The sequence below is a fragment of the Stenella coeruleoalba genome (genome assembly GCF_951394435.1).
Source record: "Stenella coeruleoalba genome assembly, contig: scaffold_85, whole genome shotgun sequence".
In the NCBI taxonomy this organism is placed as follows: domain Eukaryota; kingdom Metazoa; phylum Chordata; class Mammalia; order Artiodactyla; family Delphinidae; genus Stenella; species Stenella coeruleoalba.
Genome location: NW_027646009.1, coordinates 26,737 through 170,915, shown reverse-complemented (window position 1 = coordinate 170,915; position 144,179 = coordinate 26,737). Strand labels below are relative to the sequence as shown.

At 48.4% G+C, this 144,179-nt stretch overlaps 2 long non-coding RNA genes across 2 annotated transcripts; both read right to left on the bottom strand.

Moving 5' to 3' along the window:
* Positions 1-28,425: 28,425 nt before the first annotated feature.
* On the bottom strand, positions 28,426-37,129 carry LOC307181398. The gene is made up of 3 exons (XR_013826671.1): positions 37,118-37,129; positions 31,749-31,859; positions 28,426-28,452 (listed from the first exon to the last, which is right to left on the bottom strand). It is a non-coding gene; the product is annotated as an uncharacterized lncRNA (long non-coding RNA).
* Positions 37,130-48,721: 11,592 nt separating this feature from the next.
* On the bottom strand, positions 48,722-103,466 carry LOC307181397. The gene is made up of 4 exons (XR_013826670.1): positions 103,373-103,466; positions 102,506-102,587; positions 60,335-60,420; positions 48,722-48,807 (listed from the first exon to the last, which is right to left on the bottom strand). It is a non-coding gene; the product is annotated as an uncharacterized lncRNA (long non-coding RNA).
* Between the last annotated feature and the right edge of the window lie 40,713 nt (positions 103,467-144,179).

Here is a 144,179-nt window from a genome sequence, read left to right as displayed (position 1 = left end):
ATGCTGAAGGGCGGGATGTAAATTGCCAACAAACACTCGGGAGAAGTGTATGGTGTTTCCTGAAACATCTAAAAAACAAAGCAACAGAGCCTAGGGCACTTCCACTTATGGTCCTATAGCTTAGGGAATTTAAAATCAAAAAGACACAGCCACCCCAAAGTTTCGAACGGCTCTGTTTACAAGAACCTCGTTTACAGTACAAGTTCAACATTGCAGAAATTGAAAAATGGATAAAGAAGTTGTGGTATTTACTTACAAAGCAATATCACTCAGCAATGAAATCTGTGTCATCAGGCCCTTAGCAGCACAATGAGTGGATTCAGGTATGATGATTCTAACTGAAATAAGTCACACAGAAAAAGAAACATCATAAGATATCACTAATACACGGAATGTAAACTTGGCTACACAGGAACTGAATTACAGAACAGAACAGTGTCTCAAATTTAGAAAACCAACTTATGCTTGCTTAAGGGGAAAGGTGAGTTGGGGTGCTGCATAAAACCAGAGATTGAAATGAGCACAGATAAAGTTCCTTAAGCCAAATATGGAATAGACAAGAGCTACTCCTTGCTCAACGAAATGGACTCAACACACCATATTAAACGCCTAAGAATGTACCTGACTAGTAAGTATCTTAAAACCTATGGATTGCTATGTCTCCAAAAGAGAATCAAGCATGTGTACAGGGGCATAAACGCAGCAGTGATAGGATTGGAGAGGTTCGGTGAGCAAATGAAGACCCTTTGAAGTCATATTGCATGGTACCCATTCCACGGGTTTCAACTACCCAGGTTTAAGGTATTCTTCCTTCAGCTAAAAGATGCATGTGGAAACCAAGTATGATCAACCATGTGAACGGGAGACGTGTTCAAATATTTCTCAGTTTTCCTCCCCTGGTACTCGGGTGCAACATTCCAGACGCTTTATTAACACTCTCCCCACTTGGAGAGTCAGCGCCTTTAACCTCCTGTTTGGCCCAGTTTGCAATTTCTGCGGAAGATGAACAGGAATAGCGAGAACCAATGAGAGACTAGCTGGAGGTGTCTGGACGGGCAAATTTAACTCTCATTTCCCACCAGGAAGAGGAAATAACCAAAGGCTCAGCGTGCCGTGCCGGAACCAGATTAGGGCCTGAAGCCATCCTGCGGTGTTGCGGCCAGGTCACAAGAAAGCGAGTTGAAGAAAGGAGCTCAGGGGCACTGTAATTCACAAACCTGCAGAGTTATAAATGACAGCTATCGTCCAAAAATAGACTGAAGTAAGGCTGCCAAGAGGACTTGAAAGCGGGGCAGAATTGCAGGAAACCGATTTCAGGAGGTAGACTGGAATTGCATTGAAAGCATAGGAAAAGAGGCAGAACGTCCACAATGATGCACTTGGCCAAAAAGGGTGTATGCGTTTTTTCCTGAATATATTCAGGAAAAAACGCATATGCCCTTTTTGGCCAACCAAGCAAGCTTGCAAAGGAAATCTGCACGACAAAGAAGTCTCACTTCCCCCCGGTCAAAAGGGCCATCTGAAAAAAGTGTAAAATCCAGAAAGGCAGGACAGGCCATGGAGAACTGGGAGCCTTGTTATGCTGATGGGCGGGATGTAAATTGCCAACAACCACTCGGGAGAATTGTATGGTGTTTCCTGAAACATCTAAAAAACAAAGCAACAGAACCTCGGGCACTTCCACTTATGGTCCTATAGCTTAGGGAAATTAAAATCAAAAAGACACAGCCACCCCAAAGTTTGGAACGGCTCTGTTTACAAGAACCTCGTTTACAGTTCAAGTTCAACATCGCAGAAAGTGAAAAATGGATAAAGAAGTTGTGGTATTTACTTACAAAGCAATATCACTCAGCAATGAAATCTGTGTCATCAGGCCCTTAGCAGCACAATGAGTGGATTCAGGTATGATGATTCTAACTGAAATAAGTCACACAGAAAAAGAAACATCATAAGATATCAGTAATACACGGAATGGAAACTTGGCTACACAGGAACTGCATTCCAAAACAGAACAGGGTCTCAAATTTAGAAAACCAACTTATGCTTGCTTAAGGGGAAAGGTGAGTTGGGGTGCTGCATAAAACCAGAGATTGAAATGAGCACAGATAAAGTTCCTTAAGCCAAATATGGAATAGACAAGAGCTACTCCTTGCTCAATGAAATGGACTCAACACCCCATATTAAACGCCTAAGAATGTACCTGACTAGTAAGTATCTTAAAACCTATGGATTGCTATGTCTCCGAAAGAGAATCAAGCATGTGTACAGGGGCATAAACACAGCAGTGATAGGATTGGAGAGGTTCGGTGAGCCAATGAAGACCCTTTGAAGTCATATTGCATGGTACCCATTCCACGGGTTTCAACTACCCAGGTTTTAGGTATTCTTCCTTCAGCTAAAACATGCATGTGGAACCTAGAGTATGATCAACCATGAGATCGGGAGACGTGTTCAAATATGTCCCAGTTTTCGTACCCTGGTACTCGGGTGCAACATTCCAGACGCTTTACTAACACTCTCCCGACTTGGAGAGTCAGTCCCTTTAACCTCCTGTTTGGCCCAGTTTGCAATTTCTGCGGAAGATGAACAGGAATAGCGAGAACCAATGAGAGGCTAGCTGGAGGTGTCTGGACGGGCAAATTTAACTCTCATTTCCCACCAGGAAGAGGAATTAACCAAAGGCTCAGCGTGCCGTGCCGGAACCAGATTAGGGCCTGAAGCCATCCTGCGGTGTTGCGGCCAGCTCAAAAGAAAGCAAGTTGAAGAAAGGAGCTCAGGGGCACTGTAATTCACAAACCTGCAGAGTTATAAATGACAGCTATCGTCCAAAAATAGACTGAAGTAAGGCTGCCAAAGGACTTGAAAGTGGGGCACAATTGCAGGAAACCGATTTCAAGAGGTAGACTGGAATTGCATTGAAAGCATAGGAAAAGAGGCCTAAGTTCCACAATGATGCACTTGGCCAAAAAGGGCGTATGCGTTTTTTCCTGAATATATTCAGGAAAAAACGCATACGCCCTTTTTGGCCAACCAAGCAAGCTTGCAAAGGAAATCTGCACTACAATGAAGTCTCACTTCCCCCCGGTCAAAAGGGCCATCTGAAAAAGTGTAAAATCCAGAAAGGCAGGACAGGCCATGGAGAACTGGGAGCCTTGTTATGCTGATGGGCGGGATGTAAATTGCCAACAACCACTCGGGAGAAGTGTATGGTGTTTCCTGAAACATCTAAAAAACAAAGCAACAGAGCCTAGGTCACTTCCACTTATGGTCCTATAGCTTAGGGAATTTAAAATCAAAAAGACACAGCCACCCCAATGTTTCAAACGGCTCTGTTTACAAGAACCTCGTTTACAGTACAAGTTCAACATCGCAAAAAGTGAAAAATGGATTAAAAAGTTGTGGTATTTACTTACAAAGCAATATCACTCAGCAATGAAATCTGTGTCATCAGGCCCTTAGCAGCACAATGAGTGGATTCAGGTATGATGATTCTAACTGAAATAAGTCACACAGAAACAGAAACATCATAAGATATCAGTAATACATGGAATGGAAACTTGGCTACACAGGAACTGAATTACAGAACAGAACAGGGTCTCAAATTTAGAAAACCAACTTATGCTTGCTTAAGGGGAAAGGTGAGTTGGGGTGCTGCATAAAACCAGAGATTGAAATGAGCACAGATAAAGTTACTTAAGCCAAATATGGAATAGACAAGAGCTACTCCTTGCTCAACGAAATGGACTCAACACCGCATATTAAACGCCTAAGAATGTACCTGACTAGTAAGTATCTTAAAACCTATGGATTGCTATGTCTCCGAAAGAGAATCAAGCATGTGTACAGGGGCATAAACGCAGCTGTGATAAGATTGGAGAGGTTCAGTGAGCAAATGAAGACCCTTTGAAGTCATATTGCATGGTACCCATTCCACAGGTTTCAACTACCCAGGTTTAAGGTATTCTTCCTTCAGCTAAAACATGCATGTGGAACCCAAGTATGATCAACCATGTGATCGGGAGACGTGTTCAAATATGTCTCAGTTTTCCTCCCCTGGTACTCGGGTGCAACATTCCAGACGCTTTACTAACACTCTCCCCACTTGGAGAGTCAGTCCCTTTAACCTCCTGTTTGGCCCAGTTTGCAATTTCTGTGGAAGATGAACAGGAATATTGAGAACCAATGAGAGACTAGCTGGAGGTGTCTGGACGGGCAAATTTAACTCTCATTTCCCACCAGGAAGAGGAAATAACCAAAGGCTCAGCGTGCCGTGCCGGAACCAGATTAGGGCCTGAAGCCATCCTGCGGTGTTGCGGCCAGGTCACAAGAAAGCGAGTTGAAGAAAGGAGCTCAGGGGCACTGTAATTCACAAACCTGCAGAGTTATAAATGACAGCTATCGTCCAAAAATAGACTGAAGTAAGGCTGCCAAGAGGACTTGAAAGCGGGGCAGAATTGCAGGAAACCGATTTCAGGAGGTAGACTGGAATTGCATTGAAAGCATAGGAAAAGAGGCAGAACGTCCACAATGATGCACTTGGCCAAAAAGGGTGTATGCGTTTTTTCCTGAATATATTCAGGAAAAAACGCATATGCCCTTTTTGGCCAACCAAGCAAGCTTGCAAAGGAAATCTGCACGACAAAGAAGTCTCACTTCCCCCCGGTCAAAAGGGCCATCTGAAAAAAGTGTAAAATCCAGAAAGGCAGGACAGGCCATGGAGAACTGGGAGCCTTGTTATGCTGATGGGCGGGATGTAAATTGCCAACAACCACTCGGGAGAATTGTATGGTGTTTCCTGAAACATCTAAAAAACAAAGCAACAGAACCTCGGGCACTTCCACTTATGGTCCTATAGCTTAGGGAAATTAAAATCAAAAAGACACAGCCACCCCAAAGTTTGGAACGGCTCTGTTTACAAGAACCTCGTTTACAGTTCAAGTTCAACATCGCAGAAAGTGAAAAATGGATAAAGAAGTTGTGGTATTTACTTACAAAGCAATATCACTCAGCAATGAAATCTGTGTCATCAGGCCCTTAGCAGCACAATGAGTGGATTCAGGTATGATGATTCTAACTGAAATAAGTCACACAGAAAAAGAAACATCATAAGATATCAGTAATACACGGAATGGAAACTTGGCTACACAGGAACTGCATTCCAAAACAGAACAGGGTCTCAAATTTAGAAAACCAACTTATGCTTGCTTAAGGGGAAAGGTGAGTTGGGGTGCTGCATAAAACCAGAGATTGAAATGAGCACAGATAAAGTTCCTTAAGCCAAATATGGAATAGACAAGAGCTACTCCTTGCTCAATGAAATGGACTCAACACCCCATATTAAACGCCTAAGAATGTACCTGACTAGTAAGTATCTTAAAACCTATGGATTGCTATGTCTCCGAAAGAGAATCAAGCATGTGTACAGGGGCATAAACACAGCAGTGATAGGATTGGAGAGGTTCGGTGAGCCAATGAAGACCCTTTGAAGTCATATTGCATGATACCCATTCCACGGGTTTCAACTACCCAGGTTTTAGGTATTCTTCCTTCAGCTAAAACATGCATGTGGAACCTAGAGTATGATCAACCATGAGATCGGGAGACGTGTTCAAATATGTCCCAGTTTTCGTACCCTGGTACTCGGGTGCAACATTCCAGACGCTTTACTAACACTCTCCCGACTTGGAGAGTCAGTCCCTTTAACCTCCTGTTTGGCCCAGTTTGCAATTTCTGCGGAAGATGAACAGGAATAGCGAGAACCAATGAGAGGCTAGCTGGAGGTGTCTGGACGGGCAAATTTAACTCTCATTTCCCACCAGGAAGAGGAATTAACCAAAGGCTCAGCGTGCCGTGCCGGAACCAGATTAGGGCCTGAAGCCATCCTGCGGTGTTGCGGCCAGCTCAAAAGAAAGCAAGTTGAAGAAAGGAGCTCAGGGGCACTGTAATTCACAAACCTGCAGAGTTATAAATGACAGCTATCGTCCAAAAATAGACTGAAGTAAGGCTGCCAAAGGACTTGAAAGCAGGGCACAATTGCAGGAAACCGATTTCAAGAGGTAGACTGGAATTGCATTGAAAGCATAGGAAAAGAGGCCTAAGTTCCACAATGATGCACTTGGCCAAAAAGGGCGTATGCGTTTTTTCCTGAATATATTCAGGAAAAAACGCATACGCCCTTTTTGGCCAACCAAGCAAGCTTGCAAAGGAAATCTGCACTACAATGAAGTCTCACTTCCCCCCGGTCAAAAGGGCCATCTGAAAAAGTGTAAAATCCAGAAAGGCAGGACAGGCCATGGAGAACTGGGAGCCTTGTTATGCTGATGGGCGGGATGTAAATTGCCAACAACCACTCGGGAGAAGTGTATGGTGTTTCCTGAAACATCTAAAAAACAAAGCAACAGAGCCTAGGTCACTTCCACTTATGGTCCTATAGCTTAGGGAATTTAAAATCAAAAAGACACAGCCACCCCAATGTTTCAAACGGCTCTGTTTACAAGAACCTCGTTTACAGTACAAGTTCAACATCGCAAAAAGTGAAAAATGGATTAAAAAGTTGTGGTATTTACTTACAAAGCAATATCACTCAGCAATGAAATCTGTGTCATCAGGCCCTTAGCAGCACAATGAGTGGATTCAGGTATGATGATTCTAACTGAAATAAGTCACACAGAAACAGAAACATCATAAGATATCAGTAATACATGGAATGGAAACTTGGCTACACAGGAACTGAATTACAGAACAGAACAGGGTCTCAAATTTAGAAAACCAACTTATGCTTGCTTAAGGGGAAAGGTGAGTTGGGGTGCTGCATAAAACCAGAGATTGAAATGAGCACAGATAAAGTTACTTAAGCCAAATATGGAATAGACAAGAGCTACTCCTTGCTCAACGAAATGGACTCAACACCGCATATTAAACGCCTAAGAATGTACCTGACTAGTAAGTATCTTAAAACCTATGGATTGCTATGTCTCCGAAAGAGAATCAAGCATGTGTACAGGGGCATAAACGCAGCTGTGATAAGATTGGAGAGGTTCAGTGAGCAAATGAAGACCCTTTGAAGTCATATTGCATGGTACCCATTCCACAGGTTTCAACTACCCAGGTTTAAGGTATTCTTCCTTCAGCTGAAACATGCATGTGGAACCCAAGTATGATCAACCATGTGATCGGGAGACGTGTTCAAATATGTCTCAGTTTTCCTCCCCTGGTACTCGGGTGCAACATTCCAGACGCTTTACTAAAACTCTCCCCACTTGGAGAGTCAGTCCCTTTAACCTCCTGTTTGGCCCAGTTTGCAATTTCTGTGGAAGATGAACAGGAATATTGAGAACCAATGAGAGACTAGCTGGAGGTGTCTGGATGGGCAAATTTAACTAGCATTTCCCACCAGGAAGAGGAATTAACCAAAGGCTCAGCGTGCCGTGCCAGAACCAGATTAGGGCCTGAAGCCATCCTGCGGTGTTGCGGCCAGGTCACAAGAAAGCGAGTTGAAGAAAGGAGCTCAGGGGCACTGTAATTCACAAACCTGCAGAGTTATAAATGACAGCTATCGTCCAAAAATAGACTGAAGTAAGGCTGCCAAGAGGACTTGAAAGTGGGGCAGAATTGCAGGAAACCGATTTCAGGAGGTAGACTGGAATTGCATTGAAAGCATAGGAAAAGAGGCAGAACGTCCACAATGATGCACTTGGCCAAAAAGGGCGTATGCGTTTTTTCCTGAATATATTCAGGAAAAAACGCATACGCCCTTTTTGGCCAACCAAGCAAGCTTGCAAAGGAAATCTGCACTACAATGAAGTCTCACTTCCCCCCGGTCAAAAGGGCCATCTGAAAAAAGTGTAAAATCCAGAAAGGCAGGATAGGCCATGGAGAACTGGGAGCCTTGTTATGCTGATGGGCGGGATGTAAATTGCCAACAGACACTCAGGAGAAGTGTATGGTGTTTCCTGAAACATCTAAAAAACAAAGCAACAGAGCCTAGGGCACTGCCACTTATGGTCCTATAGCTTAGGGAAATTAAAATCAAAAAGACACAGCCACCCCAAAGTTTGGGACGCCTCCATTTACAAGAACCTCGGTTACTGTACAAGTTCAATATCACAGAAAGTGAAAAATGGATAAAGAACTTTTGGTACTTACGTACAATGCAGTATCACTCAGCAATGAAATCTATGTCATCAGGCCCGTAGCAGCATAATGAGTGGATTCAGGTACGATGATTCTAACTGAAATAAGTCACACTGAAAAAGAAACATCATAAGATATCAGTAATACACGGAATGTAAACTTGGCTACACAGGAACTGCATTCCAAAACAGAACAGGGTCTCAAATTTAGAAAACCAACTTATGCTTGCTTAAGGGGAAAGGTGAGTTGGGGTGCTGCATAAAACCAGAGATTGAAATGAGCACAGATAAAGTTCCTTAAGCCAAATATGGAATAGACAAGAGCTACTCCTGCTCAACGAAATGGACTCAACACCCCATATTAAACGCCTAAGAATGTACCTGACTAGTAAGTATCTTAAAACCTATGGATTGCTATGTCTCCAAAAGAGAATCAAGCGTGTGTACAGGGGCATAAACGCAGCAGTGATAGGATTGGAGAGGTTCGGTGAGCAAATGAAGACCCTTTGAAGTCATATTGCATGGTACCCATTACACGGGTCTCAACTCTCCAGGTTTAAGGTATTCTTCCTTCAGCTAAAACATGCATGTGGAACCCAGAGTATGATCAACCATGTGAACGGGAGACGTGTTCAAATATGTCTCAGGGTTCCTCCCCTGGTACTCGGGTGCAATATTCCAGACGCTTTACTAACACTCTCCCGACTTGGAGAGTCAGTCCCTTTAACCCCCGGTTTGGCCCAGTTTGCAATTTCTGCGGAAGATGAACAGGAATAGCGAGAACCAATGAGAGACTACCTGGAGGTGTCTGGACGGGCAAATTTAACTCTCATTTCCCACCAGGAAGAGGAAATAACCAAAGGCTCAGCGTGCCGTGCCGGAACCAGATTAGGGCCTGCAGCCATCCTGCGGTGTTGCGGCCAGCTCAAAAGAAAGCGAGTTGAAGAAAGGAGCTCAGGGGCACTGTAATTCACAAACCTGCAGAGTTATAAATGACAGCTATCGTCCAAAAATAGACTGAAGTAAGGCTGCCAAGAGGACTTGAAAGCGGGGCAGAATTGCAGGAAACCGATTTCAGGAGGTAGACTGGAATTGCATTGAAAGCATAGGAAAAGAGGCAGAACGTCCACAATGATGCAGTTGGCCAAAAAGGGCGTATGCGTTTTTTCCTGAATATATTCAGGAAACAACGCATACGCCCTTTTTGGCCAACCAAGCAAGCTTGCAAAGGAAATCTGCACTACAATGAAGTCTCACTTCCCCCCGGTCAAAAGGGCCATCTGAAAAAAGTGTAAAATCCAGAAAGGCAGGACAGGCCATGGAGAACTGGGAGCCTTGTTATGCTGATGGGCGGGATGTAAATTGCCAACAACCACTCGGGAGAAGTGTATGGTGTTTCCTGAAACATCTAAAAAACAAAGCAACAGAACCTCGGGCACTTCCACTTATGGTCCTATAGCTTAGGGAATTTAAAATCAAAAAGACACAGCCACCCCAAAGTTTGGAACAGCTCTGTTTACAAGAACCTCGTTTACAGTACAAGTTCAACATCGCAGAAAGTGACAAATGGATAAAAAAGTTGTGGTATTTACTTACAAAGCAATATCACTCAGCAATGAAATCTGTGTCATCAGGCCCTTAGCAGCACAATGAGTGGATTCAGGTATGATGATTCTAACTGAAATAAGTCACACAGAAAAAGAAACATCATAAGATATCAGTAATACACGGAATGTAAACTTGGCTACACAGGAACTCAGTTACAGAACAGAACAGGGTCTCAAATTTAGAAAACCAACTTATGCTTGCTTAAGGGTAAAGGTGAGTTGGGGTGCTGCATAAAACCAGAGATTGAAATGAGCACAGATAAAGTTCCTTAAGCCAAATATGGAATAGACAAGAGCTACTCCTTGCTCAACGAAATGGACTCAACACCGCATATTAAACGCCTAAGAATGTACCTGACTAGTAAGTATCTTAAAACCTATGGATTGCTATGTCTCCGAAAGAGAATCAAGCATGTGTACAGGGGCATAAACGCAGCAGTGATAGGATTGGAGAGGTTCGGTGAGCAAATGAAGACCCTTTGAAGTCATATTGCATGGTACCCATTCCACGGCTTTCAAATACACAGGTTTAAGGTATTCTTCCTTCAGCTAAAACATGCATGTGGAACCCAAGTATGATCAACCATGTGAACGGGAGACGTGTTCAAATATGTCTCAGTTTTCCTCCCCTGGTACTCAGGTGCAACATTCCAGACGCTTTACTAACACTCTCCCGACTTGGAGAGTCAGTCCCTTTAACCTCCTGTTTGGCCCAGTTTGCAATTTCTGTGGAAGATGAACAGGAATAGCGACACCCAATGAGAGACTAGCTGGAGGTGTCTGGACGGGCAAATTTAACTCTCATTTCCCACCAGGAAGAGGAAATAACCAAAGGCTCAGCATGCCGTGCCGGAACCAGATTAGGGCCTGAAGCCATCCTGCGGTGTTGCGGCCAGGTCACAAGAAAGCGAGTTGAAGACAGGAGCTCAGGGGCACTGTAATTCACAAACCTGCAGAGTTATAAATGACAGCTATCGTCCAAAAATAGACTGAAGTAAGGCTGCCAAGGGGACTTGAAAGTGGGGCAGAATTGCAGGAAACCGATTTCAGGAGGTAGACTGGAATTGCATTGAAAGCATAGGAAAAGAGGCAGAACGTCCACAATGATGCACTTGGCCAAAAAGGGCGTATGCGTTTTTTCCTGAATATATTCAGGAAAAAACGCATACGCCCTTTTTGGCCAACCAAGCAAGCTTGCAAAGGAAATCTGCACTACAATGAAGTCTCACTTCCCCCGGTCAAAAGGGCCATCTGAAAAAAGTGTAAAATCCAGAAAGGCAGGACAGGCCATGGAGAACTGGGAGCCTTGTTATGCTGATGGGCGGGATGTAAATTGCCAACAACCACTCGGGAGAAGTGTATGGTGTTTCCTGAAACATCTAAAAAACAAAGCAACAGAGCCTAGGGCACTTCCACTTATGGTCCTATAGCTTAGGGAAATTAAAATCAAAAAGACACAGCCACCCCAAAGTTTGGAACGGCTCTGTTTACAAGAACCTCGTTTACAGTACAAGTTCAACATCGCAGAAAGTGAAAAATGGATAAAGAACTTGTGGTACTTACGTACAATGCAGTATCACTCAGCAATGAAATCTATGTCATCAGGCCCGTAGCAGCATAATGAGTGGATTCAGGTACGATGATTCTAACTGATATAAGTCACACAGAAAAAGAAACATCATAAGATATCACTAATACACGGAATGTAAACTTGGCTACACAGGAACTGAATTACAGAACAGAACAGGAACTCAAATTTAGAAAACCAACTTATGCTTGCTTAAGGGGAAAGGTGAGTTGGGGTGCTGCATAAAACCAGAGATTGAAATGAGCACAGATAAAGTTCCTTAAGCCAAATATGGAATAGACAAGAGCTACTCCTTGCTCAACGAAATGGACTCAACACACCATATTAAACGCCTAAGAATGTACCTGACTAGTAAGTATCTTAAAACCTATGGATTGCTAGGTCTCCGAAAGAGAATCAAGCATGTGTACAGGGGCATAAACGCAGCAGTGATAGGATTGGAGAGGTTCGGTGAGCAAATGAAGACCCTTTGAAGTCATATTGCATGGTACCCATTCCACGGGTTTCAAATACCCAGGTTTAAGGTATTCTTCCTTCAGCTAAAAGATGCATGTGGAAACCAAGTATGATCAACCATGTGAACGGGAGACGTGTTCAAATATTTCTCAGTTTTCCTCCCCTGGTACTCGGGTGCAACATTCCAGACGCTTTATTAACACTCTCCCCACTTGGAGAGTCAGCGCCTTTAACCTCCTGTTTGGCCCAGTTTGCAATTTCTGCGGAAGATGAACAGGAATAGCGAGAAACAATGAGAGACTAGCTGGAGGTGTCTGGACGGGCAAATTTAACTCTCATTTCCCACCAGGAAGAGGAAATAACCAAAGGCTCAGCGTGCCGTGCCGGAACCAGATTAGGGCCTGAAGCCATCCTGCGGTGTTGCGGCCAGGTCACAAGAAAGCGAGTTGAAGAAAGGAGCTCAGGGGCACTGTAATTCACAAACCTGCAGAGTTATAAATGACAGCTATCGTCCAAAAAGACACTGAAGTAAGGCTGCCAAGAGGACTTGGAAGCGGGGCAGAATTGCAGGAAACCGATTTCAGGAGGTAGACTGGAATTGCATTGAAAGCATAGGAAAAGAGGCAGAACGTCCACAATGATGCACTTGGCCAAAAAGGGTCTATGCGTTTTTTCCTGAATATATTCAGGAAAAAACGCATATGCCCTTTTTGGCCAACCAAGCAAGCTTGCAAAGGAAATCTGCACGACAAAGAAGTCTCACTTCCCCCCGGTCAAAAGGGCCATCTGAAAAAAGTGTAAAATCCAGAAAGGCAGGACAGGCCATGGAGAACTGGGAGCCTTGTTATGCTGATGGGCGGGATGTAAATTGCCAACAACCACTCGGGAGAATTGTATGGTGTTTCCTGAAACATCTAAAAAACAAAGCAACAGAACCTCGGGCACTTCCACTTATGGTCCTATAGCTTAGGGAAATTAAAATCAAAAAGACACAGCCACCCCAAAGTTTGGAACGGCTCTGTTTACAAGAACCTCGTTTACAGTTCAAGTTCAACATCGCAGAAAGTGAAAAATGGATAAAGAAGTTGTGGTATTTACTTACAAAGCAATATCACTCAGCAATGAAATCTGTGTCATCAGGCCCTTAGCAGCACAATGAGTGGATTCAGGTATGATGATTCTAACTGAAATAAGTCACACAGAAAAAGAAACATCATAAGATATCAGTAATACACGGAATGGAAACTTGGCTACACAGGAACTGCATTCCAAAACAGAACAGGGTCTCAAATTTAGAAAACCAACTTATTCTTGCTTAAGGGGAAAGGTGAGTTGGGGTGCTGCATAAAACCAGAGATTGAAATGAGCACAGATAAAGTTCCTTAAGCCAAATATGGAATAGACAAGAGCTACTCCTTGCTCAATGAAATGGACTCAACACCCCATATTAAACGCCTAAGAATGTACCTGACTAGTAAGTATCTTAAAACCTATGGATTGCTATGTCTCCGAAAGAGAATCAAGCATGTGTACAGGGGCATAAACACAGCAGTGATAGGATTGGAGAGGTTCGGTGAGCCAATGAAGACCCTTTGAAGTCATATTGCATGGTACCCATTCCACGGGTTTCAACTACCCAGGTTTTAGGTATTCTTCCTTCAGCTAAAACATGCATGTGGAACCTAGAGTATGATCAACCATGAGATCGGGCGACGTGTTCAAATATGTCCCAGTTTTCGTACCCTGGTACTCGGGTGCAACATTCCAGACGCTTTACTAACACTCTCCCGACTTGGAGAGTCAGTCCCTTTAACCTCCTGTTTGGCCCAGTTTGCAATTTCTGCGGAAGATGAACAGGAATAGCGAGAACCAATGAGAGGCTAGCTGGAGGTGTCTGGACGGGCAAATTTAACTCTCATTTCCCACCAGGAAGAGGAATTAACCAAAGGCTCAGCGTGCCGTGCCGGAACCAGATTAGGGCCTGAAGCCATCCTGCGGTGTTGCGGCCAGCTCAAAAGAAAGCAAGTTGAAGAAAGGAGCTCAGGGGCACTGTAATTCACAAACCTGCAGAGTTATAAATGACAGCTATCGTCCAAAAAGACACTGAAGTAAGGCTGCCAAAAGGACTTGAAAGCGGGGCAGAATTGCAGGAAACCGATTTCAGGAGGTAGACTGGAATTGCATTGAAAGCATAGGAAAAGAGGCAGAACGTCCACAATGATGCACTTGGCCAAAAAGGGCGTATGCGTTTTTTCCTGAATATATTCAGGAAAAAACGCATACGCCCTTTTTGGCCAACCAAGCAAGCTTGCAAAGGAAATCTGCACTACAATGAAGTCTCACTTCCCCCAGGTCAAAAGGGCCATCTGAAAAAAGTGTAAAATCCAGAAAGGGAGGACAGGCCATGGAGAACTGGGAGCCTTGTTATGCTGAAGGGCGGGATGTAAATTGCCAACAAACACTCGGGAGAAGTGCATGGTGTTTCCTGAAACATCTAAAAGACAAAGCAACAGAGCCTAGGGCACTTCCACTTATGGTCCTATAGCTTAGGGAATTTAAAATCAAAAAGACACAGCCACCCCAAAGTTTGGAACGGCTCTGTTTACAAGAACCTCGTTTACAGTACAAGTTCAACATCGCAGAAAGTGAAAAATGGATAAAGAACTTGTGGTACTTACGTACAATGCAGTATCACTCAGCAATGAAATCTATGTCATCAGGCCCGTAGCAGCATAATGAGTGGATTCAGGTACGATGATTCTAACTGAAATAAGTCACACAGAAAAAGAAACATCATAAGATATCACTAATACACGGAATGTAAACTTGGCTACACAGGAACTGAATTACGGAACAGAACAGAGTCTCAAATTTAGAAAACCAACTTATGCTTGCTTAAGGGGAAAGGTGAGTAGGGGTGCTGCATAAAACCAGAGATTGAAATGAGCACAGATAAAGTTCCTTAAGCCAAATATGGAATAGACAAGAGCTACTCCTTGCTCAACGAAATGGACTCAAAGCCCCATATTAAATGCCTAAGAATGTACCTGACTAGTAAGTATCTTAAAACCTATGGATTGCTATGCCTCCAAAACAGAATAAAGCATGTGTACAGGGGCATAAACGCAGCAGTGATAGGATTGGAGAGGTTCGGTGAGCAAATGAAGACCCTTTGAAGTCATATTGCATGGTACCCATTCCACGGGTCTCAACTCTCCAGGTTTAAGGTATTCTTCCTTCAGCTAAAACATGCATGTGGAACCCAGAGTATGATCAACCATGTGAACGGGAGACGTGTTCAAATATGTCTCAGTTTTCCTCCCCTGGTACTCGGGTGCAACATTCCAGACGCTTTACTAACACTCTCCCCACTTGGAGAGTCAGCGCCTTTAACCTCCTGTTTGGCACAGTTTGCAATTTCTGCGGAAGATGAACAGGAATAGCGAGAACCAATGAGAGGCTAGCTGGAGGTGTCTGGACGGGCAAATTTAACTCTCATTTCCCACCAGGAAGAGGAAATAACCAAAGGCTCAGCGTGCCGTACCGGAACCAGATTAGGGCCTGAAGCCATCCTGCGGTGTTGCGGCCAGCTCAAAAGAAAGCGAGTTGAAGAAAGGAGCTCAGGGGCACTGTAATTCACAAACCTGCAGAGTTATAAATGACAGCTATCGTCCCAAAATATACTGAAGTAAGGCTGCCAAGAGGACTTGAAAGCGGAGCAGAATTGTAGGAATCCGATTTCAGGAGGTAGACAGGAATTGCACTGAAAGCATAGGAAAAGAGGCAGAACGTCCACAATGATGCACTTGGCCAAAAAGGGCGTATGCGTTTTTTCCTGAATATATTCAGGAAGAAACGCATACGCACTTTTTGGCAAACCAAGCAAGCTTGCAAAGGAAATCTGCACTACAATGAAGTCTCACTTCCCCCTGGTCAAAAGGGCCATCTGAAAAAAGTGTAAAATCCAGAAAGGCAGGACAGGCCATGGAGAACTGGGAGCCTTGTTATGCTGATGGGCGGGATGTAAATTGCCAACAACCACTCGGGAGAAGTGTATGGTGTTTCCTGAAACATCTAAAAAACAAAGCAACAGAACCTAGGGCACTTCCACTTATGGTCCTATAGCTTAGGGAAATTAAAATCAAAAAGACACAGCCACCCCAAAGTTTGGAATGGCTCTGTTTACAAGAACCTCGTTTACAGTACAAGTTCAACATCGCAGAAAGTGAAAAATGGATAAAGAAGTTGTGGTATTTACTTACAAAGCAATATCACGCAGCAATGAAATCTGTGTCATCAGGCCCTTAGCAGCACAATGAGTGGATTCAGGTATGATGATTCTAACTGAAATAAGTCACACAGAAAAAGAAACATCATAAGATATCAGTAATACACGGAATGGAAACTTGGCTACACAGGAACTGAATTACAGAACAGAACAGGGTCTCAAATTTAGAAAACCAACTTATGCTTGCTTAAGGGGAAAGGTGAGTTGGGGTGTTGCATAAAACCAGAGATTGAAATGAGCACAGATAAAGTTCCTTAAGCCAAATATGGAATAGACAAGAGCTACTCCTTGCTCAACGAAATGGACTCAACACCCCATATTAAACGCCTAAGAATGTACCTGACTAGTAAGTATCTTAAAACCTATGGATTGCTATGTCTCCGAAAGAGAATCAAGCATGTGTACAGGGGCATAAACGCAGCAGTGATAGGATTGGAGAGGTTCGGTGAGCAAATGAAGACCCTTTGAAGTCATATTGCATGGTACCCATTACACGGGTTTCAACTCTCCAGCTTTAAGGTATTCTTCCTTCAGCTAAAACATGCATGTGGAACCCAAGTATGATCAACCATGTGAATGGGAGACGTGTTCAAATATGTCTCAGTTTTCCTCCCCTGGTACTCGGGTGCAACATTCCAGACGCTTACTAACACTCTCCCCACTTGGAGAGTCAGTGCCTTTAACCTCCTGTTTGGCCCAGTTTGCAATTTCTGCGGAAGATGAACAGGAATAGCGAGAACCAATGAGAGGCTAGCTGGAGGTGTCTGGACGGGCAAATTTAACTCTCATTTCCCACCAGGAAGAGGAAATAACCAAAGGCTCAGTGTGCCGTGCCGGAACAAGATTAGGGCCTGAAGCCATCCTGCAGTGTTGCGGCCAGCTCAAAAGAAAGCGAGTTGAAGAAAGGAGCTCAGGGGCACTGTAATTCACAAACCTGCAGAGTTATAAATGAGAGCTATCGTCCAAAATATACTGAAGTAAGGCTGCCAAGAGGACTTGAAAGCGGGGCAGAATTGCAGGAAACCGATTTCAGGAGGTAGACTGGAATTGCATTGAAAGCATAGGAAAAGAGGCAGAACGTCCACAATGATGCACTTGGCCAAAAAGGGCGTATGCGTTTTTTCCTGAATATATTCAGGAAAAAACGCATACGCCCTTTTTGGCCAACCAAGCAAGCTTGCAAAGGAAATCTGCACTACAATGAAGTCTCACTTCCCCCCAGTCAAAAGGGCCATCTGAAAAAAGTGTAAAATCCAGAAAGGCAGGACAGGCCATGGAGAACTGGGAGCCTTGTTATGCTGATGGGCGGGATGGAAATTGCCAACAACCACTCGGGAGAAGTGTATGGTGTTTCCTGAAACATCTAAAAAACAAAGCAACAGAGCCTAGGGCACTTCCACTTATGGTCCTATAGCTTAGGGAAATTAAAATCAAAAAGACACAGCCACCCCAAAGTTTCAAACGGCTCTGTTTACAAGAACCTCGTTTACAGTACAAGTTCAACATCGCAGAAAGTGAAAAATGGATAAAGAAGTTGTGGTATTCACTTACAAAGCAATATCACTCAGCAATGAAATCTATGTCATCAGGCCCTTAGCAGCACAATGAGTGGATTCAGGTATGATGATTCTAACTGAAATAAGTCACACAGAAAAAGAAACATCATAAGATATCAGTAATACACGGAATGGAAACTTGGCTACACAGGAACTGAATTACAGAACAGAACAGGGTCTCAAATTTAGAAAACCAACTTATGCTTGCTTAAGGGGAAAGGTGAGTTGGGGTGCTGCATAAAACCAGAGATTGAAATGAGCACAGATAAAGTTCCTTAAGCCAAATATGGAATAGACAAGAGCTACTCCTTGCTCAACGAAATGGACTCAACACCGCATATTAAACGCCTAAGAATGTACCTGACTAGTAAGTATCTTAAAACCTATGGATTGCTATGTCTCCGAAGGAGAATCAAGCATGTGTACAGGGGCATAAACGCAGCAGTGATAGGATTGGAGAGGTTCGGTGAGCAAATGAAGACCCTTTGAAGTCATATTGCATGGTACCCATTACACGGGTTTCAACTACCCAGGTTTTAGGTATTCTTCCTTCAGCTAAAACATGCATGTGGAACCTAGAGTATGATCAACCATGTGATTGGGAGACGAGTTCAAATATGTCTCAGTTTTCCTCCCCTGGTACTCGGGTGCAACAATCCAGACGCTTTACTAACACTCTCCCCACTTGGAGAGTCAGCGCCTTTAACCTCCTGTTTGGCACAGTTTGCAATTTCTGCGGAAGATGAACAGGAATAGCGAGAACCAATGAGAGGCTAGCTGGAGGTGTCTGGACGGGCAAATTTAACTCTCATTTCCCACCAGGAAGAGGAAATAACCAAAGGCTCAGCGTGCCATACCGGAACCAGATTAGGGCCTGAAGCCATCCTGCGGTGTTGCGGCCAGCTCAAAAGAAAGCGAGTTGAAGAAAGGAGCTCAGGGGCACTGTAATTCACAAACCTGCAGAGTTATAAATGACAGCTATCGTCCAAAAATAGACTGAAGTAAGGCTGCCAAGAGGACTTGAAAGCGGAGCAGAATTGCAGGAAACCGATTTCAGGAGGTAGACTGGAATTGCATTGAAAGCATAGGAAAAGAGGCAGAACGTCCACAATGATGCACTTGGCCAAAAAGGGCATATGCGTTTTTTCCTGAATATATTCAGGAAAAAACGCATATGCCCTTTTTGGCCAACCAAGCAAGCTTGCAAAGGAAATCTGCACTACAATGAAGTCTCACTTCCCCCCAGTCAAAAGGGCCATCTGAAAAAAGTGTAAAATCCAGAAAGGCAGGACAGGCCATGGAGAACTGGGAGCCTTGTTATGCTGATGGGCGGGATGTAAATTGCCAACAACCACTCGGGAGAAGTGTATGGTGTTTCCTGAAACATCTAAAAAACAAAGCAACAGAACCTAGGGCACTTCCACTTATGGTCCTATAGCTTAGGGAAATTAAAATCAAAAAGACACAGCCACCCCAAAGTTTCAAACGGCTCTGTTTACAAGAACCTCGTTTACAGTACAAGTTCAACATCGCAGAAAGTGAAAAATGGATAAAGAAGTTGTGGTATTCACTTACAAAGCAATATCACTCAGCAATGAAATCTATGTCATCAGGCCCTTAGCAGCACAATGAGTGGATTCAGGTATGATGATTCTAACTGAAATAAGTCACACAGAAAAAGAAACATCATAAGATATCAGTAATACACGGAATGGAAACTTGGCTACACAGGAACTGAATTACAGAACAGAACAGGGTCTCAAATTTAGAAAACCAACTTATGCTTGCTTAAGGGGAAAGGTGAGTTGGGGTGTTGCATAAAACCAGAGATTGAAATGAGCACAGATAAAGTTCCTTAAGCCAAATATGGAATAGACAAGAGCTACTCCTTGCTCAACGAAATGGACTCAACACCCCATATTAAACGCCTAAGAATGTACCTGACTAGTAAGTATCTTAAAACCTATGGATTGCTATGTCTCCGAAAGAGAATCAAGCATGTGTACAGGGGCATAAACGCAGCAGTGATAGGATTGGAGAGGTTCGGTGAGCAAATGAAGACCCTTTGAAGTCATATTGCATGGTACCCATTCCACGGGTTTCAACTCTCCAGCTTTAAGGTATTCTTCCTTCAGCTAAAACATGCATGTGGAACCCAAGTATGATCAACCATGTGAATGGGAGACGTGTTCAAATATGTCTCAGTTTTCCTCCCCTGGTACTCGGGTGCAACATTCCAGACGCTTACTAACACTCTCCCCACTTGGAGAGTCAGTGCCTTTAACCTCCTGTTTGGCCCAGTTTGCAATTTCTGCGGAAGATGAACAGGAATAGCGAGAACCAATGAGAGGCTAGCTGGAGGTGTCTGGACGGGCAAATTTAACTCTCATTTCCCACCAGGAAGAGGAAATAATCAAAGGCTCAGTGTGCCGTGCCGGAACAAGATTAGGGCCTGAAGCCATCCTGCAGTGTTGCGGCCAGCTCAAAAGAAAGCGAGTTGAAGAAAGGAGCTCAGGGGCACTGTAATTCACAAACCTGCAGAGTTATAAATGAGAGCTATCGTCCAAAATATACTGAAGTAAGGCTGCCAAGAGGACTTGAAAGCGGGGCAGAATTGCAGGAAACCGATTTCAGGAGGTAGACTGGAATTGCATTGAAAGCATAGGAAAAGAGGCAGAACGTCCACAATGATGCACTTGGCCAAAAAGGGCGTATGCGTTTTTTCCTGAATATATTCAGGAAAAAACGCATACGCCCTTTTTGGCCAACCAAGCAAGCTTGCAAAGGAAATCTGCACTACAATGAAGTCTCACTTCCCCCCAGTCAAAAGGGCCATCTGAAAAAAGTGTAAAATCCAGAAAGGCAGGACAGGCCATGGAGAACTGGGAGCCTTGTTATGCTGATGGGCGGGATGGAAATTGCCAACAACCACTCGGGAGAAGTGTATGGTGTTTCCTGAAACATCTAAAAAACAAAGCAACAGAGCCTAGGGCACTTCCACTTATGGTCCTATAGCTTAGGGAAATTAAAATCAAAAAGACACAGCCACCCCAAAGTTTCAAACGGCTCTGTTTACAAGAACCTCGTTTACAGTACAAGTTCAACATCGCAGAAAGTGAAAAATGGATAAAGAAGTTGTGGTATTCACTTACAAAGCAATATCACTCAGCAATGAAATCTATGTCATCAGGCCCTTAGCAGCACAATGAGTGGATTCAGGTATGATGATTCTAACTGAAATAAGTCACACAGAAAAAGAAACATCATAAGATATCAGTAATACACGGAATGGAAACTTGGCTACACAGGAACTGAATTACAGAACAGAACAGGGTCTCAAATTTAGAAAACCAACTTATGCTTGCTTAAGGGGAAAGGTGAGTTGGGGTGCTGCATAAAACCAGAGATTGAAATGAGCACAGATAAAGTTCCTTAAGCCAAATATGGAATAGACAAGAGCTACTCCTTGCTCAACGAAATGGACTCAACACCGCATATTAAACGCCTAAGAATGTACCTGACTAGTAAGTATCTTAAAACCTATGGATTGCTATGTCTCCGAAGGAGAATCAAGCATGTGTACAGGGGCATAAACGCAGCAGTGATAGGATTGGAGAGGTTCGGTGAGCAAATGAAGACCCTTTGAAGTCATATTGCATGGTACCCATTACACGGGTTTCAACTACCCAGGTTTTAGGTATTCTTCCTTCAGCTAAAACATGCATGTGGAACCTAGAGTATGATCAACCATGTGATTGGGAGACGAGTTCAAATATGTCTCAGTTTTCCTCCCCTGGTACTCGGGTGCAACAATCCAGACGCTTTACTAACACTCTCCCCACTTGGAGAGTCAGCGCCTTTAACCTCCTGTTTGGCACAGTTTGCAATTTCTGCGGAAGATGAACAGGAATAGCGAGAACCAATGAGAGGCTAGCTGGAGGTGTCTGGACGGGCAAATTTAACTCTCATTTCCCACCAGGAAGAGGAAATAACCAAAGGCTCAGCGTGCCATACCGGAACCAGATTAGGGCCTGAAGCCATCCTGCGGTGTTGCGGCCAGCTCAAAAGAAAGCGAGTTGAAGAAAGGAGCTCAGGGGCACTGTAATTCACAAACCTGCAGAGTTATAAATGACAGCTATCGTCCAAAAATAGACTGAAGTAAGGCTGCCAAGAGGACTTGAAAGCGGAGCAGAATTGCAGGAAACCGATTTCAGGAGGTAGACTGGAATTGCATTGAAAGCATAGGAAAAGAGGCAGAACGTCCACAATGATGCACTTGGCCAAAAAGGGCATATGCGTTTTTTCCTGAATATATTCAGGAAAAAACGCATATGCCCTTTTTGGCCAACCAAGCAAGCTTGCAAAGGAAATCTGCACTACAATGAAGTCTCACTTCCCCCCAGTCAAAAGGGCCATCTGAAAAAAGTGTAAAATCCAGAAAGGCAGGACAGGCCATGGAGAACTGGGAGCCTTGTTATGCTGATGGGCGGGATGTAAATTGCCAACAACCACTCGGGAGAAGTGTATGGTGTTTCCTGAAACATCTAAAAAACAAAGCAACAGAACCTAGGGCACTTCCACTTATGGTCCTATAGCTTAGGGAAATTAAAATCAAAAAGACACAGCCACCCCAAAGTTTCAAACGGCTCTGTTTACAAGAACCTCGTTTACAGTACAAGTTCAACATCGCAGAAAGTGAAAAATGGATAAAGAAGTTGTGGTATTCACTTACAAAGCAATATCACTCAGCAATGAAATCTATGTCATCAGGCCCTTAGCAGCACAATGAGTGGATTCAGGTATGATGATTCTAACTGAAATAAGTCACACAGAAAAAGAAACATCATAAGATATCAGTAATACACGGAATGGAAACTTGGCTACACAGGAACTGAATTACAGAACAGAACAGGGTCTCAAATTTAGAAAACCAACTTATGCTTGCTTAAGGGGAAAGGTGAGTTGGGGTGCTGCATAAAACCAGAGATTGAAATGAGCACAGATAAAGTTCCTTAAGCCAAATATGGAATAGACAAGAGCTACTCCTTGCTCAACGAAATGGACTCAACACCGCATATTAAACGCCTAAGAATGTACCTGACTAGTAAGTATCTTAAAACCTATGGATTGCTATGTCTCCGAAGGAGAATCAAGCATGTGTACAGGGGCATAAACGCAGCAGTGATAGGATTGGAGAGGTTCGGTGAGCAAATGAAGACCCTTTGAAGTCATATTGCATGGTACCCATTACACGGGTTTCAACTACCCAGGTTTTAGGTATTCTTCCTTCAGCTAAAACATGCATGTGGAACCTAGAGTATGATCAACCATGTGATTGGGAGACGAGTTCAAATATGTCTCAGTTTTCCTCCCCTGGTACTCGGGTGCAACAATCCAGACGCTTTACTAACACTCTCCCCACTTGGAGAGTCAGCGCCTTTAACCTCCTGTTTGGCACAGTTTGCAATTTCTGCGGAAGATGAACAGGAATAGCGAGAACCAATGAGAGGCTAGCTGGAGGTGTCTGGACGGGCAAATTTAACTCTCATTTCCCACCAGGAAGAGGAAATAACCAAAGGCTCAGCGTGCCGTACCGGAACCAGATTAGGGCCTGAAGCCATCCTGCGGTGTTGCGGCCAGCTCAAAAGAAAGCGAGTTGAAGAAAGGAGCTCAGGGGCACTGTAATTCACAAACCTGCAGAGTTATAAATGACAGCTATCGTCCAAAAATAGACTGAAGTAAGGCTGCCAAGAGGACTTGAAAGCGGAGCAGAATTGCAGGAAACCGATTTCAGGAGGTAGACTGGAATTGCATTGAAAGCATAGGAAAAGAGGCAGAACGTCCACAATGATGCACTTGGCCAAAAAGGGCATATGCGTTTTTTCCTGAATATATTCAGGAAAAAACGCATATGCCCTTTTTGGCCAACCAAGCAAGCTTGCAAAGGAAATCTGCACTACAATGAAGTCTCACTTCCCCCCAGTCAAAAGGGCCATCTGAAAAAAGTGTAAAATCCAGAAAGGCAGGACAGGCCATGGAGAACTGGGAGCCTTGTTATGCTGATGGGCGGGATGTAAATTGCCAACAACCACTCGGGAGAAGTGTATGGTGTTTCCTGAAACATCTAAAAAACAAAGCAACAGAACCTAGGGCACTTCCACTTATGGTCCTATAGCTTAGGGAAATTAAAATCAAAAAGACACAGCCACCCCAAAGTTTGGAACGCCTCTGTTTACAAGAACCTCGTTTACAGTACAATTTCAACATCGCAGAAAGTGAAAAATGGATAAAAAAGTTGTGGTATTTACTTACAAAGCAATATCACTCAGCAATGAAATCTGTGTCATCAGGCCCTTAGCAGCACAATGAGTGGATTCAGGTATGATGATTCTAACTGAAATAAGTCACACAGAAAAAGAAACATCATAAGATATCAGTAATACACGGAATGGAAACTTGGCTACACAGGAACTGAATTACAGAACAGAACAGGGTCTCAAATTTAGAAAACCAACTTATGCTTGCTTAAGGGTAAAGGTGAGTTGGGGTGCTGCATAAAACCAGAGATTGAAATGAGCACAGATAAAGTTCCTTAAGCCAAATATGGAATAGACAAGAGCTACTCCTTGCTCAACGAAATGGACTCAACACCGCATATTAAACGTCTAAGAATGTACCTGACTAGTAAGTATCTTAAAACCTATGGATTGCTATGTCTCCGAAAGAGAATCAAGCATGTGTACAGGGGCATAAACGCAGCAGTGATAGGATTGGAGAGGTTCGGTGAGCCAATGAAGACCCTTTGAAGTCATATTGCATGGTACCCATTCCACGGGTTTCAACTACCCAGGTTTAAGGTATTCTTCCTTCAGCTAAAAGATGCATGTGGAACCCAAGTATGATCAACCATGTGAACGGGAGACGTGTTCAAATATGTCTCAGATTTCCTCCCCTGGTACTCGGGTGCAACATTCCAGACGCTTTACTAACACTCTCCCCACTTGGAGAGTCAGCGCCTTTAACCTCCTGTTTGGCCCAGTTTGCAATTTCTTGGAAGATGAACAGGAATAGTGAGAACCAATGAGAGACTAGCTGGAGGTGTCTGGACGGGCAAATTTAACTCTCATTTCCCACCAGGAAGAGGAAATAACCAAAGGCTCAGCGTGCCGTGCCGGAACCAGATTATGGCCTGAAGCCATCCTGCGGTGTTGCGGCCAGGTCACAAGAAAGCGAGTTGAAGAAAGGAGCTCAGGGGCACTGTAATTCACAAACCTGCAGAGTTATAAATGACAGCTATCGTCCAAAAATAGACTGAAGTAAGGCTGCCAAGAGGACTTGAAAGCGGGGCAGAATTGCAGGAAACCGATTTCAGGAGGTAGACTGGAATTGCATTGAAAGCATAGGAAAAGAGGCAGAACGTCCACAATGATGCACTTGGCCAAAAAGGGCGTATGCGTTTTTTCCTGAATATATTCAGGAAAAAACGCATACGCCCTTTTTGGCCAACCAAGCAAGCTTGCAAAGGAAATCTGCACTACAATGAAGTCTCACTTCCCCCCGGTCAAAAGGGCCATCTGAAAAAAGTGTAAAATCCAGAAAGGCAGGACAGGCCATGGAGAACTGGGAGCCTTGTTCTGCTGATGGGCGGGATGTAAATTGCTAACAACCACTCGGGAGAAGTGTATGGTGTTTCCTGAAACATCTAAAAAACAAAGCAACAGAAGCTAGGGCACTTCCACTGATGGTCCTATAGTTTAGGGAAATTAAAATCAAAAAGACACAGCCACCCCAAAGTTTGGGACGCCTCTGTTTACAAGAACCTCGTTTACAGTACAAGTTCAACATCGCAGAAAGTGAAAAATGGATAAAGAACTTGTGGTACTTATGTACAATGCAGTATCACTCAGCAATGAAATCTATGTCATCAGGCCCGTAGCATCATAATGAGTGGATTCAGGTACGATGATTCTAACTGAAATAAGTCACACAGAAAAAGAAACATCAAAAGATATCACTAATACACAGAATGTAAACTTGGCTACACAGGAACTGAATTCCAAAACAGAACAGGGTCTCAAATTTAGAAAACCAACTTCTGCTTGCTTAAGGGGAAAGGTGAGGTGGGGTGCTGCATAAAACCAGAGATTGAAATGAGCACAGATAAAGTTCCTTAAGCCAAATATGGAATAGACAAGAGCTACTCCTTGCTCAACGAAATGGACTCAACACCCCATATTAAATGCCTAAGAATGTACCTGACTAGTAAGTATCTTAAAACCTAGGGATTGCTATGTCTCCGAAAGAGAATCAAGTGTGTGTTCTGGGGCATAAATGCAGCAGTGATAGGATTGGAGAGGTTCGGTGAGCAAATGAAGACCCTTTGAAGTCATATTGCATGGTACCCATTCCACGGGTCTCAACTCTCCAGGTTTAAGGTATTCTTCCTTCAGCTAAAACATGCATGTGGAACCCAGAGTATGATCAACCGTGTGATCGGGAGACGTGTTCAAATATGTCTCAGTTTTCCTCCCCTGGTACTCGGGTGCAACATTCCAGACGCTTTACTAACACTCTCCCGACTTGGACAGTCCGTGCCTTTAACCTCCTGTTTGGCCCAGTTTGCAATTTCTGCGGAAGATGAACAGGAATAGGGAGAACCAATGAGAGACTAGCTGGAGGTGTCTGGACGGGCAAATTTAACTCTCATTTCCCACTAGGAAGAGGAATTAACCAAAGGCTCAGCGTGCCGTGGCGGAACCAGATTAGGGCCTGAAGCCATCCTGCAGTGTTGCGGCCAGCTCACAAGAAAGTGAGTTGAAGAAAGGAGCTCAGGGGCTCTGTAATTCACAAACCTGCAGAGTTATAAATGACAGCTATCGTCCAAAAATATACTGAAGTAAGGCTGCCAAGAGGACTTGAAAGCGGGGCAGAATTGCAGGATACCGATTTCAGGAGGTAGACTGGAATTGCATTGAAAGCGTAGGAAAAGAGGCAGAACGTCCACAATGATGCACTTTGCCAAAAGGGCATATGCGTTTTTTCCTGAATATATTCAGGAAAAAACGCATACGCACTTTTTGGCAAACCAAGCAAGCTTGCAAAGGAAATCTGCACTACAATGAAGTCTCACTTCCCCCCGGTCAAAAGGGCCATCAGAATAAAGTGTAAAATCCAGAAAGGCAGGACAGGCCATGGAGAACTGGGAGCCTTGTTATGCTGATGGGCGGGATGTAAATTGCCAACAACCACTCGGGAGAAGTGTATGGTGTTTCCTGAAACATCTAAAAAACAAAGCAACAGAGCCTAGGGCACTTCCACTTATGGTCCTATAGCTTAGGGAAATTAATATCAAAAAGACACAGCAACCCCAAAATTTGGGACGGCTCTTTTTACAGGAATCTCTTCTACGGCACAAGTTAAATATCCCAGAGAGCAAATAATGGATAAAGAAGTTGCGGTACTTCTGTACAACAGAATACCACTCAGCAATGAAATCTATGTCACCAGGCCCGTACCAGCATAATGAGTGGATTGAGGCACGATGATTCTAAGTGAAATAAGTCACACAGAAAAAGAAACATCATAAGGTATCACTAATACACGGAATGTGAACTTGGCTACACATGAACTGAATTACAAAACAGAACAGGGTCTCAAGTTTAGAAAACCAACTTATGCCTGCTTAAGGGGGAAGGTGAGTTGGGGTGCTGCATAAAAGCAGAGTTTGAAATTAGCACAGATACCATTCCATAAGCCAAATATGTAATAGACAAGAGCTACCCCTTGCTCAACGAAATGGATTCAACAATGAGGTATCACCTCACACCTGGTAGAATAGGCATCATTGAAAATCTACAAACAAAAAATGCTGGAAAGGGTCTGGAGAAAAGGAACCCTCTTCCACTATTGTTGGGAATATAAATTGATACAGTCATTATGGAGAACAATATGGAATTTCTTAAGAAACTAACAATAGAATTACCATATGATACAGCAATCCCAGTACTGGACATATACCCAGACAAAACCATAAATCAAAAAGAGTCATTCACCGCAATGTTCATTGCATCACTATTTACAATATCGAGGTAATGGAAGCAACCTAAATGCCCACAGACAGACGAATGCATAAAGCTGTGGTACATATATAAAATGGAATATTACTAAGCCATGAAAAGGAATGAAATTGGGTCATTTGTAGAGACGTCGATGGATCTAGAGACTGTCATACAGAGTGAAGTAAGTCAGAAAGAGAAAAACAAATCTTGTATATTCATGCATATATGTGGAACCTAGAAAAACTGTACAGATTAACCATTTTGCAAGGCATAAATAGAGCAACAGATGTAGACAACAAACGTATGGACAACAAGGGGGGAAAGCTGTTGGGGGGGTGGTGGTGGGAGGAGTTGAGAGACTGGGATTGGCATGTATACATTTATATGTATAAAATAGATAACCAATAAGAACCTGCTGTATAAAAATATAAAATAAAATTCAAAATTAAAAAGAAGTAAAATTTAAAAAATAAAACAGAAAAAACAATTATTCCCTGCACATACATGTATTTATATGAATAAATTATTTCCATGCTTATATCTGTAAATACAAAAAAGAGGAATAAAATCTACCTTGAACCAAAAACGAAAAAGAGAAAAAAACACAGAACCCACCAGTTCCACAGAGGAAAACCGTATCAGGGCACTTGCTCCAGTTGTAAACAATTCTGAAGTTGGTCAGTGGTGGGGAATCGTCTCCCATTCAGCCAGCAGCCCCCACGCAACAAGCGTCCTCATTGCAAAGCTGGGGCACCGTGCCGAGGCATCTGTGAGTAAACGTGAGCTGAGCCCCAGGCCAGTTGCTGCTGAACTATTCCCACCTGTCCCAGGTAAAACACCTGAATATATACAAGGACTTGAAAGCCTAGAGGAAGGGCCATAGAGCCACACGAGTGACAGCATGCCGGCCGACTTGGTGCCTGCAGGCCAGCCAGGATGGTCCTGGCCCTGGGTGCTCTTCTGGAAGATTTCCATTTCCCTGCCTGAGATACCCGTCCTGTCCCTGCCCCCACTGCTTTTTTCCTTCCTCACCTCTGCCCAGGGAGAAATTCCAGCAGCAGGTATGGGTGACACATCCTCTTCTTTAGCAGGTGGCAGCCTGGCAACTGCTGCAGAAAGTCCAGCAGAGCCCCACTCACACTGGGCCACCCACAAAGCCGTGGCCTCTCACTCCCTCCCACCAGCCCAGCCCCGAGACTGCTGACAGGGCAGAGAAAATGGCGTCAGGCACGGCTGCAGGGGCTCTTGCTGCCTGGAGTGGTATTTATATTGATCTCAACCCAGGCACACCTGGGGAGGGCTGGCCGGCACGGTAAGGCTGCCCAGGTCAGCCAATCATCACCCCTCAGGGGCTCACAGTTGCAGAAAATGGAACTTGCTGAACCGGCCAGGTCCAAGGAACAGGTGTGGGCTCCTGAGAGTCAGGATAGACAAGGGGCTGCAGCTTTGGCTTGTTTTCTAATCATTTTATCTGGCCCATGAGTGGGAGACAACTTCAAGAAAACCCTCTCCTAATGAGAGGAACCCAGGAGTCAGGGAGAGGAGGGGTGGGTGGTGGTTGGAGACAGAGGCCTGGTGCCCCGGGTGCAGTGGAAGTCTCTGGAAGACCAGGTGGAGGGAGGCCTCACGGAGTGATGCCCAGGGTCACAGACCTGTCGCAGCTGCTGTTTGTTAGTTCAAGTCCTGCTCTGAGGTGCTCTGTGTCAGCTCTGAGCGACAGGTGAGCTGGGGGTGCTCTGCAATGAGGGCTATGTGCACGGTTCCTGTGTGCCCAGCCCTGCCACGGTACCTGCAAGGGTAGCTCTGTATCCTGGGAGGGGCCTGACCACGAGAGCCCCATGGGCTGGGGTGGGGGTGGGGTACCTGCCCAGGTGAGCTCCATATTCTGGGATTGGTCTGACCACGAGAGCCCCATGGGCTGCTGGGGACCTGGTAAAGGATGTCAGGACAGTCAGTGAAGCCACCGAGGATATACCTCCAGTTGCTCCTAATTCCTACACCCTGCTGGTCATTCTACCAACCACCAGGACATGGTATTCTGTATTAGTCTTCAATGATGCCTTCTTTTGTATTCCATTAGTCCCAGAGTCACAAGAAATTTTGGCTTGTGAGTGGCAGGACTCAACATACAACTAAAACAATACTTCCGGGCCGTCTGGCCCCAAGGGTGCAAAAATTCCCACACCATCTTTGGGGAAAGCTTAGCTAAAGACCTAAAAGTTCTACCTCTGGAAAAGGAAACCCTCCTTCAATATGCAGACGACATTCTGATCACCAGCCCTACTAAGGAGGCCTCTGAACTACCAAGCCAATAAAGGATAGAAGTTGTCCAAGAAAAAGCTCAAATATCACAGACTGCGGTGACCTGCCTGGGCTTCATTCTCACAGAAGGTCAGAGAAGCCCATCCCAGGAAAGGGAAGAAACCATTTTCAGCCTTACCCCTTTCTAAAACTAGAAGACAGCTTAGGGGTTCCTGGGGAGGCCAGGGTTTGCTGCTTCTGGATCCCTAACTACAGTCTACTAGCTGGGCCTCTATATGAAACACTGAAAGGAAAAGATGATGATCCTTTTGAATAGAATCCAGAAGTGGCCTTTCAAGAATGGAAAGAGCAGTCAATTCAGACCCTTGCCCTGGAACTCCCTAATTTAGCTAAACCCTTTGACCTTTACATTCCCGGTGAAAGGTGAATCGCCATTGGAGAATTAGTGCAAAAACTGGGACCACTTGAAATGGAACAATGCAAGAATGCCATCCAGGTAGGATAAACTACAGTCACTAAGGGGCTTGGCCCACTGCCACATCTGGCCAAGATACTGGCGGTATCTAAAAACCTGGAAATCAGCAGCCCAAAAGGCCACCTCCCTCCTAAGGGAAAAGGACCCCACGTGGTGATGCTAACCACCAACCATGCCCTGAAGTTGCAGGGTTCGCTCCGTGGGCACACCGACCTCGAGTGAGGAGGCCCTCCAACTCCAACATCCAGAGAGATAACCGGGGGCAACAGGGCACCATGACGACTCGTGTGAACATCACTTGACCTGGAGTTTCTCTCATAAAACAACAAGAGTGTGTCCCAAAAGAGTAGACTACTGCTTGCAGGACTTACTGCACCCAGAGGGGAGCTAATAATCTTGGCGGGGGAACAGTATACCACACTGTCACCATAGAAAAGCCTACAGACACCGTGATGATGGTGGCCAATAAGACCGGCTGGACTCCTGTTTACTTCAAAAGGCTGTTGACTCAGTAGCCATCATGGTCCTTGGTCACCACTGACCCTGGACTGTCTGGGAGTTGAGCGGGCAGGGCTCTGACACCTGGTGCTGTTTGTACGTTAATTCAGGGGCCTAATTGAAGAAAGCGCAGACTACTGGTCAGAGCATCTAGGCTGGCAGAGACGGTCAGCCTAAGGTGGCCGAACAAATGTGGGGCGGGGTGAAACCGGCCCCCACAGCGTCTCTGCACATCTCTTTCCTGGACCCTTAAAGGTCATTAGAATCTATAACACTTCCAATGCTGGTGCTCAGGTGGACGAGCAGGGAGGCAGGGGTCCTGGGGACAATCAACGTCACCGGGAGGCTGCTGGGGAGAAGCTCTGACCCTCGCCCCAGGGTATGAGGGCTCCCAACTCAGCACTCAGCAGTTACAGAAGAAGGGTCTGCACCCTCAGCACTCCAAGAATGAGGAACGGGACAAAAGGCAGAGGAGGGGTTTGTCCCCAGCAAAGCCCATTAAAAATCCCTGGGAGATAAAAATAGAATCTGGGCAATAAAGTCAAGTCTAACCTTTTTTATCCTTTGTGCTTTGTCTAATTTCACGTGCTCCTAGGGTCCCGCATGCAGAGGTTCCACACCCGGCACTTCAGACCAGATTTCCTAGTGCAGAATGGCTGGGTCGACACCTCAGCTCCTGGGGCCCAGTGCAGACTCCACGATATAGAGCCTGAGCTACAGCCAACCCGGCCCTCGAGAGCTCCACCGCCTCCCTCCCTCTCACTGACTCTGACAGGATCTCTACACAGCAGCCCAGCCCACAGCCCACGGGGTAGTGCATGCTCTCACCTCTCCATTCTCTGATCAAAATATAAAGTTTCCTTTGCTTGTGAACCAAACTCAGTCTCGATCTCTTGGCCCCAATGACACTGGGCAGGGGGACACTTGTTGGGGTCCACTCTGGAGGATCAGTAACAGAAATTGAGACTATTGTAACCTCAATGAACAGATGTGTGAGCCAAACTGTAGTTAACATAGAACAGTGTATAAGGCTCGGGTAAAATAAGATGTTTTTAACACTTCCATTTGATATTTCCATCACTTTTTATAAGCAAGTTCAGTGAAAAGGTTTGTCTTATTTGTCAGGTCAATATTAGAGAAACGAAGTGATTTCTTTCCAAGGATGTACAGCTAATAATCTTGGTTAAACCTTCAATCTTGTTTTAAATGCTTTTCCATTGAAAATGATACCTCTCTTTCAGCTCCCCCATTTCTGAGAAGTATAAAATCTTATAATTTATTATTACCAAAGGGGAAAGGTGGGAGGAGGGATAAATTAACAGTTTGGAATGAACACATACACACTGCTATGTATAAAATAGATCATCAACAAGGAACTACTGTATAGCACAGGGAACTACACTCAACATTTTGCAATAACCTATAAGGGGAAATAATCTGAAAAAGAATAGATATTTTTATTGACATCATCTATCAATGACAGTTAAAGTGTAGCCTAAGGGAAGCTGGTGGTGAGTGCTTCTGACCCTGAAGACTTCAATCATCTAAAGTTTGGACTCTGCCTACTTCCCAAGGCCCTTAATGAACATATGTGTAGCCGTAGCTTAAAAACTTCCCCAGTTTGGGTTTCGGGGAGACACTGATTTTGAAAAAGCCCTGGTGTTCTCCTTACATGAATGGGACTCTTCCTACTGCTAAAACATGTCTGTCACACCCAGAGGATGGTATACCATCTGATCGGGAAGAGTTTGGAAAAGGCATCTTATCTCCTCATCTCCTGGTGCTCGGGTTCACCCCTCCAGCGTCTTTACTAACAGTCTCCCCACTTGGAGATGTCAGCACTGTCAACATCCTGTTGCGTACAGTTTGGAATTTGTCCAGAGGATGAAGCGGAAGGATGAGGAACAATGAGAGACAAGTCCTAGGTGTTCAGACAGGCACATGTCACTCTAATTTCCAATCAGGAAGACGAATTGACCAAAGGCTAGGGTTGCCCATGGAAACAGTATAGGGCTTGAGGAAATCCCGCTGCTTTGTGGCCAGTTCCCATAAACACGAGTTGAACAATGGAACTCAGGGGCAGTAAAATTCACAAAACTGCAGAGTTGAAAATATCCATCACTGAAAAATGTCTTGAGGAAAGTCAGAGAAAAGGACTTGTAAGCAAGGGAGAATGGCAGGAAAGGGATTTGAGGAGGTAGAAAGGACTCGCCATTAAGCACAAGAAAAGGAGCTGAACATTGCCAACATTGCAGTTGGCCAAAAAGGGTGTATGCGTTCTTTTCTGTATATATTCAAGAAAAGGGCATACACTTTTTTAGCCAACCAAACAGGTGGGCACTGGAAGTCAATACTACAAAAGATATCACTTCGCATCAGTCAGAAGAGCCATCCTCATAAAGCATAAACAACAGAAATGCAGGACAGGGCAACGAGAAGAGGGAGCCCTGTGAGACTTATAGTGGAAATGTATATTGCCAACGGCCATTCTGGAGAAGTGTATTGTGTTTACTAAAGCATCTAAAAAATGAGCTACAGAGCATAGGGCACTTGCACTCATGGGCGTATATCTTGGGAAAAACAAAAATCGAGAGGACACAGGCACCCCAATGTTTACCCCCTCTCTGTTTAAAAGATCCTCGACTAGGATATAACTTAAATGTCTCTGGAGGGAAAAAATGGATAGAGATGTGGTACTTAGGTAGAGTGGAATATTATTCAGCCTGGAAATCAATGAAATATGGCCAGTTGTAACAACTCCGGACGAGTTACGTATGATCATTCTAAGTGACAGAATTCAAAAAGAAAAAGACACATATCATAAGATATCACTTAAAGGTGGAATCCAAAATGGCTACACATGAAATAAATTACAAAACAAAAACATAGTCAAATATGTAGAAAACACGCATAAGGCTGCTAAACGGGAAAGGTGGGGAGGGGTGAGGCATCATCCAGGAGGTTGAAATTAGCAAAGATACCATTCCAAATACCAAACTGATAATCAACAAGGCCTACACGGTAGCTAAAAGAACTGCACTCAGCACACTCAAGTCACCGGAAAAGAATATATACGACTGGTAAGAATCTGAAAAAGAATTTATTGATGTCTCTCTGTACGTGAATCAAGTGGATGTACAGCAGCAAGAAACAGAGCTTTGAAAATCAGCTGTAACCAATATAGTAATAAATTGAAAAAAATAAACGACAGAGAGACAGAGAAAACCTCTTACAACTTTTCCTCAGGGACGGTGATGCAACATGGATTGAACACATCTAGACCCACAGCAGGATGAGACATAAGGCTGGAAACTGTTTGCGCTAAGAGAAATGTGAGGTTGGGTGAGGAAATACACACCCTTTAAAGTAATACTACCTGGTACCCATTCAATGGGTCCCAAATCTGCAGGTTCAAGGGATCTTCCTACAGCTAAAACATGCATGGAAAACCCAGAGGACTGTACACCATGTGATCGGGAGATGTGTCTAAAATGCACCTCATTTATCCTCTCCTGGTGCTCCTGTTCACCATTCCAGCCACGCTACTTAGAATCTCCCCACTTGGAGAATCAGCACATTTAAACTTCTGTTTCACACATTTTGCAAATTGTGAGGAGGATGAACGGGAAGAGGGGGAACCAATGAGAGAAGAGTTGTAGGGGTTTGGACGGGCACATATCACTCTAATTTCCCATTAAGAGTAAGAATTAAAGGAAGGCTCAGCCTGCCTCGCCGGAGCCAAAATAGGGCCTGAAGCAATCCTGTGGGTTTGAGGCCAGCTCACAAAAGAGCAACTTAAACAATGGAGCTCAGGGTCACTGCAATTCACAAACCTGCAGAGTTATAAATGAAAACTAACGTCCAAAAATATGTTGAGGTAAGGCAAAGAAGAGGATCTGAATGCAAGACAGAATTGCAAGAAACAGATTTCAAGAGATAGATTGGACTCGTCTTTAACGCACATGAAAAGCGGCAGAATTTCGACAATGATGCAGTTGGCCCAAAAGGGCGTATGCGTTTTTTCCTGATTATATCCAGGAAAAAACGCATACGCACTTTATGGGCAACGAAGCAAGCAAGCAATGCAAATGTGCACAACAAAGAAGTCTCACTTCCCACCGGTCAAAAGGGCCATCCTAAAAAATTGTAAAAACCAGAAATGCAGGACAGGCCATGGAGAACAGGGAGCCTTTATACGCTGATGGGCAGTGTGTGAACTGCCGAGAGCCACTCTGGAGAAGTGTATGGTGGTTCCTAAATCATCTAAAAAACAGAGCTACAGAGCATAGGACACTTCCAATCATGGGAGTATATCTAGGGAAGTCTAAAAATCAACAAGACACAAGCACACCACAGTTTAGGGCTACTCTGTTTACAAGAACCTCAACTTCAGTACACCTTAAATATCCCAGGAAAGAGAACAATGGATAAAGAAGATGTGGTACTTATGTACAATGGAATATCTCTTCACCATGAAATCAATGTAATAAGGCTAGTAGAAGGATAAAGAGTGGATTTAGGTCCGATAATACTACTTGAAATAAGTCAAACAGAAAAAGAAACATATCATAAGATATCACTTATAGAGGGAGGGTAAATATGGCTGCACAAGAAATGAATTACAGAACAGAACAGTGTCTCACACGTAGAAAACACACTTATGTCAGCTTAAGGGGAAAGGAGAGGTGGGGTGATGCATAAAACCAGAGTTTGAAATTAGCACAGATACCGTTCAATAAACCAAATAGGTATTAGACAAGATCTACACCTTGCTCAATGAACAGGCCTCAACACACCCTATACACCGCAGAGAAATATATCTGAGGAATAAGAATCTTAAAACCCATGTATTGATATATCTCCATAAGGGAATCAAGTGTGTGCAGAGCGGCACAAACACAGCAGTGAAAAGGAGCTAAACCCCATTATAGAAATAAATTTTAAAAACAAAACGCTGAAACAATGAAAGAGAGAAAAATTCTTACAAAATTCGCTCAGGGGCTGTGATGCAACCTGGATTGACCACATATAAACCCACAGCTGGATAAGACATAAGGCTGGACACTTGGGGCTGACAGGATTGGTGAGCTTTGGTGAGCAACTGCCGAAAGTTTAATGCAATACTTCATGCTACTCAGTCCAAGGGTCCCAACACTCCAGGTTGAAGGGAATCTTCCTACAGCTAAACCATGCTTGGGAAACCCAGCGACTGGTATACCATATGATCGGGAAAGGTTTCTAAAACGCACCTCATTTTTCCTCTCCTGGGGCTCCGGATCGACATTCCAGCCGCTTTACTAACAACATCCCCACATGGAGTCAATGCCTTTAAGTTCTGGTATCGCACAGTCTGCAGTTAGTGCAGAGGATGAATGGGAATAGGGGGAACCAGTGAGAAACTAGCTGTAGCGGTTTCAATGGGCACATGTCACTCTAATATCACATCAGTAAGAAGAATTAACCAAAGGCACAGCAAGGTGCCCCAGAAGAAAAATAGGGCTTCAAGGAATCCTGTGGTTATGGGGCAAGACCACAAAAATAAGAGCTAAAAAATGGAGCTAAGGGCCACTGCAATTCAAAAACCTGCAGAGTTATAAAGGCCAACTATTTTTAAAAAATATATTGAGCTAAGGCTATGAAGAGGCATTGAAAGCAAGGCAGAATTGCAGGAAACCGATTTCAGGAGGTAGACTGGAATTGCATTGAAAGCATATGAAGAGAGTCAGAAACTCGACAATAATGCACTTGGCCAAAAAGGGCGTATGCGTTTTTTCCTGAATATATTCAGGAAAAAACGCATACGCACTTTTTGGCCAACCAAGCAAGCTTGCAAAGGAAATCTGCACTACAATGAAGTCTCACTTCCCCCCGGTCAAAAGGGCCATCTGAAAAAAGTGTAAAATCCATAAAGGCACAACAGGCCATGGAGAACTGGGAGCCTTCTTATGCTGATGGGCGGGATGTAAATTGCCAACAGCCACTCGGGAGAAGTGTATGGTGTTTCCTGAAACATCTAAAAAACAAAGCAACAGAGCCTAGGGCACTTCCACTTATGGTCCTATAGCTTAGGGAAATTAAAATCAAAAAGACACAGCCACCCCAAAGTTTGGGACGCCTCTGTTTACAAGAACCTCATTTACGGTACAAGTTCAATATCACAGAAAGTGAAAAATGGATAAAGAACTTGTGGTACTTACGTACAATGCAATATCACTCAGCAATGAAATCTATGTCATCAGGCCCGTAGCAGCATAATGAGTGGATTCAGGTATGATGATTCGAACTGAAATAAGTCACACAGAAAAGAAACATCATAAGGTATCACTAATACACAGAATGTGAACTTGGCTACACATGAACTGAATTACAAAACAGAACAGTGTCTCAAGTTTAGAAAACCAACTTACGCTTGCTGAAGGGGGAAGGTGAGTTGGGGTGCTGCATAAAACCAGAGATTGAAATGAGCACAGATAAAGTTCCTTAAGCCAAATATGGAATAGACAAGAGCTACTCCTTGCTCAACGAAATGCACTCAACACCCCATATTAAACGCCTAAGAATGTACCTGACTAGTAAGTATCTTAAAACCTATGGATAGCTATGTCTCCGAAAGAGAATCAAGCGTGTGTACAGGGGCATAAACGCAGCAGTGATAGGATTGGAGAGGTTCGGTGAGCAAATGAAGACCCTTTGAAGTCATATTGCATGGTACCCATTCCACGGGTCTCAACTCTCCAGGTTTAAGGTATTCTTCCTTCAGCTAAAACATGCATGTGGAACCCAGAGTATGATCAACCGTGTGAACGGGAGACGTGTTCAAATATGTCTCAGTTTTCTTCCCCTGGTACTCGGGTGCAACATTCCAGACCCTTTACTAACACTCTCCCAACTTGGAGAGTCAGTGCCTTTAACCTCCTCTTTGGCCCAGTTTGCAATTTCTGCGGAAGATGAACAGGAATAGGGAGAACCAATGAGAGACTAGCTGGAGGTGTCTGGACGGGCAAATTTAACTCTCATTTCCCACCAGGAAGAGGAAATAACCAAAGGCTCAGCGTGCCGTGCCGGAACCAGATTAGGGCCTGAAGCCATCCTGCGGTGTTGCGGCCAGCTCAAAAGAAAGCGAGTTGAAGAAATGAGCTCAGGGTCTCTGTAATTCACAAACCTGCAGAGTTATAAATGACAGCTATCGTCCAAAAATAGACTGAAGTAAGGCTGCCAAGAGGACTTGAAAGCGGGGCAGAATTGCAGGATACCGATTTCAGGAGGTAGACTGGAATTGCATTGAAAGCATAGGAAAAGAGGCAGAACGTCCACAATGATGCACTTTGCCAAAAGGGCATATGCGTTTTTTCCTGAATATATTCAGGAAAAAACGCATACGCCCTTTTTGGCCAACCAAGCAAGCTTGCAAAGGAAATCTGCACTACAATGAAGTCTCACTTCCCCCCGGTCAAAAGGGCCATCAGAATAAAGTGTAAAATCCAGAAAGGCAGGACAGGCCATGGAGAACTGGGAGCCTTGTTATGCTGATGGGCGGGATGTAAATTGCCAACAGACACTTGGGAGAAGTGTATGGTGTTTCCTGAAACATCTAAAAAACAAAGCAACAGAGCCTAGGGCACTTCCACTTATGGTCCTATAGCTTAGGGAAATTAATATCAAAAAGACACAGCAACCCCAAAATTTGGGACGGCTCTTTTTACAGGAATCTCTTCTCCGGCACAAGTTAAATATCCCAGAGAGCAAATAATGGATAAAGAAGTTGCGGTACTTCTGTACAACAGAATACCACTCAGCAATGAAATCTATGTCACCAGGCCCGTACCAGCATAATGAGTGGATTGAGGCACGATGATTCTAAGTGAAATAAGTCACACAGAAAAAGAAACATCATAAGGTATCACTAATACACGGAATGTGAACTTGGCTACACATGAACTGAATTACAAAACAGAACAGGGTCTCAAGTTTAGAAAACCAACTTATGCCTGCTTAAGGGGGAAGGTGAGTTGGGGTGCTGCATAAAAGCAGAGTTTGAAATTAGCACAGATACCGTTCCATAAGCCAAATATGTAATAGACAAGAGCTACCCCTTGCTCAACGAAATGGATTCAACAATGAGGTATCACCTCACACCTGGTAGAATAGGCATCATTGAAAATCTACAAACAAAAAATGCTGGAAAGGGTGTGGAGAAAAGGAACCCTCTTCCACTATTGTTGGGAATATAAATTGATACAGTCATTATGGAGAACAATATGGAATTTCTTAAGAAACTAACAATAGAATTACCATATGATACAGCAATCCCAGTACTGGACATATACCCAGACAAAACCATAAATCAAAAAGAGTCATTCACCGCAATGTTCATTGCATCACTATTTACAATATCGAGGTAATGGAAGCAACCTAAATGCCCACAGACAGACGAATGCATAAAGCTGTGGTACATATATAAAATGGAATATTACTAAGCCATGAAAAGGAATGAAATTGGGTCATTTGTAGAGACGTCGATGGATCTAGAGACTGTCATACAGAGTGAAGTAAGTCAGAAGGAGAAAAACAAATCTTGTATATTCATGCATATATGTGGAACCTAGAAAAACTGTACAGATTAACCATTTTGCAAGGCATAAATAGAGCAACAGATGTAGACAACAAACGTATGGACAACAAGGGGGGAAAGCTGTTGGGGGGGTGGTGGTGGGAGGAGTTGAGAGACTGGGATTGGCATGTATACATTTATATGTATAAAATAGATAACCAATAAGAACCTGCTGTATAAAAATATAAAATAAAATTCAAAATTAAAAAGAAGTAAAATTTAAAAAATAAAACAGAAAAAACAATTATTCCCTGCACATACATGTATTTATATGAATAAATTATTTCCATGCTTATATCTGTAAATACAAAAAAGAGGAATAAAATCTACCTTGAACCAAAAACGAAAAAGAGAAAAAAAACACAGAACCCACCAGTTCCACAGAGGAAAACCGTATCAGGGCACTTGCTCCAGTTGTAAACAATTCTGAAGTTGGTCAGTGGTGGGGAATCGTCTCCCATTCAGCCAGCAGCCCCCACGCAACAAGCGTCCTCATTGCAAAGCTGGGGCACCGTGCCGAGGCATCTGTGAGTAAACGTGAGCTGAGCCCCAGGCCAGTTGCTGCTGAACTATTCCCACCCGTCCCAGGTAAAACACCTGAATATATACAAGGACTTGAAAGCCTAGAGGAAGGGCCATAGAGCCACACGAGTGACAGCATGCCGGCCGACTTGGTGCCTGCAGGCCAGCCAGGATGGTCCTGGCCCTGGGTGCTCTTCTGGAAGATTTCCATTTCCCTGCCTGAGATACCCGTCCTGTCCCTGCCCCCACTGCTTTTTTCCTTCCTCACCTCTGCCCAGGGAGAAATTCCAGCAGCAGGTATGGGTGACACATCCTCTTCTTTAGCAGGTGGCAGCCTGGCAACTGCTGCAGAAAGTCCAGCAGAGCCCCACTCACACTGGGCCACCCACAAAGCCGTGGCCTCTCACTCCCTCCCACCAGCCCAGCCCCGAGACTGCTGACAGGGCAGAGAAAATGGCGTCAGGCACGGCTGCAGGGGCTCTTGCTGCCTGGAGTGGTATTTATATTGATCTCAACCCAGGCACACCTGGGGAGGGCTGGCCGGCACGGTAAGGCTGCCCAGGTCAGCCAATCATCACCCCTCAGGGGCTCACAGTTGCAGAAAATGGAACTTGCTGAACCGGCCAGGTCCAAGGAACAGGTGTGGGCTCCTGAGAGTCAGGATAGACAAGGGGCTGCAGCTTTGGTTTGTTTTCTAATCATTTTATCTGGCCCATGAGTGGGAGACAACTTCAAGAAAACCCTCTCCTAATGAGAGGAACCCAGGAGTCAGGGAGAGGAGGGGTGGGTGGTGGTTGGAGACAGAGGCCTGGTGCCCCGGGTGCAGTGGAAGTCTCTGGAAGACCAGGTGGAGGGAGGCCTCACGGAGTGATGCCCAGGGTCACAGACCTGTCGCAGCTGCTGTTTGTTAGTTCAAGTCCTGCTCTGAGGTGCTCTGTGTCAGCTCTGAGCGACAGGTGAGCTGGGGGTGCTCTGCAATGAGGGCTATGTGCACGGTTCCTGTGTGCCCAGCCCTGCCACGGTACCTGCAAGGGTAGCTCTGTATCCTGGGAGGGGCCTGACCACGAGAGCCCCATGGGCTGGGGTGGGGGTGGGGTACCTGCCCAGGTGAGCTCCATATTCTGGGATTGGTCTGACCACGAGAGCCCCATGGGCTGCTGGGGACCTGGTAAAGGATGTCAGGACAGTCAGTGAAGCCACCGAGGATATACCTCCAGTTGCTCCTAATTCCTACACCCTGCTGGTCATTCTACCAACCACCAGGACATGGTATTCTGTATTAGTCTTCAATGATGCCTTCTTTTGTATTCCATTAGTCCCAGAGTCACAAGAAATTTTGGCTTGTGAGTGGCAGGACTCAACATACAACTAAAACAATACTTCCGGGCCGTCTGGCCCCAAGGGTGCAAAAATTCCCACACCATCTTTGGGGAAAGCTTAGCTAAAGACCTAAAAGTTCTACCTCTGGAAAAGGAAACCCTCCTTCAATATGCAGACGACATTCTGATCACCAGCCCTACTAAGGAGGCCTCTGAACTACCAAGCCAATAAAGGATAGAAGTTGTCCAAGAAAAAGCTCAAATATCACAGACTGCGGTGACCTGCCTGGGCTTCATTCTCACAGAAGGTCAGAGAAGCCCATCCCAGGAAAGGGAAGAAACCATTTTCAGCCTTACCCCTTTCTAAAACTAGAAGACAGCTTAGGGGTTCCTGGGGAGGCCAGGGTTTGCTGCTTCTGGATCCCTAACTACAGTCTACTAGCTGGGCCTCTATATGAAACACTGAAAGGAAAAGATGATGATCCTTTTGAATAGAATCCAGAAGTGGCCTTTCAAGAATGGAAAGAGCAGTCAATTCAGACCCTTGCCCTGGAACTCCCTAATTTAGCTAAACCCTTTGACCTTTACATTCCCGGTGAAAGGTGAATCGCCATTGGAGAATTAGTGCAAAAACTGGGACCACTTGAAATGGAACAATGCAAGAATGCCATCCAGGTAGGATAAACTACAGTCACTAAGGGGCTTGGCCCACTGCCACATCTGGCCAAGATACTGGCGGTATCTAAAAACCTGGAAATCAGCAGCCCAAAAGGCCACCTCCCTCCTAAGGGAAAAGGACCCCACGTGGTGATGCTAACCACCAACCATGCCCTGAAGTTGCAGGGTTCGCTCCGTGGGCACACCGACCTCGAGTGAGGAGGCCCTCCAACTCCAACATCCAGAGAGATAACCGGGGGCAACAGGGCACCATGACGACTCGTGTGAACATCACTTGACCTGGAGTTTCTCTCATAAAACAACAAGAGTGTGTCCCAAAAGAGTAGACTACTGCTTGCAGGACTTACTGCACCCAGAGGGGAGCTAATAATCTTGGCGGGGGAACAGTATACCACACTGTCACCATAGAAAAGCCTACAGACACCGTGATGATGGTGGCCAATAAGACCGGCTGGACTCCTGTTTACTTCAAAAGGCTGTTGACTCAGTAGCCATCATGGTCCTTGGTCACCACTGACCCTGGACTGTCTGGGAGTTGAGCGGGCAGGGCTCTGACACCTGGTGCTGTTTGTACGTTAATTCAGGGGCCTAATTGAAGAAAGCGCAGACTACTGGTCAGAGCATCTAGGCTGGCAGAGACGGTCAGCCTAAGGTGGCCGAACAAATGTGGGGCGGGGTGAAACCGGCCCCCACAGCGTCTCTGCACATCTCTTTCCTGGACCCTTAAAGGTCATTAGAATCTATAACACTTCCAATGCTGGTGCTCAGGTGGACGAGCAGGGAGGCAGGGGTCCTGGGGACAATCAACGTCACCGGGAGGCTGCTGGGGAGAAGCTCTGACCCTCGCCCCAGGGTATGAGGGCTCCCAACTCAGCACTCAGCAGTTACAGAAGAAGGGTCTGCACCCTCAGCACTCCAAGAATGAGGAACGGGACAAAAGGCAGAGGAGGGGTTTGTCCCCAGCAAAGCCCATTAAAAATCCCTGGGAGATAAAAATAGAATCTGGGCAATAAAGTCAAGTCTAACCTTTTTTATCCTTTGTGCTTTGTCTAATTTCACGTGCTCCTAGGGTCCCGCATGCAGAGGTTCCACACCCGGCACTTCAGACCAGATTTCCTAGTGCAGAATGGCTGGGTCGACACCTCAGCTCCTGGGGCCCAGTGCAGACTCCACGATATAGAGCCTGAGCTACAGCCAACCCGGCCCTCGAGAGCTCCACCGCCTCCCTCCCTCTCACTGACTCTGACAGGATCTCTACACAGCAGCCCAGCCCACAGCCCACGGGGTAGTGCATGCTCTCACCTCTCCATTCTCTGATCAAAATATAAAGTTTCCTTTGCTTGTGAACCAAACTCAGTCTCGATCTCTTGGCCCCAATGACACTGGGCAGGGGGACACTTGTTGGGGTCCACTCTGGAGGATCAGTAACAGAAATTGAGACTATTGTAACCTCAATGAACAGATGTGTGAGCCAAACTGTAGTTAACATAGAACAGTGTATAAGGCTCGGGTAAAATAAGATGTTTTTAACACTTCCATTTGATATTTCCATCACTTTTTATAAGCAAGTTCAGTGAAAAGGTTTGTCTTATTTGTCAGGTCAATATTAGAGAAACGAAGTGATTTCTTTCCAAGGATGTACAGCTAATAATCTTGGTTAAACCTTCAATCTTGTTTTAAATGCTTTTCCATTGAAAATGATACCTCTCTTTCAGCTCCCCCATTTCTGAGAAGTATAAAATCTTATAATTTATTATTACCAAAGGGGAAAGGTGGGAGGAGGGATAAATTAACAGTTTGGAATGAACACATACACACTGCTATGTATAAAATAGATCATCAACAAGGAACTACTGTATAGCACAGGGAACTACACTCAACATTTTGCAATAACCTATAAGGGGAAATAATCTGAAAAAGAATAGATATTTTTATTGACATCATCTATCAATGACAGTTAAAGTGTAGCCTAAGGGAAGCTGGTGGTGAGTGCTTCTGACCCTGAAGACTTCAATCATCTAAAGTTTGGACTCTGCCTACTTCCCAAGGCCCTTAATGAACATATGTGTAGCCGTAGCTTAAAAACTTCCCCAGTTTGGGTTTCGGGGAGACACTGATTTTGAAAAAGCCCTGGTGTTCTCCTTACATGAATGGGACTCTTCCTACTGCTAAAACATGTCTGTCACACCCAGAGGATGGTATACCATCTGATCGGGAAGAGTTTGGAAAAGGCATCTTATCTCCTCATCTCCTGGTGCTCGGGTTCACCCCTCCAGCGTCTTTACTAACAGTCTCCCCACTTGGAGATGTCAGCACTGTCAACATCCTGTTGCGTACAGTTTGGAATTTGTCCAGAGGATGAAGCGGAAGGATGAGGAACAATGAGAGACAAGTCCTAGGTGTTCAGACAGGCACATGTCACTCTAATTTCCAATCAGGAAGACGAATTGACCAAAGGCTAGAGTTGCCCATGGAAACAGTATAGGGCTTGAGGAAATCCCGCTGCTTTGTGGCCAGTTCCCATAAACACGAGTTGAACAATGGAACTCAGGGGCAGTAAAATTCACAAAACTGCAGAGTTGAAAATATCCATCACTGAAAAATGTCTTGAGGAAAGTCAGAGAAAAGGACTTGTAAGCAAGGGAGAATGGCAGGAAAGGGATTTGAGGAGGTAGAAAGGACTCGCCATTAAGCACAAGAAAAGGAGCTGAACATTGCCAACATTGCAGTTGGCCAAAAAGGGTGTATGCGTTCTTTTCTGTATATATTCAAGAAAAGGGCATACACTTTTTTAGCCAACCAAACAGGTGGGCACTGGAAGTCAATACTACAAAAGATATCACTTCGCATCAGTCAGAAGAGCCATCCTCATAAAGCGTAAACAACAGAAATGCAGGACAGGGCAACGAGAAGAGGGAGCCCTGTGAGACTTATAGTGGAAATGTATATTGCCAACGGCCATTCTGGAGAAGTGTATTGTGTTTACTAAAGCATCTAAAAAATGAGCTACAGAGCATAGGGCACTTGCACTCATGGGCGTATATCTTGGGAAAAACAAAAATCGAGAGGACACAGGCACCCCAGTGTTTACCCCCTCTCTGTTTAAAAGATCCTCGACTAGGATATAACTTAAATGTCTCTGGAGGGAAAAAATGGATAGAGATGTGGTACTTAGGTAGAGTGGAATATTATTCAGCCTGGAAATCAATGAAATATGGCCAGTTGTAACAACTCCGGAGGAGTTACGTATGATCATTCTAAGTGACAGAATTCAAAAAGAAAAAGACACATATCATAAGATATCACTTAAAGGTGGAATCCAAAATGGCTACACATGAAATAAATTACAAAACAAAAACATAGTCAAATATGTAGAAAACACGCATAAGGCTGCTAAACGGGAAAGGTGGGGAGGGGTGAGGCATCATCCAGGAGGTTGAAATTAGCAAAGATACCATTCCAAATACCAAACTGATAATCAACAAGGCCTACACGGTAGCTAAAAGAACTGCACTCAGCACACTCAAGTCACCGGAAAAGAATATATACGACTGGTAAGAATCTGAAAAAGAATTTATTGATGTCTCTCTGTACGTGAATCAAGTGGATGTACAGCAGCAAGAAACAGAGCTTTGAAAATCAGCTGTAACCAATATAGTAATAAATTGAAAAAAATAAACGACAGAGAGACAGAGAAAACCTCTTACAACTTTTCCTCAGGGACGGTGATGCAACATGGATTGAACACATCTAGACCCACAGCAGGATGAGACATAAGGCTGGAAACTGTTTGCGCTAAGAGAAATGTGAGGTTGGGTGAGGAAATACACACCCTTTAAAGTAATACTACCTGGTACCCATTCAATGGGTCCCAAATCTGCAGGTTCAAGGGATCTTCCTACAGCTAAAACATGCATGGAAAACCCAGAGGACTGTACACCATGTGATCGGGAGATGTGTCTAAAATGCACCTCATTTATCCTCTCCTGGTGCTCCTGTTCACCATTCCAGCCACGCTACTTAGAATCTCCCCACTTGGAGAATCAGCACATTTAAACTTCTGTTTCACACATTTTGCAAATTGTGAGGAGGATGAACGGGAAGAGGGGGAACCAATGAGAGAAGAGTTGTAGGGGTTTGGACGGGCACATATCACTCTAATTTCCCATTAAGAGTAAGAATTAAAGGAAGGCTCAGCCTGCCTCGCCGGAGCCAAAATAGGGCCTGAAGCAATCCTGCGGGTTTGAGGCCAGCTCACAAAAGAGCAACTTAAACAATGGAGCTCAGGGTCACTGCAATTCACAAACCTGCAGAGTTATAAATGAAAACTAACGTCCAAAAATATGTTGAGGTAAGGCAAAGAAGAGGATCTGAATGCAAGACAGAATTGCAAGAAACAGATTTCAAGAGATAGATTGGACTCGTCTTTAACGCACATGAAAAGCGGCAGAATTTCGACAATGATGCAGTTGGCCCAAAAGGGCGTATGCGTTTTTTCCTGATTATATCCAGGAAAAAACGCATACGCACTTTATGGGCAACGAAGCAAGCAAGCAATGCAAATGTGCACAACAAAGAAGTCTCACTTCCCACCGGTCAAAAGGGCCATCCTAAAAAATTGTAAAAACCAGAAATGCAGGACAGGCCATGGAGAACAGGGAGCCTTTATACGCTGATGGGCAGTGTGTGAACTGCCGAGAGCCACTCTGGAGAAGTGTATGGTGGTTCCTAAATCATCTAAAAAACAGAGCTACAGAGCATAGGACACTTCCAATCATGGGAGTATATCTAGGGAAGTCTAAAAATCAACAAGACACAAGCACACCACAGTTTAGGGCTACTCTGTTTACAAGAACCTCAACTTCAGTACACCTTAAATATCCCAGGAAAGAGAACAATGGATAAAGAAGATGTGGTACTTATGTACAATGGAATATCTCTTCACCATGAAATCAATGTAATAAGGCTAGTAGAAGGATAAAGAGTGGATTTAGGTCCGATAATACTACTTGAAATAAGTCAAACAGAAAAAGAAACATATCATAAGATATCACTTATAGAGGGAGGATAAATATGGCTGCACAAGAAATGAATTACAGAACAGAACAGTGTCTCACATTTAGAAAACACACTTATGTCAGCTTAAGGGGAAAGGAGAGGTGGGGTGATGCATAAAACCAGAGTTTGAAATTAGCACAGATACCGTTCAATAAACCAAATAGGTATTAGACAAGATCTACACCTTGCTCAATGAACAGGCCTCAACACACCCTATACACCGCAGAGAAATATATCTGAGGAATAAGAATCTTAAAACCCATGTATTGATATATCTCCATAAGGGAATCAAGTGTGTGCAGAGCGGCACAAACACAGCAGTGAAAAGGAGCTAAACCCCATTATAGAAATAAATTTTAAAAACAAAACGCTGAAACAATGAAAGAGAGAAAAATTCTTACAAAATTCGCTCAGGGGCTGTGATGCAACCTGGATTGACCACATATAAACCCACAGCTGGATAAGACATAAGGCTGGACACTTGGGGCTGACAGGATTGGTGAGCTTTGGTGAGCAACTGCCGAAAGTTTAATGCAATACTTCATGCTACTCAGTCCAAGGGTCCCAACACTCCAGGTTGAAGGGAATCTTCCTACAGCTAAACCATGCTTGGGAAACCCAGCGACTGGTATACCATATGATCGGGAAAGGTTTCTAAAACGCACCTCATTTTTCCTCTCCTGGGGCTCCGGATCGACATTCCAGCCGCTTTACTAACAACATCCCCACATGGAGTCAATGCCTTTAAGTTCTGGTATCGCACAGTCTGCAGTTAGTGCAGAGGATGAATGGGAATAGGGGGAACCAGTGAGAAACTAGCTGTAGCGGTTTCAATGGGCACATGTCACTCTAATATCACATCAGTAAGAAGAATTAACCAAAGGCACAGCAAGGTGCCCCAGAAGAAAAATAGGGCTTCAAGGAATCCTGTGGTTATGGGGCAAGACCACAAAAATAAGAGCTAAAAAATGGAGCTAAGGGCCACTGCAATTCAAAAACCTGCAGAGTTATAAAGGCCAACTATTTTTAAAAAATATATTGAGGTAAGGCTATGAAGAGGCATTGAAAGCAAGGCAGAATTGCAGGAAACCGATTTCAGGAGGTAGACTGGAATTGCATTGAAAGCATATGAAGAGAGTCAGAAACTCGACAATGATGCACTTGGCCAAAAAGGGCGTATGCGTTTTTTCCTGAATATATTCAGGAAAAAACGCATACGCACTTTTTGGCCAACCAAGCAAGCTTGCAAAGGAAATCTGCACTACAATGAAGTCTCACTTCCACCCGGTCAAAAGGGCCATCTGAAAAAAGTGTAAAATCCATAACGGCACAACAGGCCATGGAGAACTGGGAGCCTTCTTATGCTGATGGGCGGGATGTAAATTGCCAACAGCCACTCGGGAGAAGTGTATGGTGTTTCCTGAAATATCTAAAAAACAAAGCAACAGAGCCTAGGGCACTTCCACTTATGGTCCTATAGCTTAGGGAAATTAAAATCAAAAAGACACAGCCACCCCAAAGTTTGGGACGCCTCTGTTTACAAGAACCTCATTTACGGTACAAGTTCAATATCACAGAAAGTGAAAAATGGATAAAGAACTTGTGGTACTTACGTAAAATGCAATATCACTCAGCAATGAAATCTATGTCATCAGGCCCGTAGCAGCATAATGAGTGGATTCAGGTATGATGATTCGAACTGAAATAAGTCACACAGAAAAGAAACATCATAAGGTATCACTAATACACAGAATGTGAACTTGGCTACACATGAACTGAATTACAAAACAGAACAGTGTCTCAAGTTTAGAAAACCAACTTACGCTTGCTTAAGGGGGAAGGTGAGTTGGGGTGCTGCATAAAACCAGAGATTGAAATGAGCACAGATAAAGTTCCTTAAGCCAAATATGGAATAGACAAGAGCTACTCCTTGCTCAACGAAATGCACTCAACACCCCATATTAAACGCCTAAGAATGTACCTGACTAGTAAGTATCTTAAAACCTATGGATTGCTATGTCTCCGAAAGAGAATCAAGCGTGTGTACAGGGGCATAAACGCAGCAGTGATAGGATTGGAGAGGTTCGGTGAGCAAATGAAGACCCTTTGAAGTCATATTGCATGGTACCCATTCCACGGGTCTCAACTCTCCAGGTTTAAGGTATTCTTCCTTCAGCTAAAACATGCATGTGGAACCCAGAGTATGATCAACCGTGTGAACGGGAGACGTGTTCAAATATGTCTCAGTTTTCCTCCCCTGGTACTCGGGTGCAACATTCCAGACGCTTTACTAACACTCTCCCAACTTGGAGAGTCAGTGCCTTTAACCTCCTGTTTGGCCCAGTTTGCAATTTCTGCGGAAGATGAACAGGAATAGGGAGAACCAATGAGAGACTAGCTGGAGGTGTCTGGACGGGCAAATTTAACTCTCATTTCCCACCAGGAAGAGGAAATAACCAAAGGCTCAGCGTGCCGTGCCGGAACCAGATTAGGGCCTGAAGCCATCCTGCGGTGTTGCGGCCAGCTCAAAAGAAAGCGAGTTGAAGAAATGAGCTCAGGGTCTCTGTAATTCACAAACCTGCAGAGTTATAAATGACAGCTATCGTCCAAAAATAGACTGAAGTAAGGCTGCCAAGAGGACTTGAAAGCGGGGCAGAATTGCAGGATACCGATTTCAGGAGGTAGACTGGAATTGCATTGAAAGCGTAGGAAAAGAGGCAGAACGTCCACAATGATGCACTTTGCCAAAAGGGCGTATGCGTTTTTTCCTGAATATATTCAGGAAAAAACGCATACGCCCTTTTTGGCCAACCAAGCAAGCTTGCAAAGGAAATCTGCACTACAATGAAGTCTCACTTCCCCCCGGTCAAAAGGGCCATCAGAATAAAGTGTAAAATCCAGAAAGGCAGGACAGGCCATGGAGAACTGGGAGCCTTGTTATGCTGATGGGCGGGATGTAAATTGCCAACAGACACTTGGGAGAAGTGTATGGTGTTTCCTGAAACATCTAAAAAACAAAGCAACAGAGCCTAGGGCACTTCCACTTATGGTCCTATAGCTTAGGGAAATTAATATCAAAAAGACACAGCAACCCCAAAATTTGGGACGGCTCTTTTTACAGGAATCTCTTCTCCGGCACAAGTTAAATATCCCAGAGAGCAAATAATGGATAAAGAAGTTGCGGTACTTCTGTACAACAGAATACCACTCAGCAATGAAATCTATGTCACCAGGCCCGTACCAGCATAATGAGTGGATTGAGGCACGATGATTCTAAGTGAAATAAGTCACACAGAAAAAGAAACATCATAAGGTATCACTAATACACGGAATGTGAACTTGGCTACACATGAACTGAATTACAAAACAGAACAGGGTCTCAAGTTTAGAAAACCAACTTATGCCTGCTTAAGGGGGAAGGTGAGTTGGGGTGCTGCATAAAAGCAGAGTTTGAAATTAGCACAGATACCGTTCCATAAGCCAAATATGTAATAGACAAGAGCTACCCCTTGCTCAACGAAATGGATTCAACAATGAGGTATCACCTCACACCTGGTAGAATAGGCATCATTGAAAATCTACAAACAAAAAATGCTGGAAAGGGTGTGGAGAAAAGGAACCCTCTTCCACTATTGTTGGGAATATAAATTGATACAGTCATTATGGAGAACAATATGGAATTTCTTAAGAAACTAACAATAGAATTACCATATGATACAGCAATCCCAGTACTGGACATATACCCAGACAAAACCATAAATCAAAAAGAGTCATTCACCGCAATGTTCATTGCATCACTATTTACAATATCGAGGTAATGGAAGCAACCTAAATGCCCACAGACAGACGAATGCATAAAGCTGTGGTACATATATAAAATGGAATATTACTAAGCCATGAAAAGGAATGAAATTGGGTCATTTGTAGAGACGTCGATGGATCTAGAGACTGTCATACAGAGTGAAGTAAGTCAGAAGGAGAAAAACAAATCTTGTATATTCATGCATATATGTGGAACCTAGAAAAACTGTACAGATTAACCATTTTGCAAGGCATAAATAGAGCAACAGATGTAGACAACAAACGTATGGACAACAAGGGGGGAAAGCTGTTGGGGGGGTGGTGGTGGGAGGAGTTGAGAGACTGGGATTGGCATGTATACATTTATATGTATAAAATAGATAACCAATAAGAACCTGCTGTATAAAAATATAAAATAAAATTCAAAATTAAAAAGAAGTAAAATTTAAAAAATAAAACAGAAAAAACAATTATTCCCTGCACATACATGTATTTATATGAATAAATTATTTCCATGCTTATATCTGTAAATACAAAAAAGAGGAATAAAATCTACCTTGAACCAAAAACGAAAAAGAGAAAAAAAACACAGAACCCACCAGTTCCACAGAGGAAAACCGTATCAGGGCACTTGCTCCAGTTGTAAACAATTCTGAAGTTGGTCAGTGGTGGGGAATCGTCTCCCATTCAGCCAGCAGCCCCCACGCAACAAGCGTCCTCATTGCAAAGCTGGGGCACCGTGCCGAGGCATCTGTGAGTAAACGTGAGCTGAGCCCCAGGCCAGTTGCTGCTGAACTATTCCCACCCGTCCCAGGTAAAACACCTGAATATATACAAGGACTTGAAAGCCTAGAGGAAGGGCCATAGAGCCACACGAGTGACAGCATGCCGGCCGACTTGGTGCCTGCAGGCCAGCCAGGATGGTCCTGGCCCTGGGTGCTCTTCTGGAAGATTTCCATTTCCCTGCCTGAGATACCCGTCCTGTCCCTGCCCCCACTGCTTTTTTCCTTCCTCACCTCTGCCCAGGGAGAAATTCCAGCAGCAGGTATGGGTGACACATCCTCTTCTTTAGCAGGTGGCAGCCTGGCAACTGCTGCAGAAAGTCCAGCAGAGCCCCACTCACACTGGGCCACCCACAAAGCCGTGGCCTCTCACTCCCTCCCACCAGCCCAGCCCCGAGACTGCTGACAGGGCAGAGAAAATGGCGTCAGGCACGGCTGCAGGGGCTCTTGCTGCCTGGAGTGGTATTTATATTGATCTCAACCCAGGCACACCTGGGGAGGGCTGGCCGGCACGGTAAGGCTGCCCAGGTCAGCCAATCATCACCCCTCAGGGGCTCACAGTTGCAGAAAATGGAACTTGCTGAACCGGCCAGGTCCAAGGAACAGGTGTGGGCTCCTGAGAGTCAGGATAGACAAGGGGCTGCAGCTTTGGCTTGTTTTCTAATCATTTTATCTGGCCCATGAGTGGGAGACAACTTCAAGAAAACCCTCTCCTAATGAGAGGAACCCAGGAGTCAGGGAGAGGAGGGGTGGGTCATGGTTGGAGACAGAGGCCTGGTGCCCCGGGTGCAGTGGAAGTCTCTGGAAGACCAGGTGGAGGGAGGCCTCACGGAGTGATGCCCAGGGTCACAGACCTGTCGCAGCTGCTGTTTGTTAGTTCAAGTCCTGCTCTGAGGTGCTCTGTGTCAGCTCTGAGCGACAGGTGAGCTGGGGGTGCTCTGCAATGAGGGCTATGTGCACGGTTCCTGTGTGCCCAGCCCTGCCACGGTACCTGCAAGGGTAGCTCTGTATCCTGGGAGGGGCCTGACCACGAGAGCCCCATGGGCTGGGGTGGGGGTGGGGTACCTGCCCAGGTGAGCTCCATATTCTGGGATTGGTCTGACCACGAGAGCCCCATGGGCTGCTGGGGACCTGGTAAAGGATGTCAGGACAGTCAGTGAAGCCACCGAGGATATACCTCCAGTTGCTCCTAATTCCTACACCCTGCTGGTCATTCTACCAACCACCAGGACATGGTATTCTGTATTAGTCTTCAATGATGCCTTCTTTTGTATTCCATTAGTCCCAGAGTCACAAGAAATTTTGGCTTGTGAGTGGCAGGACTCAACATACAACTAAAACAATACTTCCGGGCCGTCTGGCCCCAAGGGTGCAAAAATTCCCACACCATCTTTGGGGAAAGCTTAGCTAAAGACCTAAAAGTTCTACCTCTGGAAAAGGAAACCCTCCTTCAATATGCAGACGACATTCTGATCACCAGCCCTACTAAGGAGGCCTCTGAACTACCAAGCCAATAAAGGATAGAAGTTGTCCAAGAAAAAGCTCAAATATCACAGACTGCGGTGACCTGCCTGGGCTTCATTCTCACAGAAGGTCAGAGAAGCCCATCCCAGGAAAGGGAAGAAACCATTTTCAGCCTTACCCCTTTCTAAAACTAGAAGACAGCTTAGGGGTTCCTGGGGAGGCCAGGGTTTGCTGCTTCTGGATCCCTAACTACAGTCTACTAGCTGGGCCTCTATATGAAACACTGAAAGGAAAAGATGATGATCCTTTTGAATAGAATCCAGAAGTGGCCTTTCAAGAATGGAAAGAGCAGTCAATTCAGACCCTTGCCCTGGAACTCCCTAATTTAGCTAAACCCTTTGACCTTTACATTCCCGGTGAAAGGTGAATCGCCATTGGAGAATTAGTGCAAAAACTGGGACCACTTGAAATGGAACAATGCAAGAATGCCATCCAGGTAGGATAAACTACAGTCACTAAGGGGCTTGGCCCACTGCCACATCTGGCCAAGATACTGGCGGTATCTAAAAACCTGGAAATCAGCAGCCCAAAAGGCCACCTCCCTCCTAAGGGAAAAGGACCCCACGTGGTGATCCTAACCACCAACCATGCCCTGAAGTTGCAGGGTTCGCTCCGTGGGCACACCGACCTCGAGTGAGGAGGCCCTCCAACTCCAACATCCAGAGAGATAACCGGGGGCAACAGGGCACCATGACGACTCGTGTGAACATCACTTGACCTGGAGTTTCTCTCATAAAACAACAAGAGTGTGTCCCAAAAGAGTAGACTACTGCTTGCAGGACTTACTGCACCCAGAGGGGAGCTAATAATCTTGGCGGGGGAACAGTATACCACACTGTCACCATAGAAAAGCCTACAGACACCGTGATGATGGTGGCCAATAAGACCGGCTGGACTCCTGTTTACTTCAAAAGGTTGTTGACTCAGTAGCCATCATGGTCCTTGGTCACCACTGACCCTGGACTGTCTGGGAGTTGAGCGGGCAGGGCTCTGACACCTGGTGCTGTTTGTACGTTAATTCAGGGGCCTAATTGAAGAAAGCGCAGACTACTGGTCAGAGCATCTAGGCTGGCAGAGACGGTCAGCCTAAGGTGGCCGAACAAATGTGGGGCGGGGTGAAACCGGCCCCCACAGCGTCTCTGCACATCTCTTTCCTGGACCCTTAAAGGTCATTAGAATCTATAACACTTCCAATGCTGGTGCTCAGGTGGACGAGCAGGGAGGCAGGGGTCCTGGGGACAATCAACGTCACCGGGAGGCTGCTGGGGAGAAGCTCTGACCCTCGCCCCAGGGTATGAGGGCTCCCAACTCAGCACTCAGCAGTTACAGAAGAAGGGTCTGCACCCTCAGCACTCCAAGAATGAGGAACGGGACAAAAGGCAGAGGAGGGGTTTGTCCCCAGCAAAGCCCATTAAAAATCCCTGGGAGATAAAAATAGAATCTGGGCAATAAAGTCAAGTCTAACCTTTTTTATCCTTTGTGCTTTGTCTAATTTCACGTGCTCCTAGGGTCCCGCATGCAGAGGTTCCACACCCGGCACTTCAGACCAGATTTCCTAGTGCAGAATGGCTGGGTCGACACCTCAGCTCCTGGGGCCCAGTGCAGACTCCACGATATAGAGCCTGAGCTACAGCCAACCCGGCCCTCGAGAGCTCCGCCGCCTCCCTCCCTCCCACTGACTCTGAAAGGATCTCTACACAGCAGCCCAGCCCACAGCCCACGGGGTAGTGCATGCTCTCACCTCTCCATTCTCTGATCAAAATATAAAGTTTCCTTTGCTTGTGAACCAAACTCAGTCTCGATCTCTTGGCCCCAATGACACTGGGCAGGGGGACACTTGTTGGGGTCCACTCTGGAGGATCAGTAACAGAAATTGAGACTATTGTAACCTCAATGAACAGATGTGTGAGCCAAACTGTAGTTAACATAGAACAGTGTATAAGGCTCGGGTAAAATAAGATGTTTTTAACACTTCCATTTGATATTTCCATCACTTTTTATAAGCAAGTTCAGTGAAAATGTTTGTCTTATTTGTCAGGTCAATATTAGAGAAACGAAGTGATTTCTTTCCAAGGATGTACAGCTAATAATCTTGGTTAAACCTTCAATCTTGTTTTAAATGCTTTTCCATTGAAAATGATACCTCTCTTTCAGCTCCCCCATTTCTGAGAAGTATAAAATCTTATAATTTATTATTACCAAAGGGGAAAGGTGGGAGGAGGGATAAATTAACAGTTTGGAATGAACACATACACACTGCTATGTATAAAATAGATCATCAACAAGGAACTACTGTATAGCACAGGGAACTACACTCAACATTTTGCAATAACCTATAAGGGGAAATAATCTGAAAAAGAATAGATATTTTTATTGACATCATCTATCAATGACAGTTAAAGTGTAGCCTAAGGGAAGCTGGTGGTGAGTGCTTCTGACCCTGAAGACTTCAATCATCTAAAGTTTGGACTCTGCCTACTTCCCAAGGCCCTTAATGAACATATGTGTAGCTGTAGCTTAAAAAATTCCCCAGTTTGGGTTTCGGGGAGACACTGATTTTGAAAAAGCCCTGGTGTTCTCCTTACATGAATGGGACTCTTCCTACTGCTAAAACATGTGTGTCACACCCAGAGGATGGTATACCGTCTGATCGGGAAGAGTTTGGAAAAGGCATCTCATCTCCTCATCTCCTGGTGCTCGGGTTCACCCCTCCAGCGTCTTTACTAACAGTCTCCCCACTTGGAGATGTCAGCACTGTCAACATCCTGTTGCGTACAGTTTGGAATTTGTCCAGAGGATGAAGCGGAAGGATGAAGAACAATGAGAGACAAGTCCTAGGTGTTCAGACAGGCACATGTCACTCTAATTTCCAATCAGGAAGACGAATTGACCAAAGGCTAGGGTTGCCCATGGAAACAGTATAGGGCTTGAGGAAATCCCGCTGCTTTGTGGCCAGTTCCCATAAACACGAGTTGAACAATGGAACTCAGGGGCAGTAAAATTCACAAAACTGCAGAGTTGAAAATATCCATCACTGAAAAATGTCTTGAGGAAAGTCAGAGAAAAGGACTTGTAAGCAAGGGAGAATGGCAGGAAAGGGATTTGAGGAGGTAGAAAGGACTCGCCATTAAGCACAAGAAAAGGAGCTGAACATTGCCAACATTGCCAACATTGCAGTTGGCCAAAAAGGGTGTATGCGTTCTTTTCTGTATATATTCAAGAAAAGGGCATACACTTTTTTAGCCAACCAAACAGGTGGGCACTGGAAGTCAATACTACAAAAGATATCACTTCGCATCAGTCAGAAGAGCCATCCTCATAAAGCATAAACAACAGAAACGCAGGACAGGGCAACGAGAAGAGGGAGCCCTGTGAGACTTATAGTGGAAATGTATATTGCCAACGGCCATTCTGGAGAAGTGTATTGTGTTTACTAAAGCATCTAAAAAATGAGCTACAGAGCATAGGGCACTTGCACTCATGGGCGTATATCTTGGGAAAAACAAAAATCGAGAGGACACAGGCACCCCAATGTTTACCCCCTCTCTGTTTAAAAGATCCTCGACTAGGATATAACTTAAATGTCTCTGGAGGGAAAAAATGGATAGAGATGTGGTACTTAGGTAGAGTGGAATATTATTCAGCCTGGAAATCAATGAAATATGGCCAGTTGTAACAACTCCGGAGGAGTTACGTATGATCATTCTAAGTGACAGAATTCAAAAAGAAAAAGACACATATCATAAGATATCACTTAAAGGTGGAATCCAAAATGGCTACACATGAAATAAATTACAAAACAAAAACATAGTCAAATATGTAGAAAACACGCATAAGGCTGCTAAACGGGAAAGGTGGGGAGGGGTGAGGCATCATCCAGGAGGTTGAAATTAGCAAAGATACCATTCCAAATACCAAACTGATAATCAACAAGGCCTACACGGTAGCTAAAAGAACTGCACTCAGCACACTCAAGTCACCGGAAAAGAATATATACGACTGGTAAGAATCTGAAAAAGAATTTATTGATGTCTCTCTGTACGTGAATCAAGTGGATGTACAGCAGCAAGAAACAGAGCTTTGAAAATCAGCTGTAACCAATATAGTAATAAATTGAAAAAAATAAACGACAGAGAGACAGAGAAAACCTCTTACAACTTTTCCTCAGGGACGGTGATGCAACATGGATTGAACACATCTAGACCCACAGCAGGATGAGACATAAGGCTGGAAACTGTTTGCGCTAAGAGAAATGTGAGGTTGGGTGAGAAAATGCACACCCTTTAAAGTAATACTACCTGGTACCCATTCAATGGGTCCCAAATCTGCAGGTTCAAGGGATCTTCCTACAGCTAAAACATGCATGGAAAACCCAGAGGACTGTACACCATGTGATCGGGAGATGTGTCTAAAATGCACCTCATTTATCCTCTCCTGGTGCTCCTGTTCACCATTCCAGCCACGCTACTTAGAATCTCCCCACTTGGAGAATCAGCACATTTAAACTTCTGTTTCACACATTTTGCAAATTGTGAGGAGGATGAACGGGAAGAGGGGGAACCAATGAGAGAAGAGTTGTAGGGGTTTGGACGGGCACATATCACTCTAATTTCCCATTAAGAATAAGAATTAAAGAAAGGCTCAGCCTGCCTCGCCGGAGCCAAAATAGGGCCTGAAGCAATCCTGCGGGTTTGAGGCCAGCTCACAAAAGAGCAACTTAAACAATGGAGCTCAGGGTCACTGCAATTCACAAACCTGCAGAGTTATAAATGAAAACTAACGTCCAAACATATGTTGAGGTAAGGCAAAGAAGAGGATCTGAATGCAAGACAGAATTGCAAGAAACAGATTTCAAGAGATAGATTGGACTCGTCTTTAACGCACATGAAAAGCGGCAGAATTTCGACAATGATGCAGTTGGCCCAAAAGGGCGTATGCGTTTTTTCCTGATTATATCCAGGAAAAAACGCATACGCACTTTATGGGCAACGAAGCAAGCAAGCAATGCAAATGTGCACAACAAAGAAGTCTCACTTCCCACCGGTCAAAAGGGCCATCCTAAAAAATTGTAAAAACCAGAAATGCAGGACAGGCCATGGAGAACAGGGAGCCTTTATACGCTGATGGGCAGTGTGTGAACTGCCGAGAGCCACTCTGGAGAAGTGTATGGTGGTTCCTAAATCATCTAAAAAACAGAGCTACAGAGCATAGGACACTTCCAATCATGGGAGTATATCTAGGGAAGTCTAAAAATCAACAAGACACAAGCACACCACAGTTTAGGGCTACTCTGTTTACAAGAACCTCAACTTCAGTACACCTTAAATATCCCAGGAAAGAGAACAATGGATAAAGAAGATGTGGTACTTATGTACAATGGAATATCTCTTCACCATGAAATCAATGTAATAAGGCTAGTAGAAGGATAAAGAGTGGATTTAGGTCCGATAATACTACTTGAAATAAGTCAAACAGAAAAAGAAACATATCATAAGATATCACTTATAGAGGGAGGATAAATATGGCTGCACAAGAAATGAATTACAGAACAGAACAGTGTCTCACATTTAGAAAACACACTTATGTCAGCTTAAGGGGAAAGGAGAGGTGGGGTGATGCATAAAACCAGAGTTTGAAATTAGCACAGATACCGTTCAATAAACCAAATAGGTATTAGACAAGATCTACACCTTGCTCAATGAACAGGCCTCAACACACCCTATACACCGCAGAGAAATATATCTGAGGAATAAGAATCTTAAAACCCATGTATTGATATATCTCCATAAGGGAATCAAGTGTGTGCAGAGCGGCACAAACACAGCAGTGAAAAGGAGCTAAACCCCATTATAGAAATAAATTTTAAAAACAAAACGCTGAAACAATGAAAGAGAGAAAAATTCTTACAAAATTCGCTCAGGGGCTGTGATGCAACCTGGATTGACCACATATAAACCCACAGCTGGATAAGACATAAGGCTGGACACTTGGGGCTGACAGGATTGGTGAGCTTTGGTGAGCAACTGCCGAAAGTTTAATGCAATACTTCATGCTACTCAGTCCAAGGGTCCCAACACTCCAGGTTGAAGGGAATCTTCCTACAGCTAAACCATGCTTGGGAAACCCAGCGACTGGTATACCATATGATCGGGAAAGGTTTCTAAAACGCACCTCATTTTTCCTCTCCTGGGGCTCCGGATCGACATTCCAGCCGCTTTACTAACAACATCCCCACATGGAGTCAATGCCTTTAAGTTCTGGTATCGCACAGTCTGCAGTTAGTGCAGAGGATGAATGGGAATAGGGGGAACCAGTGAGAAACTAGCTGTAGCGGTTTCAATGGGCACATGTCACTCTAATATCACATCAGTAAGAAGAATTAACCAAAGGCACAGCAAGGTGCCCCAGAAGAAAAATAGGGCTTCAAGGAATCCTGTGGTTATGGGGCAAGACCACAAAAATAAGAGCTAAAAAATGGAGCTAAGGGCCACTGCAATTCAAAAACCTGCAGAGTTATAAAGGCCAACTATTTTTAAAAAATATATTGAGCTAAGGCTATGAAGAGGCATTGAAAGCAAGGCAGAATTGCAGGAAACCGATTTCAGGAGGTAGACTGGAATTGCATTGAAAGCATATGAAGAGAGTCAGAAACTCGACAATGATGCACTTGGCCAAAAAGGGCGTATGCGTTTTTTCCTGAATATATTCAGGAAAAAACGCATACGCACTTTTTGGCCAACCAAGCAAGCTTGCAAAGGAAATCTGCACTACAATGAAGTCTCACTTCCCCCCGGTCAAAAGGGCCATCTGAAAAAAGTGTAAAATCCATAAAGGCACAACAGGCCATGGAGAACTGGGAGCCTTCTTATGCTGATGGGCGGGATGTAAATTGCCAACAGCCACTCTGGAGAAGTGTATGGTGTTTCCTGAAACATCTAAAAAACAAAGCAACAGAGCCTAGGGCACTTCCACTTATGGTCCTATAGCTTAGGGAAATTAAAATCAAAAAGACACAGCCACCCCAAAGTTTGGGACGGCTCTGTTTACAAGAACCTCGTTTACGGTACAAGTTCAATATCACAGAAAGTGAAAAATGGATAAAGAACTTGTGGTACTTACGTACAATGCAATATCACTCAGCAATGAAATCTATGTCATCAGGCCCGTAGCAGCATAATGAGTGGATTCAGGTATGATGATTCGAACTGAAATAAGTCACACAGAAAAGAAACATCATAAGGTATCACTAATACACAGAATGTGAACTTGGCTACACATGAACTGAATTACAAAACAGAACAGTGTCTCAAGTTTAGAAAACCAACTTACGCTTGCTTAAGGGGGAAGGTGAGTTGGGGTGCTGCATAAAACCAGAGATTGAAATGAGCACAGATAAAGTTCCTTAAGCCAAATATGGAATAGACAAGAGCTACTCCTTGCTCAACGAAATGGACTCAACACCCCATATTAAACGCCTAAGAATGTACCTGACTAGTAAGTATCTTAAAACCTATGGATTGCTATGTCTCCGAAAGAGAATCAAGCGTGTGTACAGGGGCATAAACGCAGCAGTGATAGGATTGGAGAGGTTCGGTGAGCAAATGAAGACCCTTTGAAGTCATATTGCATGGTACCCATTCCACGGGTCTCAACTCTCCAGGTTTAAGGTATTCTTCCTTCAGCTAAAACATGCATGTGGAACCCAGAGTATGATCAACCGTGTGAACGGGAGACGTGTTCAAATATGTCTCAGTTTTCCTCCCCTGGTACTCGGGTGCAACATTCCAGACCCTTTACTAACACTCTCCCAACTTGGAGAGTCAGCGCCTTTAACCTCCTGTTTGGCCCAGTTTGCAATTTCTGCGGAAGATGAACAGGAATAGGGAGAACCAATGAGAGACTAGCTGGAGGTGTCTGGACGGGCAAATTTAACTCTCATTTCCCACCAGGAAGAGGAAATAACCAAAGGCTCAGCGTGCCGTGCCGGAACCAGATTAGGGCCTGAAGCCATCCTGCGGTGTTGCGGCCAGCTCAAAAGAAAGCGAGTTGAAGAAATGAGCTCAGGGTCTCTGTAATTCACAAACCTGCAGAGTTATAAATGACAGCTATCGTCCAAAAATAGACTGAAGTAAGGCTGCCAAGAGGACTTGAAAGCGGGGCAGAATTGCAGGATATCGATTTCAGGAGGTAGACTGGAATTGCATTGAAAGCGTAGGAAAAGAGGCAGAACGTCCACAATGATGCACTTTGCCAAAAGGGCATATGCGTTTTTTCCTGAATATATTCAGGAAAAAACGCATACGCCCTTTTTGGCCAACCAAGCAAGCTTGCAAAGGAAATCTGCACTACAATGAAGTCTCACTTCCCCCCGGTCAAAAGGGCCATCAGAATAAAGTGTAAAATCCAGAAAGGCAGGACAGGCCATGGAGAACTGGGAGCCTTGTTATGCTGATGGGCGGGATGTAAATTGCCAACAGACACTTGGGAGAAGTGTATGGTGTTTCCTGAAACATCTAAAAAACAAAGCAACAGAGCCTAGGGCACTTCCACTTATGGTCCTATAGCTTAGGGAAATTAATATCAAAAAGACACAGCAACCCCAAAATTTGGGACGGCTCTTTTTACAGGAATCTCTTCTCCGGCACAAGTTAAATATCCCAGAGAGCAAATAATGGATAAAGAAGTTGCGGTACTTCTGTACAACAGAATACCACTCAGCAATGAAATCTATGTCACCAGGCCCGTACCAGCATAATGAGTGGATTGAGGCACGATGATTCTAAGTGAAATAAGTCACACAGAAAAAGAAACATCATAAGGTATCACTAATACACGGAATGTGAACTTGGCTACACATGAACTGAATTACAAAACAGAACAGGGTCTCAAGTTTAGAAAACCAACTTATGCCTGCTTAAGGGGGAAGGTGAGTTGGGGTGCTGCATAAAAGCAGAGTTTGAAATTAGCACAGATACCGTTCCATAAGCCAAATATGTAATAGACAAGAGCTACCCCTTGCTCAACGAAATGGATTCAACAATGAGGTATCACCTCACACCTGGTAGAATAGGCATCATTGAAAATCTACAAACAAAAAATGCTGGAAAGGGTGTGGAGAAAAGGAACCCTCTTCCACTATTGTTGGGAATATAAATTGATACAGTCATTATGGAGAACAATATGGAATTTCTTAAGAAACTAACAATAGAATTACCATATGATACAGCAATCCCAGTACTGGACATATACCCAGACAAAACCATAAATCAAAAAGAGTCATTCACCGCAATGTTCATTGCATCACTATTTACAATATCGAGGTAATGGAAGCAACCTAAATGCCCACAGACAGACGAATGCATAAAGCTGTGGTACATATATAAAATGGAATATTACTAAGCCATGAAAAGGAATGAAATTGGGTCATTTGTAGAGACGTCGATGGATCTAGAGACTGTCATACAGAGTGAAGTAAGTCAGAAGGAGAAAAACAAATCTTGTATATTCATGCATATATGTGGAACCTAGAAAAACTGTACAGATTAACCATTTTGCAAGGCATAAATAGAGCAACAGATGTAGACAACAAACGTATGGACAACAAGGGGGGAAAGCTGTTGGGGGGGTGGTGGTGGGAGGAGTTGAGAGACTGGGATTGGCATGTATACATTTATATGTATAAAATAGATAACCAATAAGAACCTGCTGTATAAAAATATAAAATAAAATTCAAAATTAAAAAGAAGTAAAATTTAAAAAATAAAACAGAAAAAACAATTATTCCCTGCACATACATGTATTTATATGAATAAATTATTTCCATGCTTATATCTGTAAATACAAAAAAGAGGAATAAAATCTACCTTGAACCAAAAACGAAAAAGAGAAAAAAAACACAGAACCCACCAGTTCCACAGAGGAAAACCGTATCAGGGCACTTGCTCCAGTTGTAAACAATTCTGAAGTTGGTCAGTGGTGGGGAATCGTCTCCCATTCAGCCAGCAGCCCCCACGCAACAAGCGTCCTCATTGCAAAGCTGGGGCACCGTGCCGAGGCATCTGTGAGTAAACGTGAGCTGAGCCCCAGGCCAGTTGCTGCTGAACTATTCCCACCCGTCCCAGGTAAAACACCTGAATATATACAAGGACTTGAAAGCCTAGAGGAAGGGCCATAGAGCCACACGAGTGACAGCATGCCGGCCGACTTGGTGCCTGCAGGCCAGCCAGGATGGTCCTGGCCCTGGGTGCTCTTCTGGAAGATTTCCATTTCCCTGCCTGAGATACCCGTCCTGTCCCTGCCCCCACTGCTTTTTTCCTTCCTCACCTCTGCCCAGGGAGAAATTCCAGCAGCAGGTATGGGTGACACATCCTCTTCTTTAGCAGGTGGCAGCCTGGCAACTGCTGCAGAAAGTCCAGCAGAGCCCCACTCACACTGGGCCACCCACAAAGCCGTGGCCTCTCACTCCCTCCCACCAGCCCAGCCCCGAGACTGCTGACAGGGCAGAGAAAATGGCGTCAGGCACGGCTGCAGGGGCTCTTGCTGCCTGGAGTGGTATTTATATTGATCTCAACCCAGGCACACCTGGGGAGGGCTGGCCGGCACGGTAAGGCTGCCCAGGTCAGCCAATCATCACCCCTCAGGGGCTCACAGTTGCAGAAAATGGAACTTGCTGAACCGGCCAGGTCCAAGGAACAGGTGTGGGCTCCTGAGAGTCAGGATAGACAAGGGGCTGCAGCTTTGGCTTGTTTTCTAATCATTTTATCTGGCCCATGAGTGGGAGACAACTTCAAGAAAACCCTCTCCTAATGAGAGGAACCCAGGAGTCAGGGAGAGGAGGGGTGGGTCATGGTTGGAGACAGAGGCCTGGTGCCCCGGGTGCAGTGGAAGTCTCTGGAAGACCAGGTGGAGGGAGGCCTCACGGAGTGATGCCCAGGGTCACAGACCTGTCGCAGCTGCTGTTTGTTAGTTCAAGTCCTGCTCTGAGGTGCTCTGTGTCAGCTCTGAGCGACAGGTGAGCTGGGGGTGCTCTGCAATGAGGGCTATGTGCACGGTTCCTGTGTGCCCAGCCCTGCCACGGTACCTGCAAGGGTAGCTCTGTATCCTGGGAGGGGCCTGACCACGAGAGCCCCATGGGCTGGGGTGGGGGTGGGGTACCTGCCCAGGTGAGCTCCATATTCTGGGATTGGTCTGACCACGAGAGCCCCATGGGCTGCTGGGGACCTGGTAAAGGATGTCAGGACAGTCAGTGAAGCCACCGAGGATATACCTCCAGTTGCTCCTAATTCCTACACCCTGCTGGTCATTCTACCAACCACCAGGACATGGTATTCTGTATTAGTCTTCAATGATGCCTTCTTTTGTATTCCATTAGTCCCAGAGTCACAAGAAATTTTGGCTTGTGAGTGGCAGGACTCCACATACAACTAAAACAATACTTCCGGGCCGTCTGGCCCCAAGGGTGCAAAAATTCCCACACCATCTTTGGGGAAAGCTTAGCTAAAGACCTAAAAGTTCTACCTCTGGAAAAGGAAACCCTCCTTCAATATGCAGACGACATTCTGATCACCAGCCCTACTAAGGAGGCCTCTGAACTACCAAGCCAATAAAGGATAGAAGTTGTCCAAGAAAAAGCTCAAATATCACAGACTGCGGTGACCTGCCTGGGCTTCATTCTCACAGAAGGTCAGAGAAGCCCATCCCAGGAAAGGGAAGAAACCATTTTCAGCCTTACCCCTTTCTAAAACTAGAAGACAGCTTAGGGGTTCCTGGGGAGGCCAGGGTTTGCTGCTTCTGGATCCCTAGCTACAGTCTACTAGCTGGGCCTCTATATGAAACACTGAAAGGAAAAGATGATGATCCTTTTGAATAGAATCCAGAAGTGGCCTTTCAAGAATGGAAAGAGCAGTCAATTCAGACCCTTGCCCTGGAACTCCCTAATTTAGCTAAACCCTTTGACCTTTACATTCCCGGTGAAAGGTGAATCGCCATTGGAGAATTAGTGCAAAAACTGGGACCACTTGAAATGGAACAATGCAAGAATGCCATCCAGGTAGGATAAACTACGGTCACTAAGGGGCTTGGCCCACTGCCACATCTGGCCAAGATACTGGCGGTATCTAAAAACCTGGAAATCAGCAGCCCAAAAGGCCACCTCCCTCCTAAGGGAAAAGGACCCCACGTGGTGATCCTAACCACCAACCATGCCCTGAAGTTGCAGGGTTCGCTCCGTGGGCACACCGACCTCGAGTGAGGAGGCCCTCCAACTCCAACATCCAGAGAGATAACCGGGGGCAACAGGGCACCATGACGACTCGTGTGAACATCACTTGACCTGGAGTTTCTCTCATAAAACAACAAGAGTGTGTCCCAAAAGAGTAGACTACTGCTTGCAGGACTTACTGCACCCAGAGGGGAGCTAATAATCTTGGCGGGGGAACAGTATACCACACTGTCACCATAGAAAAGCCTACAGACACCGTGATGATGGTGGCCAATAAGACCGGCTGGACTCCTGTTTACTTCAAAAGGCTGTTGACTCAGTAGCCATCATGGTCCTTGGTCACCACTGACCCTGGACTGTCTGGGAGTTGAGCGGGCAGGGCTCTGACACCTGGTGCTGTTTGTACGTTAATTCAGGGGCCTAACTGAAGAAAGCGCAGACTACTGGTCAGAGCATCTAGGCTGGCAGAGACGGTCAGCCTAAGGTGGCCGAACAAATGTGGGGCGGGGTGAAACCGGCCCCCACAGCGTCTCTGCACATCTCTTTCCTGGACCCTTAAAGGTCATTAGAATCTATAACACTTCCAATGCTGGTGCTCAGGTGGACGAGCAGGGAGGCAGGGGTCCTGGGGACAATCAACGTCACCGGGAGGCTGCTGGGGAGAAGCTCTGACCCTCGCCCCAGGGTATGAGGGCTCCCAACTCAGCACTCAGCAGTTACAGAAGAAGGGTCTGCACCCTCAGCACTCCAAGAATGAGGAACGGGACAAAAGGCAGAGGAGGGGTTTGTCCCCAGCAAAGCCCATTAAAAATCCCTGGGAGATAAAAATAGAATCTGGGCAATAAACTCAAGTCTAACCTTTTTTATCCTTTGTGCTTTGTCTAATTTCACGTGCTCCTAGGGTCCCGCATGCAGAGGTTCCACACCCAGCACTTCAGACCAGATTTCCTAGTGCAGAATGGCTGGGTCGACACCTCAGCTCCTGGGGCCCAGTGCAGACTCCACGATATAGAGCCTGAGCTACAGCCAACCCGGCCCTCGAGAGCTCCGCCGCCTCCCTCCCTCCCACTGACTCTGACAGGATCTCTACACAGCAGCCCAGCCCACAGCCCACGGGGTAGTGCATGCTCTCACCTCTCCATTCTCTGATCAAAATATAAAGTTTCCTTTGCTTGTGAACCAAACTCAGTCTCGATCTCTTGGCCCCAATGACACTGGGCAGGGGGACACTTGTTGGGGTCCACTCTGGAGGATCAGTAACAGAAATTGAGACTATTGTAACCTCAATGAACAGATGTGTGAGCCAAACTGTAGTTAACATAGAACAGTGTATAAGGCTCGGGTAAAATAAGATGTTTTTAACACTTCCATTTGATATTTCCATCACTTTTTATAAGCAAGTTCAGTGAAAAGGTTTGTCTTATTTGTCAGGTCAATATTAGAGAAACGAAGTGATTTCTTTCCAAGGATGTACAGCTAATAATCTTGGTTAAACCTTCAATCTTGTTTTAAATGCTTTTCCATTGAAAATGATACCTCTCTTTCAGCTCCCCCATTTCTGAGAAGTATAAAATCTTATAATTTATTATTACCAAAGGGGAAAGGTGGGAGGAGGGATAAATTAACAGTTTGGAATGAACACATACACACTGCTATGTATAAAATAGATCATCAACAAGGAACTACTGTATAGCACAGGGAACTACACTCAACATTTTGCAATAACCTATAAGGGGAAATAATCTGAAAAAGAATAGATATTTTTATTGACATCATCTATCAATGACAGTTAAAGTGTAGCCTAAGGGAAGCTGGTGGTGAGTGCTTCTGACCCTGAAGACTTCAATCATCTAAAGTTTGGACTCTGCCTACTTCCCAAGGCCCTTAATGAACATATGTGTAGCCGTAGCTTAAAAACTTCCCCAGTTTGGGTTTCGGGGAGACACTGATTTTGAAAAAGCCCTGGTGTTCTCCTTACATGAATGGGACTCTTCCTACTGCTAAAACATGTCTGTCACACCCAGAGGATGGTATACCATCTGATCGGGAAGAGTTTGGAAAAGGCATCTCATCTCCTCATCTCCTGGTGCTCGGGTTCACCCCTCCAGCGTCTTTACTAACAGTCTCCCCACTTGGAGATGTCAGCACTGTCAACATCCTGTTGCGTACAGTTTGGAATTTGTCCAGAGGATGAAGCGGAAGGATGAGGAACAATGAGAGACAAGTCCTAGGTGTTCAGACAGGCACATGTCACTCTAATTTCCAATCAGGAAGACGAATTGACCAAAGGCTAGGGTTGCCCATGGAAACAGTATAGGGCTTGAGGAAATCCCGCTGCTTTGTGGCCAGTTCCCATAAACACAAGTAGAACAATGGAACTCAGGGGCAGTAAAATTCACAAAACTGCAGAGTTGAAAATATCCATCACTGAAAAATGTCTTGAGGAAAGTCAGAGAAAAGGACTTGTAAGCAAGGGAGAATGGCAGGAAAGGGATTTGAGGAGGTAGAAAGGACTCGCCATTAAGCACAAGAAAAGGAGCTGAACATTGCCAACATTGCAGTTGGCCAAAAAGGGTGTATGCGTTCTTTTCTGTATATATTCAAGAAAAGGGCATACACTTTTTTAGCCAACCAAACAGGTGGGCACTGGAAGTCAATACTACAAAAGATATCACTTCGCATCAGTCAGAAGAGCCATCCTCATAAAGCGTAAACAACAGAAATGCAGGACAGGGCAACGAGAAGAGGGAGCCCTGTGAGACTTATAGTGGAAATGTATATTGCCAACGGCCATTCTGGAGAAGTGTATTGTGTTTACTAAAGCATCTAAAAAATGAGCTACAGAGCATAGGGCACTTGCACTCATGGGCGTATATCTTGGGAAAAACAAAAATCGAGAGGACACAGGCACCCCAATGTTTACCCCCTCTCTGTTTAAAAGATCCTCGACTAGGATATAACTTAAATGTCTCTGGAGGGAAAAAATGGATAGAGATGTGGTACTTAGGTAGAGTGGAATATTATTCAGCCTGGAAATCAATGAAATATGGCCAGTTGTAACGACTCCGGAGGAGTTACGTATGATCATTCTAAGTGACAGAATTCAAAAAGAAAAAGACACATATCATAAGATATCACTTAAAGGTGGAATCCAAAATGGCTACACATGAAATAAATTACAAAACAAAAACATAGTCAAATATGTAGAAAACACGCATAAGGCTGCTAAACGGGAAAGGTGGGGAGGGGTGAGGCATCATCCAGGAGGTTGAAATTAGCAAAGATACCATTCCAAATACCAAACTGATAATCAACAAGGCCTACACGGTAGCTAAAAGAACTGCACTCAGCACACTCAAGTCACCGGAAAAGAATATATACGACTGGTAAGAATCTGAAAAAGAATTTATTGATGTCTCTCTGTACGTGAATCAAGTGGATGTACAGCAGCAAGAAACAGAGCTTTGAAAATCAGCTGTAACCAATATAGTAATAAATTGAAAAAAATAAACGACAGAGAGACAGAGAAAACCTCTTACAACTTTTCCTCAGGGACGGTGATGCAACATGGATTGAACACATCTAGACCCACAGCAGGATGAGACATAAGGCTGGAAACTGTTTGCGCTAAGAGAAATGTGAGGTTGGGTGAGGAAATGCACACCCTTTAAAGTAATACTACCTGGTACCCATTCAATGGGTCCCAAATCTGCAGGTTCAAGGGATCTTCCTACAGCTAAAACATGCATGGAAAACCCAGAGGACTGTACACCATGTGATCGGGAGATGTGTCTAAAATGCACCTCATTTATCCTCTCCTGGTGCTCCTGTTCACCATTCCAGCCACGCTACTTAGAATCTCCCCACTTGGAGAATCAGCACATTTAAACTTCTGTTTCACACATTTTGCAAATTGTGAGGAGGATGAACGGGAAGAGGGGGAACCAATGAGAGAAGAGTTGTAGGGGTTTGGACGGGCACATATCACTCTAATTTCCCATTAAGAGTAAGAATTAAAGGAAGGCTCAGCCTGCCTCGCCGGAGCCAAAATAGGGCCTGAAGCAATCCTGCGGGTTTGAGGCCAGCTCACAAAAGAGCAACTTAAACAATGGAGCTCAGGGTCACTGCAATTCACAAACCTGCAGAGTTATAAATGAAAACTAACGTCCAAAAATATGTTGAGGTAAGGCAAAGAAGAGGATCTGAATGCAAGACAGAATTGCAAGAAACAGATTTCAAGAGATAGATTGGACTCGTCTTTAACGCACATGAAAAGCGGCAGAATTTCGACAATGATGCAGTTGGCCCAAAAGGGCGTATGCGTTTTTTCCTGATTATATCCAGGAAAAAACGCATACGCACTTTATGGGCAACGAAGCAAGCAAGCAATGCAAATGTGCACAACAAAGAAGTCTCACTTCCCACCGGTCAAAAGGGCCATCCTAAAAAATTGTAAAAACCAGAAATGCAGGACAGGCCATGGAGAACAGGGAGCCTTTATACGCTGATGGGCAGTGTGTGAACTGCCGAGAGCCACTCTGGAGAAGTGTATGGTGGTTCCTAAATCATCTAAAAAACAGAGCTACAGAGCATAGGACACTTCCAATCATGGGAGTATATCTAGGGAAGTCTAAAAATCAACAAGACACAAGCACACCACAGTTTAGGGCTACTCTGTTTACAAGAACCTCAACTTCAGTACACCTTAAATATCCCAGGAAAGAGAACAATGGATAAAGAAGATGTGGTACTTATGTACAATGGAATATCTCTTCACCATGAAATCAATGTAATAAGGCTAGTAGAAGGATAAAGAGTGGATTTAGGTCCGATAATACTACTTGAAATAAGTCAAACAGAAAAAGAAACATATCATAAGATATCACTTATAGAGGGAGGGTAAATATGGCTGCACAAGAAATGAATTACAGAACAGAACAGTGTCTCACATTTAGAAAACACACTTATGTCAGCTTAAGGGGAAAGGAGAGGTGGGGTGATGCATAAAACCAGAGTTTGAAATTAGCACAGATACCGTTCAATAAACCAAATAGGTATTAGACAAGATCTACACCTTGCTCAATGAACAGGCCTCAACACACCCTATACACCGCAGAGAAATATATCTGAGGAATAAGAATCTTAAAACCCATGTATTGATATATCTCCATAAGGGAATCAAGTGTGTGCAGAGCGGCACAAACACAGCAGTGAAAAGGAGCTAAACCCCATTATAGAAATAAATTTTAAAAACAAAACGCTGAAACAATGAAAGAGAGAAAAATTCTTACAAAATTCGCTCAGGGGCTGTGATGCAACCTGGATTGACCACATATAAACCCACAGCTGGATAAGACATAAGGCTGGACACTTGGGGCTGACAGGATTGGTGAGCTTTGGTGAGCAACTGCCGAAAGTTTAATGCAATACTTCATGCTACTCAGTCCAAGGGTCCCAACACTCCAGGTTGAAGGGAATCTTCCTACAGCTAAACCATGCTTGGGAAACCCAGCGACTGGTATACCATATGATCGGGAAAGGTTTCTAAAACGCACCTCATTTTTCCTCTCCTGGGGCTCCGGATCGACATTCCAGCCGCTTTACTAACAACATCCCCACATGGAGTCAATGCCTTTAAGTTCTGGTATCGCACAGTCTGCAGTTAGTGCAGAGGATGAATGGGAATAGGGGGAACCAGTGAGAAACTAGCTGTAGCGGTTTCAATGGGCACATGTCACTCTAATATCACATCAGTAAGAAGAATTAACCAAAGGCACAGCAAGGTGCCCCAGAAGAAAAATAGGGCTTCAAGGAATCCTGTGGTTATGGGGCAAGACCACAAAAATAAGAGCTAAAAAATGGAGCTAAGGGCCACTGCAATTCAAAAACCTGCAGAGTTATAAAGGCCAACTATTTTTAAAAAATATATTGAGGTAAGGCTATGAAGAGGCATTGAAAGCAAGGCAGAATTGCAGGAAACCGATTTCAGGAGGTAGACTGGAATTGCATTGAAAGCATATGAAGAGAGTCAGAAACTCGACAATGATGCACTTGGCCAAAAAGGGCGTATGCGTTTTTTCCTGAATATATTCAGGAAAAAACGCATACGCACTTTTTGGCCAACCAAGCAAGCTTGCAAAGGAAATCTGCACTACAATGAAGTCTCACTTCCACCCGGTCAAAAGGGCCATCTGAAAAAAGTGTAAAATCCATAACGGCACAACAGGCCATGGAGAACTGGGAGCATTCTTATGCTGATGGGCGGGATGTAAATTGCCAACAGACACTTGGGAGAAGTGTATGGTGTTTCCTGAAACATCTAAAAAACAAAGCAACAGAGCCTAGGGCACTTCCACTTATGGTCCTATAGCTTAGGGAAATTAAAATCAAAAAGACACAGCCACCCCAAAGTTTGGAATGGCTCTGTTTACAAGAACCTCGTTTACAGTACAAGTTCAACATCGCAGAAAGTGAAAAATGGATAAAGAAGTTGTGGTATTCACTTACAAAGACATATCACTCAGCAATGAAATCTATGTCATCAGGTCCTTAGCAGCACAATGAGTGGATTCAGGTATGATGATTCTAACTGAAATAAGTCACACAGAAAAAGAAACATCATAAGATATCAGTAATACACGGAATTTAAACTTGGCTACACAGGAACTGAACTACAGAACAGAACAGGGTCTCAAATTTAGAAAACCAACTTATACTTGCTTAAGGGGAAAGGTGAGTTGGGGTGCTGCATAAAACCAGAGATTGAAATGAGCACAGATAAAGTTCCTTAAGCCAAATATGGAATAGACAAGAGCTACTCCTTGCTCAACGAAATGGACTCAAAACCGCATATTAAACGCCTAAGAATGTACCTGACTAGTAAGTATCTTAAAACCTATGGATTGCTATGTCTCCGAAAGAGAATCAAGCATGTGTACAGGGGCATAAACGCAGCAGTGATAGGATTGGAGAGGTTCGGTGAGCAAATGAAGACCCTTTGAAGTCATATTGCATGGTACCCATTCCACGGGTTTCAACTACCCAGGTTTAAGGTATTCTTCCTTCAGCTAAAACATGCATGTGGAACCTAGAGTATGACCAACCATGTGATCAGGAGACGTGTTCAAATATGTCTCAGTTTTCGTACCCTGGTACTCGGGTGCAACATTCCAGACACTTTACTAACACTCTCCCCACTTGGAGAGTCAGTCCCTTTAACCTCCTGTTTGGCCCAGTTTGCAATTTCTGCGGAAGATGAACAGGAATAGCGAGAAGCAATGAGAGACTAGCTGGAGGTGTCTGGACGGGCAAATTTAACTCTCATTTCCCACCAGGAAGAGGAATTAACCAAAGGCTCAACGTGCCGTGCCAGAACCAGATTAGGGCCTGAAGCCATCCTGCGGTGTTGCGGCCAGGTCACAAGAAAGCGAGTTGAAGAAAGGAGCTCAGGGGCACTGTAATTCACAAACCTGCAGAGTTATAAATGACAGCTATCGTCCAAAAATATACTGAAGTAAGGCTGCCAAGAGGACTTGAAAGTGGGGCAGAATTGCAGGAAACCGATTTCAGGAGGTAGACTGGAATTGCATTGAAAGCATAGGAAAAGAGGCAGAACGTCCACAATGATGCACTTGGCCAAAAAGGGCGTATGCGTTTTTTCCTGAATATATTCAGGAAAAAACGCATACGCCCTTTTTGGCCAACCAAGCAAGCTTGCAAAGGAAATCTGCACTACAATGAAGTCTCACTTCCCCCTGGTCAAAAGGGCCATCTGAAAAAAGTGTAAAATCCAGAAAGGCAGGACAGGCCATGGAGAACTGGGAGCCTTGTTATGCTGATGGGCGGGATGTAAATTGCCAACAGACACTGGGGAGAAGTGTATGGTGTTTCCTGAAACATCTAAAAAACAAAGCAACAGAGCCTAGGGCACTGCCACTTATGGTCCTATAGCTTAGGGAAATTAAAATCAAAAAGACACAGCCACCCCAAAGTTTGGAACGGCTCTGTTTACAAGAACCTCGTTTACAGTACAAGTTCAACATCGCAGAAAGTGAAAAATGGATAAAGAAGTTGTGGTATTTACTTACAAAGCAATATCACTCAGCAATGAAATCTGTGTCATCAGGCCCTTAGCATCACAATGAGTGGATTCAGGTATGATGATTCTAACTGAAATAAGTCACACAGAAAAAGAAGCATCATAAGATATCAGTAATACACGGAATGGAAACTTGGCTACACAGGAACTGAATTACAGAACAGAACAGGGTCTCAAATTTAGAAAACCAACTTCAGCTTAATTAAGGGGAAAGGTGAGTTGGGGTGCTGCATAAAACCAGAGATTGAAATGAGCACAGATAAAGTTCCTTAAGCCAAATATGGAATAGACAAGAGCTACTCCTTGCTCAACGAAATGGACTCAACACCACATATTAAACGCCTAAGAATGTACCTGACTAGTAAGTATCTTAAAACCTATGGATTGCTATGTCTCCGAAAGAGAATCAAGCATGTGTACAGGGGCATAAACGCAGCAGTGATAGGATTGGAGATGTTCGGTGAGCAAATGAAGACCCTTTGAAGTCATATTGCATGGTACCCATTCCACGGGTTTCAACTACCCAGGTTTAAGGTATTCTTCCTTCAGCTAAAACATGCATGTGGAACCTAGAGTATGATCAACCATGTGATCGGAAGACGTGTTCAAATATGTCTCAGATTTCGTTCCCTGGTACTCGGGTGCAACATTCCAGACGCTTTACTAACACTCTCCCGTCTTGGAGAGTCAGTCCCTTTAACCTCCTGTTTGGCCCAGTTTGCAATTTCTGCGGAAGATGAACAGGAATAGCGAGAACCAATGAGAGACTAGCTGGAGGTGTCTGGACGGGCAAATTTAACTCTCATTTCCCACCAGGAAGAGGAATTAACCAAAGGCTCAGCGTGCCGTGCCGGAACCAGATTAGGGCCTGAAGCCATCCTGCGGTGCTGCGGCCAGGTCACAAGAAAGCGAGTTGAAGAAAGGAGCTCAGGGGCACTGTAATTCACAAACCTGCAGAGTTATAAATGACAGCTATCGTCCAAAAATAGACTGAAGTAAGGCTGCCAAGAGGACTTGAAAGCGGGGCAGAATTGCAGGAAACCGATTTCAGGAGGTAGACTGGAATTGCATTGAAAGCATAGGAAAAGAGGCAGAACGTCCACAATGATGCACTTGGCCAAAAAGGGCGTATGCGTTTTTTCCTGAATATATTCAGGAAAAAACGCATATGCCCTTTTTGGCCAACCAAGCAAGCTTGCAAAGGAAATCTGCACTACAATGAAGTCTCACTGCCCGCCGGTCAAAAGGGCCATCTGAAAAAAGTGTAAAATCCAGAAAGGCAGGACAGGCCATGGAGAACTGGGAGCCTTGTTATGCTGATGGGCGGGATGTAAATTGCCAACAGACACTCGGGAGAAGTGTATGGTGTTTCCTGAAACATCTAAAAAACAAAGCAACAGAGCCTAGGGCACTTCCACTTATGGTCCTATAGCTTAGGGAAATTAAAATAAAAAAGACACAGCCACCCCAAAGTTTGGGACGCCTCTGTTTACAAGAACCTCGTTTACCGTACAAGTTCAATATCACAGAAAGTGAAAAATGGATAAAGAACTTGTGGTACTTACGTACAATGCAGTATCACTCAGCAATGAAATCTATGTCATCAGGCCCGTAGCAGCATAATGAGTGGATTCAGGTACGATGATTCTAACTGAAATAAGTCACACAGAAAAAGAAACATCATAAGATATCAGTAATACACGGAATGGAAACTTGGCTACACAGGAACTGAATTACAGAACAGAACAGGGTCTCAAATTTAGAATACCAACTTATGCTTGCTTAAGGGGAAAGGTGAGTTGGGGTGCTGCATAAAACCAGAGATTGAAATGAGCACAGATAAAGTTCCTTAAGTCAAATATAGAATAGACAAGAGCTACTCCTTGCTCAACGAAATGGACTCAAAACCCCATATTAAATGCCTAAGAATGTACCTGACTAGTAAGTATCTTAAAACCTATGGATTGCTATGTCTCCAAAAGAGAATCAAGCGTGTGTACAGGGGCATAAATGCAGCAGTGATAGGATTGGAGAGGTTCGGTGAGCAAATGAAGACCCTTTGAAGTCATATTGCACGGTACCCATTCCACGGGTCTCAACTCTCCAGGTTTAAGGTATTCTTCCTTCAGATAAAACATGCATGTGGAACCCAGAGTATGATCAACCATGTGAACGGGAGACGTGTTCAAATATGTCTCAGTTTTCCTCCCCTGGTACTCGGGTGCAACATTCCAGACGCTTTACTAACACTCTCCCCACTTGGAGAGTCAGCGCCTTTAACCTCCTGTTTGGCACAGTTTGCAATTATTGCGGAAGATGAACAGGAATAGCGAGAACCAATGAGAGGCTAGCTGGAGGTGTCTGAACGGGCAAATTTAACTCTCATTTCCCACCAGGAAGAGGAAATAACCAAAGGCTCAGTGTGCCGTACCGGAACCAGATTAGGGCCTGAAGCCATCCTGCGGTGTTGCGGCCAGCTCAAAAGAAAGCGAATTGAAGAAAGGAGCTCAGGGGCACTGTAATTCACAAACCTGCAGAGTTATAAATGACAGCTATCGTCCAAAAATAGACTGAAGTAAGGCTGCCAAGAGGACTTGAAAGCGGGGCAGAATTGCAGGAAACCGATATCAGGAGGTAGACTGGAATTGCATTGAAAGCATAGGAAAAGAGGCAGAACGTCCACAATGATGCACTTGGCCAAAAAGGGCGTATGCGTTTTTTCCTGAATATATTCAGGAAAAAACGCATACGCCCTTTTTGGCCAACCAAGCAAGCTTGCAAAGGAAATCTGCACTACAATGAAGTCTCACTTCCCCACGGTCAAAAGGGCCATCTGAAAAAAGGGTAAAATCCAGAAAGGCAGGACAGGCCATGGAGAACTGGGAGCCTTGTTATGCTGATGGGCGGGATGTAAATTGCCAACAGACACTCGGGAGAAGTGTATGGTGTTTCCTGAAACATCTAAAAAACAAAGCAACAGAGCCTAGGGCACTTCCACTTATGGTCCTATAGCTTAGGGAAATTAAAATCAAAAAGACACAGCCACCCCAAAGTTTGGGACGCCTCTGTTTACAAGAACCTCGTTTACAGTACAAGTTCAACATCGCAGAAAGTGAAAAATGGATAAAGAAGTTGTGGTATTTACTTACAAAGCAATATCACTCAGCAATGAAATCTGTGTCATCAGGCCCATAGCAGCACAATGAGTGGATTCAGGTATGATGATTCTAACTGAAATAAGTCACACAGAAAAAGAAACATCATAAGATATCAGTAATACACGGAATGTAAACTTGGCTACACAGGAACTGAATTACAGAACAGAACAGGGTCTCAAATTTAGAAAACCAACTTATGCTTGCTTAAGGGTAAAGGTGAGTTGGGGTGCTGCATAAAACCAGAGATTGAAATGAGCACAGATAAAGTTCCTTAAGCCAAATATGGAATAGACAAGAGCTACTCCTTGCTCAACGAAATGGACTCAAAACCCCATATTAAATGCCTAAGAATGTACCTGACTAGTAAGTATCTTAAAACCTATGGATTGCTATGTCTCCAAAAGAGAATCAAGTGTGTGTACAGGGGCATAAATGCAGCAGTGATAGGATTGGAGAGGTTCGGTGAGCAAATGAAGACCCTTTGAAGTCATATTGCACGGTACCCATTCCACGGGTCTCAACTCTCCAGGTTTAAGGTATTCTTCCTTCAGATAAAACATGCATGTGGAACCCAGAGTATGATCAACCATGTGAACGGGAGACGTGTTCAAATATGTCTCAGTTTTCCTCCCCTGGTACTCGGGTGCAACATTCCAGACGCTTTACTAACACTCTCCCCACTTGGAGAGTCAGCGCCTTTAACCTCCTGTTTGGCACAGTTTGCAATTATTGCGGAAGATGAACAGGAATAGCGAGAACCAATGAGAGGCTAGCTGGAGGTGTCTGAACGGGCAAATTTAACTCTCATTTCCCACCAGGAAGAGGAAATAACCAAAGGCTCAGTGTGCCGTACCGGAACCAGATTAGGGCCTGAAGCCATCCTGCGGTGTTGCGGCCAGCTCAAAAGAAAGCGAATTGAAGAAAGGAGCTCAGGGGCACTGTAATTCACAAACCTGCAGAGTTATAAATGACAGCTATCGTCCAAAAATAGACTGAAGTAAGGCTGCCAAGAGGACTTGAAAGCAGGGCAGAATTGCAGGAAACCGATATCAGGAAGTAGACTGGAATTGCATTGAAAGCATAGGAAAAGAGGCAGAACGTCCACAATGATGCACTTGGCCAAAAAGGGCGTATGCGTTTTTTCCTGAATATATTCAGGAAAAAACGCATACGCCCTTTTTGGCCAACCAAGCAAGCTTGCAAAGGAAATCTGCACTACAATGAAGTCTCACTTCCCCCCGGTCAAAAGGGCCATCTGAAAAAAGGGTAAAATCCAGAAAGGCAGGACAGGCCATGGAGAACTGGGAGCCTTGTTATGCTGATGGGCGGGATGTAAATTGCCAACAACCACTCGGGAGAAGTGTATGGTGTTTCCTGAAACATCTAAAAAACAAAGCAACAGAGCCTAGGGCACTTCCACTTATGGTCCTATAGCTTAGGGAAATTAAAATCAAAAAGACACAGCCACCCCAAAGTTTGGAACGGCTCTGTTTACAAGAACCTCGTTTACAGTACAAGTTCAACATCGCAGAAAGTGAAAAATGGATAAAGAAGTTGTGGTATTTACTTACAAAACAATATCACTCAGCAATGAAATCTGTGTCATCAGGCCCTTAGCAGCACAATGAGTGGATTCAGGTATGATGATTCTAACTGAAATAAGTCACACAGAAAAAGAAACATCATAAGATATCAGTAATACACGGAATGTAAACTTGGCTACACAGGAACTGAATTACAGAACAGAACAGGGTCTCAAATTTAGAAAACCAACTTATGCTTGCTTAAGGGGAAAGGTGAGTTGGGGTGCTGCATAAAACCAGAGATTGAAATGAGCACAGATAAAGTTCCTTAAGCCAAATATGGAATAGACAAGAGCTACTCCTTGCTCAACGAAATGGACTCAAAACCCCATATTAAACGCCTAAGAATGTACCTGACTAGTAAGTATCTTAAAACCTATGGATTGCTATGTCTCCAAAAGAGAATCAAGCGTGTGTACAGGGGCATAAATGCAGCAGTGATAGGATTGGAGAGGTTCGGTGAGCAAATGAAGACCCTTTGAAGTCATATTGCATGGTACCCATTCCACGGGTTTCAACTACCCAGGTTTATGGTATTCTTCCTTCAGCTAAAACATGCATGTGGAACCCAGAGTATGATCAACCATGTGATCGGGAGACGTGTTCAAATATGTCTCAGTTTTCCTCCCCTGGTACTCGGGTGCAACATTCCAGACGCTTTACTAACACTCTCCCCACTTGGAGAGTCAGCGCCTTTAACCTCCTGTTTGGCCCAGTTTGCAATTTCTGCGGAAGATGAACAGGAATAGGGAGAACCAATGAGAGGCTAGCTGGAGGTGTCTGGACGGGCAAATTTAACTCTCATTTCCCACCAGGAAGAGGAAATAACCAAAGGCTCAGCGTGCCGTACCGGAACCAGATTAGGGCCTGAAGCCATCCTGCGGTGTTGCGGCCAGCTCAAAAGAAAGCGAGTTGAAGAAAGGAGCTCAGGGGCACTGTAATTCACAAACCTGCAGAGTTATAAATGACAGCTATCGTCCAAAAATAGACTGAAGTAAGGCTGCCAAGAGGAATTGAAAGCGGGGCAGAATTGCAGGAAACCGATTTCAGGAGGTAGACTGGAATTGCATTGAAAGCATAGGAAAAGAGGCAGAACGTCCACAATGATGCACTTGGCCAAAAAGGACGTATGCGTTTTTTCCTGAATATATTCAGGAAAAAACGCATACGCACTTTTTGGCCAACCAAGCAAGCTTGCAAAGGAAATCTGCACTACAATGAAGTCTCACTTCCCCCCGGTCAAAAGGGCCATCTGAAAAAAGTGTAAAATCCAGAAAGGCAACAGGCCATTGAGAACTGGGAGCCTTGTTATGCTGATGGGCGGGATGTAAATTGCCAACAGACACTTGGGAGAAGTGTATGGTGTTTCCTGAAACATCTAAAAAACAAAGCAACAGAGCCTAGGGCACTTCCACTTATGGTCCTATAGCTTAGGGAAATTAAAATCAAAAAGACACAGCCACCCCAAAGTTTGGAACGGCTCTGTTTACAAGAACCTCGTTTACAGTACAAGTTCAACATCGCAGAAAGTGAAAAATGGATAAAGAAGTTGTGGTATTTACTTACAAAACAATATCACTCAGCAATGAAATCTGTGTCATCAGGCCCTTAGCAGCACAATGAGTGGATTCAGGTATGATGATTCTAACTGAAATAAGTCACACAGAAAAAGAAACATCATAAGATATCAGTAATACACGGAATGGAAACTTGGCTACACAGGAACTGAATTACAGAACAGAACAGGGTCTCAAATTTAGAATACCAACTTATGCTTGCTTAAGGGGAAAGGTGAGTTGGGGTGCTGCATAAAACCAGAGATTGAAATGAGCACAGATAAAGTTCCTTAAGCCAAATATGGAATAGACAAGAGCTACTCCTTGCTCAACGAAATGGACTCAACACCGCATATTAAACGCCTAAGAATGTACCTGACTAGTAAGTATCTTAAAACCTATAGATTGCTATGTCTCCGAAAGAGAATCAGGCATGTGTACAGGGGCATAAACGCAGCAGTGATAGGATTGGAGAGGTTCAGTGAGCAAATGAAGACCCTTTGAAGTCATATTGCATGGTACCCATTCCACGGGTTTCAACTACCCAGGTTTTAGGTATTCTTCCTTCAGCTAAAACATGCATGTGGAACCCAGAGTATGATCAACCATGTGATCGGGAGACGTGTTCAAATATGTCTCAGTTTTCCTCCCCTGGTACTCGGGTGCAACATTCCAGACGCTTTACTAACACTCTCCCCACTTGGAGAGTCAGCGCCTTTAACCTCCTGTTTGGCCCAGTTTGCAATTTCTGCGGAAGATGAACGGGAATAGCGAGAACCAATGAGAGGCTAGCTGGAGGTGTCTGGACGGGCAAATTTAACTCTCATTTCCCACCAGGAAGAGGAATTAACCAAAGGCTCAGCATGCCGGGCCGGAACCAGATTAGGGCCTGAAGCCATCCTGCGGTGTTGCGGCCAGGTCACAAGAAAGCGAGTTGAAGAAAGGAGCTCAGGGGCACTGTAATTCACAAACCTGCAGAGTTATAAATGACAGCTATCGTCCAAAAATAGACTGAAGTAAGGCTGCCAAGAGGACTTGAAAGCGGGACAGAATTGCAGGAAACCGATTTCAGGAGGTAGACTGGAATTGCATTGAAAGCATAGGAAAAGAGGCAGAACGTCCACAATGATGCACTTGGCCAAAAAGGGCGTATGCGTTTTTTCCTGAATATATTCAGGAAAAAACGCATACGCCCTTTTTGGCCAACCAAGCAAGCTTGCAAAGGAAATCTGCACTACAATGAAGTCTCACTTCCCCCCGGTCAAAAGGGCCATCTGAAAAAAGTGTAAAATCCAGAAAGGCAGGACAGGCCATGGAGAACTGGGAGCCTTGTTATGCTGATGGGCGGGATGTAAATTGCCAACAGACACTCGGGAGAAGTGTATGGTGTTTCCTGAAACATCTAAAAAACAAAGCAACAGAGCCTAGGGCACTGCCACTTATGGTCCTATAGCTTAGGGAAATTAAAATCAAAAAGACACAGCCACCCCAAAGTTTGGGACGCCTCTGTTTACAAGAACCTCGTTTACAGTACAAGTTCAACATCGCAGAAAGTGAAAAATGGATAAAGAAGTTGTGGTATTTACTTACAAAACAATATCACTCAGCAATGAAATCTGTGTCATCAGGCCCTTAGCAGCACAATGAGTGGATTCAGGTATGATGATTCTAACTGAAATAAGTCACACAGAAAAAGAAACATCATAAGATATCAGTAATACACGGAATGTAAACTTGGCTACACAGGAACTGAATTACAGAACAGAACAGGGTCTCAAATTTAGAAAACCAACTTATGCTTGCTTAAGGGTAAAGGTGAGTTGGGGTGCTGCATAAAACCAGAGATTGAAATGAGCACAGATAAAGTTCCTTAAGCCAAATATGGAATAGACAAGAGCTACTCCTTGCTCAACGAAATGGACTCAAAACCCCATATTAAACGCCTAACAATGTACCTGACTAGTAAGTATCGTAAAACCTATGGATTGCTATGTCTCCAAAAGAGAATCAAGCATGTGTACAGGGGCATAAACGCAGCAGTGATAGGATTGGAGAGGTTCGGTGAGCAAATGAAGACCCTTTGAAGTCATATTGCATGGTACCCATTACACGGGTCTCAACTCTCCAGGTTTAAGGTATTCTTCCTTCAGCTAAAACATGCATGTGGAACCCAAGTATGATCAACCATGTGAACGGGAGACGTGTTCAAATATGCCTCAGTTTTCTTCCCCTGGTACTCGGGTGCAACATTCCAGACGCTTTACTAACACTCTCCCCACTTGGAGAGTCAGCGCCTTTAACCTCCTGTTTGGCCCAGTTTGCAATTTCTGCGGAAGATGAACAGGAATAGCGAGAACCAATGAGAGGCTAGCTGGAGGTGTCTGGACGGGCAAATTTAACTCTCATTTCCCACCAGGAAGAGGAAATAACCAAAGGCTCAGCGTGCCGTACCGGAACCAGATTAGGGTCTGAAGCCATCCTGCGGTGTTGCGGCCAGCTCAAAAGAAAGCGAGTTGAAGAAAGGAGCTCAGGGGCACTGTAATTCACAAACCTGCAGAGTTATAAATGACAGCTATCGTCCAAAAATAGACTGAAGTAAGGCTGCCAAGAGGACTTGAAAGCGGGGCAGAATTGCAGGAAACCGATTTCAGGAGGTAGACTGGAATTGCATTGAAAGCATAGGAAAAGAGGCAGAACGTCCACAATGATGCACTTGGCCAAAAAGGGCGTATGCATTTTTTCCTGAATATATTCAGGAAAAAACGCATACGCCCTTTTTGGCCAACCAAGCAAGCTTGCAAAGGAAATCTGCACTACAATGAAGTCTCACTTCCCCCTAGTCAAAAGGGCCATCTGAAAAAAGTGTAAAATCCAGAAAGGCAGGACAGGCCATGGAGAACTGGGAGCCTTGTTATGCTGATGGGCGGGATGTAAATTGCCAACAGACACTTGGGAGAAGTGTATGGTGTTTCCTGAAACATCTAAAAAACAAAGCAACAGAGCCTAGGGCACTTCCACTTATGATCCTATAGCTTAGGGAAATTAAAATCAAAAAGACACAGCCACCCCAAAGTTTGGAACGGCTCTGTTTACAAGAACCTCGTTTACAGTACAAGTTCAACATCGCAGAAAGTGAAAAATGGATAAAGAAGTTGTGGTATTTACTTACAAAGCAATATCACTCAGCAATGAAATCTATGTCATCAGGCCCTTAGCAGTACAATGAGTGGATTCAGGTATGATGATTCTAACTGAAATAAGTCACACAGAAAAAGAAACATCATAAGATATCAGTAATACACCGAATGGAATCTTGGCTACACAAGAACTGAATTACAGAACAGAACAGGGTCTCAAATTTAGAAAAACAACTTATGCTTGCTTAAGGGTAAAGGTGAGTTGGGGTGCTGCATAAAACCAGAGATTGAAATGAGCACAGATAAAGTTCCTTAAGCCAAATATGGAATAGACAAGAGCTACTCCTTGCTCAACGAAATGGACTCAACACCGCATATTAAACGTCTAAGAATGTACCTGACTTGTAAGTATCTTAAAACCTATGGATTGCTATGTCTCCGAAAGAGAATCAAGCATGTGTACAGGGGCATAAACGCAGCAGTGATAGGATTGGAGAGGTTCGGTGAGCAAATGAAGACCCTTTGAAGTCATATTGCATGGTACCCATTCCACGGGTTTCAACTACCCAGGTTTAAGGTATTCTTCCTTCAGCTAAAACATGCATGTGGAACCTAGAGTATGATCAACCATGTGATCGGGAGACGTTTTCAAATATGTCTCAGTTTTCCTCCCCTGGTACTCGGGTGCAACATTCCAGACGCTTTACTAACACTCTCCCCACTTGGAGAGTCAGTCCCTTTAACCTCCTGTTTGGCCCAGTTTGCAATTTCTGCGGAAGATGAACAGGAATAGCGAGAACCAATGAGAGGCTAGCTGGAAGTGTCTGGACGGGCAAATTTAATTCTCATTTCCCACCAGGAAGAGGAATTAACCAAAGGCTCAGCATGCCGGGCCGGAACCAGATTAGGGCCTGAAGCCATCCTGCGGTGTTGCGGCCAGGTCACAAGAAAGCGAGTTGAAGAAAGGAGCTCAGGGGCACTGTAATTCACAAACCTGCAGAGTTATAAATGACAGCTATCATCCAAAAATAGACTGAAGTAAGGCTGCCAAGAGGACTTGAAAAGGGGGCAGAATTGCAGGAAACCGATTTCAGGAGGTAGACTGTAATTGCATTGAAAGCATAGGAAAAGAGGCAGAACGTCCACAATGATGCACTTGGCCAAAAAGGGCGTATGCGTTTTTTCCTGAATATATTCAGGAAAAAACGCATACGCCCTTTTTGGCCAACCAAGCAAGCTTGCAAAGGAAATCTGCACTACAATGAAGTCTCACTTCCCCCGGTCAAAAGGGCAATCTGAAAAAAGTGTAAAATCCAGAAAGGCAGGACAGGCCATGGAGAACTGGGAGCCTTGTTATGCTGATGGGCGGGATGTAAATTGCCAACAGACACTCGGGAGAAGTGTATGGTGTTTCCTGAAACATCTAAAAAACAAAGCAACAGAGCCTAGGGCACTGCCACTTATGGTCCTATAGCTTAGGGAAATTAAAATCAAAAAGACACAGCCACCCCAATGTTTGGGACGCCTCTGTTTACAAGAACCTCGTTTACAGTACAAGTTCAACATCGCAGAAAGTGAAAAATGGATAAAGAAGTTGTGGTATTTACTTACAAAGCAATATCACTCAGCAATGAAATCTATGTCATCAGGCCCTTAGCAGCACAATGAGTGGATTCAGGTATGATGATTCTAACTGAAATAAGTCACACAGAAAAAGAAACATCATAAGATATCAGTAATACACGGAATGGAAACTTGGCTACACAGGAACTGAATTCCAAAACAGAACAGGGTCTCAAATTTAGAAAACCAACTTATGCTTGCTTAAGGGGAAAGGTGAGTTGGGTTGCTGCATAAAACCAGAGATTGAAATGAGCACAGATAAAGTTCCTTAAGCCAAATATGGAATAGACAAGAGCTACTCCTTGCTCAATGAAATGGACTCAACACCCCATATTAAACGCCTAAGAATGTACCTGACTAGTAAGTATCTTAAAACCTATGGATTGCTATGTCTCCGAAAGAGAATCAAGCATGTGTACAGGGGCATAAACGCAGCAGTGATAGGATTGGAGAGGTTCGGTGAGCAAATGAAGACCCTTTGAAGTCATATTGCATGGTACCCATTCCACGGGTTTCAACTACCCAGGTTTTAGGTATTCTTCCTTCAGCTAAAACATGCATGTGGAACCCAGAGTATGATCAACCATGTGATCGGGAGACGTGTTCAAATATGTCTCAGTTTTCCTCCCCTGGTACTCGGGTGCAACATTCCAGACGCTTTACTAACACTCTCCCCACTTGGAGAGTCAGCGCCTTTAACCTCCTGTTTGGCCCAGTTTGCAATTTCTGCGGAAGATGAACAGGAATAGTGAGAACCAATGAGAGACTAGCTGGAGGTGTCTGGACGGGCAAATTTAACTCTCATTTCCCACCAGGAAGAGGAAATAACCAAAGGCTCAGCGTGCCGTACCGGAACCAGATTAGGGCCTGAAGCCATCCTGCGGTGTTGCGGCCAGGTCACAAGAAAGCGAGTTGAAGAAAGGAGCTCAGGGGCACTGTAATTCACAAACCTGCAGAGTTATAAATGACAGCTATCGTCCAAAAATAGACTGAAGTAAGGCTGCCAAAAGGACTTGAAAGCGGGGCAGAATTGCAGGAAACTGATTTCAGGAGGTAGACTGGAATTGCATTGAAAGCATAGGAAAAGAGGCAGAACGTCCACAATGATGCACTTGGCCAAAAAGGGCGTATGCGTTTTTTCCTGAATATATTCAGGAAAAAACGCATACGCCCTTTTTGGCCAACCAAGCAAACTTGCAAAGAAATCTGCACTACAATGAAGTCTCACTTCTCCCCGGTCAAAAGGTCCATCTGAAAAAAGGGTAAAATCCAGAAAGGCAGGACAGGCCATGGAGAACTGGGAGCTTTGTTATGCTGATGGGCGGGATGTAAATTGCCAACAGACACTCAGGAGAAGTGTATAGTGTTTCCTGAAACATCTAAAAAATAAAGCAACAGAGCCTAGGGCACTTCCACTTATGGTCCTATAGCTTAGGGAAATTAAAATCAAAAAGACACAGCCACCCCAAAGTTTGGGACGCCTCCGTTTACAAAAACCGCGTTTACCGTACAAGTTCAATATCACAGAAAGTGAAAAATGGATAAAGAACTTGTGGTACTTACGTACAATGCAGTATCACTCAGCAATGAAATCTATGTCACCAGGCCCATAGCAGCATAATGAGTGGATTCAGGTACGATGATTCTAACTGAAATAAGTCACACAGAAAAAGAAACATCATAAGATATCACTAATACACGGAATGTAAACTTGGCTACACAGGAACTGCATTCCAAAACAGAACAGGGTCTCAAATTTAGAAAACCAACTTATGCTTGCTTAAGGGGAAAGGTGAGTTGGGGTGCTGTATAAAACCAGAGATTGAAATGAGCACAGATAAAGGTCCTTGAGCCAAATATGGAATACACAAGAGCTACTCCTTGCTCAACGAAATGGACTCAACACCCCATATTAAACGCCTAAGAATGTACCTGACTAGTAAGTATCTTAAAACCTATGGATTGCTATGTCTCCAAAAGAGAATCAAGCGTGTGTACAGGGGCATAAATGCAGCAGTGATAGGATTGGAGAGGTTCGGTGAGCAAATGAAGACCCTTTGAAGTCATATTGCATGGTACCCATTCCACGGGTTTCAACTACCCAGGTTTAAGGTATTCTTCCTTCAGCTAAAACATGCATGTGGAACCTAGAGTATGATCAACCATGTGATCGGGAGACGTGTTCAAATATGTCTCAGTTTTCGTACCCTGGTACTCGGGTGCAACATTCCAGACGCTTTACTAACACTCTCCCGACTTGGAGAGTCAGTCCCTTTAACCTCCTGTTTCGCCCAGTTTGCAATTTCTGCGGAAGATGAACAGGAATAGCGAGAACCAATGAGAGACTAGCTGGAGGTGTCTGGACGGGCAAATTTAACTCTCATTTCCCACCAGGAAGAGGAATTAACGAAAGGCTCAGCGTGCCGTGCCGGAACCAGATTAGGGCCTGAAGCCATCCTGCGGTGTTGCGGCCAGGTCACAAGAAAGCGAGTTGAAGAAAGGAGCTCAGGGGCACTGTAATTCACAAACCTGCAGAGTTATAAATGACAGCTATCGTCCAAAAATAGACTGAAGTAAGGCTGCCAAAAGGACTTGAAAGCGGGGCAGAATTGCAGGAAACCGATTTCAGGAGGTAGACTGGAATTGCATTGAAAGCATAGGAAAAGAGGCAGAACGTCCACAATGATGCACTTGGCCAAAAAGGGCGTATGCGTTTTTTCCTGAATATATTCAGGAAAAAACGCATACGCCCTTTTTGGCCAACCAAGCAAACTTGCAAAGAAATCTGCACTACAATGAAGTCTCACTTCTCCCCGGTCAAAAGGTCCATCTGAAAAAAGGGTAAAATCCAGAAAGGCAGGACAGGCCATGGAGAACTGGGAGCTTTGTTATGCTGATGGGCGGGATGTAAATTGCCAACAGACACTCAGGAGAAGTGTATAGTGTTTCCTGAAACATCTAAAAAATAAAGCAACAGAGCCTAGGGCACTTCCACTTATGGTCCTATAGCTTAGGGAAATTAAAATCAAAAAGACACAGCCACCCCAAAGTTTGGGACGCCTCCGTTTACAAAAACCGCGTTTACCGTACAAGTTCAATATCACAGAAAGTGAAAAATGGATAAAGAACTTGTGGTACTTACGTACAATGCAGTATCACTCAGCAATGAAATCTATGTCACCAGGCCCATAGCAGCATAATGAGTGGATTCAGGTACGATGATTCTAACTGAAATAAGTCACACAGAAAAAGAAACATCATAAGATATCACTAATACACGGAATGTAAACTTGGCTACACAGGAACTGCATTCCAAAACAGAACAGGGTCTCAAATTTAGAAAACCAACTTATGCTTGCTTAAGGGGAAAGGTGAGTTGGGGTGCTGTATAAAACCAGAGATTGAAATGAGCACAGATAAAGGTCCTTGAGCCAAATATGGAATACACAAGAGCTACTCCTTGCTCAACGAAATGGACTCAACACCCCATATTAAACGCCTAAGAATGTACCTGACTAGTAAGTATCTTAAAACCTATGGATTGCTATGTCTCCAAAAGAGAATCAAGCGTGTGTACAGGGGCATAAATGCAGCAGTGATAGGATTGGAGAGGTTCGGTGAGCAAATGAAGACCCTTTGAAGTCATATTGCATGGTACCCATTCCACGGGTTTCAACTACCCAGGTTTAAGGTATTCTTCCTTCAGCTAAAACATGCATGTGGAACCTAGAGTATGATCAACCATGTGATCGGGAGACGTGTTCAAATATGTCTCAGTTTTCGTACCCTGGTACTCGGGTGCAACATTCCAGACGCTTTACTAACACTCTCCCGACTTGGAGAGTCAGTCCCTTTAACCTCCTGTTTCGCCCAGTTTGCAATTTCTGCGGAAGATGAACAGGAATAGCGAGAACCAATGAGAGACTAGCTGGAGGTGTCTGGACGGGCAAATTTAACTCTCATTTCCCACCAGGAAGAGGAATTAACGAAAGGCTCAGCGTGCCGTGCCGGAACCAGATTAGGGCCTGAAGCCATCCTGCGGTGTTGCGGCCAGGTCACAAGAAAGCGAGTTGAAGAAAGGAGCTCAGGGGCACTGTAATTCACAAACCTGCAGAGTTATAAATGACAGCTATCGTCCAAAAATAGACTGAAGTAAGGCTGCCAAAAGGACTTGAAAGCGGGGCAGAATTGCAGGAAACCGATTTCAGGAGGTAGACTGGAATTGCATTGAAAGCATAGGAAAAGAGGCAGAACGTCCACAATGATGCACTTGGCCAAAAAGGGCGTATGCGTTTTTTCCTGAATATATTCAGGAAAAAACGCATACGCCCTTTTTGGCCAACCAAGGAAACTTGCAAAGAAATCTGCACTACAATGAAGTCTCACTTCTCCCCGGTCAAAAGGTCCATCTGAAAAAAGTGTAAAATCCAGAAAGGCAGGACAGGCCATGGAGAACTGGGAGCCTTGTTATGCTGATGGGCAGGATGTAAATTGCCAACAACCACTCGGGAGAAGTGTATGGTGTTTCCTGAAACATCTAAAAAACAAAGGAACAGAACCTAGGGCACTTCCACTTATGGTCCTATAGCTTAGGGAAATTAAAATCAAAAAGACACAGCCACCCCAAAGTTTGGGACGCCTCCGTTTACAAGAACCGCGTTTACCGTACAAGTTCAATATCACAGAAAGTGAAAAATGGATAAAGAACTTGTGGTACTTACGTACAATGCAGTATCACTCAGCAATGAAATCTATGTCATCAGGCCCATAGCAGCATAATGAGTGGATTCAGGTACGATGATTCTAACTGAAATAAGTCACACAGAAAAAGAAACATCATAAGATATCACTAATACACGGAATGTAAACTTGGCTACACAGGAACTGCATTCCAAAACAGAACAGGTTCTCAAATTTAGAAAACCAACTTATGCTTGCTTAAGGGGAAAGGTGAGTTGGGGTGCTGTATAAAACCAGAGATTGAAATGAGCACAGATAAAGGTCCTTGAGCCAAATATGGAATACACAAGAGCTACTCCTTGCTCAACGAAATGGACTCAAAACCCCATATTAAACGCCTAAAAATGTACCTGACTAGTAAGTATCTTAAAACCTATGGATTGCTATGTCTCCAAAAGAGAATCAAGCGTGTGTACAGGGGCATAAACGCAGCAGTGATAGGATTGGAGAGGTTCGGTGAGCAAATGAAGACCCTTTGAAGTCATATTGCATGGTACCCATTCCACGGGTTTCAACTACCCAGGTTTAAGGTATTCTTCCTTCAGCTAAAACATGCATGTGGAACCTAGAGTATGATCAACCATGTGATCGGGAGACGTGTTCAAATATGTCTCAGTTTTCGTACCCTGGTACTCGGGTGCAACATTCCAGACGCTTTACTAACACTCTCCCGACTTGGAGAGTCAGTCCCTTTAACCTCCTGTTTGGCCCAGTTTGCAATTTCTGCGGAAGATGAACAGGAATAGTGAGAACCAATGAGAGGCTAGCTGGAGGTGTCTGGACGGGCAAATTTAACTCTCATTTCCCACCAGGAAGAGGAATTAACCAAAGGCTCAGCATGCCGGGCCGGAACCAGATTAGGGCCTGAAGCCATCCTGCGGTGTTGCGGCCAGCTCACAAGAAAGCGAGTTGAAGAAAGGAGCTCAGGGGCACTGCAATTGACAAACCAGCAGAGTTATAAATGACAGCTATCGTCCAAAAATAGACTGAAGTAAGGCTGCCAAGAGGACTTGAAAGCGGGGCAGAATTGCAGGAAACCGATTTCAGGAGGTAGACTGGAATTGCATTGAAAGCATAGGAAAAGAGGCAGAACGTCCACAATGATGCACCTGGCCAAAAAGGGCGTATCCTTTTTTTCCTGAATATATTCAGGAAAAAACGCATACGCCCTTTTTGGCCAACCAAGCAAGCTTGCAAAGGAAATCTGCACTACAATGAAGTCTCACTTCCCCCGGTCAAAAGGGCCATCTGAAAAAAGTGTAAAATCCAGAAAGGCAACAGGCCATGGAGAACTGGGAGCCTTGTTATGCTGATGGGTGGGATGTAAATTGCCAACAGCCACTCCGGAGAAGCGTATGGTGTTTCCTGAAACATCTAAAAATCAAAGCAACAGAGCCTAGTGCACTTCCACTTATGGTCCTATAGCTTAGGGAAATTAAAATCAAAAAGACACAGCCACCCCAAAGTTTGGGACGCCTCTGTTTACAAGAACCTCGTTTACCGTACAAGTTCAATATCACAGAAAGTGAAAAATGGATAAAGAATTTGTGGTACTCATGTACAAAGCAATATCACTCAGCAATGAAATCTATGTCACCAGGCCCGTAGCAGCATAATGAGTGGATTCGGGTATGGTGATTCTAACTGAAATAAGTCTAACAGAAAAAGAAACATCAAAAAATATCACTAATACATGGAATTTAAACTTGGCTACCGAGGAACTGAATTACAAAACAGAACAGGGTCTCAAATTTAGAAAACCAACTTATGCTTGCTTAAGTGGAAAGGTGAGTTGGGGTGCAGCATAAAACCAGAGACTGAAATGAGCAAAGATAAAGTTCCTTAAGCCAAATATGGAATAGACAAGAGCTACTCCTTGCTCAACGAAATGGACTCCACACCCCATATTAAACGCCTAAGAATATACCTGACTAGTAAGTATCTTAAAACCTATGGATTGCTATGTCTCCAAAAGAGAATCAAGCGTGTGTACAAGGGTCATAAACGCAGCAGTGATAGGATTGGAGAGATTCGGTGAGCAAATGAAGACCCTTTGAAGTCATATTGCATGGTACCCATTCCACGGGTCTCAACTCTCCAGGTTTAAGGTATTCTTCCTTCAGCTAAAACATGCATGTGGAACCCAGAGTATGATCAACCGTGTGATCGGGAGACGTGTTCAAATATGTCTCAGTTTTCATACCCTGGTACTCGGGTGCAACATTCCAGACGCTTTACTAACACTCTCCCGACTTGGACAGTCAGTGCCTTTAACCTCCTGTTTGGCCCAGTTTGCAATTTCTGCGGAAGATGAACAGGAATAGGGAGAACCAATGAGAGACTAGCTGGAGGTGTCTGGACGGGCAAATTTAACTCTCATTTCCCACTAGGAAGAGGAATTAACCAAAGGCTCAGCGTGCCGTGGCGGAAACAGATTAGGGCCTGAAGCCATCATGCAGTGTTGCGGCCAGCTCACAAGAAAGTGAGTTGAAGAAAGGAGCTCAGGGGCTCTGTAATTCACAAACCTGCAGAGTTATAAATGACAGCTATCGTCCAAAAATATACTGAAGTAAGGCTGCCAAGAGGACTTGAAAGCGGGGCAGAATTGCAGGATACCGATTTCAGGAGGTAGACTGGAATTGCATTGAAAGCGTAGGAAAAGAGGCAGAACGTCCACAATGATGCACTTTGCCAAAAGGGCATATGCGTTTTTTCCTGAATATATTCAGGAAAAAACGCATACGCCCTTTTTGGCCAACCAAGCAAGCTTGCAAAGGAAATCTGCACTACAATGAAGTCTCACTTCCCCCCGGTCAAAAGGGCCATCAGAATAAAGTGTAAAATCCAGAAAGGCAGGACAGGCCATGGAGAACTGGGAGCCTTGTTATGCTGATGGGCGGGATGTAAATTGCCAACAGACACTTGGGAGAAGTGTATGGTGTTTCCTGAAACATCTAAAAAACAAAGCAACAGAGCCTAGGGCACTTCCACTTATGGTCCTATAGCTTAGGGAAATTAATATCAAAAAGACACAGCAACCCCAAAATTTGGGACGGCTCTTTTTACAGGAATCTCTTCTCCGGCACAAGTTAAATATCCCAGAGAGCAAATAATGGATAAAGAAGTTGCGGTACTTCTGTACAACAGAATACCACTCAGCAATGAAATCTATGTCACCAGGCCCGTACCAGCATAATGAGTGGATTGAGGCACGATGATTCTAAGTGAAATAAGTCACACAGAAAAAGAAACATCATAAGGTATCACTAATACACGGAATGTGAACTTGGCTACACATGAACTGAATTACAAAACAGAACAGGGTCTCAAGTTTAGAAAACCAACTTATGCCTGCTTAAGGGGGAAGGTGAGTTGGGGTGCTGCATAAAAGCAGAGTTTGAAATTAGCACAGATACCGTTCCATAAGCCAAATATGTAATAGACAAGAGCTACCCCTTGCTCAACGAAATGGATTCAACAATGAGGTATCACCTCACACCTGGTAGAATAGGCATCATTGAAAATCTACAAACAAAAAATGCTGGAAATGGTGTGGAGAAAAGGAACCCTCTTCCACTATTGTTGGGAATATAAATTGATACAGTCATTATGGAGAACAATATGGAATTTCTTAAGAAACTAACAATAGAACTACCATATGATACAGCAATCCCAGTACTGGACATATACCCAGACAAAACCATAAATCAAAAAGAGTCATTCACCGCAATGTTCATTGCATCACTATTTACAATATCGAGGTAATGGAAGCAACCTAAATGCCCACAGACAGACGAATGCATAAAGCTGTGGTACATATATAAAATGGAATATTACTAAGCCATGAAAAGGAATGAAATTGGGTCATTTGTAGAGACGTCGATGGATCTAGAGACTGTCATACAGAGTGAAGTAAGTCAGAAAGAGAAAAACAAATCTTGTATATTCATGCATATATGTGGAACCTAGAAAAACTGTACAGATTAACCATTTTGCAAGGCATAAACAGAGCAACAGATGTAGACAACAAACGTATGGACAACAAGGGGGGAAAGCTGTTGGGGGGGTGGTGGTGGGAGGAGTTGAGAGACTGGGATTGGCATGTATACATTTATATGTATAAAATAGATAACCAATAAGAACCTGCTGTATAAAAATATAAAATAAAATTCAAAATTAAAAAGAAGTAAAATTTAAAAAATAAAACAGAAAAAACAATTATTCCCTGCACATACATGTATTTATATGAATAAATTATTTCCATGCTTATATCTGTAAATACAAAAAAGAGGAATAAAATCTACCTTGAACCAAAAACGAAAAAGAGAAAAAAAACACAGAACCCACCAGTTCCACAGAGGAAAACCGTATCAGGGCACTTGCTCCAGTTGTAAACAATTCTGAAGTTGGTCAGTGGTGGGGAATCGTCTCCCATTCAGCCAGCAGCCCCCACGCAACAAGCGTCCTCATTGCAAAGCTGGGGCACCGTGCCGAGGCATCTGTGAGTAAACGTGAGCTGAGCCCCAGGCCAGTTGCTGCTGAACTATTCCCACCCGTCCCAGGTAAAACACCTGAATATATACAAGGACTTGAAAGCCTAGAGGAAGGGCCATAGAGCCACACGAGTGACAGCATGCCGGCCGACTTGGTGCCTGCAGGCCAGCCAGGATGGTCCTGGCCCTGGGTGCTCTTCTGGAAGATTTCCATTTCCCTGCCTGAGATACCCGTCCTGTCCCTGCCCCCACTGCTTTTTTCCTTCCTCACCTCTGCCCAGGGAGAAATTCCAGCAGCAGGTATGGGTGACACATCCTCTTCTTTAGCAGGTGGCAGCCTGGCAACTGCTGCAGAAAGTCCAGCAGAGCCCCACTCACACTGGGCCACCCACAAAGCCGTGGCCTCTCACTCCCTCCCACCAGCCCAGCCCCGAGACTGCTGACAGGGCAGAGAAAATGGCGTCAGGCACGGCTGCAGGGGCTCTTGCTGCCTGGAGTGGTATTTATATTGATCTCAACCCAGGCACACCTGGGGAGGGCTGGCCGGCACGGTAAGGCTGCCCAGGTCAGCCAATCATCACCCCTCAGGGGCTCACAGTTGCAGAAAATGGAACTTGCTGAACCGGCCAGGTCCAAGGAACAGGTGTGGGCTCCTGAGAGTCAGGATAGACAAGGGGCTGCAGCTTTGGCTTGTTTTCTAATCATTTTATCTGGCCCATGAGTGGGAGACAACTTCAAGAAAACCCTTTCCTAATGAGAGGAACCCAGGAGTCAGGCAGAGGAGGGGTGGGTGGTGGTTGGAGACAGAGGCCTGGTGCCCCGGGTGCAGTGGAAGTCTCTGGAAGACCAGGTGGAGGGAGGCCTCACGGAGTGATGCCCAGGGTCACAGACCTGTCGCAGCTGCTGTTTGTTAGTTCAAGTCCTGCTCTGAGGTGCTCTGTGTCAGCTCTGAGCGACAGGTGAGCTGGGGGTGCTCTGCAATGAGGGCTATGTGCACGGTTCCTGTGTGCCCAGCCCTGCCACGGTACCTGCAAGGGTAGCTCTGTATCCTGGGAGGGGCCTGACCACGAGAGCCCCGTGGGCTGGGGTGGGGGTGGGGTACCTGCCCAGGTGAGCTCCATATTCTGGGATTGGTCTGACCACGAGAGCCCCATGGGCTGCTGGGGACCTGGTAAAGGATGTCAGGACAGTCAGTGAAGCCACCGAGGATATACCTCCAGTTGCTCCTAATTCCTACACCCTGCTGGTCATTCTACCAACCACCAGGACATGGTATTCTGTATTAGTCTTCAATGATGCCTTCTTTTGTATTCCATTAGTCCCAGAGTCACAAGAAATTTTGGCTTGTGAGTGGCAGGACTCCACATACAACTAAAACAATACTTCCGGGCCGTCTGGCCCCAAGGGTGCAAAAATTCCCACACCATCTTTGGGGAAAGCTTAGCTAAAGACCTAAAAGTTCTACCTCTGGAAAAGGAAACCCTCCTTCAATATGCAGACGACATTCTGATCACCAGCCCTACTAAGGAGGCCTCTGAACTACCAAGCCAATAAAGGATAGAAGTTGTCCAAGAAAAAGCTCAAATATCACAGACTGCGGTGACCTGCCTGGGCTTCATTCTCACAGAAGGTCAGAGAAGCCCATCCCAGGAAAGGGAAGAAACCATTTTCAGCCTTACCCCTTTCTAAAACTAGAAGACAGCTTAGGGGTTCCTGGGGAGGCCAGGGTTTGCTGCTTCTGGATCCCTAGCTACAGTCTACTAGCTGGGCCTCTATATGAAACACTGAAAGGAAAAGATGATGATCCTTTTGAATAGAATCCAGAAGTGGCCTTTCAAGAATGGAAAGAGCAGTCAATTCAGACCCTTGCCCTGGAACTCCCTAATTTAGCTAAACCCTTTGACCTTTACATTCCCGGTGAAAGGTGAATCGCCATTGGAGAATTAGTGCAAAAACTGGGACCACTTGAAATGGAACAATGCAAGAATGCCATCCAGGTAGGTTAAACTACGGTCACTAAGGGGCTTGGCCCACTGCCACATCTGGCCAAGATACTGGCGGTATCTAAAAACCTGGAAATCAGCAGCCCAAAAGGCCACCTCCCTCCTAAGGGAAAAGGACCCCACGTGGTGATCCTAACCACCAACCATGCCCTGAAGTTGCAGGGTTCGCTCCGTGGGCACACCGACCTCGAGTGAGGAGGCCCTCCAACTCCAACATCCAGAGAGATAACCGGGGGCAACAGGGCACCATGACGACTCGTGTGAACATCACTTGACCTGGAGTTTCTCTCATAAAACAACAAGAGTGTGTCCCAAAAGAGTAGACTACTGCTTGCAGGACTTACTGCACCCAGAGGGGAGCTAATAATCTTGGCGGGGGAACAGTATACCACACTGTCACCATAGAAAAGCCTACAGACACCATGATGATGGTGGCCAATAAGACCGGCTGGACTCCTGTTTACTTCAAAAGGCTGTTGACTCAGTAGCCATCATGGTCCTTGATCACCACTGACCCTGGACTGTCTGGGAGTTGAGCGGGCAGGGCTCTGACACCTGGTGCTGTTTGTACGTTAATTCAGGGGCCTAACTGAAGAAAGCGCAGACTACTGGTCAGAGCATCTAGGCTGGCAGAGACGGTCAGCCTAAGGTGGCCGAACAAATGTGGGGCGGGGTGAAACCGGCCCCCACAGCGTCTCTGCACATCTCTTTCCTGGACCCTTAAAGGTCATTAGAATCTATAACACTTCCAATGCTGGTGCTCAGGTGGACGAGCAGGGAGGCAGGGGTCCTGGGGACAATCAACGTCACCGGGAGGCTGCTGGGGAGAAGCTCTGACCCTCGCCCCAGGGTATGAGGGCTCCCAACTCAGCACTCAGCAGTTACAGAAGAAGGGTCTGCACCCTCAGCACTCCAAGAATGAGGAACGGGACAAAAGGCAGAGGAGGGGTTTGTCCCCAGCAAAGCCCATTAAAAATCCCTGGGAGATAAAAATAGAATCTGGGCAATAAAGTCAAGTCTAACCTTTTTTATCCTTTGTGCTTTGTCTAATTTCACGTGCTCCTAGGGTCCCGCATGCAGAGGTTCCACACCCGGCACTTCAGACCAGATTTCCTAGTGCAGAATGGCTGGGTCGACACCTCAGCTCCTGGGGCCCAGTGCAGACTCCACGATATAGAGCCTGAGCTACAGCCAACCCAGCCCTCGAGAGCTCCGCCGCCTCCCTCCCTCCCACTGACTCTGACAGGATCTCTACACAGCAGCCCAGCCCACAGCCCACGGGGTAGTGCATGCTCTCACCTCTCCATTCTCTGATCAAAATATAAAGTTTCCTTTGCTTGTGAACCAAACTCAGTCTCGATCTCTTGGCCCCAATGACACTGGGCAGGGGGACACTTGTTGGGGTCCACTCTGGAGGATCAGTAACAGAAATTGAGACTATTGTAACCTCAATGAACAGATGTGTGAGCCAAACTGTAGTTAACATAGAACAGTGTATAAGGCTCGGGTAAAATAAGATGTTTTTAACACTTCCATTTGATATTTCCATCACTTTTTATAAGCAAGTTCAGTGAAAAGGTTTGTCTTATTTGTCAGGTCAATATTAGAGAAACGAAGTGATTTCTTTCCAAGGATGTACAGCTAATAATCTTGGTTAAACCTTCAATCTTGTTTTAAATGCTTTTCCATTGAAAATGATACCTCTCTTTCAGCTCCCCCATTTCTGAGAAGTATAAAATCTTATAATTTATTATTACCAAAGGGGAAAGGTGGGAGGAGGGATAAATTAACAGTTTGGAATGAACACATACACACTGCTATGTATAAAATAGATCATCAACAAGGAACTACTGTATAGCACAGGGAACTACACTCAACATTTTGCAATAACCTATAAGGGGAAATAATCTGAAAAAGAATAGATATTTTTATTGACATCATCTATCAATGACAGTTAAAGTGTAGCCTAAGGGAAGCTGGTGGTGAGTGCTTCTGACCCTGAAGACTTCAATCATCTAAAGTTTGGACTCTGCCTACTCCCCAAGGCCCTTAATGAACATATGTGTAGCCGTAGCTTAAAAACTTCCCCAGTTTGGGTTTCGGGGAGACACTGATTTTGAAAAAGCCCTGGTGTTCTCCTTACATGAATGGGACTCTTCCTACTGCTAAAACATGTCTGTCACACCCAGAGGATGGTATACCGTCTGATCGGGAAGAGTTTGGAAAAGGCATCTCATCTCCTCATCTCCTGGTGCTCGGGTTCACCCCTCCAGCGTCTTTACTAACAGTCTCCCCACTTGGAGATGTCAGCACTGTCAACATCCTGTTGCGTACAGTTTGGAATTTGTCCAGAGGATGAAGCGGAAGGATGAGGAACAATGAGAGACAAGTCCTAGGTGTTCAGACAGGCACATGTCACTCTAATTTCCAATCAGGAAGACGAATTGACCAAAGGCTAGGGTTGCCCATGGAAACAGTATAGGGCTTGAGGAAATCCCGCTGCTTTGTGGCCAGTTCCCATAAACACGAGTTGAACAATGGAACTCAGGGGCAGTAAAATTCACAAAACTGCAGAGTTGAAAATATCCATCACTGAAAAATGTCTTGAGGAAAGTCAGAGAAAAGGACTTGTAAGCAAGGGAGAATGGCAGGAAAGGGATTTGAGGAGGTAGAAAGGACTCGCCATTAAGCACAAGAAAAGGAGCTGAACATTGCCAACATTGCCAACATTGCAGTTGGCCAAAAAGGGTGTATGCGTTCTTTTCTGTATATATTCAAGAAAAGGGCATACACTTTTTTAGCCAACCAAACAGGTGGGCACTGGAAGTCAATACTACAAAAGATATCACTTCGCATCAGTCACAAGAGCCATCCTCATAAAGCGTAAACAACAGAAATGCAGGACAGGGCAACGAGAAGAGGGAGCCCTGTGAGACTTATAGTGGAAATGTATATTGCCAACGGCCATTCTGGAGAAGTGTATTGTGTTTACTAAAGCATCTAAAAAATGAGCTACAGAGCATAGGGCACTTGCACTCATGGGCGTATATCTTGGGAAAAACAAAAATCGAGAGGACACAGGCACCCCAATGTTTACCCCCTCTCTGTTTAAAAGATCCTCGACTAGGATATAACTTAAATGTCTCTGGAGGGAAAAAATGGATAGAGATGTGGTACTTAGGTAGAGTGGAATATTATTCAGCCTGGAAATCAATGAAATATGGCCAGTTGTAACGACTCCGGAGGAGTTACGTATGATCATTCTAAGTGACAGAATTCAAAAAGAAAAAGACACATATCATAAGATATCACTTAAAGGTGGAATCCAAAATGGCTACACATGAAATAAATTACAAAACAAAAACATAGTCAAATATGTAGAAAACACGCATAAGGCTGCTAAACGGGAAAGGTGGGGAGGGGTGAGGCATCATCCAGGAGGTTGAAATTAGCAAAGATACCATTCCAAATACCAAACTGATAATCAACAAGGCCTACACGGTAGCTAAAAGAACTGCACTCAGCACACTCAAGTCACCGGAAAAGAATATATACGACTGGTAAGAATCTGAAAAAGAATTTATTGATGTCTCTCTGTACGTGAATCAAGTGGATGTACAGCAGCAAGAAACAGAGCTTTGAAAATCAGCTGTAACCAATATAGTAATAAATTGAAAAAAATAAACGACAGAGAGACAGAGAAAACCTCTTACAACTTTTCCTCAGGGACGGTGATGCAACATGGATTGAACACATCTAGACCCACAGCAGGATGAGACATAAGGCTGGAAACTGTTTGCGCTAAGAGAAATGTGAGGTTGGGTGAGGAAATGCACACCCTTTAAAGTAATACTACCTGGTACCCATTCAATGGGTCCCAAATCTGCAGGTTCAAGGGATCTTCCTACAGCTAAAACATGCATGGAAAACCCAGAGGACTGTACACCATGTGATCGGGAGATGTGTCTAAAATGCACCTCATTTATCCTCTCCTGGTGCTCCTGTTCACCATTCCAGCCACGCTACTTAGAATCTCCCCACTTGGAGAATCAGCACATTTAAACTTCTGTTTCACACATTTTGCAAATTGTGAGGAGGATGAACGGGAAGAGGGGGAACCAATGAGAGAAGAGTTGTAGGGGTTTGGACGGGCACATATCACTCTAATTTCCCATTAAGAATAAGAATTAAAGAAAGGCTCAGCCTGCCTCGCCGGAGCCAAAATAGGGCCTGAAGCAATCCTGCGGGTTTGAGGCCAGCTCACAAAAGAGCAACTTAAAAAATGGAGCTCAGGGTCACTGCAATTCACAAACCTGCAGAGTTATAAATGAAAACTAACGTCCAAAAATATGTTGAGGTAAGGCAAAGAAGAGGATCTGAATGCAAGACAGAATTGCAAGAAACAGATTTCAAGAGATAGATTGGACTCGTCTTTAACGCACATGAAAAGCGGCAGAATTTCGACAATGATGCAGTTGGCCCAAAAGGGCGTATGCGTTTTTTCCTGATTATATCCAGGAAAAAATGCATACGCACTTTATGGGCAATGAAGCAAGCAAGCAATGCAAATGTGCACAACAAAGAAGTCTCACTTCCCACCGGTCAAAAGGGCCATCCTAAAAAATTGTAAAAACCAGAAATGCAGGACAGGCCATGGAGAACAGGGAGCCTTTATACGCTGATGGGCAGTGTGTGAACTGCCGAGAGCCACTCTGGAGAAGTGTATGGTGGTTCCTAAATCATCTAAAAAACAGAGCTACAGAGCATAGGACACTTCCAATCATGGGAGTATATCTAGGGAAGTCTAAAAATCAACAAGACACAAGCACACCACAGTTTAGGGCTACTCTGTTTACAAGAACCTCAACTTCAGTACACCTTAAATATCCCAGGAAAGAGAACAATGGATAAAGAAGATGTGGTACTTATGTACAATGGAATATCTCTTCACCATGAAATCAATGTAATAAGGCTAGTAGAAGGATAAAGAGTGGATTTAGGTCCGATAATACTACTTGAAATAAGTCAAACAGAAAAAGAAACATATCATAAGATATCACTTATAGAGGGAGGGTAAATATGGCTGCACAAGAAATGAATTACAGAACAGAACAGTGTCTCACACGTAGAAAACACACTTATGTCAGCTTAAGGGGAAAGGAGAGGTGGGGTGATGCATAAAACCAGAGTTTGAAATTAGCACAGATACCGTTCAATAAACCAAATAGGTATTAGACAAGATCTACACCTTGCTCAATGAACAGGCCTCAACACACCCTATACACCGCAGAGAAATATATCTGAGGAATAAGAATCTTAAAACCCATGTATTGATATATCTCCATAAGGGAATCAAGTGTGTGCAGAGCGGCACAAACACAGCAGTGAAAAGGAGCTAAACCCCATTATAGAAATAAATTTTAAAAACAAAACGCTGAAACAATGAAAGAGAGAAAAATTCTTACAAAATTCGCTCAGGGGCTGTGATGCAACCTGGATTGACCACATATAAACCCACAGCTGGATAAGACATAAGGCTGGACACTTGGGGCTGACAGGATTGGTGAGCTTTGGTGAGCAACTGCCGAAAGTTTAATGCAATACTTCATGCTACTCAGTCCAAGGGTCCCAACACTCCAGGTTGAAGGGAATCTTCCTACAGCTAAACCATGCTTGGGAAACCCAGCGACTGGTATACCATATGATCGGGAAAGGTTTCTAAAACGCACCTCATTTTTCCTCTCCTGGGGCTCCGGATCGACATTCCAGCCGCTTTACTAACAACATCCCCACATGGAGTCAATGCCTTTAAGTTCTGGTATCGCACAGTCTGCAGTTAGTGCAGAGGATGAATGGGAATAGGGGGAACCAGTGAGAAACTAGCTGTAGCGGTTTCAATGGGCACATGTCACTCTAATATCACATCAGTAAGAAGAATTAACCAAAGGCACAGCAGGTGCCCCAGAAGAAAAATAGGGCTTCAAGGAATCCTGTGGTTATGGGGCAATACCACAAAAATAAGAGCTAAAAAATGGAGCTAAGGGCCACTGCAATTCAAAAACCTGCAGAGTTATAAAGGCCAACTATTTTTAAAAAATATATTGAGGTAAGGCTATGAAGAGGCATTGAAAGCAAGGCAGAATTGCAGGAAACTGATTTCAGGAGGTAGACTGGAATTGCATTGAAAGCATATGAAGAGACTCAGAAACTCGACAATGATGCACTTGGGCAAAAAGGGCGTATGTGTTTTTTCCTGAATATATTCAGGAAAAAACGCATACGCACTTTTTGGCCAACCAAGCAAGCTTGCAAAGGAAATCTGCACTACAATGAAGTCTCATTTCCACCTGGTCAAAAGGGCCATCTGAAAAAAGTGTAAAATCCATAAAGGCACGACAGGACATGGAGAACTGGGAGCCTTCTTATGCTGATGGGCGGGATGTAAATTGCCAACAGCCACACTGGAGAAGTGTATGGTGTTTCCTGAAACATCTAAAAAACAAAGCAACAGAACCTAGGGCACTTCCACTTATGTCCTATAGCTTAGGGAAATTAAAATCAAAAAGACACAGCCACCCCAAAGTTTGGGACGGCTCTGTTTACAAGAACCTCGTTTACGGTACAAGTTCAATATCGCAGAAAGTGAAAAATGGATAAAGAACTTGTGGTACTTACGTACAATGCAATATCACTCAGCAATGAAATCTATGTCATCAGGCCCGTAGCAGCATAATGAGTGGATTCAGGTATGATGATTCGAACTGAAATAAGTCACACAGAAAAGAAACATCATAAGGTATCACTAATACACAGAATGTGAACTTGGCTACACATGAACTGAATTACAAAACAGAACAGTGTCTCAAGTTTAGAAAACCAACTTATGCTTGCTTAAGGGTAAAGGTGAGTTGGGGTGCTGCATAAAACCAGAGATTGAAATGAGCACAGATAAAGTTCCTTAAGCCAAATATGGAATAGACAAGAGCTACTCCTTGCTCAACGAAATGGACTCAACACCCCATATTAAACGCCTAAGAATGTACCTGACTAGTAAGTATCTTAAAACCTATGGATTGTTATGTCTCCAAAAGAGAATCAAGCGTGTGTACAGGGGCATAAACGCAGCAGTGATAGGATTGGAGAGGTTCGGTGAGCAAATGAAGACCCTTTGAAGTCATATTGCATGGTACCCATTACACGGGTCTCAACTCTCCAGGTTTAAGGTATTCTTCCTTCAGCTAAAACATGCATGTGGAACCCAGAGTATGATCAACCGTGTGAACGGGAGACGTGTTCAAATATGTCTCAGTTTTCCTCCCCTGGTACTCGGGTGCAACATTCCAGACGCTTTACTAACACTCTCCCCACTTGGAGAGTCAGCACCTTTAACCTCCTGTTTGGCCCCGTTTGCAATTTCTGCGGAAGATGAACAGGAATAGGGAGAACCAATGAGAGACTAGCTGGAGGTGTCTGGACGGGCAAATTTAACTCTCATTTCCCACCAGAAAGAGGAAATAACCAAAGGCTCAGCATGCCGTGCCGGAACCAGATTAGGGCCTGAAGCCATCCAGCGGTGTTGCAGCCAGCTCACAAGAAAACGAGTTGAAGAAAGGAGCTCAGGGGCACTGTAACTCACAAACCTGCAGAGTTATAAATGACAGCTATCGTCCAAAAATAGACTGAAGTAAGGCTGCCAAGAGGACTTGAAAGCGGGGCAGAATTGCAAGAAACCGATTTCAGGAGGTAGACTGGAATTGCATTGAAAGCATAGGAAAAGAGGCAGAACGTCCACAATGATGCACTTGGCCAAAAAGGGCGTATGCGTTTTTTCCTGAATATATTCAGGAAAAAACGCATATGCCCTTTTTGGCCAACCAAGCAAGCTTGCAAAGGAAATCTGCACTACAATGAAGTCTCACTTCCCCCCGGTCAAAAGGGCCATCTGAAAAAAGTGTAAAATCCAGAAAGGCAGGACAGGCCATGGAGAACTGGGAGCCTTGTTATGCTGATGGGCGGGATGTAAATTGCCAACAGACACTCAGGAGAAGTGTATGGTGTTTCCTGAAACATCTAAAAAACAAAGCAACAGAGCCTAGGGCACTGCAACTTATGGTCCTATAGCTTAGGGAAATTAAAATCAAAAAGACACAGCCACCCCAAAATTTGGAACGGCTCTGTTTACAAGAACCTCGTTTACAGTACAAGTTCAACATCGCAGAAAGTGAAAAATGGATAAAGAAGTTGTGGTATTTACTTACAAAGCAATATCACTCAGCAATGAAATCTGTGTCATCAGGCCCTTAGCAGCACAATGAGTGGATTCAGGTATGATGATTCTAACTGAAGTAAGTCACACAGAAAAAGAAACATCATAAGATATCAGTAATACACGGAATGTAAACTTGGCTACACAGGAACTGAATTACAGAACAGAACACGGTCTCAAATTTAGAAAACCAACTTATGCTTGCTTAAGGGTAAAGGTGAGTTGGGGTGCTGCATAAAACCAGAGATTGAAATGAGCACAGATAAAGTTCCTTAAGCCAAATATGGAATAGACAAGAGCTACTCCTTGCTCAACGAAATGGACTCAACACCGCATATTAAACGCCTAAGAATGTACCTGACTAGTAAGTATCTTAAAACCTATGGATTGCTATGTCTCCGAAAGAGAATCAAGCATGTGTACAGGGGCATAAACGCAGCAGTGATAGGATTGGAGAGGTTCGGTGAGCAAATGAAGACCCTTTGAAGTCATATTGCATGGTACCCATTCCACGGGTTTCAACTACCCAGGAACTGAATTACAGAACAGAACAGGGTCTCAAATTTAGAAAACCAACTTATGCTTGCTTAAGGGGAAAGGTGAGTTGGGGTGCTGCATAAAACCAGAGATTGAAATGAGCACAGATAAAGTTCCTTAAGCCAAATATGGAATAGACAAGAGCTACTCCTTGCTCAACGAAATGGACTCAACACCGCATATTAAACGCCTAAGAATGTACCTGACTAGTAAGTATCTTAAAACCTGTGGATTGCTATGTCTCCGAAAGAGAATCAAGCATGTGTACAGGGGCATAAACGCAGCAGTGATAGGACTGGAGAGGTTCGTGAGCAAATGAAGACCCTTTGAAGTCATATTGCATGGTACCCATTCCACGGGTTTCAACTACCCAGGTTTAAGGTATTCTTCCTTCAGCTAAAACATGCATGTGGAACCTAGAGTATGATCAACCATGTGATCGGGAGACGTGTTCAAATATGTCTCAGTTTTCGTACCCTGGTACTCGGGTGCAACATTCCAGACGCTTACTAACACTCTCCCCACTTGGAGAGTCAGTCCCTTTAACCTCCTGTTTGGCCCAGTTTGCAATTTCTGCGGAAGATGAACAGGAACAGCGAGAATCAATGAGAGACTAGCTGGAGGTGTCTGGATGGGCAAATTTAACTCTCATTTCCCACCAGGAAGAGGAATTAACCAAAGGCTCAGCGTGCCGTGCCAGAACCAGATTAGGGCCTAAAGCCATCCTGCGGTGTTGCGGCCAGCTCAAAAGAAAGCGAGTTGAATAAAGGAGCTCAGGGGCACTGTAATTCACAAACCTGCAGAGTTATAAATGACAGCTATCGTCCAAAAATATACTGAAGTAAGGCTGCCAAGAGGACTTGAAAGCGGGGCAGAATTGCAGGAAACCGATTTCAGGAGGTAGACTGGAATTGCATTGAAAGCATAGGAAAAGAGGCAGAACGTCCACAATGATGCACTTGGCCAAAAAGGGCGTATGCGTTTTTTCCTGAATATATTCAGGAAAAAACGCATACGCCCTTTTTGGCCAACCAAGCAAACTTGCAAAGGAAATCTGCACTACAATGAAGTCTCACTTCTCCCCGGAAAAAGGTCCATCTGAAAAAAGTGTAAAATCCAGAAAGGCAGGACAGGCCATGGAGAACTGGGAGCCTTGTTATGCTGATGGGCGGGATGTAAATTGCCAACAGACACTCAGGAGAAGTGTATGGTGTTTCCTGAAACATCTAAAAAACAAAGCAACAGAGCCTAGGGCACTTCCATTTATGGTCCTATAGCTTAGGGAAATTAAAATCAAAAAGACACAGCCACCCCAAAGTTTGGGACGCCTCCGTTTACAAGAACCTCGTTTACCGTACAAGTTCAATATCACAGAAAGTGAAAAATGGATAAAGAACTTGTGGTACTTACGTACAATGCAGTATCACTCAGCAATGAAATCTATGTCATCAGGCCCGTAGCAGCATAATGAGTGGATTCAGGTACGATGATTCTAACTGAAATAAGTCACACAGAAAAAGAAACATCATAAGATATCAGTAATACACGGAATGTAAACTTGGCTACACAGGAACTGCATTCCAAAACAGAACAGGGTCTCAAATTTAGAAAACCAACTTATGCTTGCTTAAGGGGAAAGGTGAGTTGGGGTGCTGCATAAAACCAGAGATTGAAATGAGCACAGATAAAGTTCCTTAAGCCAAATATGGAATAGACAAGAGCTACTCCTTGCTCAACGAAATGGACTCAACACCGCATATTAAACGCCTAAGAATGTACCTGACTAGTAAGTATCTTAAAACCTATGGATTGCTATGTCTCCGAAAGAGAATCAAGCATGTGTACAGGGGCATAAACACAGCAGTGATAGGATTGGAGAGGTTCGGTGAGCAAATGAAGACCCTTTGAAGTCATATTGCATGGTACCCATTCCACGGGTTTCAACTACCGAGGTTTAAGGTATTCTTCCTTCAGCTAAAACATGCATGTGGAACCCAGAGTATGATCAACCATGTGATCGGGAGACGTGTTCAAATATGTCTCAGTTTTCGTACCCTGGTACTCGGGTGCAACATTCCAGACGCTTTACTAACACTCTCCCGACTTGGAGAGTCAGTCCCTTTAACCTCCTGTTTGGCCCAGTTTGCAATTTCTACGGAAGATGAACAGGAATAGCGAGAAGCAATGAGAGACTAGCTGGAGGTGTCTGGACGGGCAAATTTAACTCTCATTTCCCACCAGGAAGAGGAATTAACCAAAGGCTCAGCGTGCCGTGCCAGAACCAGATTAGGGCCTGAAGCCATCCTGCGGTGTTGTGGCCAGGTCACAAGAAAGCGAGTTGAAGAAAGGAGCTCAGGGGCACTGTAATTCACAAACCTGCAGAGTTATAAATGACAGCTATCGTCCAAAAATAGACTGAAGTAAGGCTGCCAAGAGGACTTGAAAGCGGGGCAGCATTGCAGGAAACCGATTTCAGGAGGTAGACTGGAATTGCATTGAAAGCATAGGAAAAGAGGCAGAACGTCCACAATGATGCACTTGGCCAAAAAGGGCGTATGCGTTTTTTCCTGAATATATTCAGGAAAAAAACGCACACGCCCTTTTTGGCCAACCAAGCAAGCTTGCAAAGGAAATCTGCACTACAATGAAGTCTCACTTCCCCCCGGTCAAAAGGGCCATCTGAAAAAAGTGTAAAATCCAGAAAGGCAGGACAGGCCATGGAGAACTGGGAGCCTTGTTATGCTGATGGGCGGGATGTAAATTGCCAACAACCACTCGGGAGAAGTGTATGGTGTTTCCTGAAACATCTAAAAAACAAAGCAACAGAGCCTAGGGCACTTCCACTTATGGTCCTATAGCTTAGGGAATTTAAAATCAAAAAGACACAGCCACCCCAAAGTTTGGAACGGCTCTGTTTACAAGAACCTCGTTTACAGTACAAGTTCAACATCGCAGAAAGTGAAAAATGGAGAAAGAAGTTGTGGTATTTACTTACAAAGCAATATCACTCAGCAATGAAATCTGTGTCATCAGGCCCTTAGCAGCACAATGAGTGGATTCAGGTATGATGATTCTAACTGAAATAAGTCACACAGAAAAAGAAACATCATAAGATATCAGTAATACACGGAATGTAAACTTGGCTACACAGGAACTGAATTACAGAACAGAACAGGGTCTCAAATTTAGAAAACCAACTTATTCTTGCTTAAGGGGAAAGGTGAGTTGGGGTGCTGCATAAAACCAGAGATTGAAATGAGCACAGATAAAGTTCCTTAAGCCAAATATGGAATAGACAAGAGCTACTCCTTGCTCAACGAAATGGACTCAACACCGCATATTAAACGCCTAAGAATGTACCTGACTAGTAAGTATCTTAAAACCTATGGATTGCTATGTCTCCAAAAGAGAATCAAGCATGTGTACAGGGGCAGAAACGCAGCAGTGATAGGATTGGAGAGGTTCGTGAGCAAATGAAGACCCTTTGAAGTCATATTGCATGGTACCCATTCCACGGGTCTCAACTCTCCAGATTTAAGGGATTCTTCCTTCAGCTAAAACATGCATGTGGAACCCAGAATATGATCCACCCTAAACCTTCCCCGAAGCCTTACCCTCACCCGTTCCCTAGTCCTAACCCGTATGCTAACACTAACCCATGCCCTCACACGTACGCTCACCCTAAACCGTTTTCGTAACTGCACCTGGACCCTAAACCGTACTCAAACCCTAACCCTAACCCTCGCCCGCACCCTAACCCTAACACTTCCCCGGAGCCTTCCCCTCACCCGTCACCTAATCCTAACGCGTACGCGAACACTAAACCATGCCCTCACACGTACGCTCCCCCTAAACCGTTGCCATACCCTCATCTGGACCCTAAACCGTCCCCGTCCCCTACCCCTAACCCTAGACCGAACCCTAACCCTAACCCTTCCCCGAAGCCTTCCCCTCACACGTCCCCTAATCCTAACCTGTACGCTAACACTAACCCATGCCCTCACACGTACGATCCCCCTGAAACGTTGTCATAACCTCACCTGGACCCTAAACCGTCCCCGTCCCCTAACCCTAACTCTAGCCCGAACCCTAACCCTAAACCTTCCCCGAAGCCTTCCCCTCACACGTCCCCTAATCCTAACCCTTACGCTAACACTAACCCGTGCCCTCACACGCACGCTCCCCCTAAACCATTGTCGTACCTTCACCTGGACCCTAAACCGTCCCCGTCCCCTAACCCTAACCCTAGCCCAAACCCTAACCGTAACACTTCCCAGAAGCCTGACCCTCACCCGTTCCCTAATCCTAACCCGTACACTAACACTAACACGTGCCCTCACACGTACGCTCCCCCTAAACCGTTGTCGTACCCTCATCTGGACCCTAAACCGTACCCTTCCCTTAAGACTAATTATAGCCCGATCCCTAACCCTAACCCTTCCCCGAAGCCTTACCCTCACCCGTCCCCTAATCCTAACCCGTATGGTAACACTAACCCATGCCCTCACACGTACGCTCCCCCTAACCCGTCGTCGTACCCTCACCTGGACCCTAAACCGTCCCCGTCCCCTAACCCTAACCCTAGCCCGAACCCTAACCCTAACCCTTCCCCTAATCCTCACCCTCACCCGTGCCCTAATCCTAACCCGTACGCTAACACTAACCCGTGCTCTCACACGTACGCTCCCCCTAAACCGTTGTCGTACCCTCAACTGGACGCTAAACCGTCCCCTTCCCCTAACCCTAACCCTAGCCCGAACACTAACCCTAAGACTTCCCCGAAGCCTACCCCTCATCCGTCCCCTAATCCTAACCCGTACGCTCACACTAACCCGTGCCCTCACACATACGCTCCCCCTAAACCGTTGTCATACCCTCACTTGGACCCTAAACCGTCCCTATCCCCAAACCCTAACCCTAGCCGGAACCCTAACCCTAACCCTTCCCAGGAGCCTTCCCCTCACCCGTCCCCTAATCCGAACCCGTACGCTAACACTAACCCGTGCCCTACACGTACGCTCCCCGTGAACCATTGTCGTACCCTCACCTGGACCCTAAACCGTCCCCGTACCCTAACCCTAACCCTAGCCCGAACCCTAAACATAACCCTTCCCGAAGCCTTCCCCTCATCCGTCCCCTATTCCTAAGCCGTACGCTAACACTAACCCGTGCCCTCACAGGTACGCTCCCCCTAAAATGTTGTCGTACACTCACTTGGACCCTAAACTGTCCCCGTCCCCTAACCCTAACCCTAGCCCGAACCGTAACCCTAACTCTTCCCCGAACCCTTCCCCTCACCCGTCCCCTAATCCTAACCCGTATGCTAACACTAACCCGTTCCCTCACAAGTACGCTCCCCCTAAACGGTTGTCGTACCCTCACCTGGACCCTAAACCGTCCCCGTCCCCTAACCCGAGCCCTAGCTGGAAACCTAACCCTAACACTTCCCCGAAGCCTGACCCTCACCCGTCCCCTAATCCTAACCCGTACGCTAACACTAACCCGCGCCCTCACACGTACGCTCCCCCTAAAGCGTTGTCGTACCCTCACCTGGACCCTAAACCGTCCCCGTCCCCTAACCCTAACCCTAGCCCGAACCCTACCCTAACCCTTCCCCGAAGCCTGACCCTCACCCGTCCCCTAATCCTAACCCGTACGCTAACACTAACCCGCTCCCTCACATGAACGCTCCCACTAAAGCATTGTCCTACCCTCACCTGGACCCTAAACCGTCCCCGTCCCCTAACCCTAGCCCGAACCCTAACCCTACCCCTTCCCCGAAGCCTGACCCTAACCCGTCCCCTAATCCTAACCCGTACGATAACACTAACCGGCGCCCTCACACGTACGCTCCCCCTAAAGCGCTGTCGTACCCTCATCTGGACCATAAACAGTCCCCGTCCCCTAACCCTAAACCTAGCCCGAATCCTAACCCTAACCCTTCCCCGAAGCCTGACCCTCACCCGTCCCCTAATCCTAACCCGTACGCTAACACTAACCCGCGCCCTCACACGTACGCTCCCCCTAAAGCGTTGTCGTACCCTCCCCTGGACCCGAAACCGTCCCCGTCCCCTAACCCTAACCCTAGCCCGAACCCCAGCCCTAACCCTTCCCCGAAGCCTGACCCTCACCCGTTCCCTAATCCTAACCCGTATGCTAACACTAACCCGTGCCCTCATACGTACGCTCACCTAAACCGTTGTCGTAACCTCACCTGGACCCTAAACCGTCCCTGTCCCCTAACCGTAACCCTAGCCCGAACCCTAAACCTAACACTTCCCCGAAGACTTCTCCTCACCCGTCCCCTAATCCTAACCCGTACCCTAACACTAAAACTTGCCCTCACATGTACGCTCCACCTAAACCGTTGTCGTACCCTCACCTAGACCCTAAACCGTCCCAGTCTCCTAACCCTAACCCGAGCCCGAACCCTAACCCTAACCCTTCCCTGAAGCCTTCCCCTCACCCGTCCCCATCCTAACCCGTACTCTAACACTAACCCGTGCCCTCACATGTACGCTCCCCCTAAACCATTGTCGTACCCTCACCTGGACCCTAAACTTTCCCCGTTCCCTAAACCTAACCCTAGCCCAAACCCTAACCCTAACACTTCCCCGAAGACTTCCCCTCACCCGTCCCCTATTTGTAAGCCGTACGCTAACACTAACCTGTGCCCTCACACCTACGCTCCCCCTGAACCGTTGTCGTACCCTCACCTGGACCCTAAACCGTCCCCGTCCCCTAACCCTAACCCTAGCCCGAACCCTAACCCTAACCCTTCCCCGAAGCCTGACCCTCACCCGTCCCCTAATCCTAAACCGTACGCTAACACTAACCCGCGCCCTCACACGCACGCTCCCCCTAAAGCGTTGCCGTACCCTCACCTGGACGCTAAACCGTCCCCATCCCCTAACCCTAACCCTAGCCCGAACCCTAACCCTAACCCTTCCCCGAAGCCTGACCCTCACCCGTCCCCTAATCCTAACCCGTACGCTAACACTAACCCGTGCCCTCACACGCACGCTCCCCCTAAAGCGTTGCCGTACCCTCACCTGGACTCTAAACCGTCCCCGTCCCCGTCCCCTAACCCTAGCCCGAACCCTAACCCTAACCCTTCCCCTAAGCCTGACCCTCACCCGTCCCCTAATCCTAACCCGTACGCTAACACTAACCCGCGCCCTCACACGCACGCTCCCCCTAAAGCGTTGCCGTACCCTCACCTGGACCCTAAACTGTCCCCGTCCCCTAACCCTTACACTAGCCCTAACCCTAACCCTAACCCCTCCCCGAAGCCTGACCCTCACCCGTGCCCTAATCCTAACCCGTACGCTAACACTAACCCGCGCCCTCACACGTACGCTCCCCCTAAAGCGTTGCCGTACCCTCACCTGGACCCTAAACCGTCCCCGTCCCCTAACCCTAACCCTAGCCCGAACCCTAACCCTAACCCTTCCCCGAAACCTGACCCTCAACCGTCCCCTAATCCTAACCTGTACACTCACACTAACCCGCGCCCTCAACGCACGCTCCCCCTAAAGCGTTGCCGTACCCTCACCTGGACCCTAAACCGTCCCCGTCCCCTAACCCTAACCCTAGCCCGAACCCTAACCCTAACCCTTCCCCGAAGCCTGACCCTCACCCGTCCCCTAATCCTAACACTTACGCTCACACTAACCCGCGCCCTCACACGCACGCTCCCCCTAAAGCGTTGCCGTACCCTCACCTGGACCCTAAACCGTCCCCGTCCCCTAACCCTAACCCTACACCGAACCCTAACCCTAACCCTTCCCCGAAGCCTGACCCTCACCCGTCCCCTAATCCTAACCCGTACGCTAACACTAACCCGCGCCCTCACACGCACGCTTCCCCTAAAGCGTTGCCGTACCCTCACCTGGGCCCTAAACCGTCACCGTCCCCTAACCCTAACCCTAGCCCGAACCCTAACCCTAACCCTTCCCCGAAGCCTGACCCTCACCCGTCCCCTAATCCTAACCCGTACGCTAACACTAACCCGCGCCCTCACACGCACGCTCCCCCTAAAGCGTTGCCGTACCCTCACCTGGACCCTAAACCGTCCCCGTCCCCTAACCCTAACCCTTCTCCGAACCCTAACCCTAACCCTTCCCCGAAGCCTGACCCTCACCCGTCCCCTAATCCTAACCCGTACGCTAACACTAACCCGCGCCCTCACACGCACGCTCCTCCTAAATCGTTGCCGTACCCTCACCTGGACCCTAAACCGTCCCCGTCCCCTAACCCTAACCCTAGCCCGAACCCTAACCCTGACCCTTTCCCGAAGCCTGACCCTCACCTGTCCCCTAATCCTAACCCGTACGCTAACACTAACCCGCGCCCTCACACGCACGCTCCCCCTAAAGCGTTGCCGAACCCTCAGCTGGACCCTAAACCGTCCCCGTCCCTTAACCCTAACCCTAGCCCGAACCCTAACCCTAACCCTTCCCCGAAGCCTGACCCTCACCCGTCCCCTAATCCTAACCCGTACGCTAACACTAACCCGCGCTCTCACACGCACGCTCCCCCTAAAGCGTTGCCGTACCCTCACCTGGACCCTAAACCGTCCCCCTCCCCTAACCCTAACCCTAGCCCGAACCCTAAACCTAACCCTTCCCCGAAGCCTGACCCTCACCCGTCCCCTAATCCTAACCCGTACGCTAACACTAACCCGCGCCCTCACACGCATGCTCCCCCTAAAGCGTTGTTGTACCCTCACCTGGACCCTAAACCGTCCCCGTCCCCTATCCCTAACCCTAGCCTGAACCCTAACCCTGACCCTTCCCCGAAGCCTGACCCTCACACGTCCCCTAATCCTAACCCGTACGCTAACACTAACCCGCGCCCTCACACGCACGCTCCCCCTAAATCGTTGCCGTACCCTCACCTGGACCCTAAACCGTCCCCATCCCCTAACCCTAACCCTAGCCCGAACCCTAACCCTAACACTTTCCCGAAGCCTGACACTCAACCGTCCCCTAATCCTAACCCGTACGCTTACACTAACCCGCGCCCTCACACGCACGCTCCCCCTAAAGCGTTGCCGTACCCTCAGCTGGACCCTAAACAGTCCCCGTCCCCTAACCCTAACCCTAGCCCGAACCCTAACCCTAACCCTTCCCCGAAGCCTGACCCTCACCCGTCCCCTAATCGTAACCTGTACGCTAACACTAACCCGCGCCCTCACACGCACGCTCCCCCTAAAGCGTTGCCGTACCCTCACCTGGACCCTAAACCGTCCCCGTCCCCTAACCCTAACCCTAGCCCGAACACTAACCCTAACCCTTCCCCGAAGCCTGACCCTCACCCGTCCCCTAATCGTAACCCGTACGCTAACACTAAGCCGCGCCCTCACACGCACGCTCCCCCTAAAGCATTGCCGTACCCTCACCTGGACCCTAAACCGTCCCCGTCCCCTAACCCTAACCCTAGCCCGAACACTAACCCTAACCCTTCCCCGAAGCCTGACCCTCACCCGTCCCCTAATCCTAACCCGTACGCTTACACTAACCCGCGCCCCCACATGCACGCTCCCCCTAATGCGTTGCCGTACCCTCAGCTGGACCCTAAACCGTCCCCGTCCCCTAACCCTAACCCTAGCCCGAACCCTAACCCTGACCCTTCCCCGAAGCCTGACCCTCACCCGTCCCCTAATCCTATCACGTACGCTAACACTAACCCGCGCCCTCACACGCACGCTCCCCCTAAAGCGTTGCAGTACCCTCAACTGGACCCTAAACCGTCCCCGTCCCCTAACCCTAACCCTAGCCCGAACCCTAACCCTAACCCTTCCCCGAAGCCTGACCCTCACCCGTCCCCTAATCCTAACCCGTACGCTAACAATAAACCGCGACCTCACACGCACGCTCCACCTAAAGCATTGCCATACCCTAACCTGGATCCTAAACCGTCCCCATCCCCTAACCCTAACCCTAGCCCGAACCCTAACCCTAACCCTTCCCCGAAGCCTGACCCTCACCCGTCCCCTAATCCTAACCCGTATGCTTACACTAACCCGCGCCCTCACACGCACGCTCCCCCTAAAGCGTTGCCATACCCTCACCTGGACCCTAAACCGTCCCCGTCCCCTAACCCTAACCCTAGCCCGAACCCTAACCCAGACCCTTCCCTGAAGCCTGACCCTCACCCGTGCCCTAATCCTAACCCGTACGCTAACACTAACCCGCGCCCTCACACGCACGCTCCCCCTAAAGCGTTGCCGTACCCTCACCTGGACCCTAAACTGTCCCCGTCCCCTAACCCTAACCCTAGCCCGAACCCTAACCCTAACCCTTCCCCGAAGCCTGACCCTCACCCGTCCCCTAAATCTAACCCGTACGCTAACACTAACCCGCGCCCTCACACGCACGCTCCCCCTAAAGCGTTGCCGTACCCTCACCTGGACCCTAAACCGTCCCCGTCCCCTAACCCTAACCCTAGCCCGAACCCTAACCCTAACCCTTCCCCGAAGCCTGACCCTCACCCGTCCCCTAATCCTAACCCGTACGCTTACACTAACCCGCGCCCCCACATGCACGCTCCCCCTAATGCGTTGCCGTGCCCTCAGCTGGACCCTAAACCGTCCCCGTCCCCTAACCCTAACCCTAGCCCGAACCCTAACCCTGACCCTTCCCCGAAGCCTGACCCTCACCCGTCCCCTAATCCTATCACGTACGCTAACACTAACCCGCGCCCTCACACGCACGCTCCCCCTAAAGCGTTGCAGTACCCTCAACTGGACCCTAAACCGTCCCCGTCCCCTAACCCTAACCCTAGCCCGAACCCTAACCCTAACCCTTCCCCGAAGCCTGACCCTCACCCGTCCCCTAATCCTGACCCGTACGCTAACACTAAACCGCGACCTCACACGCACGCTCCACCTAAAGCATTGCCATACCCTAACCTGGATCCTAAACCGTCCCCATCCCCTAACCCTAACCCTAGCCCGAACCCTAACCCTAACCCTTCCCCGAAGCCTGACCCTCACCCGTCCCCTAATCCTAACCCGTATGCTTACACTAACCCGCGCCCTCACACGCACGCTCCCCCTAAAGCGTTGCCATACCCTCACCTGGACCCTAAACCGTCCCCGTCCCCTAACCCTAACCCTAGCCCGAACCCTAACCCTGACCCTTCCCCGAAGCCTGACCCTCACCCGTGCCCTAATCCTAACCCGTACGCTAACACTAACCCGCGCCCTCACACGCACGCTCCCCCTAAAGCGTTGCCGTACCCTCACCTGGACCCTAAACTGTCCCCGTCCCCTAACCCTAACCCTAGCCCGAACCCTAACCCTAACCCTTCCCCGAAGCCTGACCCTCACCCGTCCCCTAAATCTAACCCGTACGCTAACACTAACCCGCGCCCTCACACGCACGCTCCCCCTAAAGCGTTGCCGTACCCTCACCTGGACCCTAAACCGTCCCCGTCCCCTAACCCTAACCCTAGCCCAAACCCTAACCCTAACCCTTCCCCGAAGCCTGACCCTCACCCGTCCCCTAATCCTAACCCGTACGCTTACACTTACCCGCGCCCTCACACGCACGCTCCCCCTAAAGCGTTGCCATACCCTCACCTGGACCCTAAACCGTCCCCGTCCCCTAACCCTAACCCTAGCCCGAACCCTAACCCTGACACTTCCCCGAAGCCTGACCCTCACCCGTGCCCTAATCCTAACCCGTACGCTAACACTAACCCACGCCCTCACACGCACGCTCCCCCTAAAGCGTTGCCGTACCCTCACCTGGACCCTAAACCGTCCCCGTCCCCTAACCCTAACCCTAGCCCGAACCCTAACCCTAACCCTTCCCCGAAGCCTGACCCTCACCCGTCCCCTAATCCTAACCCGTACGCTAACACTAACACGCGCCCTCACACGCACGCTCCCCCTAAAGCGTTGCCGTACCCTCACCTGGACCCTAAACCGTCCCCGTCCCCTAACCCTAACCCTAGCCCGAACCCTAACCCTAACCCTTCCCCGAAGCCTGACCCTCACCCGTCCCCTAATCCTAACCCGTACGCTTACACTAACCCGCGCCCTCACACACACGCTCCCCCTAAAGCATTGCCGTACCCTCACCTGGACCCTAAACCGTCCCCGTCCCCTAACCCTAACCCTAGCCCGAACCCTAACCCTGACCCTTCCCCGAAGCCTGACCCTCACACGTCCCCTAATCCTAACCCATACGTTAACACTAACCCGCGCCCTCACACGCACGCTCCCCCTAAAGCGTTGCCGTACCCTCACCTGGACCCTAAACCGTCCCCGTCCCCTAACCCTAACGCTAGCCCGAACCCTAACCCTAACCCTTCCCCGAAGCCTGACCCTCACCCGTCCCCTAATCCTAACACTTACGCTAACACTAAACGGCGACCTCACACGCACGCTCCCCCTAAAGCGTTGCTGTACCCTCAGCTGGACCCTAAACCGTCCCCGTCCCCTAACCCTAACCCTAGCCCGAACCCTAACCCTAACCCTTCCCCGAAGCCTGACCCTCACCCGTCCCCTAATCCTAACCCGTACGCTAACACTAACCTGCGACCTCACACGCACGCTCCCACTAAAGCATTGCCGTACCCTCACCTGGACCCTAAACCGTCCCCGTCCCCTAACCCTAACCCTAGCCCGAACCCTAACCCTAACCCTTCCCCGAAGCCTGACCCTCACCCGTCCCCTAATCCTAACCCGTACGCTAACACTAACCCGCGACCTCACACGCACGCTCCCACTAAAGCATTGCCGTACCCTCACCTGGACCCTAAACCGTCCCCATCCCCTAACCCTAACCCTAGCCCGAACCCTAGCCCTAACCCTTCCCCGAAGCCTGACCCTCACCCGTCCCCTAATCCTAACCCGTACGCTAACGCTATACCGCGGCCTCACACGCACGCTCCCCCTAAAGCGTTGCCGTACCCTCACCTGGACCCTAAACCGTCCCCGTCCCCTAACCCTAACCCTAGCCCGAACCCTAACCCTGACACTTCCCCGAAGCCTGACCCTCACCCGTCCCCTAATCCTATCCCGTACGCTAACACTAACCAGCTCCATCACACGCACGCTCCCCCTAAAGCGTTGCCGTACCCTCACCTGGACCCTAAACCGTCCCCGTCCCCTAACCCTAACCCTAGCCCGAACCCTAACCCTGACACTTCCCCGAAGCCTGACCCTCACACGTCCCCTAATCCTAACCCGTACACTAACACTAACCCGTGCCCTCACACACACGCTCCCCCTAAATCGTTGCCGTACCCTCACCTGGACCCTAAACCGTCCCCGTCCCCTAACCCTAACCCTAGCCCGAACCCTAACCCTAACCCTTTCCCGAAGCCTGACCCTCACCCGTCCCCTAATCCTAACCCGTACGCTAACACTAACCCGCGCCCTCACACGCACGCTCCCCCTAAAGCGTTGCCGTACCCTCAGCTGGACCCTAATCCGTTCCCGTTCCCTAACCCTAACCGTAGCCCGAACTCTAACACTAACCCTTCCCCGAAGCCTGACCCTCACCCGTCCCCTAATCCTAACCCGTACGCTAACACTAACCCGTGCCCTCACACGCACGCTCCCCCTAAAGCGTTGCCGTACCCTCACCTGGACCCTAAACCGTCCCCGTCCCCTAACCCTAACCCTAGCCCGAACCCTAACCCTAACACTTCCCCGAAGCCTGACCCTCACCCGTGCCCTAATCCTAACCCGTACGCTAACACTAACCCGCGCCCTCACACGCACACTCCCCTTAAAGCGTTGCCGTACCCTCACCTGGACCCTAAACCGTCCCCGTCCCCTAACCCTAACCCTAGCCCGAACCATAACCCTAACCCTTCTCCGAAGCCTGACCCTCACCCGTGCCCTAATCCTAACCCGTACGCTAACACTAACCCGTGCCCTCACACGCACGCTCAACCTAAAGCGTTGCCGTACCCTCACCTGGACCCTAAACCGTCCCCGTCCCCTAACCCTAACCGTAGCCCGAACCCTAACCCTAACCCTTCCCCGAAGCCTGACCCTCACCCGTCCCCTAATCCTAACCCGTACGCTTACACTAACCCGCGCCCCCACACGCACGCTCCCCCTAAAGCGTTGCCGTACCCTCACCTGGACCCTAAACCGTCCCCGTCCCCTAACCCTAACCCTAGCCCGAACCCTAACCCTAACACTTCCCCGAAGCCTGACCCTCGCCCGTCCCCTAATCCTAACCCGTACGCTAACACTAACCTGCGCCCTCACACGCACGCTCCCCCTAAAGCGTTGCCGTACCCTCACCTGGACCCTAAACCGTCCCCGTCCCCTAACCCTAACAGTAGCCCGAACCCTAACCCTAACCCTTCCCCGAAGCCTGACCCTCACCCGTGCCCTAATCCTAACCCGTACGCTAACACTAACACGTGGCCTCACACGCACGCTCCCCCTAAAGCGTTGCCGTACCCTCACCTGGACCCTAAACCGTCCCCGTCCCCTAACCCTAACCGTAGCCCGAACCCTAACCCTAACCCTTCCCCGAAGCCTGACCCTCACCCGTGCCCTAATCCTAACCCGTACGCTAACACTAACCCGTGGCCTCACACGCACGCTCCCCCTAAAGCGTTGCCGTACCCTCACCTGGACCCTAAACCGTCCCCGTCCCCTAACCCTAACCGTAGCCCGAACCCTAACCCTAACCCTTCCCCGAAGCCTGACCCTCACCCGTGCCCTAATCCTAACCCGTACGCTAACACTAACCCGTGCCCTCACACGCACGCTCCCCCTAAAGCGTTGCCGTACCCTCACCTGGACCCGAAACCGTCCCCGTCCCCTAACCCTAACCCTAGCCCGAACCCTAACCCTAACCCTTCCCCGTAGCCTGACCCTCACCCGTCCCCTAATCCTAACCCGTACGCTAACACTAACCCGCGCCCTCACACGCACGCTCCCCCTAAAGCGTTGCCGTACCCTCACCTGGACCCGAATCCGTCCCCGTACCCTAACCCTAACCCTAGCCCGAACCCTAACCCTAACCCTTCCCCGAAGCCTGACCCTCACCCGTCCCCTAATCCTAAGCCGTACGCTAACACTAACCCGCGCCCTCACACGCACGCTCCCCCTAATGCGTTGCCGTACCCTCACCTGGACCCTAAACCGTCCCCGTCCCCTAACCCTAACCCTAGCCCGAACCCTAACCCTAACCATTCCCCGAAGCCTGACCCTCACCCGTCCCCTAATCCTAAGCCGTACGCTAACACTAACGCGCGCCCTCACACGAACGCTCCACCTAAAGCGTTGCCGTACCCTCACCTGGACCCGAAACCCTCCCCGTCCACTAACCCTAACCCTAGCCCGAACCCTAACCCTAACCCTTCCCCGAAGCCTGACCCTCACCCGTCCCGTAATCCTAAGCCGTACGCTAACACTAACACTTGCCCTCACACGCACGCTCCCCCTAAAGCGAGGCCGTACCCTCACCTGGACCCTAAACCATCCCCGTCCGCTAACCCTAACCCTAGCCCGAACCCTAACCCTAACCCTTCCCCGAAGCCTGACCCTCACCCGTCCCCTAATCCTAAGCCGTACGCTAACACTAACCCGCCCCCTCACACGCACGCTCCCCCTAAAGCGTTGCCGTACCCTCACCTGGACCCTAAACAGTCCCCGTCCCCTAACCCTAACCCTAGCCCGAACCCTAACCCTAACCCTTCCCCGAAGCCTGACCCTCACCCGTCCCATAATCCTAACCCGGACGCTAACACTAACCCGTGCCCTCACACGCACACTCCCCCTAAAGCGTTGCCGTACCCTCACCTGGACCCTAAACCGTCCCCGTCCCCTAACCCTAACCCTAGCCCGAACCCTAACCCTAACCCTTCCCCGAAGCCTGACCCTCACCCGTCCCCTAATCTTAACCCGTACGCTAACACTAACCCGCGCCCTCACACGCACGCTCCCCCTAAAGCGTTGCCGTACCCTCACCTGGACCCTAAACCGTCCCCGTCCCCTAACCCTAACCCTAGCCCGAACCCTAACCCTAACCCTTCCCCGAAGCCTGACCCTCACCCGTCCCCTAATCCTAACCCGTATGCTAACACTAACCCGCGCCCTCACACGCACGCTCCCCCTAAAGCATTGCCGTACCCTCACCTGGACCCTAAACCGTCCCCGTCCCCTAACCCTAACCCTAGACCGAACCCTAACCCTAACCCTTCTCCGAAGCCTGACCCTCAACCGTCCCCTAATCCTAAGCCGTACGCTAACACTAACCCGCGCCCTCACACGCACGCTCCCACTAAAGCGTTGCCGTACCCTCACCTGGACCCTAAACCGTCCCCGTCCCCTAACCCTAACCCTAGCCCGAACCCTAACCCTAACCCTTCCCCGAAGCCTGACCCTCACCCGTCCCCTAATCCTAACCCGTACTCTAAAACTAACGCGCGCCCTCACACGCACGCTCCCCCTAAAGCGTTGCCGTACCCTCACCTGAACCCTAAACCGTCCCCGTCCCCTAACCCTAACCCTAGCCCGAACCCTAACCCTAACCCTTCCCCAAAGCCTGACCCTCACCCGTCCCCTAATCCTAAGCCGTACGCTAACACTAACGCGCGCCCTCACACGCACGCTCCCCCTAAAGCGTTGCCGTACCCTCACCTGGACCCTAAACCGTCCCCGTCCCCTAACCCTAACCCTAGCCCGAACCCTAACCCTAACCCTTCCCCGAAGCCTGACCCTCATCCGTCCCCTAATCCTAAGCCGTACGCTAACACTAACCCGCGCCCTCACACGCACGCTCCCCCTAAAACGTTGCCGTACCCTCACCTGGAGCCTAAACCGTCCCCGTCCCCTAACCCTAACCCTAGCCCGAACCCTAACCCTAACCCTTCCCCGAAGCCTGACCCTCACCCGTCCCCTAATCCTAAGCCGTACGCTAACACTAACGCGCGCCCTCACACGCACGCTCCCCCTAAAGCGTTGCCGAACCCTCACCTGGCCCCTAAACCGTCCCCGTCCCCTAATCCTAACCCTAGCCCGAACCCTAACCCTAACCCTTCCCCGAAGCCTGACCCTCACCCGTCCCCCAATCCTAAGCCGTACGCTAACACTAACGCGCGCCCTCACACGCACGCTCCCCCTAAAGCGCTGCCGTACCCTCACCTGGACCCTAAACCGTCCCCGTCTGCTAACCCTAACCCTAGCCTGAACCCTAACCCTAAACCTTCCCCGAAGCCTGACCCTCACCCGTCCCCTAATCCTAAGCCGTACGCTAACACTAACCCGCACCCTCACACGCACGCTCCCCCTAAAGCGTTGCCGTACCCTCACCTGGACCCTAAACCGTCCCCGTCCCCTAACCCTAACCCTAGCCCGAACCCTAACCCTAACCCTTCCCCGAAGCCTGACCCTCACCCGTCCCCTAATCCTAACCCGGATGCTAACACTAACCCGTGCCCTCACACGCACGCTCCCCCTAAAGCGTTGCCGTACCCTCACCTGGACCCGAAACCGTCCCCGTCCCCTAACCCTAACCCTAGCCCGAACCCTAACCCTAACCCTTCCCCGAAGCCTGACCCTCACCCGTCCCCTAATCCTAAGCCGTACGCTAACACTAACCCGCGCCCTCACACGCACGCTCCCCCTAAAACGTTGCCGTACCCTCACCTGGACCCTAAACCGTCCCCGTCCCCTAACCCTAACCCTAGCCTGAATCCTAAACCTAACCCTTCCCCGAAGCCTGACCCTCACCCGTCCCCTAATCCTAAGCCGTACGCTAACACTAACGCCCGCCCTCACACGCACGCTCCCCCTAAAGCGTTGCCATACCCTCTCCTGGACCCTAAACCGTCCCCGTCCCCTAACCCTAACCCTAGCCCGAACCCTAACCCTAACCCTTCCCCGAAGCCGGACCCTCACCCGTCCCCTAATCCTAAGCCGTACGCTAACACTAACCCGCGCCCTCACACGCACGCTCCCCCTAAAGCGTTGCCGTACCCTCACCTGGACCCTAAACCGTCCCCGTCCCCTAACCCTAACCCTAGCCCGAACCCTAACCCTAACCCTTCCCCGAAGCCTGACCCTCACCCGTCCCCTAATCTTAACCTGTACGCTAACACTCACCCGCGCCCTCACACGCACGTTCCCCCTAAAGCGTTGCCGTACCCTCACCTGGACCCTAAACCGTCCCCGTCCCCTAACCCTAACCCTAGCCCGAACCCTAACCCTAACCCTTCCCCGAAGCCTGACCCTCACCCGTCCCCTAATCCTAACCCGTACGCTAACACTAACGCGCGCCCTCACACGCACGCTCCCCCTAAAACGTTGCCGTACCCTCACCTGGACCCTAAACCGTCCCCGTCCCCTAACCCTAACCCTAGCCCGAACCCTAACCCTAACCCTTCCCCGAAGCCTGACCCTCACCCGTCCCCTAATCCTAAGTCGTACGCTAACACTAACCCGCGCCCTCACACGCACGCTCCCCTTAAAGCGTTGCCGTACCCTCACCTGGACCCTAAACCGTCCCCGTCCCCTAACCCTAACCCTAGCCCGAACCCTAACCCTAACACTTCCCAGAAGCCTGACCCTCACCCGTCCCCTAATCTTAACCCGTACGCTAACACTAACCCGCGCCCTCACACGCACGCTCCCCCTAAAGCGTTGCCGTACCCTCACCTGGACCCTAAACCGTCCCCGTCCCCTAACCCTAACCCTAGCCCGAACCCTAACCCTAAACCTTCCCCGAAGCCTGACCCTCACCTGTCCCCTAATCCTAAGCCGTACGCTAACACTAATGCGCGCCCTCACACGCACGCTCCCCCTAAAGCGTTGCCGTACCCTCACCTGGACCCTAAACCGTCCCCGTCCCCTAACCCTAACCCTAGCCCGAACCCTAACCCTAACCCTTCCCCGAAGCCTGACCCTCACCCGTCCCCTAATCCTAAGCCGTACGCTAACACTAACCCGCGCCCTCACACGCACGCTCCCCCTAAAGCGTTGCCGTACCCTCACCTGGACCCTAAACCGTCCCCGTCCCCTAACCCTAACCCTAGACCGAACCCTAACCCTAACCCTTCCCCGAAGCCTGACCCTCACCCGTCCCCTAATCCTAACCCGTACGCTAACACTAACCCGCGCCCTCACACGCACGCTCCCCCTAAAGCGTTGCCGTACCCTCACCTGGACCCGAAACCGTCCCCGTCCCCTAACCCTAACCCTAGCCCGAACCCTAACCCTAACCCTTCCCCGAAGCCTGACCCTCACCCGTCCCCTAATCCTAAGCCGTACGCTAACACTAACCCGCGCCCTCACACGCACGCTCCCCCTAAAGCGTTGCCGTACCCTCACCTGGACCCTAAACCGTCCCCGTCCCCTAACCCTAACCCTAGCCCGAACCCTAACCCTAACCCTTCCCCGAAGCCTGACCCTCACCCGTCCCCTAATCCTAACCCGTATGCTAACACTAACCCGCGCCCTCACACGCACGCTCCCCCTAAACCGTTGCCGTACCCTCACCTGGACCCTAAACCGTCCCCGTCCCCTAACCCTAACCCTAGCCCGAACCCTAACCCTAACCCTTCCCCGAAGCCTGACCCTCACCCGTCCCCTAATCCTAACCCGTACGCTAACACTAACCCGCGCCCTCACACGCACGCTCCCCCTAAAGCATTGCCGTACCCTCACCTGGACACTAAACCGTCCCCGTCCGTAACCCTAACACTAGCCCGAAACCTAACCCTAACCCTTCACCGAAGCCTGACCCTCACCCGTCCCCTAATCTTAACCCGTACGCTAACACTAACCCGCGCCCTCACACGCACGCTCCCCCTAAAGCGTTGCCGTACCCTCACCTGGACCCTAAACCGTCCCCGTCCACTAACCCTAACCCTAACCCGAACCCTAACCCTAACCCTTCCCCGAAGCCTGACCCTCAACCGTCCCGTAATCCTAACCCGTATGCTAACACTAACCTGCGCCCTCACACGCACGCTCCCCCAAAAGCGTTGCCGTACCCTCACCTGGACCCTAAACGGTCCCCGTCCCCTAACCCTAACCCTAGACCGAACCCTAACCCTAACCCTTCCCCGAAGCCTGACCCTCACCCGTCCCGTAATCCTAAGCCGTACGCTAACACTAACCCGCGCCCTCACACGCACGCTCCCCCTAAAGCGTTGCCGTACCCTCACCTGGACCCTAAACCGTCCCCGTCCCCTAACCCTAACCCTAGCCCGAACCCTAACCCTAACACTTCCCAGAAGCCTGACCCTCACCCGTCCCCTAATCCTAATCCGTACGCTAACACTAACCCGCGCCCTCACACGCACGCTCCCCCTAAAGCGTTGCCGTAACCTCACCTGGACCCTAAACCGTCCCCGTCCCCTAACCCTAACCCTAGCCCGAACCCTAACCCTAACACTTCCCAGAAGCCTGACCCTCACCCGTCCCCTAATCCTAACCCGTACGCTAACACTAACCCGCGCCCTCACACGCACGCTCCCCCTAAAGCGTTGCCGTACCCTCACCTGGACCCTAAACCGTCCCCGTCCCCTAACCCTAACCCTAGCCCGAACCCTAACCCTAAACCTTCCCCGAAGCCTGACCCTCACCCGTCCCCTAATCCTAAGCCGTACGCTAACACTAATGCGCGCCCTCACACGCACGCTCCCCCTAAAGCGTTGCCGTACCCTCACCTGGACCCTAAACCGTCCCCGTCCCCTAACCCTAACCCTAGCCCGAACCCTAACCCTAACCCTTCCCCGAAGCCTGACCCTCACCCGTCCCCTAATCCTAAGCCGTACGCTAACACTAACCCGCGCCCTCACACGCACGCTCCCCCTAAAGCGTTGCCGTACCCTCACCTGGACACTAAACCGTTCCCGTCCGTAACCCTAACCCTAGCCCGAACCCTAACCCTAACCCTTCCCCGAAGCCTGACCCTCACTCGTCCCCTAATTCTAACCCGTATGCTAACACTAACCCGCGCCCTCACACGCACGCTCCCCCTAAAGCGTTGCCGTACCCTCACCTGGACCCTAAACCGTCCCCGTCCCCTAACCCTAACCCTAGCCCGAACCCTAACCCTAACCCTTCCCCGAAGCCTGACCCTCACCCGTCCCCTAATCCTAACCCGTACGCTAACACTAACCCGCGCCCTCACACGCACGCTCCCCCTAAAGCGTTGCCGTACCCTCACCTGGACCCTAAACCGTCCCCGTCCCCTAACCCTAACCCTAGCCCGAACCCTAACCCTAACCCTTCCCCGAAGCCTGACCCTCACCCGTCCCCTAATCTTAACCCGTACGCTAACACTAACCCGCGCCCTCACACGCACGCTCCCCGTAAAGCGTTGCCGTACCCTCACCTGGACCCTAAACCGTCCCCGTCCCCTAACCCTAACCCTAGCCCGAACCCTATCCCTAACCCTTCCCCGAAGCCTGACCCTCACCCGTCCCCTAATCCTAAGCCGTACGCTAACACTAACGCGCGCCCTCACACGCACGCTCCCCCTAAAGCGTTGCCGTACCCTCACCTGGACCCTAAACCGTCCCCTAACCCTAACCCTAACCCTAGCCCGAACCCTAACCCTAACCCTTCCCCGAAGCCTGACCCTCACCCGTCCCCTAATCCTAAGCCGTACGCTAACACTAACCCGCGCCCTCACACGCACGCTCCCCCTAAAGCGTTGCCGTACCCTCACCTGGACCCTAAACCGTCCCCGTCCCCTAACCCTAACCCTAGCCCGAACCCTAACCCTAACCCTTCCCCGAAGCCTGACCCTCACCCGTCCCCTAATCCTAACCCGGACGCTAACACTAACCCGCGCCCTCACACGCACGCTCCCCCTAAAGCGTTGCCGTACCCTCACCTGGACCCTAAACCGTCCCCGTCCACTAACCCTAACCCTAGCCCGAACCCGAAACCTAACCCTTCCCCGAAGCCTGACCCTCAACCGTCCCGTAATCCTAACCCGTATGCTAACACTAACCTGCGCCCTCACACGCACGCTCCCCCTAAAGCGTTGCCGTACCCTCACCTGGACCCTAAACGGTCCCCGTCCCCTAACCCTAACCCTAGACCGAACCCTAACCCTAACCCTTCCACGAAGCCTGACCCTCACCCGTCCCCTAATCCTAAGCCGTACGCTAACACTAACCCGCGCCCTCACACGCACGCTCCCCCTAAAGCGTTGCCGTACCCTCACCTGGACCCGAAACCGTCCCCGTCCCCTAACCCTAACCCTAGCCCGAACCCTAACCCTAACCCTTCCCCGAAGCCTGACCCTCACCCGTCCCCTAATCCTAAGCCGTACGCTAACACTAACCCGCGCCCTCACACGCACGCTCCCCCTAAAGCGTTGCCGTACCCTCACCTGGACCCTAAGCCGTCCCCGTCCACTAACCCTAACCCTAGCCCGAACCCTAACCCTAACCCTTCCCCGAAGCCTGACCCTCACCCGTCCCCTAATCCTAACCCGTATGCTAACACTAACCCGCGCCCTCACACGCACGCTCCCCCTAAAGCGTTGCCGTACCCTCACCTGGACCCTAAACCGTCCCCGTCCCCTAACCCTAACCCTAGCCCGAACCCTAACCCTAACCCTTCCCCGAAGCCTGACCCTCACCCGTCCCCTAATCCTAACCCGTACGCTAACACTAACCCGCGCCCTCACACGCACGCTCCCCCTAAAGTGTTGCCGTACCCTCACCTGGACCCGAAACCGTCCCCGTCCCCTAACCCTAACCCTAGCCCGAACCCTAAACCTAACCCTTCCCCGAAGCCTGACCCTCACCCGTCCCCTAATCCTAACCCGTACGCTAACACTAACCCGCGCCCTCACACGCACGCTCCCCCTAAAGCGTTGCCGTACCCTCACCTGGACCCTAAACCGTCCCCGTCCACTAACCCTAACCCTAGCCCGAACCCTAACCCTAACCCTTCCCCGAAGCCTGACCCTCACCCGTCCCCTAATCCTAACCCGTATGCTAACACTAACCCGCGCCCTCACACGCACGCTCCCCCTAAAGCGTTGCCGTACCCTCACCTGGACCCTAAACCGTGCCCGTCCCCTAATCCTAACCCTAGACCGAACCCTAAACCTAACCCTTCCCCGAAGCCTGACCCTCACCCGTCCCCTAATCCTAAGCCGAACGCTAACACTAACCCGCGCCCTCACACGCACGCTCCCCCTGAAGCGTTCCCGTACCCTCACCTGGACCCTACACCGTCCCCGTCCCCTAACCCTAACCCTAACCCGAACCCTAACCCTAACCCTTCCCCGAAGCCTGACCCTCACCCGTCCCCTAATCCTAACCCGTACGCTAACACTAACCCGCGCCCTCACACGCACGCTCCCCCTAAAGCGTTGCCGTACCCTCACCTGGACCCGAAACCGTCCCCGTCCCCTAACCCTAACCCTAGCCCGAACCCTAACCCTAACCCTTCCCCGAAGCCTGACCCTCACCCGTCCCCTAATCCTAAGCCGTACGCTAACACTAACCCGCGCCCTCACACGCACGCTCCCCCTAAAGCGTTGCCGTACCCTCACCTGGACCCTAAACCGTCCCCGTCCCCTAACCCTAACCCTAGCCCGAACCCTAACCCTAACCCTTCCCCGAAGCCTGACCCTCACCCGTCCCCTAATCTTAACCCGTACGCTAACACTAACCCGCGCCCTCACACGCACGCTCCCCCTAAAGCGTTGCCGTACCCTCACCTGGGCCCTAAACCGTCCCCGTCCCCTAACCCTAACCCTAGCCCGAACCCTATCCCTAACCCTTCCCCGAAGCCTGACCCTCACCCGTCCCCTAATCCTAAGCCGTACGCTAACACTAACGCGCACCCTCACACGCACGCTCCCCCTAAAGCGTTGCCGTACACTCACCTGGACCCTAAACCGTCCCCGTCCCCTAACCCTAACCCTAGCCCGAACCCTAACCCTAACCCTTCCCCGAAGCCTGACCCTCACCCGTCCCCTAATACTAACCCGTACGCTAACACTAACCCACGTCCTCACATGCACGCTCCCCCTAAAGCGTTGCCGTACCCTCACCTGGACCCTAAACCGTCCCCGTCCCCTAACCCTAACCCTAGCCCGAACCCTAACCCTAACCCTTCCCCGAGCCTGACCCTCACCCGTCCCCTAATCCTAACCCGTACGCTAACACTAACCCACGCCCTCACACGCACGCTCCCCCTAAAGCGTTGCCGTACCCTCACCTGGACCCGAAACCGTCCCCGTCCCCTAACCCTAACCCTAGCCCGAACCCTAACCCTAACCCTTCCCCGAAGCCTGACCCTCACCCGTCCCCTAATCCTAAGCCGTACGCTAACACTAACCCGCGCCCTCACATGCACACTCCCCCTAAAACGTTGCCGTACCCTCACCTGGACCCTAAACCGTCCCCGTCCCCTAACCCTAACCCTAGCCCGAACCCTAACCCTAACCCTTCCCCGAAGCCTGACCCTCACCCGTCCCCTAATCCTAAGCCGTACGCTAACACTAACCCGCGCCCTCACACGCACGCTCCCCCTAAAGCGTTGCCGTACCCTCACCTGGACCCTAAACCGTCCCCGTCCCCTAACCCTAACCCTAGCCCGAACCCTAACCCTAACCCTTCCCCGAAGCCTGACCCTCACCCGTCCCCTAATCCTAACCCGGACGCTAACACTAACCCGCGCCCTCACACGCACGCTCCCCCAAAAGCGTTGCCGTACCCTCACCTGGACCCTAAACCGTCCCCGTCCCCTAACCCTAACCCTAGCCCGAACCCTAACCCTAACCCTTCCCCGAAGCCTGACCCTCACCCGTCCCCTAATCCTAACCCGGACGCTAACACTAACCCGCGCCCTCACACGCACGCTCCCCCTAAAGCGTTGCCGTACCCTCACCTGGACCCTAAACCGTCCCCGTCCCCTAACCCTAACCCTAGCCCGAACCCTAACCCTAACCCTTCCCCGAAGCCTGACCCTCACCCGTCCCCTAATCTTAACCCGTACGCTAACACTAACCCGCGCCCTCACACGCACGCTCCCCCTAAGGCGTTGCCGTACCCTCACCTGGACCCTAAACCGTCCCCGTCCCCTAACGCTAACCCTAGCCCGAACCCTAACCCTAACCCTTCCCCGAAGCCTGACCCTCACCCGTCCCCTAATCCTAACCCGTACGCTAACACTAACCCGCGCCCTCACACGCACGCTCCCCCTAAAGCGTTGCCGTACCCTCACCTGGACCCTAAACCGTCCCCGTCCCCTAACCCTAACCCTAGCCCGAACCCTAACCCTAACCCTTCCCCGAAGCCTGACCCTCACCCGTCCCCTAATCCTAACCCGTACGCTAACAATAACCCGCGCCCTCACACGCACGCTCCCCCTAAAGCGTTGCCGTACCCTCACCTGGACCCTAAACCGTCCCCGTCCCCTAACCCTAACCCTAGCCCGAACCCTAACCCTAACCCTTCCCCGAAGCCTGACCCTCACCCGTCCCCTAATCCTAACCCGTACGCTAACACTAACCCGCGCCCTCACACGCACGCTCCCCCTAAAGCGTTGCCGTACCCTCACCTGGACCCGAAACCGTCCCCGTCCCCTAACCCTAACCCTAGCCCGAACCCTAACCCTAACCTTTCCCCGAAGCCTGACCCTCACCCGTCCCCTAATCCTAACCCGTACGCTAACACTAACGCGCGCCCTCACACGCACGCTCCCCCTAAAGCGTTGCCGTACCCTCACCTGGACCCTAAACCGTCCCCGTCCCCTAACCCTAACCCTAGCCCGAACCCTAACCCTAACCCTTCCCCGAAGCCTGACACTCACCCGTCCCCTAATCCTAACCCGTACGTTAACACTAACCCGCGCCCTCACAGGCACGCTCCCCCTAAAGTGTTGCCGTACCCTCACCTGGACCCTAAACCGTCCCCGTCCCCTAACCCTAACCCTAGCCCGAACCCTAACCCTAACCCTTCACCGAAGCCTGACCCTCACCCGTCCCCTAATCCTAACCCGTACGCTAACACTAACCCGCGCCCTCACACGCACGCTCCCCCTAAAACGTGGCCGTACCCTCACCTGGACCCTAAACCGTCCCCGTCCCCTAACCCTAACCCTAGCCCGAACCCTAACCCTAACCCTTCCCCGAAGCCTGACCCTCACCCGTCCCCTAATCCTAACCCGTACGCTAACACTAACCCGCGCCCTCACACGCACGCTCCCCCTAAAGCGTTGCCGTACCCTCACCTGGTCCCTAAACCGTCCCCGTCCCCTAACCCTAACCCTAGCCCGAACCCTAACCCTAACCCTTCCCCGAAGCCTGACCCTCACCCGTCCCCTAATCCTAACCCGTACGCTAACACTAACCCGCGCCCTCACACGCACGCTCCCCCTAAAGCGTTGCCGTACCCTCACCTGGACCCTAAACCGTCCCCATGCCCTAACCCTAACCCTAGCCCGAACCCTAACCCTAACCCTTTCCCGAAGCCTGACCCTCACCCGTACCCTAATCCTAAGCCGTACGCTAACACTAACGCGTGCCCTCACACGCACGCTCCCCCTAAAGCGTTGCCGTACCCTCACCTGGACCCTAAACCGTCCCCGTCCGCTAACCCTAACCCTAACCTGAACCCTAACCCTAACCCTTCCCCGAAGCCTGACCCTCACCGTCACCTAATCCTAACCCGTACGCTAACACTAACCCGGGCCCTCACACGCACGCTCCCCCTAAAGCATTGCCGTACCCTCACCTGGACCCTAAACCGTCCCCGTCCCCTAACCCTAACCCTAGCCCGAACCCTAACCCTAACCCTTCCCCGAAGCCTGACCCTCACCCGTCCCCTAATCCTAACCCGTACGCTAACACTAACCCGCGCCCTCACAGGCACGCTCCCCTTAAAGTGTTGCCGTACCCTCACCTGGACCCTAAACCGTCCCCGTCCCCTAACCCTAACCCTAGCCCGAACCCTAACCCTAACCCTTCCCCGAAGCCTGACCCTCACCCGTCCCCTAATCATAACCCGTACGCTAACACTAACCCGCGCCCTCACACGCACGCTCCCCCTAAAGCGTTGCCGTACCCTCACCTGGTCCCTAAACCGTCCCCGTCCCCTAACCCTAACCCTAGCCCGAACCCTAACCCTAACCCTTCCCCGAAGCCTGACCCTCACCCGTCCCCTAATCCTAACCCGTACGCTAACACTAACCCGCGCCCTCACACGCACGCTCCCCCTAAAGCGTTGCCGTACCCTCACCTGGACCCTAAACCGTCCCCATCCCCTAACCCTAACCCTAGCCCTAACCCTAACTCTAACCCTTTCCCGAAGCCTGACCCTCACCCGTCCCCTAATCCTAAGCCGTACGCTAACACTAACGCGTGCCCTCACACGCACGCTCCCCCTAAAGCGTTGCCGTACCCTCACCTGGACCCTAAACCGTTCCCGTCCCCTAACCCTAACCCTAGCCCGAACCCTAACCCTAACCCTTCCCCGAAGCCTGACCCTCACCTGTCCCCTAATCCTAAGCCATACACTAACACTAACGCGCGCCGTCACACGCACGCTCCCCCTAAAGCGTTGCCGTACCCTCACCTGGATCCTAAACCGTCCCCGTCCCTTAACCCTAACCCTAGCCCGAACCCTAACCCCAACCCTTCCCCGAAGCCTGACCCTCACCCGTCCCCTAATCCTAAGCCGTACGCTAACACTAACCCGCGACCTCACTCGCACGTTCCCCCTAAAGCGTTGCCGTACCCTCACCTGGACCCTAAACCGTCCCCGTCCCCTAACCCTAACCCTAGCCCGAACCCTAACCCTAACCCTTCCCCGAAGCCTGACCCTCACCCGTCCCCTAATCCTAACCCGTACGCTAACACTAACCCGCGCCCTCACACGCACGCTCCCCCTAAAGCGTTGCCGTACCCTCACCTGGACCCTAAACCGTCCCCGTCCCCTAACCCTAACCCTAGCCCGAACCCTAACCCTAACCCTTCCCTGAAGCCTGACCCTCACCCGTCCCCTAATCCTAAGCCGTACGCTAACACTAACCCGCGCCCTCACACGCACGCTCCCCCTAAAGCGTTGCCGTACCCTCACCTGGACCCTAAACCGTCCCCGTCCCCTAACCCTAACCCTAGCCCGAACCCTAACCCTAACCCTTCCCCGAAGCCTGACTCTCACCCATCCCCTAATCCTAACCCGTACGCTAACACTAACCCGCGCCCTCACACGCACGCTCCCCCTAAAGCGTTGCCGTACCCTCACCTGGACCCGAAACCGTCCCCGTCCCCTAATCCTAACCCTAGCCCGAACCCTAACCCTAACCCTTCCCCGAAGCCTGACCCTCATCCGTCCCCTAATCGTAACACGTACGCTAACACTAACCCGCGCCCTCACACGCACGCTCCCCCTAAAGGGTTGCCGTACCCTCACATGGACCCTAAACAGTCCCCATCCCCTAACCCTAACCCTAGCCCGAACCCTAACCCTAACCCTTTCCCGAAGCCTGACCCTCACCCGTCCCCTAATCATAACCCGTACGCTAACACTAACCCGCGCCCTCCCACGCACGCTCCCCCTAAAGCGTTGCCGTACCCTCACCTGGTCCCTAAACCGTCCCCGTCCCCTAACCCTAACCCTAGCCCGAACCCTAACCCTAACACTTCCCCGAAGCCTGACCCTCACCCGTCCCCTAATCCTAACCCGTACGCTAACACTAACCCGCGCCCTCACACGCACGCTCCCCCTAAAGCGTTGCCGTACCCTCACCTGGACCCTAAACCGTCCCCATCCCCTAACCCTAACCCTAGCCCGAACCCTAACTCTAACCCTTTCCCGAAGCCTGACCCTCACCCGTCCCCTAATCCTAAGCCGTACGCTAACACTAACGCGTGCCCTCACACGCACGCTCCCCCTAAAGCGTTGCCGTACCCTCACCTGGACCCTAAACCGTCCCCGTCCCCTAACCCTAACCCTAGCCCGAACCCTAACCCTAACCCTTCCCCGAAGCCTGACCCTCACCTGTCCCCTAATCCTAAGCCATACACTAACACTAACGCGCGCCGTCACACGCACGCTCCCCCTAAAGCGTTGCCGTACCCTCACCTGGATCCTAAACCATCCCCGTCCCTTAACCCTAACCCTAGCCCGAACCCTAACCCTAACCCTTCCCCGAAGCCTGACCCTCACCCGTTCCCTAATCCTAAGCTGTACGCTAACACTAACCCGCGACCTCACTCGCACGTTCCCCCTAAAGCGTTGCCGTACCCTCACCTGGACCCTAAACCGTCCCCGTCCCCTAACCCTAACCCTAGCCCGAACCCTAACCCTAACCCTTCCCCGAAGCCTGACCCTCACCCGTCCCCTAATCCTAACCCGTACGCTAACACTAACCCGCACCCTCACACGCACGCTCCCCCTAAAGCGTTGCCGTACCCTCACCTGGACCCTAAACCGTCCCCGTCCCCTAACCCTAACCCTAGCCCGAACCCTAACCCTAACCCTTCCCTGAAGCCTGACCCTCACCCGTCCCCTAATCCTAAGCCGTACGCTAACACTAACCCGCGCCCTCACACGCACGCTCCCCCTAAAGCGTTGCCGTACCCTCACCTGGACCCTAAACCGTCCCCGTCCCCTAACCCTAACCCTAGCCCGAACCCTAACCCTAACCCTTCCCCGAAGCCTGACTCTCACCCATCCCCTAATCCTAACCCGTACGCTAACACTAACCCGCGCCCTCACACGCACGCTCCCCCTAAAGCGTTGCCGTACCCTCACCTGGACCCGAAACCGTCCCCGTCCCCTAATCCTAACCCTAGCCCGAACCCTAACCCTAACCCTTCCCCGAAGCCTGACCCTCATCCGTCCCCTAATCGTAACACGTACGCTAACACTAACCCGCGCCCTCACACGCACGCTCCCCCTAAAGGGTTGCCGTACCCTCACCTGGACCCTAAACAGTCCCCATCCCCTAACCCTAACCCTAGCCCGAACCCTAACCCTAACCCTTTCCCGAAGCCTGACCCTCACCCGTCCCCTAATCCTAAGCCGTACGCTAACAATAACGCGCGCCCTCACACGCACGCTCCCCCTAAAGCGTTGCCGTACCCTCACCTGGACCCTAAACCGTCCCCGTCCCCTAACCCTAACCCTAGCCCGAATCCTAACCCTAACCCTTCCCCGAAGCCTGACCCTCACCCGTCCCCTAATCCTAAGCCGTACGCTAACAATAACGCGCGCCCTCACACGCACGCTCCCCCTAAAGCGTTGCCGTACCCTCACCTGGACCCTAAACCGTCCCCGTCCCCTAACCCTAACCCTAGCCCGAATCCTAACCCTAACCCTTCCCCGAAGCCTGACCCTCACCCGTCCCCTAATCCTAAGCCGTACGCTAACAATAACGCGCGCCCTCACACGCACGCTCCCCCTAAAGCGTTGCCGTACCCTCACCTGGACCCTAAACCGTCCCCGTCCCCTAACCCTAACCCTAGCCCGAACCCTAATCCTAACCCTTCCCCGAAGCCTAACCCTCACCCGTCCCCTAATCCTAAGCCGTACACTAACACTAAAGCGCGCCCTCACACGCACGCTCCCCCTAAAGCGTTGCCGTACCCTCACCTGGACCCTAAACCGTCCCCGTCCCCTAACCCTAACCCTAGCCCGAACCCTAACCCTAACCCTTCCCCGAAGCCTGACCCTCACCCGTCCCCTAATTCTAACCCGTACGCTAACACTAACCCGCGCCCTCACACGCACGCTCCCCCTAAAGCGTTGCCGTACCCTCACCTGGACCCTAAACCGTCCCCGTCCCCTAACCCTAACCCTAGCCCGAACCCTAACCCTAACCCTTCCCCGAAGCCTGACCCTCACCCGTCCCCTAATCCTAACCCATGCGCTAACACTAACCCGCACCCTCACACGCACGCTCCCCCTAAAGCGTTGCCGTACCCTCACCTGGACCCGAAACCGTCCCCGTCCCCTAACCCTAACCCTAGCCCGAACCCTAACCCTAACCCTTCCCCGAAGCCTGACCCACACCCGTCCCCTAATCCTAACCCGTACGCTAACACTAACCCGCGCCATCACACGCACGCTCCCCGTAAAGCGTTGCCGTACCCTCACCTGGACCCTAAACCGTCCCCATCCCCTAACCCTAACCCTAGCCCAAACCCTAACCCTAACCCTTCCCCGAAGCCTGACCCTCACCCGTCCCCTAATCCTAACCCGTACGCTAACACTAACCCGCGCCCTCACACGCACGCTCCCCCTAAAGCGTTGCCGTACCCTCACCTGGACCCTAAACCGTCCCCGTCCCCTAACCCTAACCCTAGACCGAACCGTAACCCTAACCCTTCGCCGAAGCCTGACCCTCACCCGTCCCCTAATCCTAACCCGTACGCTAACACTAACCCGCGCCCTCACGCGCACGCTCCCCCTAAAGCGTTGCCGTACCCTCACCTGGACCCGAAACCGTCCCCGACCCCTAACCCTAACCCTAGCCCGAACCCTAACCCTAACCCTTCCCCGAAGCCTGACCCTCACCCGTCCCCTAATCCTAACCCGTACGCTAACACTAACCCACACCCTCACACGCACGCTCCCCCTAAAGCGTTGCCGTACACTCACCTGGACCCTAAACCGTCCCCGTCCCCTAACCCTAACCCTAGCCCGAACCCTAACCCTAACCCTTCCCCGAAGCCTGACCCTCACCCGTCCCCTAATCCTAACCCGTACGCTAACACTAACACACGCCCTCACACGCACGCTCCCCCTAAAGCGTTGCCGTACCCTCACCTGGACCCGAAACCGTCCCCGTCCCCTAACCCTAACCCTAGCCCGAACCCTAACCCTAACCCTTCCCCGAAGCCTGACCCTCACCCGTCCCCTAATCCTAACCCGTACGCTAACACTAACCCGCGCCCTCACGCGCACGCTCCCCCTATAGCGTTGCCGTACCCTCACCTGGACCCGAAACCGTCCCCGACCCCTAACCCTAACCCTAGCCCGAACCCTAACCCTAACCCTTCCCCGAAGCCTGACCCTCACCCGTCCCCTAATCCTAACCCGTACGCTAACACTAACCCACACCCTCACACGCACGCTCCCCCTAAAGCGTTGCCGTACACTCACCTGGACCCTAAACCGTCCCCGTCCCCTAACCCTAACCCTAGCCCGAACCCTAACCCTAACCCTTCCCCGAAGCCTGACCCTCACCCGTCCCCTAATCCTAACCCGTACGCTAACACTAACACACGCCCTCACACGCACGCTCCCCCTAAAGCGTTGCCGTACCCTCACCTGGACCCTAAACCGTCCCCGTCCCCTAACCCTAACGCTAGCCCGAACCCTAACCCTAACCCTTCCCCGAAGCCTGACCCTCACCCGTCCCCTAATCCTAACCCGTACGCTAACACTAACCCGCGCCCTCACACGCACGCTCCCCCTAAAGCGTTGCCGTACACTCACCTGGACCCTAAACCGTCCCCGTCCCCTAACCCTAACCCTAGCCCGAACCCTAACCCTAACCCTTCCCCAAAGCCTGACCCTCACCCGTCCCCTAATCCTAACCCGTACGCTAACACTAACCAGCGCCCTCACACGCACGCTCCCCCTAAAGCGTTGCCGTACCCTCACCTGGACCCTAAACCGTCCCCGTCCCCTAACCCTAACCCTAGCCCGAACCCTAACCCTAACACTTCCCCGAAGCCTGACCCTCACCCGTCCCATAATCCTAACCCGTACGCTAACACTAACCCACGCCCTCACACGCACGCTCCCCCTAAAGCGTTGCCGTACCCTCACCTGGACCCTGAACCGTCCCCGTCCCCTAACCCTAACCCTAGCCCGAACCCTAACCCTAACCCTTCCCCGAAGCCTGACCCTCACCCGTCCCCTAATCCTAACCCGTACGCTAACACTAACCCGCGCCCTCACACGCACGCTCCCCCTAAAGCGTTGCCGTACCCTCACCTGGACCCTAAACCGTCCCCGTCCCCTAACCCTAACCCTAGCCCGAACCCTAACCCTAACCCTTCCCCGAAGCCTGACCCTCACCCGTCCCCTAATCCTAACCCGTACGCTCACACTAACCCGCGCCCTCACACGCACGCTCCCCCTAAAGCGTTGCCGTACCCTCACCTGGACCCTAAACCGTCCCCGTCCCCTAACCCTAACCCTAGCCCGAACCCTAACCCTAACCCTTCCCCGAAGCCTGACCCTCACCCGTCCCCTAATCCTAACCCGTACGCTAACACTAACCCGCGCCCTCACACGCACGCTCCCCCTAAAGCGTTGCCGTACCCTCACCTGGACCCTAAACCGTCCCCGTCCCCTAACCCTAACCCTAGCCCGAACCCTAACCCTAACCCTTCCCCGAAGCCTGACCCTCACCCGTTCCCTAATCCTAACCCGTACGCTAACACTAACCCGCGCCCTCACACGCATGCTCCCCCTAAAGCGTTGCCGTACCGTCACCTAGACCCTAAACCATCCCCGTCCCCTAACCCTAACACTAGCCCGAACCCTAACCCTAACCCTTCCCCGAAGCCTGACCCTCACCCGTCCCCTAATCCTAACCCGTACGCTAACAGTAACCCGCGCCCTCACACGCACGCTCCCCCTAAAGCGTTGCCGTACCCTCACCTGGACCCTAAACCGTCCCCGTCCCCTAACCCTAACCCTAGCCCGAACCCTAACCCTAGCCCTTCCCCGAAGCCTGACCCTCACCCATCCCCTAATCCTAACCCGTACGCTAAAACTAACCCGCGCCCTCACACGCACGCTCCCTCTAAAGCGTTGTCGTACCCTCACCTGGACCCTAAACCGTCCCCGTCCCCTAACCCTAACCCTAGCCCGAACCCTAACCCTAACCCTTCCCCGAAGCCTGACCCTCACCCGTCCCCTAATCCTAACCCGTACGCGAACACTAACCCACGCCCTCACACGCACGCTCCCCCTAAAGCGTTGCCGTACCCTCACCTGGACCCTGAACCGTCCCCGTCCCCTAACCCTAACCCTAGCCCGAACCCTAACCCTAACCCTTCCCCGAAGCCTGACCCTCACCCGTCCCCTAATCCTAACCCGTACGCTAACACTAACCCGCGCCCTCACACGTACGCTCCCCCTAAAGCGTTGCCGTACCCTCACCTGGACCCTAAACCGTCCCCGTCCCCTAACCCTAACCCTAGCCCGAACCCTAACCCTAACCCTTCCCCGAAGCCTGACCCTCACCCGTCCCCTATTCCTAACCAGTACGCTAACACTAACCCGCGTCCTCACAAGCATGCTCCCCCTAAAGCGTTGCCGTACCCTCACCTGGACCCGAAACCGTCCCCGTCCCTTAACCCTTACCCTAGCACGAACCCTAACCCTAACCCTTCCCCGAAGCCTGACCCTCACCCGTCCCCTAATCCTAACCCGTACGCTAACACTAACCCGTGCCCTCACACGCACGCTCCCCCTAAAGCGTTGCCGTACCCTCACCTAGAGCCTAAACCTTCCCCATCCCCTAACCCTAACCCTAGCCCGAACCCTAACCCTAACCCTTACCCGAAGCCTGACCCTCACCCGTCCCCTAATCCTAACCCGTACGCTAACACTAACCCGCGCCCTCACACGCACGCTCCCCCTAAAGTGTTGCCGTACCCTCACCTGGACCCTAAACCGTCCCCGTCCCCTAACCCTAACCCTAGCCCGAACCCTAACCCTAACCCTTCCCCGAAGCCTGACCCTCACCCGTCCCCTAATCCTAACCCGTAAGCTAACACTAACCCGCGCCCTCACACGCACGCTCCCCCTAAAACGTTGCCGTACCCTCACCTGGACCCTAAACCGTCCCCGTCCCCTAACCCTAACCCTAGCCCGAACCCTAACCCTAAACCTTCCCCGAAGCCTGACCCTCACCCGTCCCCTAATCCTAACCCGTACGCTAACACTAACCCGCGCCCTCACACGCACGCTCCCCCAAAGCGTTGCCGTACCCTCACCTGGACCCTAAACCGTCCCCGTCCCCTAACCCTAACCCTAGCCCGAACCCTAACCCTAAAACTTCCCCGAAGCCTGACCCTCACCCGTCCCCTAATCCTAACCCGTACGCTATCACTAACCCGCGCCCTCACACGCACGCTCCCCCTAAAACGTTGCCGTTCCCTCACCTGGACCCGAAACCGTCCCCGTCCCCTAACCCTAACCCTAGCCTGAACCCTAACCCTAACTCTTCCCCGAAGCCTGACCCTACCCGTCCCCTAATCCTAACCCGTACGCTAACACTAACCCGCGCCCTCACAGGCACGCTCCCCCTAAAGGGTTGCCGTACCCTCACCTGGACCCTAAACCGACCCCGTCCCCTAACCCTAACCCTAGCCCGAACTTTAACCCTAACCCTTCCCCGAAGCCTGACCCTCACCCGTCCCATAATCCTAACCCGTACGCTAACGCTATCGCGCGCCCTCACACGCACGCTCCCCCTAAAGCGTTGCCGTACCCTCACCTGGACCCTAAACCGTCCCCGTCCCCTAACCCTAACCCTAGCCAGAACCCTAACCCTAACCCTTCCCCGAAGCCTGACCCTCACCCGTCCCTTAATCCTAACCCGTACGCTAACACTAACCCGCGCCCTCACACGCACGCTCCCCCTAAAGTGTTGCCGTACCCTCACCTGGACCCTAAACCGTACCCGTCCCCTAACCCTAACCCTAGCCCGAACCCTAACCCTAACCCTTCCCCGAAGCCTGACCCTCAACCGTCCCCTGATCCTAACCCGTACGCTAACACTAACCCGCGCCCTCACACGCACGCTCCCACTAAAGCGTTGCCGTACCCTCACCTGGACCCTAAACCGTCCCCGTCCTCTAACCCTAACCCTAGCCCGAACCCTAACCCTAACCCTTCCCCGAAGCCTGACTCTCACCCGTCCCCTAATCCTAACCCGTAGGCTAACACTAACCCGCGCCCTCACACGCACGCTCCCCCTAAAGCGTTGCCGTACCCTCACCTGGACCCGAAATCGTACCCGTCCCCTAACCCTAACCCTAGCCCGAACCCTAACCCTAACCCTTCCCCGAAGCCTGACCCTCACCCGTCCCCTAATCCTAACCCGTACGTTAACACTAACCCGCGCCCTCACACGCACGCTCCCCCTAAAGCGTTGTGCTACCCTCACCTGGACCCTAAACCGTCCCCGTCCCCTAACCCTAACCCTAGCCCGAACCCTAACCCTAACCCTTCCCCGAAGCCTGACCCTCACCCGTCCCTTAATCCTAACCCGTACACTAACACTAACCCGCGCCCTCACACGCACGCTCCCCCTAAAGGGTTGCCTTACACTCACCTGGACCCTAAACCGTCCCCGTCCCCTAACCCTAACCCTAGCCCGAACCCTAACCCTAACCCTTCCCCGAAGCCTGACCCTCACCCGTCCCCTAATCCTAACCCGTACGCTAACACTACCCAGCGCCCTCACACGCACGCTCCCCCTAAAGCGTTTCCGTACCCTCACCTGGAAACTAAACGGTCCCCGTCACCTAACCCTAACCCTAGCCCGAACCCTAACCCTAACCCTTCCCCGAAGCATGACCCTCAACCGTCCCCTAATCCTAACCCGGACGCTAACACTAACCCGCACCCTCACACGCACGCTCCCCCTAAAGCGTTGCCGTACCCTCACCTGGACCCTAAACCGTCCCCGTCCCCGTACCCTAACCCTAACCCTAACCCGAACCCTAACCCTAACCCTTCCCCGAAGCCTGATCCTCACCCGTCCCCTAATCCTAACCCGTACGCTAACACTAACCCGCGCCCGCACACGCACGCTCCCCCTAAAGCGTTGCCGTACCCTCCCCTGGACCCTAAACCGTCCCCGTCCCCTAACCCTAAACCTAGCCTGAACCCTAACCCTAACCCTTCCCCGAAGCCTGACCCTCACACGTCCCCTAATCCTAAGCCGTACGCTAACACTAACCCGAGCCCTCACACGGACGCTCCCCCTAAAGCGTTGCCGTACCCTCACCTGGACCCTGAACCGTCTCCGTCCCCTAACACTAACCCTAGCCCGAACCCTAACCCTAACCCTTCCCCGAAGCCTGACCCTCACCCGTCCCCTAATCCTAAGCCGTACGCTAACACTAACACGCGCCCTCACACGCACGCTCCCCCTAAAGCGTTGCCCTACCCTCAGCTGGACCCTAAACCGTCCCCGTCCCCTAATCCTAACCCTAGCCCGAACCCTAACCCTAACCCTTCCCCGAAGCCTGACCCTCACCCGTCCCGTAATCCTAACACGTACGCTAACACTAACCCTCGCCCTCACACGCACGCTCCCCCTAAAGCGTTGCTGTACTCTTACCTGGACCCTAAACCGTCCCCATCCCCTAACCCTAACCCTAGCCCGAACCCTAACCCTAACCCTTCCCCGAAGCCTGACCCTCAACCGTCCCCTAATCCTAACCCGTACGCTAACACTAACCCGCGCCCTCACACGCACGCTCCCCCTAAAGCGTTGCTGTACCCTCACCAGGACCCTAAACCGTCCCTGTCCCGTAACCCTAACCCTAGCCCGAACCCTAACCCTAACCCTTCCCCGAAGCCTGACCCTCACCCGTCCCCTAATCCTAAACCGCACGCTAACACTAACCCGCGCCCTCACACGCACGCTCCCCCTAAAGCGTTGCCGTACCCTCACCTGGACCCTAAACCGTCCCCGTCCCCTAACCCTAACCCTAGCCCGAACCCTAACCCTAACCCTTCCCCGAAGCCTGACCCTCAACCGTCCCCTAATCCTAACCCGTACGCTAACACTACCCCGCGCCCTCACATGCACGCTCCCCCTAAAGCGTTGCCGTACCCTCACCTGGACCCTAAACCGTCCCTGTCCCGTAACCCTAACCCTAGCCCGAACCCTAACCCTAACCCTTCCCCGAAGCCTGACCCTCAACCGTCCCCTAATCCTAACCCCTACGCTAACACTAACCCGCGCCCTCACACGCACGCTCCCCCTAAAGCGTTGCAGTGCCCTCACCTAGACCCTAAACCGTCCCCGTCCCCTAACCCTAACCCTAGCCCGAACCCTATTCATAACACTTTCCCGAAGCCTGACCCTCACCCGTCCCCTAATCCTAACCCGTACGCTAACACTAACCCGCACCCTCACATGCACGCTCCCCCTAAAGCGTTGCCGTACCCTCACCTGGACCCTAAACCGTCCCCGTCCCCTAACCCTAACCCTAGCCCGAACCCTAACCCTAACCCTTCCCCGAAGCCTGACCCTCACCCGTCCCCTAATCCTAACCCGTACGCTAACACTAACCCGCGCCCTCACACGCACGCTCCCCCTAAAGCGTTGTCGTACCCTCACCTGGACCCTAAACCGTCCCCGTCCCCTAACCCTAACCCTAGACTGAACCCTAACCCTAACCCTTCCCCGAAGCCTGACCCTCACCCGTCACCTAATCCTAACCCGTACGCTAACACTAACCCGCGCCCTCACACGCACGCTCCCCCTAAAGCGTTGCCGTACCCTCACCTGGACCCTAAACCGTCCCCGTCCCCTAACCCTAACCCTAGCCAGAACCCTAACCCTAACCCTTCCCCGAAGCCTGACCCTCACCCGTCCCCTAATCCTAACACGTACGCTAACACTAACCCTCGCCCTCACACGCACGCTCCCCCTAAAGCGTTGCTGTACTCTTACCTGCACCCTAAACCGTCCCCATCCGCTAACCCTAACCCTAGCCCGAACCCTAACCCTAACCCTTCCCCGAAGCCTGACCCTCACCCGTCCCCTAATCCTAACCAGTACGCTAACACTACCCCGCGCCCTCACATGCACGCTCCCCCTAAAGCGTTGCCGTACCCTCACCTGGACCCTAAACCGTCCCCGTCACCTAACCCTAACCCTAGCCCGAACCCTAACCCTAACCCTTCCCCGAAGCATGACCCTCACCCATCTCCTCATCCTAAGCCATACGCTAACACTAACCCGCGCCCTCACACGCACGCTCCCCCTAAAGCGTTGCCGTACCCTCACCTGGACCCTAAACCGTCCCCGTCCCCTAACCCTAACCCTAGCCCGAACCCTAACCCTAACCCTTCCCCGAAGCCTGACCCTCACCCGTCCCATAAACCTAACCAGTACGCTAACACTACCCCGCGCCCTCACATGCACGCTCCCCCTAAAGCGTTGCCGTACCCTCACCTGGACCCTAAACCGTCCCCGTCACCTAACCCTAACCCTAGCCCGAACCCTAACCCTAACCCTTCCCCGAAGCCTGACCCTCAACCGTCCCCTAATGCTAACCCGTACGCTAACACTAACCCACGCCCTCACACGCACGCTCCCCCTAAAGCGTTGCCGTACCCTTACCTGGACCCTAAACCGTCCCCGTCCCCTAACCCTAACCCTAGCCCGAACCCTAACCCTAACCCTTCCCCGAAGCCTGACCCTCACCCGTCACCTAATCCTAACCCGTACGCTAACACTAACCCGCGCCCTCACACGCACGCTCCCTCTAAATCGTTGCCGTACCCTCACCTGGACCCTAAACCGTCCCCGTCCCCTATCCCTAACCCTAGCCCGAACCCTAACCCTAACCCTTCCCCGAAGCCT